This window comes from Lytechinus pictus, chromosome 2 (assembly GCF_037042905.1).
Source record: "Lytechinus pictus isolate F3 Inbred chromosome 2, Lp3.0, whole genome shotgun sequence".
Classification (NCBI taxonomy): domain Eukaryota; kingdom Metazoa; phylum Echinodermata; class Echinoidea; order Temnopleuroida; family Toxopneustidae; genus Lytechinus; species Lytechinus pictus.
Genome location: NC_087246.1, coordinates 48644822 through 48762630, shown reverse-complemented (window position 1 = coordinate 48762630; position 117809 = coordinate 48644822). Strand labels below are relative to the sequence as shown.

At 36.3% G+C, this 117809-nt stretch overlaps 3 protein-coding genes across 3 annotated transcripts; 2 read left to right on the top strand and 1 right to left on the bottom strand.

Annotated features, from left to right (window-relative positions):
- The first annotated feature begins 5993 nt into the window (after nucleotides 1–5993).
- On the top strand, nucleotides 5994–15021 carry LOC129254110 (E3 ubiquitin-protein ligase MYLIP-A-like). The gene is made up of 4 exons (XM_054892562.2): nucleotides 5994–6735; nucleotides 9156–9352; nucleotides 9768–10154; nucleotides 10422–15021. Exons 1-4 carry the CDS (start codon nucleotides 6649–6651, stop codon nucleotides 11044–11046), a joined length of 1296 nt encoding a protein of 431 aa, XP_054748537.1. The 5' UTR covers nucleotides 5994–6648; the 3' UTR covers nucleotides 11047–15021.
- Nucleotides 15022–30659: 15638 nt separating this feature from the next.
- Nucleotides 30660–84140, top strand: LOC129254111 (rotatin-like). The gene is made up of 45 exons (XM_064095005.1): nucleotides 30660–30826; nucleotides 32050–32237; nucleotides 33845–34043; nucleotides 34623–34781; nucleotides 35703–35793; nucleotides 36325–36439; nucleotides 37706–37859; nucleotides 40923–41085; nucleotides 43010–43280; nucleotides 43807–43992; nucleotides 45712–45924; nucleotides 46287–46390; nucleotides 47032–47164; nucleotides 49354–49479; nucleotides 50108–50224; nucleotides 50624–50775; nucleotides 51523–51688; nucleotides 52438–52537; nucleotides 53373–53585; nucleotides 54119–54266; nucleotides 54567–54764; nucleotides 55123–55374; nucleotides 55931–56242; nucleotides 56844–56981; nucleotides 57662–57737; nucleotides 58734–58862; nucleotides 59435–59527; nucleotides 60433–60591; nucleotides 61845–61940; nucleotides 62401–62584; nucleotides 63137–63195; nucleotides 66302–66344; nucleotides 66736–66925; nucleotides 67517–67800; nucleotides 68662–68790; nucleotides 69948–70166; nucleotides 71168–71332; nucleotides 72191–72288; nucleotides 72560–72637; nucleotides 73082–73208; nucleotides 74057–74244; nucleotides 76204–76363; nucleotides 81466–81588; nucleotides 82663–82766; nucleotides 83007–84140. The coding sequence occupies exons 1-45, from the start codon at nucleotides 30772–30774 to the stop codon at nucleotides 83184–83186; spliced, it is 6837 nt and encodes a 2278-aa protein (XP_063951075.1). The 5' UTR covers nucleotides 30660–30771; the 3' UTR covers nucleotides 83187–84140.
- Nucleotides 84141–87300: 3160 nt separating this feature from the next.
- Nucleotides 87301–105015, bottom strand: LOC129271164 (scavenger receptor class F member 1-like). Its single transcript, XM_054908538.2, has 6 exons — nucleotides 104916–105015; nucleotides 100385–100474; nucleotides 96786–96896; nucleotides 94639–94668; nucleotides 90901–90996; nucleotides 87301–90365 (listed from the first exon to the last, which is right to left on the bottom strand). Exons 1-6 carry the CDS (start codon nucleotides 105013–105015, stop codon nucleotides 90238–90240), a joined length of 555 nt encoding a protein of 184 aa, XP_054764513.2. The 3' UTR covers nucleotides 87301–90237.
- Between the last annotated feature and the right edge of the window lie 12794 nt (nucleotides 105016–117809).

Sequence of the window (117809 nt, the reverse complement as noted above, 5' to 3'; positions counted from 1 at the left end):
AACAAAAAACCAAAAGAAATAGTGAGTGAGGGACATCATCGACTCTCTCATTTGCATATATAACTGAGTTGTGCATTAAACTGTTTGTGAAAAATAAGCGAAACTTTGAAATACTGTATCATAACTTTTTTATTTTAGATCCGATTTCGTTGAAATTTTTAGTGTTATGCTTGTTTGATTTTTATCTTTTTATCTAAATCAACATTTTTTTTCTGGGGTGGACTTGACCTTAATAATAAAATTAATCAGCACGTTCAGTGGTGTAACAAATTGTTTATCACGAAAAAGTCCAATTCGTTTTTACAAGAAATTTGGTTTTAAGTTATATTTTCATAATTCATAAAGTTCTTTTCCACTATCTGAAGCAGGAAACAAGACGAAGTTACATGATCAAAAAGGAAAGAGAGAAATTATTAGAAACGTTAATAAAGATTATGGTCACAGGAAAGTGAGAAAAAGAATTCAGGGAAATGATAGTGATATTGAAAATTGATACAGGAGAATTGGGCGTCCATTGTAACTGTCGTTTATTATAATTCCATAACGAATCCCACAGATCGTGCAAACATATAATGTATTTCATATTAATGGCCAATCACAATGGTCGACGTTTCCCTCTCGAAAAACAAAAGGGGAAAAAATAGTTCGTCGATCATGGGTGTCGATCGGTGTTCTTGTTTTATTTTGAAACTTGCAACTATTAGTAAATATTTTTGATAACAGATATGACGTAACAAAGTTATCAGATAACCAGAAAATGTCGATATTTGCTTTCTCAGTATTCATCGATAACACAGAAAATATAAAGATTTATTTCATGGGACTTAGGTTATTAATCAAACCCATGAATGACGAATAAAAAAAAAAGATAGCTCACCAAAAGTGCATCCATATACCAGTTTCAAACTGTATTATGTTAAAAACAATTAATCAGCACGTTCAGTGGTGTAACAAAAAATTGTTTTTCACAGAAAACCCTATTCGTTTTTACAAGAAATTTTACTTTAAGTTATATTTTCATAATTCATATGCTCTTTTCCACTATCTGAAGCAGGAAACAATAATCAAGTTACAAGATGTAAGAATGAATTAAAGAGAGAGCTTATTATAAAAGGTAATAAAGACCATGGTCACAGGAAAGTGAGAGAAAAAAACTCGGGGAAATTATAGTGATATTGAAAATAAACACATGAAAATTAGGCGTATATTACCATTGCCTCTTATAAATTCAAAACGAATCCCACAGATCGCGCATATACATATGCATTTCATGTTCTTCTTTAAAGGGGTACTCCAGGCTGAAACTAATATGATTTGAACAGATTAAGAAAATCAGACAAACAAAACACTGAAAATTTGATCTAAATCGGACAACGCCAATAACAAAGTTATGGCAATTTAAAGATTTGCATTATTCCGGTGAAATTCTAGGCATGTCTTCATGAATATTCAATGAGCAAACTGAGGATGTCATATCCCCCACTTGTTCTTTTGTATTTTATTATATGAAATGAGGTTTACTCAATTTTTTTCCTTCAAGAACCAAAAATATTGGAATAACAACTGATTAAATGCTTTAGATATTCAATGCAGCAACTTATTTCATTACAAGCATGACAAGGGAAACATATCATTCATACTTGTATGAAAAATGAAACAATTAGGATTCATGTGATAACATAAGAAAAAGGATAGTGGGGATGTGACATCATCAGTCAGCATCTATTGAATATTCATGATGATGTGCATAATCGTTTTCACAATATTGCTCAACTTTAAAATTCAATATCTTCGCTATTATTTATCAGATTTTGATGAAATTTTCAGCATTGTGCTCTGTGAATTTTCCTCTATTTATTTAGATATGAATATTTTCAGCCCGGTGCATCACTTTCATTTAACGGCTAATCAAATGCGGACACATTCCACCTTAAAAAAAAAGAAGAAAAAATGGTCGACGTTTTCCCTTTCGGATCATGGGTGTCGATCGGTGTTCGTGTTTTGTTTTGACACTTACAAAAACAAGTAAGATATTTTTCTTATGACAGATGTGACGTAAAAAAGTTATCAGACAACCAGGACCTTGTCGATTTATTGTTTTCAAGTCTTCATTGATACCAAAGAAAATGTAAAGATTTATTTCATGCTTGGGACGAAGGTTTTCAACCAAACGGATGATACATATCTAAAAAAGAAGAGTTCACCAAGAGTGCATCAATGTACCAGCTTCACAGATTATAATAGTAATGTTAAAACAATTAATCAGCACGTTCAGTGGTGTACGTAACAAATGGTTTTTCACAAAAAAAGCCCTATTCATTTTTACAAGATATTTTGTTTTAAGTTATATTTTCATAATTCATGTGCCCTTTTTCCACTATCTGAAGCAGGAAAAAAAGATGAAGTTACAGGACGTAAAGAAAGAAATTATTAGAAACGGTAACATAGATGATGGTCACAGGAAAGTGAGAACGAAAGAGAAAAACTCGGGGAAATGAGATAATGAAACTGAATATGTATATGTACAATATGAGAAAAGTCAGGTGTCGATTACCACCAAAGGTCGCGGAACGGTTTTGAAGGGGTGGGGGGTGGCCATGCAAAAAAAAATCACAATTATGCAGATGGTCAATTTTACGTTTTTGGATATTAATAGCATGGCCTCAAGTTAAATCTGACCCACAATCACAAATATTTCACAAATTATATGATAATTGATAATTAGAACGACATATCAGTACTTGATGATCATTGCTATGTTATGAAAAATTTATGCCCTGTAATTATTGACAGATAGTCGAGAGTCAAACAGTGTCTGACAGCATACTCGAATAGCATTTTTGTTTTGTTATTTTTTTTCATTTTGTTTAATTTGTGACTCTGTTTATTGTTAAAATGTTCATTTATCAATGTAAGATTTTGTTTGATTTTGTAAAAATTGTTAATTTTATTTGATTGTAATTCTTTATGTTTGGATTGGAAATCAATAAAATAAACTTGAAACTTATATGGTTTGGGAAAGAGTGGGGGGCTGAAGCCCACCCATAACCCCCCCCCCCCCGGTCCGCGGCCCCCGACGACTGTCTTTCATAAATCCATAACGAATCTCTTTTTTTTCTGAATTTGTTGTGATGAAAGATTCAACGACATCGCACATGGCAAGTTTAGACGTTTATTTATTTATTTTTTTTTACAAAACATTGTTTAAACATACATTTAGTTTTCATTCTTTCCTGTAAAGAAATAAAAAGGAAGATGGCCCGAAAGGCAGATTCATGTCGTTGGACGTGTGACAGTTCATGCAAGTTGAATGACGTCACGTCCTTGAGAAGTCATTAACACTGTCTCTTGTTTATATTGACAGGATGTAATTGATCAAGGCATTCGTTCATATATTCTTGAAAATTAATTTCAAGCATGTGATAACCTCGTGAAAAGAAACGGCCTTACAGAATCTGCCATGATTGACTCATGAATGCACTTTGTATTTCCTTGAATTTATATAGTGCAAGAATATGTTGCTTATATTACTTCTCATGCTCTATCTGTCTATTGTTTTGGAAAAAAGTTGAATGTTTTACCAATTGATATAGTGCGATCACTTTTATGTGGGTATTTGGAACTATTCAGGCGGACAGGGAACGGGGGGGGGGGGGGCTTGTTGGGGTTTATTCCCCACCTTTTTTCCGAAACCATGCACAGAAACGTAAAAATGACCATCTGATTTTGGGTTTTTTGCAAGGTTATATACCCCCCCCCTCTTCAAAACCGTTCTGCGGAATATCATATTTAACTCTTTTTGCTTTGCCCTTTTTTTGCAATTTTTTCCTTTTTTTGGGGGGGGGGGTTACCCTCATCTATATACGTCAGTATCGGGATGTGAGTGTGTAACCATTTTTTTTATTTTACAAAAAAAATACAAAAGGGAGCGAAGAGAGCAAGAAAATACATTATCTTTCCCGACTTGATTTCATCGTATAATTAATGGCTCTATAATAACAATAATAACGATAAAAATCATGATAATAACTATAATTTAATATCATAAGAAAACTCAAATTAAAAAAAGGAAATTCCACATTCAAGTATGCATAAGGGATGTTTATACAAAGCATCCCTCACCCGGAAATTTGAGAGGACGCATCCCCATCCCCGCCCCTACGCCCTATAAACCTTTATTTTAATTAAAAAAATATATATAGGTCCAGGTTCCCTTTTTAGGGCAAATTACAAGAATAATGTTATGAATAATGTATTACATAATAAACAATATGAAAAGAAATATAACGGTAAAACGATTTCCCCACAATAGGTATAGGAGCGGGTGCGGCGAGACCAAGGGCTGGGCAGGGGAGACATTCTTCTTCTTCATTTCTTCTCTCCCCCCCCCCCTCTCTCTCTCTCTCTCTCTCTCCGTCTCTTTCTTCTATTTCTCTTCTCGGTCCTGTATAGTTCGCCGGAAAAAAGGGGGACGCGGCTGGAATCATCAATGCATATCCACTGTAAAAATTATTGGGTAAAATTTTAACCAGCACGAGGGTAAGTTTATGTGTCCAACCAATTTGGGGCAGTAGCCTATTTTACCCACTACAGGAAGCATATTGTCCAGTAAGGTTAAAAAAACAAGCAGCAATTACTTTAGAATGGGCAAACTGAATTTTCATCACACTGGATAAATAAGAATGGACACATAATTACCCTCATGGAGCACTTTTACCCAATATTTTTTACTGAGAGTGTACGCAGGCCTACTTAAAACTGTTTGGCAAGATACTGTCCACACAATTCTGGGTATATAATTTTAAAAAATAATGGGTGCTTTGGGTGAAAATTACCTAGAGTTTGATAAAATGTTTAACCAATTGTTGTGTGGACAGTATAGGGCCTATGTTGCCCAACATATAGTGTAGAGAATCATACACGCAGCACCCCAAGAAATTTTCCCTGGGCAATGCCCCCCGCCCCCCCCCCCCTCGATCGACACCCATGTCGTCAATTGTTGCGAAGGGTTGGGTATAATTTATTTGTCCTTGTTTATAGCCAGGCTGAAAAAGTCGCCGGGGAAAAAGTACAATCAGTGAAAACTGAAAACTATCAAAATCAAAATTTTAGAAATTTTAGATATCGGTGAATATGAATGATGATGAGCAAGCTGGTGAGTATATCCCCATGCACTTGTTCGTTTGTAGGCTGTATATGAAATTATATTTATTCATTTCTTCCTTCAAGAATGAAAAATGGATTGAATATTGATTTAATGCATATAGGGCCTAAGCATTGCTGTATTATCATGGGTGAAAATATGAAATAGTTATTTCACATTAATAACATAACGAGGGGAAATGGGGATGTGACATATCTATCACCATTCAACATCCCTCATCATGACGGGTTGCACCGGGATGTGCATCTGTTTCCAGATGGCTAAACTTTAAAATTCAATAACTTCGTTATTTGTAAAACAGATAGTAATGAAATTTCCATCTTCTTGCTCGGTAGATTTTACTCGATTAAACAAAAAATTATTTTCAGCCCGACAAAGTGTCGGTGCAGGTCGCATTCTCGTTCGCAATTTTTTCCCGTCGCTTTCGCAATGCCTCATTTTACCTCCATCATTCACCGTGCAAAAAACGCTCACATTTTTGCCCACTCGTATGGAGTAGCCCTTGCCTGGGAAGTCAACAAACTTTCGACGAAAAGCTCGAGATGAGAGCGAGCAAACAGAATCCGTTGAACAATGGTTGAACGAACTTTTCGTAAAAGTGATACACCCACGATACACCCCTCTCTGACTGGTAATTGGAACGACCCAATCCCATATTAGTCACTAACAATTAGCATACAATAAAGAAAGAAAAGCCCCTGCTTGAAAGACACGAGAAGGTCGACTTGTTTACGAATTTTGAACGTTCATTTTCTGGCAGTCACTTCCTTTCACTTATGTGTACATTCCATCAGACTTTCTCATTATATAAATGATAATATAATCGACCGTGTTATATTATGCTATTCGAAATGTTTATGAAAATCTAGCATATTATAGGTGAATAAACTAAAATGAAACGGATGGATTGGGGATGGATTGCATTGCCGCCAGTGAAGATTGCGAAATAGGTAATGAAACGCAGTAACATGCATATTCATCAAGGCCTTCATTGCTATCGCATTATGATTGGCTGTTGAAAAGAGAAAACGGGGCCTTGGTTCCTTTAACCGATGCGATTGGTCTGTGATGATCCCATCGTCAGCTCAACAACAGGATTTCCCTATGAACCTATTCCATTGTTAGGTTATGAGGGACTAGGAAATGCTTTTTAAATCATACTTTCTGATCCCTTCAAACCATGATAAAACCATTCATTATATCTTCTGAATTATTTCATCGATATCAAAATGTTATTCGTATCCTCAATCACTCGATGGTGGGACTTGAAACGGTTTTAGCCATCTTTTCGTCCCTCCATTGAGCTCTTGATTTGTCAGGCAGCAAGTCTGCACGTGACCCGCTTTTGTCTGCTGCGGTTTCGAGCTCTCAGCTGTTTCGCGCAATATACAAGATCACCTTCTCCATTTGCTCACATACAGTTTCTGTGCTGATCTGAGAAGAAAGCATTTTCTCTGGAACATTTGGGCTGAAGGCACTCCAAAATGTTGATTTTCATCAAGAAACCGGATGGCAATGTGCTGGAAATTGAAGTTGGACCTAAAGCTGTCGGTCTGGAATGCTTGGATTTGGTGAGTTTTTGGGTTTTTTCCCAAATTAAAGTTTTTATACGTGGTGAACTCAGATTTTTTTCCAGGTCCGGAGATAGACACTGATATTCTAATTTTGACAAGTTAATACATGTGACTTGACTACGGGCCTACGGACTGTAGTGTAGTGTACGGTAGGACCATAGCCTAGGCATAAAACTTTTGGACGAGGTCCAGTCTGTGTAGTGATGATGCGAAGCCGAAGGCAGCCAAGTCAAGTCAGACTGAAGATAAGGTTTTTCTTACAAAGTTACAGGGCCAGCCAGCGCCAGGCTTATCGCACTTTGAAGATCATGAAGATGAACTGTCATTATGATTATCATTAGTATCATGACTGTGGGGGTATAGACTTCTAGTGTTGGCCGAATTTTTTTATCAATAAAAATTATGTATGATTATGAAGTGAAAATAAAAAAGGTGGGCCCCATGTCTGCGCACCTAATTGCCTAACTATTTAACTTATGATTTAATATAAATTTCTTTTTGTTTCAGTCACTTTCACGAAACTATAGTTGATAATGTTTCTTAGACCTATATTCTTATATGGTAGGGGGTCCTATAGACAGCTGGCAGCCGTCTGTTTCGAGGAGTTTTTTAACTTTTTTTTTTTTTTTTTTTCTCCTCGTACACAGACGGCTCGCTAGCGTGCAGCCACCATTAGGGGACTTGCAATGCAAAATCCCCCCGTCGGGGCTCTTCAATTTTTGTCTTTAATGAATAAAAATTTTGAAAATTAACGCGACCAAAATGCAAATTAATATTCCCTCTTGGCATTAATTGCCAAAAAACGGAGAAAAATCAAGTTAAAAGGAACAAAAACAGTGACTTACCTCAGCTGTCACGCAAGTTCACTTCCCCGTTTTATCCGATCTTAAGTACATAAACATATGGCCATTGAGTCCCCTGTACAGATCGCGCTAGAACTTCGGTCTCTGTATTTGGTGAGTGAAGCCAACGGAGTTCAGCTGAACAACCAACATAACAGAGACCGAAGCTTTTGGTCTAGGGGTCCTAAAGCTACGCACCACTCATCGCGCATGCAGTTTTCAATGGCAAATGCGCACTCTGTATGTGGAACTGTGACTGCAGAGTGACGAACAATTCCTATTCATTTTTTTCAACAGAGTCAGAGGCTGCAATAAATCTCTAAATGCAGAGAAAACCAACAACTGTTTGGAATTTCAGAGTTATATTCACTTTAATTTCATATATCCTATAATAATGTGAACATATTTTAGAAGTTGAGGCACAGGAAATACTATTTTTTTCAAATATTGAAATTGGCATAGTTTTTATTGTTTGAAAACAAAGTGCGTAGCTTTAGGTCCCCCCATCATATAGTAAGTGCGCCAAAAATCTCATCAAAATTTGAAAGAAATATAGGCCCCTATGAATATGATTTTCTTATCTTACTCTTGGAAAAAACCCTGGCCAGTCATTCTCAAATTGAAAAAAAAAAAATGATGCCCCATTTCTGCGCACTTCACTTTACACACAATTCAGGATTTTGATTAGAGGCCGCATGAATTTGAGGCCGTCACATGAAATGCTTAAAATTCATAATTTTTGTACCATTCTGAGTCAGATTTTTTTGTGAATACCTATAAGTATTGCATCTGTAAAATTTGTGGTAATTTTGCCTAGATCTACAGAGCAAAAGATGATGGGCATCGTGAAATTGGAACCACCGTTGTCTTCGTACAGCAACGCTTAGTTCAGTCACATGCATGTAGAAACAGACAGTGGTTCCAAAACCAAAATTTGGCCAGATGTTCTTATCTGCTTAAAAAATGTGTGGACATCATATCAGACCATCCTACTAACGTTAGACTTTAATAGTGGAATGTGAGTCAGATCAAGATGATAAAACGGGTCAAACCCTAGGCATGGGGATATAATATAAACCCTACCACATTTGATGAAAAGTGAATAGGGGTCGAGGTTAGACCGAGAAAAGCAATTCAAAATAAATTTTGTAGTCAGATCAATCTCTAACATTGAAGATGTTAGTTTGTCTTTTTTGTGAACTTTACATATTGTGTTGAATACGATTTCCCATGATAATTTAGCGAAGGAGGCAAGCTTTACCTTGTGAGCTAAAATAATGAGGAAAATTATTATTTTTGTACTAAGGGGCAAAGGCATTTTGTGTTCAAAGAATACTGAATCAAGAGTTGCTGAACCTGTCACTTTAAAGGCAAGCATTATTGCCAATATGAATTTCAACATCAACACATTATAAAGACACTTCAAACTTTCAAAACTTTTTGCTCTTTGCAACTGATTTTGATGAAACTTTTCTTCTCGATTCATTATTCTCTTATCTGACATTCTTAGATGTTTCTTCAACCAAAATGAATGTCATGTATTGTTATATATAATTTACATTGTTCATTATGTAGACCTGTCTGAAGCTGAACATGGTTGAAGGGGATTACTTTGGCCTGCAGTTCGCGACAAAGAAAGGGGAGAGACACTGGCTAAACCTTCGAAACACTATTACGTCGCAGCTCCCTATTGGATTCTCCCAGCCTATCCGTTTGGACCTGAGGGTTAAATTCCATGTCGAACCACACATCTTGCAGCAAGATATCACAAGGTGAATAGTAATACTGTGGCCAGAAAGGTTTTTGTTTAATAATAATAATAAGTGAAGAGAATGAAGATCCCCAGCTGGATACATTTAGTAGTGAAAGAAAATGTCCTCTTCATAAAATCTATTATTTTTGGCAATGATGTAAGAAATATTTGCATTCTGAAAATAATTGTCCTTAAACCTATTTGTTACATGAGACACTTAATGTACATGTGGAGCTGTAGATCCTCTGTAAATTGATTATGATTTTAATAGATTGAAGTAGTCTTCAGAAACGCAACTTCTAATTCAAAGAATATGAAGGATTTGGTATGTGATACTGTAATGTTGGCCTACATTTTGTTCACCTAACATTGTTTTTCTTTTCTAAGTGATCATCATTAATTTGCTTTTGTTTTCCTCTTTGTTTCACTTGTAGACATCTCTTCTTTCATGATGCCAAACTCCTTGTGAAAGAAGGGAAGTTTAAGGCAGCCCTCAAAGACGCTGCCCGAATTGCCGCTCTGTTCATCCAGGCTGAGAATGGTGATTTCGGTGCCAGCAGTGACATGGAGCAGCTGTCTGGATACTTCCCCCAGTTTGCAGACTCGGAGGAATTCAAAGTGACGGCCCAAGCAGAATATGCCCGTCTCCGCAGCATGGGGACTGAACATGCGCTCCTGTCTCTGCTCAGAGAAATCTGTGAAATGGATTCTTATGGATTAGATACATTCACTGCCAAGACCTGCTCTGGCCAGTTCTGCGAAGTGGGAGTTGGAGCCCATGGAATTCTGGTGACTAATGTGGAAACACAAGATTGTGTGAAGTAAGTTACATAATTTGGAATGTTGGAGAAATTTTAGTTTGATGTATATGATGAGAATGAAAGAATTAGCACCGTTTTGAATTTTAATTAAGTGATGTGATGATCAGTATTTTTAAATCCTGATTGAATTTTTATGGGTTCAAACTCGAGGGAGTCGCTGAATAAATGAAAAGCTTTATGGTATCATTCATATACATGTACATTTTTCATAAAATGGAACTTTCTACACATTAACCTACAATAACTTTCTTTATTTTTTTTCTGCAGGATCCCCCTTCAATCTGTAAAGAGGTTGTCAGTTGAGAAGAGAGATTGCCAGATGCACTATGAGCTTGACGATGGACATAACTTTACAACAGACAAGATGGAGCTTACTCTCCACACCAAGGAGGTAGCCGAAGGGCTGTATCGCTCTATCACAGAGAAAGTGGAATTCTTCACCAGTGAAACTGTCAGTGAACCAGTCAAAGACCAGTTTGTTCGAGACTTGCGTGGGAGCATTGTCTCTTTCTTCAATGTCAATACGGACTTGGGGAAGAAGTACTCCTTTGATCTGCGCAGAACGCAGCAAGAGGTCCATGACGATGCGAGGAGGAAGCTTTTTAGGATGGGCATCTCAACACAGTCTTGTGAAGATGGCGCCGACTTATCCGCCCAGGCACACAATAGGCAAGAAGGTGCCAACCAGCTTGAACAGGAACTTCAAATGTATCGGGATGCTGTAACATGTAAGGTCTGCATGGCATGTCATATGGACACAGTTCTCTTACCCTGTGGTCACTTTCTCCTGTGTAGCAACTGTGCTGACATGGTCTCCTCTTGCCCCTCGTGTCGCTTAAGCATTGAAGAAAGGAAGAAAGTCTTCTGGGACAGACCTATGAATGTTACCTAGAGCAAGCTAAACAGGTAAAGTTAATTGTGTTCATAATGCTTGTAGAAGGACCCTGAATCAGTATTACAAAGATTGCCATGATGTATGTTCTGTTTTTATTAAGAGATTAGTCATTTTGAATTTCCGTCAGAGATACCTTTAGGAATGAAGATCAGATGATCTGTAGCTATGTTTATGAGATAAGTGTCGTAAAAGAAGGGAAAGGAATAAGTTGATGCCAGAATCAAAGTACATGTAACTTGTAATATGATCTGTGACTGACTTGACATCGTTTCTTTGTACACTGCATACGAAATTAAGTTCCATGTTGTGCATGTCTAGAATTGCATCTAAAAGCTACAGTACACATACCTAGCTAGCTACTTATACATGTTTAGTTATTAAATGTTTGGAAACATTAATGGATCGTCATGTTACATTTTCTTTCCTTCAAATGATAGGACCTTATACTCTGATCAGATGTGGATGTGTAGTTTTGTACATTTTTGAGAAAAATGAAAACTTGTATTTTTGATCTTTAAGGTCAACACATTTTTTAAAAGGAGAATTGCCTTGAATTGTAGAAAAAAAACATATTTTTGTAAAATGTGTGATAGCTAATATAAGAAGTTGATACATATGTTTATGTCAACTGTTAGTGTAGCATTCTCCCATGTTCATGCGTCTACACTTTAAATGCATTTTTTAGACATGTTGAATGCCCTCTCCTCTAGTATAGTTGGTACATTCCTATAATATACATCTGCAGTTGCAAGAATTCCTACATGTAGACTGTATCCTTTTTTTTCCCTTTTCCCTTTTCCCTTTTCCCCCTTTTTGTTGTTGTTGCAAGAAACGTAGTCTTTCTATTTGTAGTATTCAGATTCTGTGTGCATTCCAAAGCCACATCAGGTCAATTTAGTTAATTTAGATTTGTGCAATAATCTGTTTAGAAAAAAAAAATTCTTTTCAATTTTGTTTCTTTCCATAGTGCTGTACAAATATGTAAGAATAGTTTTAGTTCAGACTAAGATCCACACATGATCGTATATTTCCTCCCACATGATGTTGTTCAAGTTAACGTGATGCACAAATCGGTACTGTACATTTGGCATGTACATGAATATGAGATCATACGTGTAATGACTTTTTCAGTCATAAGAAACATTGGATTGCATACTGTACACACTTGCGCTAAATGGTTCCTTTTGAAAACGAGTACATGTTTACAGTGGTACAGTGTCAAGTACATGTCCGAATGTATGTATAATATACTGTATGTGCATGCACAGTTCACACAATAAGGAACATCCATCTAAATTTATCCTTGCCATACATTCTTTTGTTGTGTTTATGAAGTTATTATTTATTTCTTGGTCAAGACTGCAGTATACATGCAAAAGTAAATTGTTTGCTTTGATACCTATATAAGTGCTTACATCTATGTAGCATACTTTTTTCTGTGATGTCATGTTTTCCAAAATCATGTTCTCGCCAGTTCTCGAGATTTTTTAAATTGTGTATGCAAAGTGTGGTGCACATTGTTTTTTAGTCTATAGAAATTAAAAGTTCTATTTTACACTGTTAATATATTGTATCAATGACATGGAGAAATGTGAGTAGATTTCGTTTGTAAGTATGTGTGTGACTCATTCAGTGGCTGTGCCAAATTATTGGTGCTGTACTTAGACATGTACATGTAAATGACTGCAATTTGGTATGCCAATTAGCAAAACTATTTTGAAGTTTGAATGCACACCAACTTTGCTTTTTCATCTTTTCTTTATTTGGTCAGTGAGACCATCTTCCTTCTAACGACAGTCACATTTATTGAATAAAAAAAAGATCTTCATTGCATGACACCTGATATATTTTGAAATTGACAATTTTCATGATTCATTATCATTTATGTGTAATGCATCACTATGTACAACATTGGAAATATTATTTGTACATTATTAAACAGAATGTACCTATCATATGATATATACCGGTACATATACATTGTATTTTGTAATCACATTACATACATGTACATGTAAGTTGAATGTGTTTTCGTTACATTAGATATAATATGTTGTGAGGCTATATAAACTTACGAGGCTTACAGTTTACCGGTATACTAATAGTGCTTTTCTCCTCTATTACTTGTACAGTATGGGTTTGAACCAGTATGCACAAACTACATTGTTCTTTGGACTTCATTGCAGCTGTAGTTTTAATTTGAAGAAGAGTAACAATCTGTTCATTTAGCTGAATAGCATGTTGTTTCTCTGCTTTTGCAGAATAGATTATACATGAATTTTGTTCTGTTGATTTGATGTTTAGGCCTAATTAATGGATCAGTTATTAACAGTGATGCGTATCATGCGTGCAAGTATATTTTGCTTAACATGTATATACATGTAGCTCTTAACATGTACATCTATTTGTTGAATAGGGTAGAAGTATTTCCCTATTTATAAATATCTTTCTCCTCTTATTACTTTTAGACTTGTGCTAATAAATGGGTATAATTATTTAATATCCCTGACCTTATTTATGAAGTTTCTTAAAGCTTAACTCTGAAAGTTGAAGTGCTAAAACAGCATTCATTGTGCACAGATCATGTATAGTGCAGTCACTGCAAGCTTCTCCAATGTGGTGATATAAAACCTACATGTACAGAATGTAAAATGAAGATTAGAGTGGTTCAACCAGGGAGTTAGGAGGTTCAACATACATGTAAGTTACTTGACTTCAGGTTTAATGACCAATGTTCATATTTACTTTAATTTTGCATTGGATCGGGGAAAAAGCTAGTAGTTGAAAAAGAAAGCACTAACTGCAACAATTAGATGTATTGTAAAAAGTTGGAGAAAACAAGTTTTCAGAAGGTGACCTACAAACAATTTTGCTTTACTTTAGTTGTTTATTCAACTGTTAAGGGTTTTTCCATTGTAACACCACTTTGTAGGCCTCTCTCCTTTGTGCATGTTTCAGTGCAAGCAGTGAAGCTACACATCAAGCAGGTGCATTGATCTTTGCTGTGAGAAACTGGTACATGTACATGTTGGCACATGTCAGGCCCTACATGTGTAGTAGGAGGGGTTTTTTTTTCGGGGGGGGGGGGGTTGAGAAAAATATATCTTTCTAATCTCATCAACTATTCAAAATATATTTTTTTTAATTAATGTCTATACTTTCCCAAATGCACACAAATATGATGTATAAATATCAGTTGATTTTATTTACATTTTTCAGCTTCCCTTAATGAAAATGATAAGTGCCAAATTTCTAATAACTTAAGTTCAAAGATAAAATTCCCATTTAAATTAGTCATTCTTATGTAGGCATCTATTGAAGAATGCATACACATCAGGGTCCCGTAACACAAAGGTCAGCGATCAATCGTACTCTTAATTTTCATGATTAATTGTACATTGCAGTCAATGCAATTAATCAAATTGTTAAAATGTTCTAGGTGATTTCTAATCTTTGTGGTAATAAAGGCCCGTGATCCAAATGTTAACAACTCAATGCATATTTATGGATGGTAAATTGTTCATTATTCCTCATCAATGGCAAAAGGTATTTGAATTTCAACCTCTGAAATTTTTTTATGTATTTATCATATATATACTTGCCAAAGTACAAAACTTATTAGGGGTGTGGGACACTCCGGCGATGTGTAAATTACACATTCCTCTAACTTTATGACAGATAATAATTTTGTATTTGATTACTTTGAGATTATGTTCTAAATGAAGAGGAATTTTGGGTTATAATTCTTGAATTCAATCCTTTCCATCAATTCTTTTTGTATATGTAATTTTGTTCACAACATTCAACATTGTCTTATATAAGAAGGGGAATTTTATTTCTTTAATTGTGTAAAAATAAGTGATGTTTTCCCAAAGTAATGTTTTGACCAAGCAGTCTTGTCAACATAATTTGTTTATTTAAACCTGTGTGAAATAAATTATCAAGCATTTAATTAAGTTTAAACAAATGAAATGACGTCGAGCTCGTTATTTTGTTAAACGTGCGTTGTATTGTCTTATGCTTAGTGAAATGTTCATACTCCATATTGTAGGATTTGAACCATCCAATACAAGTTCATTTCAATACACCGAGATTTACTTGTACACCTACTGTCCAAATGTAGGTCTACAAGTCATGTTTGATCGTGTGTCTGACACGGACAACTGCAAAATTTAATTCACCTTTTGCTCCTCGAGTCGAGATCGTATCATCCGTATCAGATATATATATTTTTTCCAAGTGAGATCTGAAAATGAGGCAGTGTGTGGTGATTGCGATGTGAAAGAACTAGGCCACTGCTGAAGCACCTCTGCAATAGTTTGTGTGGGTGGAAATGGAATATGTAGGACGTTCATATAGAGAACTGGAGAATACAATGCATGAAAAGATTTCAATTGATTTTTTTTTTGTATGAGTGATGCGATTGAATCAATGTCACGAACGCGAAAGCATTGTTAAACAGAAAATGAGTGGGTTGTGAGAACAGTTAGTCAACAACGAATCGAAAGCGAATCATGTGATAATGAGAGAGGGCAACAGTGGATGCTATTTTCGGGTTTTAGGGTATTTTTTCCAGGGTATTATTAGTACTTCTCTATAGAGGGTAATGGGGCCTAAATGTCTCTTGGTCGATCTTTGGATTTGTGGAAGATTTAAACATGACTTATCAAAAGGCAAATAAATAAAAAATGAATATTACCATAGAATTGTTAATACCAACGTCAACACGCAAGATCACAACAATACAATAAAACAACCATTTATCGTTTCAAAGTTCAAAATTTATTGCTCTAACGGTGTGTCTAAAAATGGGCCAAATATTAGTTCTCATATTATTTTAGTCATTGTTATCCCGATAATAATTCAGTGCTGAATTAGCCTGAAGCACCCCCAAGATTTTTCTGGGTTTCTGTATTATGTTGCACCATAGACAGAACCCCATGGAAATCAAGTTGATTTTTTTCAAATGTCAAACTTTGACCAAATCCCCTTCATTTTCGAGAAAAGACTCCTTTTTTCGCTTGTAAACTTCCCAGTGATGCCCCTGCGCGCCTACCCCCCCCCCCCCCCACCCTGACGACCAACAATGTTTCGCATTGATGCAAAAACATCAATAAAATAATTGAATAGACATTGAATTTAAATTACCATGATTAGTTCCGAGCCAAATCAACAAACAGTTCAATCGAATTTGGAAACGTATTGGCAGAGTGGTTGCTGGTACGTGCCTATAAACTTTTATTTATTATATCACTGAGAATACATAACGCAGACATTAAAGATCGTGCATGTGTCACTGATCTATATAAAATTCCCCGGTCTACATTCAATTTGGAAAAAAGTTGCCGAATTGAAGGGATCATCTTATCCTTTCTCACTCTTGAAGGTGAAAATAATCCTAAAATTAGTCGACTATTATGATTAAAAATATATATTGGCAACCATGATTGTTGAAAACTTCTAGTACTGAATTTAAAGTTTTGCATGCTTTGTTATAATTCAATATATTTGAGTATTGACAATACAAAGATTTTCCATTCCTCTATCAATATCAAAACTACCGGGCCTAAATATTATACCTTTCACGAGGATCCAACCATGCATGGTCATATCATGGAGCCAAACAGAGGCGTCGATCCTGGGGGGGGGGGGGGGGGGGCAGGGGGGCGATCACCCCACCAATGAAAATATTTGGGGGCAAACATATCGTTTTGCCCCCCCCCCCCTCCAATAATTCCGCATGTGTAAAAATAAAATAAGATTGTAATGTTACACATAAATCAGCAAGCGAGATTGAGATACCAACTCGTTCTTTATTTAAAATTGTGCTAAAAATATCCGTTTTTCAGATTGGAATATAAAAAATTTCACCTCGCGCTTTGCGCTCGCATCATTTCTGTAGCAAAAACCCATACTTTTCATGATTAAATAGGTGAATAGAATGTCCCGTTTTCAGTTCTAAACCTCAAAAGAACTCCCGCTTCGATTTGAAATAATCTTTTGTTGGATAAATATCTTGTTCTTTATTAAAAACGTCCATTAAACTGACATTTTTTCAGTTCGAAATATAAAAATTTTCAGCTCGCGCTTCGCGCTCGCATCTATTGTTCTTTTAGATACCCATCTTAATCATTGGTATAAACAATGCTTAGAATATCAAGCTTTCAGGTCAGAATATAAAGAAATTTCAGCTCGCTCTCGGCACTCGCGTTATAATTTTGTGTAGTGAGATACATGTATCTATCCTCATGAGTTACTACAAACAGTCCTAAACAGGTACCTTTTTCCTGTTTTCATGTCAGTATACTAAAAAAATTCAGCTCGCGCTTCGTGCTCGCATTAATTTGTTGGTGAGATATGTGTCTCTTTCTCATGATATATATATATATATAGATATATATAATAGATATATATATGTATATATCATGAGAAAGAGATACCCGACACCCGATAAAGAACACCCGACAAAGGAAATTAAAATTGGTATGGTGTCGAGAATCTGTTTATCTGACGGTCAGTCGAATCGGGGTCGCCCTAGCCACTAACCCGTCTCTGTGGTCTAGTGGTTAAGGCATCAACGTTCCAAGCTGGGGGCCCGGGTTCGATTCCTGACAGAGAAATTTTTTCGGCATCACCAATTTTCCAAAAGGGCAGGTAGCTCTGGGGAACCTTGATTTAAGCTACCCTACCATTGTTCTCTTCATTCATTTCTTTCACACAATATATATATATATATATGTGCATACATATAATATAGGCCTATGTGTGTGTGTGTGGGGGGTGAGTTTGTTCGTTTTGTGTGATCGAGCGCCTTTGGAACGTTGATTCATGATTTTGCCCCCCCCCCCCCATCTGACAAATGGATCGTCGCCCCATGCATGGAGCTATTACATAGCTCCATGGTTATACATTTCATTTACGACCTCTGTCGCAATATGCATGTTGCCCTGTCGATGTTGTAACTTCTGTCATGAAAAAAAAATTATGAAAACTTTGAAATGCCGCAATTCCCATCTATCTCCTGATGATTCTTTTGAATGGCTATGAGTACCAAGTCGAAATAATAAGTCAGTCCATCGAATTCAAGATTTTGATGGTACGTGAATAAATATTTATTCATTATTCAGGTTACGCAATATATTGGCTCGTGCACGTATGATCTACTTTCGTCTTTAGAAAAAAAAGTTTAACACCTTCTCCGTGAAGGTCAAACTATTACTTAACAAACAAAATAAGTCTTTAATCTTAATAGACTCATTCCATGATCAAAACATCACGATCTCAATATGATTATTGCCAATTTATGACCTACTTAAATGATGTGTGCAGTATGTCTGTTGTATCGTCGTTTTATAAAGGGGCTTTAAACAACTTTTAAACATTCGCTGCATGCCAAAGTGATTGATCGAATTTGAACAAAAGCAATTCATCGAATTTGAATAGGCCTTAGGCTATAAGTCCAGAAATTGTGCTTTCGTAGAGGAGAGTGTGGGACAACCAGCATATCGATCCACTCTGTATCAAAAGAACAGAGTGAGGTTTAAGACGAATTAAATTAAGCTGGTTATTATCTGACTGCTGATTCCTGTTTTGACAAACTATACAAGGTTACTTTACCACAAGAATGACAGAGGAACGTGACGTCATAATGGTCAGTCATCGCGAAGGATAAATGGGCCTGAAATGGGATCATTAGCCGACTACACGATTTGTTCATGGAGCTATCACATTATTGAATGCTCTATGATTTGTCTATGCCAGTTTATGGTTCAGAATTGTGACCGATATATTCTTACAGTCATGGCCGTGCGCAGCAGGGGGGGGTTAGAGAATTCAAAAGGGGAATTAGGGGCAGTTGCCTCCGAAAGTGTTTTTTTTTTCAATCATCGCAAGTTACAGGCTGAATATTTACATAAACTTAAAGGGATGGTCCAGGCTGGAGATATTCATATCTCAATAAATATAGTAAAATTTACAAAGCAAAATGCTGAAAATTTGATCAAAATCGGATAACAAATATCAAAGTTATTGAATTTTAAAGATTTGCATTATTCGCGGTGAAACAGTCTAGGCATGTCTTTATGAATATTAAGTAGGTGGGCTTATGATGTCATACCCCCACTTGTTCTTTTGTATTTTATTATATGAAATTAGGTTTATTCAAAAAGTTTTGACCAAGAACTAAAACAATTGGATTGACAACTGATTAAGTGTATTTTTATCGCCGCAACTTATTTCATCATTATAATGGAGACACATCATTTACACATATATGAAATAATGAAACATTTATGATTTCATGTAATAACATAAGAAGAAGTAATGGGGGATGTGACATCATCAGCCCACCTAATGAATATTCATGACGATGTGCATATAACTGTTTTCGCAAAATATTGATAAACTTAAAAATTCAATAACTTTGTTATTATTTTGTTATCCGATTTCGATGAAATTTTCAGCATTTTGCTCTGTGAATTTTACTCTGTTTATTTAGATAAAGATATTTTCAACCCGGATCATCCCTTTAAAAGGGTACAAAGATGAGTGAAGAGGATGAAGGGAACCAATGTCTGACATCATGTGTGTATGTGTGAGGGGTGTGTGTGTGTGTGTGCCACCCCAAACCCCTCCCTCCCATCCCCCCGGATGATCCGCACTACTTTTCAGATAGATACAAAGCGATACCTAGTTCACCTATAAATAACGGGAAGTTTACTGTAATATTGGCATAACAAAAATAAAGAAATATATTGGTGAAGGTTTGAGGAAAGATAAATATCCATTAAAGAACATTATTCGATTTTTGTTATTTGTGACGTAATATGCGAGCAGCTCCGTATATAGGCCTATACATAGCGTGGATTAATAAAATGAATGAAATTCCATTTTCTTATAGTACCTTCAATATAGCATGTAAACCATTTCTCGCCCATTCCTGAAATAAATAAAAAGGTTATAGTCATCATGAACATCGGGCAAATTTAAAAAAGCAACATTATGAATGTCATATTACATGAAAGGGGACAGCTGCTCGTATATGACGTCTCAAATAAAAAAAACCTAAAGGAGAATGAAACTCTTGGAGCAAGTTAGCTTTTGTGAAAGCAGAAAAATCAAAGAATAAGATCAACAAAAGTTTGAGTAAAATAGGACTAGCAATAGAAGAGTTATGAGCATTTGAATGTCGAGATCACTAATGCTATGGAGATCCTCCCATTGGCAATGCGACCAAGATCTATGATGTCACAGATAAACAACTCTCCCCTTTTGGACACTGAAAATATAACCCAAAACAGCTCTTTTTGCTCATTCTTATCATATGACAAACGATTCATCAATGATATAATGTTGTGAAACCTCTGTACTTGTCCTCTCATAAAGAGAACACCTCACCTCACAGATCTTGGTCGCATTGCCAATGGGAGGATCTACATGGCATTAGTGATCTCAATATTCAAATGCTCATAACTTTCTTATTATTCATTCAATCTTCCTCAAACTTTCAACAATATGTTTCTTTGATTTTTCTCTTTGATATGGATTCAGCTGGTTTCAAGGGTTTCATTCTCCTTTAATCTGTGATTTTCCGCAAACCTTCATCAAAGTTTTTTTTGTTTGTCCTTCTGGTATATATACGTCGAACAATTCGTCAGGGTGTATATGTTTATAAACGCCTTTTTTAGAAACGGTCAAGTGAGGAATGACATATACATACGAAGGGACAGATGTAGAACGAAACGGCGTCAAAATATGGTGTATGGAGCAAGATTTCTAAAAAGTCGCAAGCGCGCAAACAGTTTGAGCCTCTTAACATGCTTGATATACGGAAAGCTATTTTTGTGATATATATTGTCGATTTATGTAGAAAAAAATATCGTATTTCACCATTTCCCTCTTTTTTCCCTTTTGTTTCATTTTGTTTTCTCTGGATGGAACCTTTTTTTTTGGGGGGGGCGATCCCTCTCTCATCTAAATACGCAAGTGGTATACCAAAATGTGCACCCTTTTGCGTTTTGTCTTCAATTGATTTTTAGTCACCAATGCTTATTATAGTTATGACCTTTAGTTCAATTTTGGTGACAGAGATCACCAAATGGAACTGCCTCTTTCTTATTTCCCTTTCTTCACGAAACACGTATTTTTATCGGGATTTTGAGTGATAATTTATTACAATTTTTTTGTAGTTGTCGTGTCATTCAGACTTTCAAATAAGAAATGCTGATGAAAAAAATATATAGTTACAGGATGAACAGGGGACAAAAGGTGCATGTGTGTGAGAGAGAGAGAAAGAGAGAGGGTGAGGGGGAGATAGGGGAGAGAGGGGGGGGGGGCAACTTTGATATTACATCCGTATTCGGAGGAAGGGTGTTTCGGGCAAATTTCAAAAAGCAACTCCATATGGGAAAACGCCTTTTGTTAAAAGTATAGGCTTATATAATCGGAAATAAAATTAGTCTGGAAAATGTCAGTCTTTTAGTCTATTTTATCGCAGCAATTTAGTATTTTTATAAAATAAAACATCAAAAATATTGTGCCTCAACAGACTAAATGTGTACATTCTCATCGAAACCAAACCCATCCGCTTTCCCCATCTCATGTTCCTCAAAACTATATCCTCCATAATATATGAGGATACATATTGAGAACAGAGGTCACTTCCATCATCAAGTTCATATAGTGCCTTGGGGAAAATAAATAAAGAAATGTTCTCCCTGACATTCCAGTTCATACAGATCGGCAGACCTGGCAGTTTTGACAGTATAGCGTATACTCGGCGCCAAGGCACAGTGGTAACTTGACAATAATAATGTTTTTTTTTGGGGGGGGCGGGGGGTCCATACATGTCACCATTTCAAGGGTATGGAGGGAAATTGACTATAAGCAGATAAAGTGAAAAGTCAGTTAATTAAAACGAAGTGGATAATGGAGGTCAAGAAATATAGGCCAATGACATGCAAGCATGAAATACAAAATGGAAGTTGATGAAATAGTAATGATACAATAACAAAAGTGATGAAAATAACATAGGCAGATCCAGGGGGCCAAAAGGGCCACCCCCCCCCCCCCACTGGCGACGCAAAAAAAAAGAAAAATGGGGAAGAAAAAAAGAAAAGGAAGGGAAAGGAGAGGAGGAAGAAGGAAAAGAGGGAAAAGAGGGAAAATGGAAAAAGAAGAGGAGGAAGACGAGTGAATAATTATGATAAGGTGAGAAGAAGATAAAAAATAACAAAAAATCTTTATGTCACTATATTCAAATTTTCGCTCGCGCTTCGCGCTCGCAATGCCTGTTCGATGAGATATCTTGCTCAATAAGCTGAAATTGAAAATATCCGGTTTTGAAGTCAATAACAACAAAACATATTTCAGCTATCTAAGACATCGAGCTTTCATTATTATGTTTGATTTACAAATTGATATTTAAATTGCTCTGTAAAATGTCGCATTTTATGGTCTGAATATCAAAACTTTTCACCGAGCGCTGGGCGCACCCATTATTTGATTTTTCAAGTACCTATTCTTCTCGTGTATTCCACAAAATTCTCAAAAATATCACCTTTTCAGGTTTGATTGTCAAAACTTATCATTTTGATTCGTGAGATAATATGTATAGGCTATACTTCTATATAAATTCTAACAAACAACTTGATACCATCTTTTCATGAAAGTTTATAGAAAAAAATTTGGGCTCGTGCTTTGCACTCGCCTTTATTGTTATCAATAATTACAAAAGTGCTTGAAATGTCATGTTTTCAGGCCTTAATTTTAATAAATTTCTGCTTGTCCTTCATTTAAAACGTGCTTAAATTTTCCAGTTTAAAATCAGGATAATTATCAGAAAATTTCTGCTCGCGCTCGCATTATTGCATCCTTTTCATGGTTACAAAATAATCATGAATAGAGTGTCCCGTATTTAGGTCTAAATTTCTTTTGGGGTGCTCACGCTTCGCGTCTCGCCTCAATTCTTTAGTTAAACATTTATCCTAATCACTAGCGCTTAGAATGTTTTTTTTTAGGTCGGAATATCAACAATTTTCAACTCGCGTTTCGCACCTGCATTATTTCATGTTGAAATATGTATGATTTTCATGGGGAACTGCAGTACTCCTTAACTTCCCTTACCGATCAGGCCAGTATATTAAACTGGATTCTCTTGGTTGATTCTAGATACTTCCAAACTCATCATTGATTTAATCCTCACAAAAAACACTCTTTCAAAATTGCGTCAAAGTAGAATTATAACTTTTTTAGTTTTAGCATTTTCCCTCATTAATTTGAGGAAACGAAGATACCAGTAAAATATACACTCTTAAAACAAATCAGTCAAATTGACCGTAGACCAGTAATTCAGCTGGGTGCAACTGATATGGCAATCACTGATCTGATAGTCAAAATTTCTGACATATATTCTTGTCAAAAATGACTCTGTTTGAGTACAATTCTACTAGAAAATAATTAAATATGACTAGAATAACAGTTGCACCCAGCTGACCCTATATAGTATTAACTAGTCATTTTTGTTTACTGATTTGTTTTTAGAGTGTATACAGGTATACATAAAACGAATATTGATGTACATAATCAATACATATACCTACACAACCATTTGTGTTTATGGGTGATTTCAATTGATCAAATCTTAATTAACTTTGATGATTTCAAATCATGTAATTTATTATTTAGGCGGCTGCACCCTACAAGCTCCGCTTTCTTACCAGCCTCATGCGGATCCCGGGCCCTCATCAATACGTATATTTCAGTTCAGTGGCCCTCATCCATTCCCCGTCCTGTTTATATTATCAGAGTTATCAATAGACAGAGTGGCGAAACCGGAAGTGTGCTCTGATTGGTCCGATATTTCATGGAGCCCCAATTAGTTCCCTCTGGCATATTTTCTGCGCTTGTGATCTTCTGCTTGGTGCATGCCTCCGAAAATTTCAATAAACTACACGTTTTCTCACATTTAGTGATTAAATACCTCGACACTTTCAACTCATGGATATATTTTCTAGACGCCAATGTGAGTATTTTAACATATAAAGTTACCTTTTTGTAGATACATCTGGTGTTATTTTGCATAAATCGGCTTCCAAAATAATGTCGAAAAAAGTGTTTGGTAAGAGAGAAAAATTGAATTTTTTCAAGTTTTGTGTAATCATGTTTTGCACAAATTACCTCAACGTGTTGAAAATAGTGTATTACAATGACTGTCAAGGTTAAATGCTCTTTTAACAAGTTGTTTCATGTTATTTTGGGGGAAATCCATTTATTTTCTACCAAAAACAGTTCATAAAATTTAGCATATGGGACTACCCTTCATAAGACCCTAGCCAAAGATAAGGAGCTGCGCCGCCGGAGCTTTCGGCGGCGGAAACCTTAGCCCACTGTATAGGCCGTAGGCGGTTAATTGCAGGGATGGCGCCACCAACTCAACGGGTGAAGGCACTTTTCAACTTAGTCTAAGTTATATTAGACAGGAATAACCGTCGTTTCTGGGATTTTATTCAACAATTCCTGACATTTTACTATAATTCCCATTTATGTATTGGTGAGTGAGCCAACACAGTTCAGCGGAACAACCAAAATACAGAGACTGAAGCTTTTGGTCTAAAGTTAGATCTAACTTACTACTAGTCTTAATCTGAATTTTACTAATATATAGATGGAAATATCCCATTAGAGAGGAAAGTATCCCTATATATATTTAGACTATTTTGTTATTAAGGCCAAAGTGTTAAAACTCCTGATTTTAGAAAACCCGTATGCCTAGGTCTAATTTAGACCCTAAGACTAGAGTTAATATTAAGACTGAAGGCAGCACTGCATGCAGTGCAGTTGAGTTGTTACATTAAAATTTGTAATCTAACAAAGGAACTGCAGTAATCGAGTCTATTTACTCTGGACTAGGGTCTAGTGAAGATCTATAGTAGATGTAGACCTAGTCTAGGCCTAGTAGATAAAAAAAATCAAAGTCCAAGACCAGAGCTTACCTATCAAGACATCCAGTGATTCAATTAAGATTACTTTATTAATGCAAACAGAAGAAATGATGATTCAAAGTGCTTTGACCTGTGTCCTCACAAGCAATAATGGATCTACATCTACATGTACAAATATCAGATTTGCTGCATGCATGGACCTAGTAGTACGTCCATGCTGCATGTAACCCACCTGTGCTAGGGGGGGGGGGTGATTGTCATGAGTTCATCTAGCTATTACTATGTTAGTACAAGTTCAGGGCCTATACTGCCAGTACTCACTACCGTACCTTTATTCACTCATAGAGTATGTTAGCTTTGTGTGATTAATTTAATATGTGTTAACGTATGTATATGCTTTGACCTTATAACTGTGACAACAACACTTGCTTGGACTGATGACAAAAATGGCACAGGTCTAATAGTCACATTATGGATTATCTGCTGGTTATTGTACTTGCTCACTAATTTTGTTATCATAATGGCATGTGCTTTCAAAGGTCATGCAATTAAGGTAATGACTTCAGTGACTACAAGTTTTAAGCATCAACTTTGGAAACGACTAGCTGAACAGAGTCCCGGGAACAGAGTTTATTCATTTAAAGGTGGTTTCTGATAAGTCATAGACTGTAATCAGTAATTATCATTGTTTTCTGGGGCTGCCACGCAGTCAAGCTTAGCTTAAAGTGGCAACCCCTGCAACCTTTTAAAAATCATATTTGGTTTATTTGAAGATTCATGTCATTTGTATTTTCTGATGTTATGTTTTATTTATTGTAATTATTGTATTATAATTTTTTTTGGAAAAATGAATAAATAAATAAATGAAATGAAATAAATGAAATGAAAAATATCAATATGTATTAATATAAAATGCAATTTGTTCAATGTTTTGCTTGTCAGTTATCCGTATATTATTATTGTGTTTTCTTTGTTAATGTGTTTATGAAAAAGTGTTGCAGAAACCAATAAATGAAATGAAATGAAATATCTCAGCTGATAATGTTTTAAAACAATTTATCAAGGAATGAATGCAAGATCGAACTTAAGTAAAATATATGTTCATTCCCCTTTGTAATAATTGTGCAATTTTGAAAGAATGAACGACTTTACATTGATATCAATTTTATGTATAATTTGTTTTTTATTTTCAAAAATTTGTCGTTTCCACAAATGCATCATGTCATTGGGACTATTGTATTACATTTTCAATAAAATTTCCTTGTCATCACCTTATGTTGCAGGATGTACATTTTTATTTCCATATACCCATCTTGTTTAGGTTATATCAAAATGCATTTCCATATAGTATCTGTTATTCAAATTTTAAATTCATTAATAAAAAAATCTAGTTTATTTAAAATCGATTCAACAGCCTGAATGTCTAATTCACTGCATGTGATAATGTAAATGGGAAAATTGACAAAATAAATTGTTCACCCTTATTCTTTTCACCAAGATGTGATTTTCCAATTGAAATTTATTTTCATTTTTATTGTCATTCTAAATAGGCTTATATATAGGATGTGCACGCGCAAATCAAAGTTATTTATGATTATAATCAGTTGAGCTTTAGTGGATGTGAAGGAGGGAGTGGCATAACACAATATTACAAACAAAGTATTGTTTGGATCCACCTTCTTGTGCATAGAGAAATGTATTTCTTACATGGAAATCACTTATGATATCTTATTGTTTTCTCTTTGAGATAAATCCTATCAGGTTATATGCAGTCTAGTTATTTTGTCTCTCATTTTCAATATTCGTCCTTGATCCTGTTAAAGCTATAAGCTTTCCATCTTAAATGTGCATTACAAGCGTTTAATTAGTTGAGACTCTGTTTTTCTTTTTTTCATTACACAGTGTTACACCACACAATAGAAAGGAAGAGAGAAATCGGAGAACAGAAGAGAGAGAGAGAGAGGGAGAGAGAGAGAGAGAGAGAGACCCAGAGATGAGAGGGGCAAAGAGAGTGATAGATAAAGGGAGGGGTATATTCACAACTAAAAGATTATTGACAGTTTCCACCATTTGCCAGAATTGTCAGATTAAATCAATCAGAGGAAATGGAAAGAACATTTTTTTTATGTGACAACTATTGCCAATCAGCAAATTCATAATCAAGTGAAATCACGATTACTATAGGAAAAACAAAGTGCCGAAAATACACTGTAAAAAATAATGAGTAAAATTTTACCACCATGATGGTAATTATGTGTCCAACCTATTTTGGAAAGTATTTTACCATGTTTACCCAATGCGGGAAGCATATTGTCCAGTGAGGTTAAAAAATAATCAGCAATTACTTTAGAATGGGCAAAAAAAAAATCATCACACTGGATGAATAAAAATGCCCCAAAGAAATGCCAGATGTTAGATGGACACACAATTACCCTCCCACATGGCTTACTTTTCACCAAATTTTTCTATAGAGTGTTAGAATGTAAGAGTTTATTATATAGATAATAATTTCAGAATGAGCCAAGATGATTTCACTTAGAATAAAAACATGGCAGCCGCTGATGAAAGTTAGGATATGAACAACTATAGATTACATTTCTTCAGATATTTACAAGATATTATGATAATGATGATCGGGCGCCACTGGTTGATCGCCCCTATACTTTTTATTAAAATAGTTCAAACAAAGAAGAGAAATTAAGTAATATACCCCTTATTTTTCGATTGATAAAAAGTTGATATAACGCTTGGGTCCTTTTTCCCCTATTAAAAAGAAGATAGTTTCAAGTTTCAAAATTTATTTGGATCATTCTCAATATTACAAATAATACTTTTGATAGTGATGATTAGGGGGGCAACAACTGCCTCAACTTTGTTTAGTTTAAAAAAGAAGATAGAGAGAAAGAAAGCAGGATATTCTCCGCCCTGATGATGATGGTAATTATAACGATGACAATGATTTTTAGTGGATCCCCCTCATTTCCATTTATGCTCTATATTATACTGTTTTTCTGTTTTTTACGAAGTAAGAATGCCCTTCTGTAAAATTGTACTTGATTTGTATTACTTTATATTACTTTGTATTATGTTTTAATAATGATAATAATAATAATAATAATATTTTACTTATATAGCGCATAATATTCGTGATCTCTATGCGCTTAACAAATCAATTATTTATTACATAAGAAATCAAGGGAATTGTTAATATGGTTTTAATTAAATCAAAATATTATTCTACATTAAACTAAGTATTGTGCTACATTAATTGTAATATACATTAAATTTACATTACACTGCATTATATTCGCTAACACATGATAATATATTACATGACATATCATTACATGGTATTAATTTGGTACTGAACATATTGAGTAAAACTATATTAAACTATATTACGCTACAACAAATTGAATGGAAATGAAATAAAAGAATTGAATTTAATTGAATTGAATTGAATGATCATAACAAAAAAATATTGATTTCAATGATAATAATTAATAGTGACAATATTGATCGTCATATTAATAGTAATAGTAATGAAAACAACAATAAAACAAAAAATAATTTACCAGTAACATTCCCCTTTTCGTTATACAAAACATCAAGATAAATGGTTAATTTTAATATGACATAAAAAAGGGTAAGGTTGGTTAAATTTTTGCATAAAAATATTCGGACTGTTGAAATTATTCGAGATCATGAAATTCGATCTGAGTACAATGTTCCTATTTCCATTATTGATTGACAGTCAGTGCAGTGAAAATAGTGTAAGCTAGGAGTTCCCACCTGGGCCATTCCCCCTAAATCACCACAGATCAATAGCCCATTTTGTCAGGGGACTATATTAAATTATGCTCTAACTTTTAAATAAAACATATCATTTGAAAAGTCAAAATATATGCTTTTCCTTTATATTTTGTGATCACTGTACTTTTTTTTTTGCTCCTTAATTGTTTATTTTCCACGTACGATACCGGTGGTGCGATTACAAAATTTCAATGCAGTGATTCAGAAAAAGAAAACAGGCCGGGTGACCAGACGTCCCGTATTTCCCGGGATGGTCCCATATTTTGCTCCTTTGTCCGACAAACCCCTCCCGGGACGTCTATTTGTCCCGTATTTCAGTATATTGAACAAAATGTATTTAATACATTTAAAAGTGACGAATGTTCATCAAATAACCAACAGATAATCGATTACTAAACTTTTGCAAGTTTTTTTTTTTAGTTTTTAAAATTTTAAAATATATTAAAAACACACCATATATGATTATTATTTTTGTCAGATGGTTGTTTTTGTTTGCTGGAAGTTTGAATTTTTTCCTCTTTCTTTCTTTTATATCCTTCTTTCTTCATTATTCTATCCTTCGCGCTGCGGACACTTTTTTGTTCCATCTATTTTTATTTCTTATCTTTCTTTCATGATCCTTTCTCTCGCTGTGTCATTCATTTTTCTTTCGTTCCTTCTTTCTCTTATTTGCATTCTTTATCAAATTTCCTTTTTATTATTTCCTTCCTTCTTTCTTTCTTTAAACTGTCTTTGCTTCCTTCTCCATTTCTCTCCTTTTTTCTCCTTCCATTATTTTCTCTTTTTTTGTATTCTTTCCTCCTTTCATTCTTTCCTCCCTCTCTTTTCTCCCTAATTCTTTCATTCTTTATTTTTTCCCTTCTAATTCCTTTCCCTTATTCTTTCTTTCCCTTCCATCCTTCTTCCTTCCTTCCTTCCTTCCCTAGCTTCCCGATCCCTTCCTGTTTTTCTTCTTTTATTGTTTCATTCTTTCAAAGAATGAAGGAAACATTTCTCTTTCCTTCATTCTTTCCGCTCCTTTTTCTTACTTTTTTTTTCTTTCTCTCCTTTATTTCGTCTTTCACACATTTGTTCATCTTTTCTTCCTTTCTTTTTCTTTCTTTCTATATTCATTTCAAAGAATGACGGAAACCTTTTTCTCTCTTTTATTCTCTTTTATTCTTTTTTATCCTTCTTTTATTCCAATTTTTTTTTCCTTTTTCCTTCATTTTTTATTTCTTTATTCTCAATATATTTTCCTTCTTTCGTATTTTCTTTCTCTCCTTCATTCTTTCGTTCACCCTTCCTTCCCATTCTTTATATTTTTTCACAAGTCTATAACACTGTGTAGCCTTCTATGTTGATTTTTTTTTGTCGATTGTCCCGTATTTCACTTTGTGAAATCTGGTCACCCTGCTGCCCCCTTCCCTCGAGTTTTCCAATCCATTATGTCTTCAGCATCACCTTGTTAATTTTTCGTGTTTCCATATTCCTTATTTGCCTATTTTCCTCTTTATTTTCATTTTTCATTCATCGAGTAAATCAAGTCTCTATAATTCATCACATTAATTTTCAATAAAAAAGTGGAATTCATCTTGAATAATATTAATGATTATGCCAGACAACCGAAATGGGGGATTATCATGAAGCTCTAAACCAAAGAGAAGAAATTACATTAGATTCATTATCATTTCTTCCGGACCTAGGCTAGTTTGTCGAAAATCAATTATGATAATAGCGATGATTGCCAAATCATTGCATGTGCGCGCAGAGGGAACTAATCAGCCCCCCATGGCTGACCTTTGACCGCGCGTATCCTGTTTTCAGTGCGCGTGTCGCCACTCTGTCTATTGATAACTCTGTATATTATAATTTAGCGCCCTCAGTTGTCAGTTCTTGGATGGCGCTTCGTTCAAAAATATTGTAAATACACGACGAACTCTGGTGATAAATTGTGAATAATGTGTTTCTGTCATATTAATGGATTACAATGGACGGTTCAAGGGATAAAGCAACAAATTTAAATCATATATTTGTGAAGTTAGGTGAGTTAAACTTTCCTTTTAAGACTGTGAGTGTAACTGGAGAAAGGAGTACCCGTACGTACACGAGTTTTCATACGTGGGACTGAAGTGAATAAGTACCGTACTCCGCTCAGCTCAGGCTGCGCTGGCGCTGGCTGGCTCCGAAAGCTGAAGGTGTCGTTGCTCAGCAAGGCGCGGGCACATGAGTTTATAAGGACAAGAATCTCAGGATAACGGCAGCAAAGAAGCCGCTAATGCAGCTTCGCAATTAACCCAGGGAGCTCCAGCCTAGTCTTGAGTTGAGGACTCCTACCTCGGCTCAGGCTCAGGCCACTCCCTCACACAACATGCGAATTGCGAGGTTAGTTGTACTAACCTCGCACAACGCATGTCATTTCATAATTAATTTTGACATTTTCATTCATCACACGAATGTGAGAGAATGACACACGCCAAAATCTTCACAATATACTAAATTTATTCATCTTAATCTTATTATTGAATGCAATTTTAAAAATATGCTAAAAAGTATTTATAAAAAGGGATTTTAAACGCTTACCTCCACCTGTGTGCTGTGTAATGCATTGGCATACTGTACCATAGTCCTACCTGTAGATTCCGCACAGGCAGGATGGTTGCAGTGAACAAGTGCACCTACCCGAACATCAAGGTCCATAACTCGCTCTGATACTCCGAGTGGCAAAGGTGGGAAAAATTGCACATTTATGGTAAAAATCCTACACCGAAACTAGCTTTAAAAGAATATGAAGCTTCACCCCTTATCCATCCTCCAGTTAGCTTCAAAATTGGTGATTTAAAGCCAACATCGAGTTCCTCACATGTATAAATAATTCGCTGCCAATTTCAAAACATAGCATGCGCAAGGGTCCGAGCTCAGACCCTCGTGCATGCGATGTTTTGAAATCGGCAGCAAATCTTACAGTGGTGCGGTGTAGCCCAGTGGAGTAGTCTTCTGACTTTGAAACAGAAGGTCGTGGGTTCAAATCCCAACCATGGCATAATTTCCTTCATCCACATTGTGCTTCACTCACCTGTATGAGGTGAATGGGTAGCTGGCAGGGATTTATTCCTTGAAATGCCTTCAGTGCTGTAAAAGGCTCTGGGCTAAAGCCAGAGTAATAATATCCAAGTCCTTTGGAAGCACAAAGGCAGGTTGCATCATTACGTGATTAATTTCTTGAGAATAACTATTAATTTCTTCACTGTCACACTGTGTCTTACAGGTCATGAAATTGAAGAGATTCGATGTAGAGCTTTAACCAATCTCCTGTGCAAGCTTGAGCATCGGCTCATTGAGGAGGCAGACCTGGTCCAAGAGTGCCATCTGTTGATCCGTTTGTTGGAATGGTTTAATTTCAAGTCATGTCCTCAGAAGAAAGATGTGCTGCTGCTGATTCAGAGACTTGCAAAGGTTGTTTTAAGACTGGGTGATTTCAAGTTTGGTGTTGATCTTTTGGTGGTGGTGTTAGGCCAAGGTTTACTACAACACAGCACCAAACTTTTTTGAAGTTTCGATATGTGTCGAGCTGTCAAAAGTATCAATAATGTGTTTTTGATCATACATATATGTGCCAATTCAGACTAGGTATTGGAGCTGAGGGAGAGAATCCTATCTGCATCAAACACCAACACCAGACTTGAAGTTACATTGTCATTGTAATAATTTATAGATCCATGATTAACAATTGATAGGGAAATATGCACAAAGGCAGAGATGACCTGCCCCATATGAATCAATAGTCATATGTATATACAGTACCAGTCACAATTCTTTGAATCACTGTTACCTTTTTCAACCAGAGAACAATGGATTTGGTACACTGAAACAGGTGTTGGACTGAGTTGTTTTGTATTATTTTAAGCATGATATGGGGATACATGTATAGGGGAAGGCGGGGTAGGTTGTGACACTTTTTGCTTTTTGCACGTTAGAATTGATATGATTAATAATCTTGTAGAAATAAGTACCTTGCTTAAGATTTAATTCTTCTGAAATATCTGTCACCTATGTACAACTTTCTACCCCCACACTGAAAGTCATTGTCACCTTTGAAAAAAGAGATGTCAAATGGCTCAACTTGCCCCATCTGTGGGGTAAGTTGAGCCACCTTCTGTGGTAAGTTGAGCCACAAAAACTATGTACAAAATGTATGGGGGAAGAACCAGCATGTCATTTTTTATTAAAGTCTTTTCACTTGCTAATTCTCTATAAATACTAACATCCTCTAAAAGGAAAAGAATAGTCATGTAAATTTGCTCCTTTCTGCCTGCATATCGATGACTTTTTAAGGTTCTTTACATTACCATAAGAATTACCATGGCTCAACTTGCCCCATGATGGCTGGCTCAACCTACCCCAGTCCGAACTTAATGCGATAATTTCGCATCCACACATTTCTTATGCATCCATCATGTAAAAGAATATGACAAGAATGAAGATCCATACCTGGACTAACAATATTGTTCTCATGTCTTTATTATATTTAAAGACGTCTGTATGTAAAAAGCACATCTATTTCACACCCTTTTTCTACTTTTGTGGCTGAAATTTGTATTTTTCCCTCTAAATAAGTATTTTTTGTTTCAAAGTTGAAAACAATGTGGTGGGGTTAGGGGTTATGCAATGTGTCATCAATACATGACACCACCACAATGTCTGACTCATTCATTATTGGCCTGGGACTGGTGGCTCAACTTGCCCCTATGCTCAACTTACCCCGCCTTCCCCGACATGTGAGTATCTTCCTGCAAAAAAAAAAGTGATGTCAAATAAAGACCATCAGATTGAAAATAATTCAAAGAATTATTTTTCAAGTAAAAGTGAAAAATTTCCTATGATATGTCTACAAGGAGCTTTTTGTGACTGTTGCGATGTTATTAAAAGCAATTTGATAATTTCCATCAAAATAAAGTACAGATACTGCTGATTACTGTTTTTAACATCAAAGTTGCATAGGCATTGCCTTTACCTGTAAATATGTAAACACCTCATAGCAATTTCACATTATTATTTCACAGCACCCATCTGCCTCAGAACACTTGGTGAAGATTGGAGCTGTTCGGTTTCTCTCTCAGTTGAGGCAAGACATTGAGGATGACTTGCAGGAATCCATCGATGACATTCTGGAACTCCTACTCAGTCTGCCTGGGGAAGTCACGTCCTCTGCGTCCTATGAGCATTGCTTCTATGAGGCTCAGACAACAGGTCATAATGGAGGTACATGTTTATGTAGGAATGAGGGATTTAAAAACATATTATTGTGCTGTTGTTTTACCAATATTTTGTTTAAAAAGGACTGCATTGCACTCTGTGATTATGATGATGTTGATGAAGATTATATTGATGATGATTTTAATGGTGGTGTTTGATTTGGTTGTGGTTTGTGGTGGTGGTGATGATGGTAATGACAATGGTAATGATATTAAAATGAACTTATCAAGGCTCAAATTCACTCGTCAGCCAGATTGTGATAGTAGTATGTTAGATGAGGATGATATTGATGGCATGGATGATGATGATGATGACGGTGGTGGTGGTGATGATTATGATGATGATGGTGGTGGTAGTGGTGGTGGTGGTGGTGATGATGATGATGATAGACTTAGATTATAGAGATTAGATGACCAATATCACTTCAGTTCACCTTGAAAATAATGATTAAAAAGTAAGCACTTAGGAAACACTTTGAAAATTATTTTTATCGTCAGTTTTTGTTACAGTGTAGAATTCTTTTTCGACTAGACCCTTGGAAGTAATTTTTGCATTAAATGAAAGAATTGTGAATATTTCTTCCAGATGTTATCCAAGATGCTTCATCCATTCCCAAAGTGTCTCCGAGATCCTTGACACTGACACCAGACATGGCCAATGGCTACTTTCATCTTGGACCGCCGTCTCCAACAGGTGCACTGAAGAATAAATCAAGACGAGCGATCTTGCAAGAACAGTGTCCAGGTAAGAGGGAGCAGGAAGTTCATTTGAATTATCGTGATGAGGAGGAGAAGGGGGAAGAGGAGGAGGATAATTATGATGATGATGATGACGACGACGGTGATGATGACGACGATGATGATGATAATGGTAATGGTGATGCTGATGATGAAGATGATGATGTTGATGATGATGATAATGGTAATGATGATGATGATGATGATGACGATGCTGCTGCTTCTGATGATGATGATGGTAATGATGATGATGATGATGATGATGATGATGATAATAATGGTAATGTTGATGATGATGGTGCTAGTTATATACTCTCATTATGTTTATACCTTGTATTTTCTCATTTTAATTCTTGTATATTGATCAGCTTATGTAATAGTTTGTAATTTTGTAATTTTGTGTTTTTATGATGAGTGTTGAATAAATTTGGATTTCAAAAATTTGAATCTTAATGATGATGATGGTCATGATGTAATTTGGTGGCATTGGTGGTGATGTATATTCATGATTGAATATGATGTTGTGATCATGAAGGGCCAATAACACTAAGTTCAGCAAATGGCAGATCAATTTAAACAATTGGTAACTCATAATTAACAAGGCAATCCGTTCTGAAAATAATGCTGTGGATCAATCCTTAAGCTTTTTGTAAGGGGCTCATGTCATCACAGTGTTCTTCTGTCCACCCTGAAATGGTCTCTTATTGGAGCTTTATTTTATTTCAGTCTTTTTATTCATGCTTTTTGGTTAAACACCACCAGCAACACTTATCGCAAATTTTTTTTTTTTTTTTTTTTATTTGATTAAAAAAAAAATATTTTGTCATTTTGAGTGAAATACGACAGTATGCATTTCTATTTTTATCTGATATACTATGGTATTTGAATATATTTTGACTTTTTCTGTCTAAAATTGTTATAATTTCAGGTAGTAAAGGAATATGTGGAGTGATATTTTCTACATTCCCATGGTTACCCCTGACTGCTACAGATGTCCATGTCCTTTCATCAACAAACAAGTAAGAGATATTGTTTTTGATAAAGCAGTTATACACATAACAGAATCCAATTACTTGCTGTCAAGGTGTACAAATATTATGTATGGCAATGTAAGACCTAGTTCTGTTCAGTACTTGTTCAACAACGTGGTTCATTAAATATGAATATGCATGGAGTTTGGGGATTAATTAACATGGATATCAGCTGGCTAGTTAGCTCCTAGCCAATGATGCTTCATACGTTATTACTAAAGGAAAAGTAGAGTTATGCATGATGATTGCCAGAATAATAAGCAATTTAAATCATGGATAGAATACCAATATTTCTCCAGATTGAACTCTTATTGGGCAAGTTTTATGATGTCATGACTTCTTCTGTGCAACTTGGAAAACGTTCTCTGTATCTGCTATGTACAGTGCACACTGATCAATATCATTCGTGTCATTTGTCATGTCATTTTGTGAGTACTGAAAATGTCCGGACTACTACATGTGTGATGTTTATCGTGCACTGAAATTCTTTATTTTCAAAATAAAATTCACTTTCTCTAGCTCTCTGTGTAGTTCTGATGTCCAAGTAGTAACCACATCCTGTGATTTCATTAATGATGTTGTACTCCATGACTTCCCAGCTGAGATTTTTCTTCAGAGACCAAATATCATCCAGGTAAGGATGAAAATAAATCATTAATTTCATTTTGTATTTTTTATTTATTTTTAAAGGTCCAACCAAAGCTTTAAAGAGAGATGCCGTTCATGGTAACAATCTCAAATAGAACTCAATCAAATGACCACCCAAATGTTTGTATGTATGAATAAAGAAATATTTTCCAAATGGCTCTGGAAGAAAATGTGTATTTGCTGAGAAATGAGGAAAAATAAACACAATATTCCACCAAATGTTTGGTATTTTTCCAAGCAATATTTAATAGTTATTTAACACACTGTCCCACATTATGCTTTTCTATGTTAGTGATCATAAGTGTTGTCATTTTGTCAGCTAAGATTTCATGATTTCTTATTGATAAGTTAAATTATATAAATAAACCAGATCTAGATCTATGATAATATTGTGACAATTAACCTTGATTTTGGGGGCGTCGTGGTCTAGTGGTTACGACTCTCGTCTATATCAGAGGGTTGTGGGTTCAAATCCCAGCCATGGTGTGTTTCCCTTCAGCAAGAAATTTACCCACATTGTGCTGCACTTGGCCCAGGTGAGGTGAATGGGTACCTTGTAGGATTCATTCCCTGAATGCTTTAGCGCCGATACGGCTGCTTAGCTACAGCCGGGGTAATAATAGGATACCAAGTATCAAGCGCAGTAGAGTATGTGCAATTATAGTAGCTGTGCTATACAAATGGAACATATTATTATTATTATAAACACTTTCTCATGAAATAATTGTTTGCTGCAACTACTTTGTTTTACCTTTAAGTGATATTGAATACCCATATTCAGATAAAAAGCTTATAAGCTATGAAGCACAACAATGCCACGCTTTGGTTGGGGTCTTGAAAGTTTATGTTGTTTCATTGTAGCTTTTAAGTAGTTTTTACTGTTTCCTATTTGATAGCAATATTTGACATCTTGTCTTGGGAATCAATGATATCTTGAGATCTATCACAACTGTGTAGTTTAGGAATTAAGAACAATTTAAAGTTGAGATTGATTAAAATAAAAATCAAGTGCAACCAGAACCTCTTTATATTACAAGGCTGTAATAATGTGATCTGGGCTCTGTAACACAAAGATTAGCAATTAATCGCTAATTTAAAAGAACAATTCTGACTGGTTCCTAGTCAGTCTACTGAACAATATGCGCATGCAAGAATGACCTTGATAGGCCATTTTATTTAGCTATTAATCGCTAACCTTTATGTTACAGAGCCCTGGGTATAAAAAAAAGCTGTCTACCTTATTTCATTTCAGAGCCTGCTATCTCTTCTAGCCGATCACCGCCAAGATGACGAAAGCAAGGCTCGTGTTACCCAGCATGCCGTTTATTGTCTGACCAACATCTCTATACTGCTCATGGCTCGTTTCCAGTTCTACCATGATCCTGCCCTCTATTGTCCAAAACAAGGTAGTCTGTTCCCATTTTCAATCATTGAGCATTCTCCAAGTAATTGTGGCTGTAACACATGATTTTCTTTCCCAATATGGCGTGCATTCTTTCATTCAGTAGGCATATGTTTAGTTCTCTGCATATGGACCCTATTCATGAATATGGTGATATGTAGCCACTGGAGGGGGTGTCGCGTTGTACTGTAGAAATGACATAAACTCACGTCTGGTGTACAATGATTTGGTACCGCCACACCTGGAAATTATTTGGGTAAAACTGAGTTCATCTTCGACTATTCATCTAGCGAAGAACATTTATGCTTGTGTTGTCTATGCTCCGCCTCGTTCTCCGTATCGTCAAGAAATAACTGAGCACATTATCCAAATGACTGATTTGATCAACTCTACAGAGGAAGCCTTGATCCTAGTCATGGGAGATTTTAATGATCTCGTCACAGATGTCATTGAACAGAATGCTCTTTTGACACAGGTAGTTACCGAACCAACCAGGGGTGATTCAGTTTTGGATAAAATCCTGACTAACCTCCCTGACTTGTTTGAAGACCCTGTGATACATGCCCCGATTGCTACTTGTGACCACCGAGTTGTTGTTATGCGCCCACATGACTGTATCCAACCTCTCAAGATTTCCAAGTTAAAAATACGACCCTTTCGTGATTCTTCTGTTCGGGTGTTTGGGCAATGGATCACCGACTTTAGCTGGGAAGAGCTTAACGCCACTTGTGATCCTGACGAAATGGTTGATATTCTCCACTGTACGCTCATGACGCAGTACAAACGTTGCTTTCCTGAGAAATCTTTTAAACGGAGAGCAAGAGACAAACCGTGGTTCAATGTAAAAATTCAAAGTCTGATTAACCAGCGTGAACTAGCTTATAGAAGTAGAAAGTTTGATCGATACCATCAACTAAGGAATAAAGTTCAACGTGAAATTAGCAGAGCTAAATCAACCTATTTCCGTAACAAGGTCGAGCATCTGAAACAATCAGAACCAGGAAAGTGGCACAGACAGATACGGTCTCTTACTGGAATGACCAAGAAGCCGTCATTTTCCCTGGGTCCTGAGGATGAATCCCCTCGTCAGATAGCAGAGAATCTTAATGTTCATTTTTCCCAAGTCTGCAACATGTTGCCTCCATTAGACTTGTCAGCCCTCCCAGCGTATCTCCCAGCCCCTTCATCCCCGCCGGTAATCCAGGAACAGGAGGTCTATAAGCGTCTTAAACGTCTCAACTCATCGAAGGCACCTCATCCCAATGATGTTCCTACTCGTCTATTCAAGGAATTCGCATTGGAAATTTCAGGACCGTTGAGCAAGATATTCAATGAATGCCTGAAAGTCGGTTATTTCCCTGCGAAATGGAAGTGTGCATCGGTTTGCGCTGTTCCTAAAACTCAACGAGTCACCTGCCTTGACCAGCTTCGTCCAATCTCGATCACCTCTGTCCTGTCCAGATTATTTGAGAGCTTTCTGGCAGACTGGTTGATGATTGATCTTAGGCCTCACATTGATCCTTCTCAATATGGCAATATGAAAGGAAGCTCAATCAATCATTATCTTGTAGATATGCTGGATCTCATCTACAGGAGTTTGGAACGCAGTGGATGTTACGCCAACATTTGTACAATTGATTTCACAAAGGCCTTTGACCTTGTCAATCACACCAAGGTTATTGAAAAGCTGATCAATCTGGGAGTAGATGCTTCTGTTTTACCTACCGTCTGTAGTTTTTTGTCGGAGCGTTATCAAATGGTTCGACATCAGGGATACTCATCTAGTCATCTGCGTCTCTCTTGCGGAGTGCCCCAGGGTACGAAACTTGGGCCTATCCTCTTCCTTGTACTCGTCAATGATGCTGCTATAAGTACAAGGAATCGATGGAAGTATGTAGACGACTTAAGCGTTGTGGAGGTTTTACCAAAGAACCAGCAAAGCTCCATGCAGGACCATGTTAATTTGCTGAGTCAATGGTGCATCTCAAATGACGTTACGCCTAAACCCGAAAAGTGCAAAGTCATGCAAGTGTCCTTCCTGAAGGTCCCTCCACCCCAGCTAGACATCACAATCAAGGATTGTCACTTGGAACGTGTCAACTCGTTAACCCTTCTTGGTGTGATGATTCGTTCGGATCTCAAGTGGGATGATCAAGTCCAACACATGATTTCACGCTCTTCAAGAAGACTGTATATCCTCTGCATTCTAAAGAAATTTGGTGTTGATAAGCATGATCTCGTAAATATCTACAAAGTGTACATTCGTCCACTGTTGGAGTTTGGTGTTCCGGTTTGGGGATCTGCAATCACTAAAACACAAAGTGACGAAATTGAAAGACTCCAAAAACGAGCTCTTCGTATGATTTTGTATCCGTCATCTCTTTCATACTCTCAACAACTCACTCTTTTTGGCCTCCCTTCATTATGTGAACGCAGAAAGGATCTCATCTTGAGTTTTGGACTTGGTCTTCTCAAATCTCACCGCCATCGAGACATGTTACCCCCCACACGTCAATCTGTTTCGCGACGCAGTTCGGCCCTGCGTAATGCGCATCTTCTGGACTTACCGCGATGCAGAACTCAGAGATATAAGAACTCAACTATCCCTCATGTCACAGCATTATTGAATGCTGCTCTGTGATATGTGCCTCTGTATATGCCATTGAAGTCAATGTCAATTGAATTGAATTGAATTGAAAACTTGGTCTCATACCATGGAGATCATTCATGGTATAGGTTGCATGGGCCTATTAACATTGGGAGGGCAACAGATATTCATTCGAGCCAACCCATTCTCCATTTATTTTTATATATATATATAGCTGATTGACAAAGTGTATGAATATGATTGTCCATCTTAACACTGATTCTATGGATTCTACTGAACTTCCTTTTCTTAAATTGGGGAGAAATATCACCAAATTTGGAATTACATTTGACTGGCAGAAGGATTAAGGCTATGTTACTGTTTCAAGTGATGAATTTGATCCCTCAGGAGATGCCTTCATAAATGAAATGGGCCACTGATGTTCAAATTGTGCAATTATTTTTACCATTCTTTCTGTAGAGTTCTTATCGAGGACCAATTCAACAACATCATCTGTGGGAGGAGAGCAGTCCCATTCCACCATCCAGTCCACCTTGAGTTCTGAGTCTAGGCCCTCTATCATAGGAAGGACCAATAGACGTGTGAGTGGTGATGGCAGAGACTGGGATTCCCACAGCTCTGTGTAAGTAAATGTTTCTTTTCATTTCATTTATTTAATTCAATTCAATTTATTTTATTATCATGTAATTGTTAAAAAAACATAAGAATTGTTGTGTCAGACTCTTGAGACATAACATAGTGAACGGTAAAGTTCATGGGAAAAAGTATCACATTGGGAACATACATCACAAATAAATGAATAATGTACATCAGATACAGAAGTAGTACATCAATGTTCAATTGAACAATACAAAAACATGATGAATACAAATGAGTTGATAAAAAATGATAAAACAGCATTAAAGTAAACGTTCCTTGATAGATTATCTGAGGGGGTAGCATCTCGCCACTGAGGGTACATGCAAGCAGTGCTGTGTATTGGCGTTTGTCATCGATACCTTTGATCTCTACTTGCCTTCGCCCCTTTTCATTCATGGTCCAATTGCCGCACGGAATGACCTCCACCGCCGTTTGGTCCCAGTTGATGACCAGTTCATCCAGGATGTTGAACTTTCTCACCTGTGGTGTGCCACAAGAGTCTACACTGATCCATTTAGAGTGTTCACCCTCTACTACTTCACATTGTTTACGTTGGTTGCAAAACTCTTCAATCCATGATTTAGTCTTGCTTCTTATGCCATAGTGCCAGAGTTTAAGCAGTAAACTCTCTGCGGCACTTTATCAAATGCTTTCTGGAAGTCCATCATTATGACATCCTTTTGGCGCCTTTGGTCTTGCTCACTTGCAATATCCTCTACTGTAGGTATCAGTGGAGTTTCGCAAGTCATGTGTATTACAGTACACTTGCCACATGCATAAATATGTATTTTTTTATAATACACATAATTCAACCTTTATTCATGGAGAGCTTAAGTCAGCACCTGTACCTCTATGCTTTTTAATATGCATGGTAGGGATTAAGACAGGGAAGGGAAGTGGGGCTTAGGGATGTTCGTGAAAGGATGAAGGGTCTGTGTTGACTTCGTTTGAGTGTATGATGTGTTGTTAGAGATCCAAAAGGGTTTGCACTTCAGTATGATGTGAGGATATTGCCTCTTGATCAGTTCTCTGCCTGTGATTTGTACCTTATGCACCGAATGGTTTGGTAAATTGAAGTGTATGGTACATTATGAACTTTCACCTTATCTTGGTATCTAAGAAATCTGATCTTAATCGGTCTTGCTTTATTAACTGAGTTTTTTTCTGTGTATCCTCTGGTGTTCAATGTTACTAGTGACATCGTCTTCTAACTTTAAAGATATTCTTGTTACAGTCGTAGACTACTCTTTCTGTGTCTTGATTTTCCACACCCTCTGGCGTCCATCAAAACACTGTTCTCTCTCAGGACATAGGCGTGTTTGCAGTACATCACAAATGCCCTTTCATGTCTTTCTTTACTTGCGCTGTTCTTCAATCCTTAATTTCATTCCTCGTACACTGTATTAGGAATTACATGTGCTAAGTCCTCAATTTTTAAATACATTATGTTCAGACCCATTCTTTGCTCCAGTTTATCTAATTTAGCCTCCAGCATTTTCTCAAATGCAAGAAATATTGGTATTTGTTCAAGAGAGGTAACATCAGAAGTTGGTTGTTTAATCATTCACTAGCCGGCTCTTTCAACATCATCCTCTCCATCCACATTACCCCCCCCCCCCAAAAAAAAAAATGTCAGTGGAATCATCATTGACTAAAACTCTCAATTGCTTAAAATCTAAGGTAATATTGGCCAATGTTCTAATGATCCCAATTAAAATGCTCAAGTGATGTAACCTCAGAAACTGGTTGTTGAATTGATCACTTAGCATAGCTCAGGCTCTTTCAAGATTTTTCCTCCTCCTCCTGTGCACCAACTCCACCCCCCCCCCCTGTTGTGACCTTTCATTCATGTAAGTGGTGACATCATTATATAGCTGGTGCCATTGTTTTTGTTGATTCCATGTCAGTGGTTCCAGCCCCGTCTTACCTGGTTCCATCAGCCCTCCAGCGGTAGACCCTGAGACAGACACTGATGATACCATCGTGCTTCAGTTCTCCCAGATGACCCTGCCGCAGTTCACCCTCGACGCCATGCTCCAGGCTTTGAACCTTCTCAAGACGAGTTCCCTGGAGCTCACTTCGCTCCTTGTCCATCTACTCCATCGAGCGTTCCGCCTTCTCAGCGTTGCCATGACAGCAGACATCTGGCAGGACAAGAGCGTGTCTGGAAGACTGTTGGTAATATATATCAAAACCTTACTCTTTCTTGTTTGATTTGCATTTTATCACCGACATGTTTTTCACTCGGTGACGGTTACCTTAGCAACAGTGTATTCAACCAATCAAAATCAAAAACGTATCATTGAACTTGTTCATTTATGACAACATATTAGTAATAACAACCTTAATGAAATTGGCCAAGAAGAACCAGAGACAAATTACCATAGTGAATATCCAAAGTTTAGCTGTGCCCTATTTCAGAAACTTGTTGTAGATGACAAGATACAAACCACCGTTGCAAACTACCCAAATCCTTCCATCTGTAGGACTGAAAGTAATTGATCATAATTTGTTTTCTCTAGAATATTGATTATTATGGAACTGGTATTGGAGCTAAAATAGAGCACCATTGTGCATTTTTTTGTGGATTTTTTCTGTTGATTCTGTTTGAAAAGCTCTTTGGAACTTTGAAATTGTATAATCGCTCTTGCTCTTAATAAGCGCAAGACGAAATAATCTTGAGATTCTGTTTGATTACATGTAGACTGACAAGCTGAGTGAATGCCTCGAGTCAATGGGAAGTCTAATCCATCATCACCACCAAATGGCACACTGTGGTCACTTGACCAGTCACATGACCAGTCAACAACGGATGCATAATGTTCAAACCTACCAAGTCCTAGCTACATTCACCCTGGCAGTCATCAATAAGTTTGCTCCTCTCTCAAAGGTAATACTCCTTCCTTCCATCTGTCTTGTTCCTTTTTTCCATCCATACCTCCATTTTGTTCATTTCGTCTCTCACTTTCATCTCAATTATTCTCCTCTTTCTATCTCGTCTATTTTTTTTTGGGGGGGGGGTCAAGTTTTCTCAAATATCATTTCTGATTTGAAAACTTACACAGATGACAGCATCAGATACTAAATTTAAGCATTTCTAAATGAAATCAAACACCATATTTCAACACCATCCTCAAAATGTTGCTGATATAAGAATTGATGTCAGAAAATATGGCACATTTCCGTCACTTCATGTTGGAAGCTGGTGATGGGTGTCATTTGCTCAACTGAGTGTCACAGTTGGTGTTAATGATTTTTGTGTTATTTCCACATTCACCAACACGGGCCTGTACAGATTGGGGAGATTGGGATTTCAGGTTTGATGTTAGTGTTGGTGTTGGTGATCTCAATCTCAGAAACAGAATGAAAAAAAAAGGAGTCTTAAAATTGACTTTACAGTCAAGATGATGCAAATCATCATTCAGGGTTCCCACAGTCATGGAAAGTCAGGGAAAAGTCTGCGAATTTTGAAAATTTGTGAAAAGTCATGGAATTGCATTTACCTCTTGGCTATGGCAGCTTTCCAGTTTGTCGTGTCTCGCAACTCTCATACTCTGTGATCATACTATGCTATTATAATTGGTGTTCATGATATCCATTTTTCCCAGTTTTGTGACATCCCAAATTCTACATAACTCTCGGGACGTCACGGGAAGTCATTGAAAGCAACAATTTAGTCATGGAAAAGTCATGGTATTCTGTTTTCAAATTTCTATGGGAACCCTGATCATTTACATGTATACATTTTAATGAGTGATAATGGTGGCTCTTTTGATTTCTTATTGTGATTTTGTTGTTCATCCTTTACAACAAGATTCCGATATTGTTTTCATAGTTGTGAAATTTAGAGACATTCATTCAGATGTCTGAAGTCATCAGTCATGATTTGTTCTTTCTTTTTCCCCTCTCTAAATGAATGCATAATAGAGAATGATTTCTCCGCTGTCGATAATAGACCTTATGCATTGACCGTCATCACGTCTCCATCTTAGAGGCTGAAGCCATTGCATGTTTTGGTGATCTGCACGTGGCAACTTTGTTCATGCTTATTTCTATATCCTTTGAGAGATCGAGATTATGATTTCATATTCATAAGGTCTATTTTAATGATTGCATATCTTCTTCTAGACCCAGCTCAGCGTTGTTGTCCATAGAATACCAAAGTGATGATGTCACAATTTTTTTTTTTAGCATTTCAGCATTTTTGAAACCATATTTTGGTACAGCATGATGAAAAACCCCCACCATCAAAACTTGGTGGGAATCGGTCCATGGGGGCCTTAGATATGACCTCATGAATAAATAATTAGCCCCATTGAAGTCAGTGTATTATTGGCCTGGTTCTAAATGTTAGGAACCAGGCCAATAATACATTGAATTCAGTGGGGCTAATTATGTATTCATGAGGTCATATCTAAGGCCCACATGGACCAATTCCCACCAAAATATGGTATCAAAAACGCTGATATGCAAAAAGTGAAAATTGATGACGTCACACTTCGGTACTCTATTTGTTCATGCTCTCAACACCATACTTGAAATCCATTATTTTTACTGTAGTTTAAAAAAATAAAATATGTGAAAATTGAACTCTGGACATTCTTAACAGGCCCAGGACCTGATACCTGAGGAGCTTTCCACGGCCCTTGGCATGCTGCTTATTGATGCAGGATTCAACCTTGCCTATCCTGAATGCATCAAGAACCTCCAGTGTTATGTAGCATCGGTTAGTCCAGAGCAGGACTCTGTCTTCACCGATATGGATCAGATCATCTCATCCATGCAGAGTGCTTGTGCTCTCGTGAAAGGAATCAACTCCTTGGTAAGGAATTGAAGGAATTACAATAAAGTTTTATAAATGAACTGTTTCTTTAATTTGCAGATTAAATTGAATATTTTAATTAATTACATTATTTTATTTAATTACATAAATTGATAAATTGACAATTACTGTAGTGCAAAATTCTTCATTGATAGTGTCGATGGTTAATTAGTGACACCCTGGTCCTGAAACTCAAAGCTTTCAGTTTGTCATAGATTTGTGTGATTGCTCTAACAAAAATATCAATGTTCACTCCTGTGATAGATCGCCAAGCTACATGTTACAGGGCCTTGGAAGAGAAAAACCCTAATTGTACAACCTTATTTTGATCGATCTCTCTCTCTCTTGCTCTCACTCTGCAGGAATTGCATGACCAGGTTGAATTGGCTCAGAGTGCATGTCTTGCATGGTCCTACTATGAGATGGTCGGTATCATCCAGACTTTAGTCCAATGCTCCTCTGATATGTAAGTTAATATAATGATGATAATGACGATGATGATGATGACGATGATGATGATGATGATGATGATGATGATGATGATGATGATGATGATGATGATGATGATGATGATGATGATGATGATGATGATGATGATGATGATGATGATGATGATGATGGTGGTGGTGGTGGTGGTGGTGGTGGTGGTGGTGGTGGTGGTGGTGGTGGTGGTGGTGGTGGTGGTGATGATGACCATGTCATATTACCCAGGTAGTCACTTCATTTCTAATAACTGTTCTCCCAGCGGACCCTGCTTAACACGATAATGTTACTTTTACCCTGCCTTTAGCTAGGCTGCCTTGGCGGTCAATAATTTTGTTTGTATGTTCATTCTCTGTGCTCACGTCGATAGTCATGGGGCGGAACTATGAAGTTCTAAATATGAATTATTCTTCAGGCAATTAGCAACCTATGGCTGTATTTTTATTTCAATTCTGGCAAATGTTAATAATCTTTGTGTAAAAACAAATGAGTTCAAGTTGATTGTAAAGTCAATTTATGAATAGTGCTTTTATAAACTCCCCTGGTCCAGAGAGTATTAATGATTTAGTTTTTACGAACTAGATCATAGCTGACATGATGAACCATTGATGAATTTAATTGTAGATGCAGACGTAAAGATGATACAGGTGATGTTGATGATAAGAGAGCTTGTCGTTTAGCATTACTTCACTACCTAGCACATCCAGACGGTAGCTGCAGATTACATACATACAGAACATGTCTTCAGATTATCAAGGTAAACAATAATAAGAAAAAATTGACACCCTGGTCCCATCTTAAAGAGTTGTGATTGATCAGATCAACCTCAACTATATGGAAATCCATCAATGTCATAATTTTCTACATAAAGTTTTCACAATGTTCTTCTGTAAACAAAGAGGAGCAAAGTGAATTTTCAAAAAAATGAATGTATGATTATACATCATATATATTATTATCTTGAACAAAAATGCACTTTATATGTTGACATTGCTGGCTTTCCATAGTTATGGTTGATCAGATCATTTCACAACTCTTTGTAAGACAGGCCCCTGGTCCCCATAACACAGAGCTTTCTGATTTCATACAGGTTACTTGTGAACTTGATTATACATAATGATATCTGTAATTAAGCTGAAAAATCAGCCCTTCATCCAAGCACTGTTATCATTGTGCTACGGTCCTCAGATCTAGCTATCAAATGTTCGTGTGTGTAATTACAGGCTGTACATAATATATCAATCATAAATGACTGTTGCTGTCTAGAGACTTCTCTTTTACGAGGAAGTTCTGTTGGGAAGAAATATGAAAACAATCTTGACATTTCAAGTCCTTTTCATGTCATTTAGCAAGGATATTATAGTAAAATTTGCAATAATAATAATAATAATAATACAGAGTATTTCTAAAGCGCCAAATCCACATTGATTATGTGCTCAAGGCGCTGAAAATATACTTGGTATATTATTACCCCGGCTGTAGCTGAGCGGCCATATAGGCGCTAAAGGATTCAAGGAATAAATCCTACCGGGTACCCATACACCTCACCTGGGTCGAGTGCAGCACAGTGTGGATAAATTTCTTGCCGAAGGAAATTACGCCATGGCTGAGATTCGAACCCACGACCCTCTGTTTCAAAGTCCGAAGACTAATCCACTGGGCCACAACGCTCCACCAATGTAAAGTTTAACTCTGACAAGCAAACTTGAAAAAAAGAACAGCTGAAATGTTCAAGCCAAACATTTGTGTATTGTACTGTGCATGAATTTTTATATGCAATTCCTTTGACATTGCAGCAGAATATATTTGATTTATGATTATTTGGGTGATTCCAAAATTATGTAAATTACATCAATTCTGAGTAACATTCAAGTCAAGTCATTCAAGTTACATTTCCAAATCAATGTAAGGTAGCTCCTTTCACAATTCAATCTCCTGGCTAGAATTTATTTTATCTTTCATGTACCCGGTATTCATTTTTAACAAAGGCACAAATGACAACACCCATTTCATTCAAATCAAAGAACACCCACATTATAAATCAACTTGAATCCATGGAGCTATTATATGGGTAAAGGACACATTTTATTGATTTACACAAAGATGGATGATATCAAGTACAGTGTTGAAATCTGGTGTTGGTGTTGTGACAAATATGACGTATTTCCAGCAGTTCGTGTTGAGCACTGGTGTTAATTGTCATCTGCTGAATCAAGCATCACAGCTGGTGTTGATGATCTACGTGTAATTTCCCCATTCACCAACACCAACCCATAGGGATTGGGAAAATCGTGATTTCAAGTTCAGTGTTGGTGTTGGACTTGTTCCTGATCTGAAGCCCACGAATATGTGGTGAACAGGATGAAACATCCCCGTAAAAATTAGGTTTTACATTTAAGATGAGTGTAACTTATTAGAACTTTAAACATTTTAATGAGCAATGATGTTTACTCTTTCGGATTCTTGATGTTACTTCAGCCTTTGCATTCTGTACGATGAGATTTTACTGCAATTTCTCCCCAATTTCACTCCAATTTCACTTTTGCTGTCGTGATTTCTCGCTCATAGTTCAGATAACTCAGTTCGCAGTTCAGAGGCAAGACATTGTGAGCTATCGATAACGTGATCGTTTTTCGTTTTTCTGAACTCAGCTTGGTGTTGGAGCTCAGTTCGGCAGCCTTTTCATGATCTCAACACCAACACCGTAATTGAAATTACCCAATGACTTGGGGTTTGAGCTATTGTGGTACATGTTTAAAGTTTTCATTGACAGTTATAGATTTTGCAAATGTAGTAAAGTTTTCAAAATCACCAAATGATACCTAATCATAGTCTTTCCCATTTAAGTAATTTGTGACAAGTCTAGATTGCCTCCCACTAAATAAAATTGTAATTCAGATTGAATAACATTTCAACAAAGAATGCAACTCACTTATGTTTATAAAGGACTCACTGAAGGTTGCAGAAGCTGTCCACCCGAGGTCAGAGGTCAGCCAACGTGTGACCTTTCTACTTGACCCCTCCATCCTTCATGAAATAGCATGCTATGGACTGGATGATCCTAATCAAGAGGTATGGCTTCTATAAGACTATGTTAAATTTTGGAATAAAGAGGAAACATGGCATAGCATAATTTAATAACATTCATGAACAAAAAAAAATTAAACAGCTTATCATTGCAATGTGTCAACAAAAAAAGCATTTGAAATTACATGTATATAACTCTGACCCCTTTAGTAACTTTGTAAGTATCTCATTAAGCGTTTTGCAATGAGTTACTGGAATGTCATCGTCTAGCTCCCTTTTTTTACTGATTTCACTTTACTGCTTGAGACAAAATATGCTGTATCTTCAATTTCTTTTTTAATAACAAGAGTTTTAAGATTAAGTTTGGTGTTTTTTGTCTTGCCCATTTGAGATGACTCGGGGATCCACATGACCTCCATCCATCATCCCTCACAAATTTTAAAGTTTACATGCAAAAGTTGTGACTGATTGGTTCACATTAGTTGAGAACAAGGGTATAAGTAAAAAGGCTCTGGATTTAGTGTTATCGCAACGAGGCAAGACAAAATATGTAAATGCCATGTTGTTTTGTGGGGAAGGGTCGTCTCAAAAGTGATAAATATCAAGTCAGTCACCTGTGTGATTAAAATTAAGTGTACCGATAACTTTGACCGTATTATTTCTGTCCATCCAGGTTCAGGAAATGAGCGAAAGTATCCTGCTCACTTTGCTTCAGGGTCGTCTACTCATGAGCCAGGCATTGTGGGATACCCTTTTACAAGCGTTTATTCCCATCATACCCCTGTTGCAGGTCAGTGAAAGTTATTGCTTTACACTATTTAGATTTAAAACAGTCTAATCTTGATACTTGAAAATGGTGTACACCTAGAATTTTGCAGTTTGAAAGTATCAAATTGTAATACAACGATGCAAAGGCTGGGGTGACAGAAAAGTATACCTCTTTTCTGTTGTTTTATTCTTTAGATGGCTGTTGCACTTTCCTTTTTAGATTTTTAAGAATCCAAATTTGTTACTTGAACATGGTGTAAACAGAAATGTTATTATATGCAAAAAAAAATTAATGTCTTTGACTATGATTCACAAATTATAATTATGATAAATTAGTTATAATTATAAAATATAAATGTGATATGAACTCAAGCATCCACAAATTTGAGAGACATGTTAATGGAATTTTGACTTGTAATAGGCCCATGCCAGCAGCCATCCAGCTGTAAGTGAGTGTGCGAATGACCTGATCAACAAGTGTCGAGACCCTGCTGTCTTTGGATCCTATGCTAGACTGCCAGCCCTGGAACAGATCAGAGGTGGACTGAGGATGTTGTTTAGTAAAGATTTCAGGTAATGCATTTTATCAGTCGTTTTGTATTTGAGATAGGTCTGGGGGGTGGTGTAATGGCAGTTTATGATGCGCCACATTAAAACTTTATACAAAAGAAAAATAAATTAACGCAGAATATATCAGATGAACATGTTTGCAATTGATAGAAATGAACTCAATTTTTAGTTCAACATTTGTCGATTTCAAGTCCGGTGTTAGCCTTGGTGTTGGTGTTGAAATTTGGATTGCTTCCCCTAGCTCCAAAACTTATTCAAAGTTTGTAAAACTGATCCAGATCACATTATTGACATCTCAACAACTAGTGAGTGACTTTTCGGGACCATCTTCATTTCAAGTTTGGTGTTATAATCATGTAAAAATTGACCTAACACCAACACCAAATGGTCAACACTGAACTTGAAATCACCCACTGTCTAACTATATGGTTGACCTATGGGTAGCCAAATGTGACACTGATATCATGAATAGATATTTGATTAATCAGAATCTTTATTGATTTGTAACAAACAAAGCCAAAAATATATTTGGTTCAAGTGGAGCTTTGAATGCAATTCTGAGGGTGAGGTTACTAATAATTTTAATAATGATAGGTTAAGCTTGATAAAGCACCTGTAGATTGATATAAATCTATCTCTAGACACTTTCAAAACATATAAAATAGATGTCACAATTTGATTGCAAAATATGAACTTAATATTTTTATGTATTATGTTTTTCATTCTGTTGATACAATTGCCATTGTTCAGGGTACGTGCTGAGGCATCCTCCGCCCTCCTGTGGCACCTACTCAACGAACCAGAGGCTGAGATGAAGCGCCCCATCCTCAGCCCCCCACCGTCAGGGATTGAGGAACTGTTTGTGTTTCATACTAAAGCTAGTCTGGATAATCACAATGGAATGTCAGTGTTTCAGGTGAGCTACAGTTATATACACTCAAACCTGCTTTCATGGCTACCTGTCTACAAAGATATCATTTTCTGTTTCCAGCGAATATACTTTCCAAATGAGACAATTCATAGAGACAGGTCTTAATAGACCAGACCACCAGAATGAGCTACTGAGATTTCTTTCTTCATTCAGTAGCTTGTTCTCAGGCCCTGGCAATTTATTTCGAATCTTAACTCATGTGACACCATGTATGGTGTCTGAATGCTTTCTTATTTCATCCGCAATAGTAGTGGTGTTATGTCAATTCCCCCTTTTACATAGTATTTTATTACATTGACAATGAATATAAGCACTATGCAGATATATTGTTACCTTGACATTGATTTGATTTGATTTGATTTATTTATTTCCGTTTTACAATTGTACATAATATGATAAGCATAACATAACAAGGTCGAAAATACTACAAGACAAAATATAATATATATAACATAATCATAGATTTAAGGAACACAATTCAGTACATAAAGATATCTCAAATGACATTTGTATTTAGGTGACATTGGGTTCTGATAAGCCTGCTTACAGATAATGCAATTTCTTAATTCCTTATATGTGTTACAACAATAGGCCATGGTGCTTACATTGCTAATTAAACCTCTTTTACCTTCACATTCTACCCATACCTGTGTATAACCCGGGTCGAGAGCATAAAATGTAGAATATCTTCTTGCCTTATTGGGATGTATTGTTTATTTGTATTGTTTATTAAGGAGGATGGCCTGTTACAAGTCTTGAACATCTTTACCTCCGAGAACACCGAGAGGGATTTGAAGAAATCAGCTCTTCAACAAATGGCTATCATATTACAAGGTAAGTGAAAATGATTTGAATTATGTTCTTGTTTTACTTTGCCTAACTTCTAATTACTGAGCCTACAACGATTAAGAAACATTGATGTACTGTTTGTTGTGTGTAGATGCACTTTTTGTTAGGGAAAAGTTGAACTTCTGTTCTCAATACATAAAGAAAGATCTGAAGAATTACCTCAAAATTTTTGAGGTGATTTTTTTCTTTATTTGTTGAGAAAAAAAGTTCAAATTTTCCTTATTTTCAACCAACACAGATGAACTTTCCTGATCGCACTTTTGGTGTTGAAGGATTTTCAGGATTTTGTATATCATACCAATTTCTTACACAATCTTAGATAAATGAGTTGTCTCTGTCACGTCCTCCTCATATGTTTGTATAGTTGCAAATCATCCCTTTTTTCCTTCAACTCAATCACACAATAATGATTACGATAACGTACAAGGGATATTCCTATTATTTCAAGGTTTATTCAATGTTCTATTCACCAATCCAGATCTGTAACTCATGCATGGATAACATCATCATCTTTACTGAGATGTTTAATCAAAGCTGCGAAGTAGTATTGATTTTCAGTATTTAGTACTAACACATGAGAAGTTAACCGATGGTTTCATGCAAATACTGATTTCTAAACTGTAAGTTTCATGTGTTGTCCTATGGTAATTCTTTGAAAATGCTAATTTCCTCACCAAAATACTGATTTTCAGCTTTTTTTTTCAAAATTCTTCAAGTTCTTGTTCAGGTTGGAAGCTCTTTTATTAATCATTTGCTTTTGTAATAATTTATTATGTATGCTAATATTAGAGCATATTTTCTTGAACAATCTTGTTCACAGATAGCAGATTGCATCACACCTTTGTATCCCATGGGGGTCTCGAGAAGATGATGGAGACCCTGGCCACCATCATCATTCCTACAGCACAGTCCCTCTTGACATGCGACCTGGTACCCCCTCTCGTCTCCATCTTACGTCATTTAGTACATGCTAACACAGCCAGGAGGAGGAAGATGGCTCACCAGTCTGGATTGTACTTGATGCTACTCAGAGGTCAGTTGCAGTTGAATTATTCTCGTAGGAAGGTACCAAAATAAGACACGTCAATTTATTATATGTTTATCCTGAGATTTACTTTCCTTGCAAACTGATTTTTCTGTTTTCTTAGAAGACTGAATTAATCAGGCCTTGTCTCTTATCTTAATATGTAGTTTGAGAAATCTCTTTAATAGCTTGATCATCTTTCTGTACTTATTCGTATTGCTCTACTTTGTTTGAAATTGGAAAGATAAATAAGTGATCATGATATTGCATTCTGACTACCAGAATAATTAAATACATACAATTTGAAACTACAATTATGAAAATTTTTTACCTTCTTCCTATCAATAATTTGTTGAATAGTCAGCATATTGGTTATCGGTGTTATTTTAATGTATTAGGAGTTCTATGAAAGCCAAATATCATTATTGTTGTTACCTTGTGTTAAGAAAGATGGATAGATTGATTGATATTTTGATTGATTTATTTTATCCATCCACTGTTTGATTTCTTTGTTCATTTATATTGTTTCTTCATTGTTCTAGCCTCGCTGATTTGTAGAGGTTCTGAAGAAGCCAGGCAGGAGATTGCCCATCTCATCACACTCCTCATCTTTGATGAAACGATTACTATGACAACAGATGGCCAGGATAATTCCAGGAAAGCCTGCTTTCCACTAGTCATCACACAACAGTAAGGCTTGATATCTTCTCAAATTGTATTACTGTAAGGAAAAATAAAAACTGATTTGCCTAAACCTCTGTTAGTCTATGGTTGGAACCATGACAACAAACGTAAATCTGGTGATTTTTTCCAAACACCCATTTTGTACTAGGAATCATTCCTAGTGTATGCGCAAAAAGAATTGTACCTATGCCAACAATTTGTATAGTCCATATTCTAAATTTAAGCTGCTTTTTCTGAATTCCACCTGATATGTTTTAATATGGAATGTCTATTTTTTTTCTCATTTTTCTTAATCTTATTTTGCAGTTTTCAGCTTCCATTTCGATGTGGTATAACCTCTTCAGCTCGCCCTCATCGATTGACTCCCAGACCCAGTCCAGACCCCATGAGGCTGTCTGAGAACTGGTCCAGGCTCAAACTGGAATGGATGAAGGCCTGGACTATTGGGCAGGATGGTCTGATACAAGCCCTGCTTCATGATGATAAGAGAATGGTTGAATTCAGGTATATCATTGTTTGATGTTCATTCAAAGATATTCACATCATATCTTGGGAAATCCATTCCCAGTCTCAGCTAATCTGAAATTGTTCTAAGGATGCCTGCAGTTCAGATATTTTTTGTTATTTCCAGCATCTCATAGGAAGAGAGTTGTCAATTGACCAATTTAAGCCTGGGAAGTGTTTCATGATGTGAATTGTCAGTGATTGTGCTAAATGTAGAATATAAATAACAATAAAATATAAAAGCTTTGTAGAACAAAGATGTAAAACTTGCAATAGCAAGTCAGTTTTTTGTTTGAAACTTGAAATTGATTACAAATCTTTGTTTTCATGGCCCAAAGTTCTTTTTTTTTCCGTTCAGCTCCAATCTGTTACTTGAACCAGAGGAGAGAGCTCTGTTAGCTACATCATACCCTCCAACCTGTCTCCGTCAGTCCCTCCAGACAATCCTAGCTGCCACCTCCCATTTTACAGTGAAGCAGGCCATTTGTCAGCTGTCCCTGATGAAGCATTGGGCCAGTCTACAACAAAATAGGGGTGTAAATGAAGGCGGGGAGATGTCAAGTTTAACTAGGGCATTGCTTGGCTTTGATTGGAAGGCTGCATTGAACCGGTGAGTCTTACATGCCAGAATTCATTAAGTTGTTTCTGAATATTAGACTCTTTCTCAATATATGCACAAAAATTAGCACAATTAATTAATGAATGATGATCAGAAACAAGATAATAATCTTCACTGGATAATTCATTTAGCAGGATATTTGGTTTGGCATTTTCAGAGTGAAAGAAACTCTCAAAGTTATCTTAAGAAGCTATTTATAATGCACATTAGAGCTGGTGTTTCTTTGCGTTATTGAAATTACCAACCTTACACAATGCTGCAAGGATTCATATGCATTGCACACAGAAATCATTGTATAGGGAAAAAAAAAAAAAATGGCTTGCCATTTTGAGTTTTTTTAATAAAAAAAACATTGTTGTGTGAATGTGAGGATTTTTATCAATTCATTTTCATAAATCATTTCTAGTGGACCATTCTTCCATAACATTGTCTGTAGGTATCATGTAAATAGGTTAAAAGTTTGCAATGAATTCTGTTATCTTCCCCAAAATGGAATATCTCCAATATTTTTTAACCATCACTGATTGATTTTTGTTTCATCTCACAGATTCCTTGAAGTAGTTCCTGCCAACTCTGAAGACGAGCAGCTCCTGGCTCACCTTCTCTCCTTACTCTCCCAGCTCCTGAGATCACCTGACCTTGTGACCCCTGACCTCATCGAGTGGGTCGGTTCAACCTGCAGTGGGGGCAAGCTCTCACTGGTGGAGCTTCTCGGGAAATACCCCCCTGCCGGTCAGATGGGGGAGGGGCAAACCGATGGTGGGAAGGGGAAGGAAGGGTCACAAGCTCTGGTGAGGAAAGAAATTCTGAGGTTACTGACTGGCTTTGTGCAGAATCTCCCACTGTCACAGGATGCATGGTGAGGGGGTATTCTTTTGATTTATGCCTTCATATTTATTTTTGCATAATTATAATTGTGACTCCTCTCTTAACCAGCCCAACTTATTCATTTTGCTTTTTAATGTGAAAAAAGTGAAAGTTAATTCCATTTTATCTGTTAGATTGAGTTTTTCCGAAATCCCTTTATCTTGAATAGGTTGGTCGTATATTGTAGTTGTATTTGCAACTGTTACTGACGGATTGTTTTACATAGCCAAACTCAACTCTTGTACAGAGTTTCAGCTATCTTTTATCATTGCTTTTAATTATTATTATTATTATTATTTATTTGACCAATATAAAAAGTACATACACGTTACATTAAAATAAAAAAATTACAGTACATGAACATGAACAAAAGCGAAATCCATCACTGTTGCCCGAAAGCATGAGCCCCCACACATGTGATTGGGATGGCATTTGCAAAGCAATCCTTTGGCGGGTACCATTTCTCTGTGATGTTCTTTGTGAATGTCGTGAAAAGAATTCAAAAGATCACAATAAGAAAAATATCTTTTCCACAAGTGGAATACCTTTTTAAATTCTGTGCTCTGATTCCTTTTTTTTCTTAATTCATGCAGGAGACGGCGCGGGATGTTCCTAGGTGGTTCCTTGGTTCATGGTCTTCTAGGAAGCTTAGATCTTGCTGATGCTCTTCACTTCTATGATCTACCATCCCTTGAAAGCACGCTTCATTGTCTTGTACACGTAACTGCCAGGTTGGAAACAAAGTCTTGTATATCTAGTTTGTTTTTTAGTTCACTTCAGTTACCAATTTTGTTTAAATATTTTTTAGCACAAAACGATAAAATATATAGTGAAATGCATACCTGACATGCATTAATTACAATATTGTTAGTTTCATCAGGGACACTTGTCCATTGGATACGACTATTGTTACACTTGTTGCAGCATTATGTAATGTAAATTACAAAGATACTGAAAAAATACAGCTGCTCTCCTTTTGTAGTAGTATTACACATGTGTGTTGTTAGATGGGGGGTTATCCCAAATTTGACTGGGTTATTTAGACCAGGATATATGGGGAGGGGGGTCAATTTATAATTTGTATTGATTAATCATGCAAATAAGCATATGAATTTGCTCTAAGTTTTTTTTTTTGTGCATGTTTTTGCCTTTAGCTCACTTTATATAGCTAGTAGAATGCTAGTTTTTGGTAAAATTAGCAATTTTTACATTTCTAACTAATATCTACAAAAAAATTTTTTTCCAAAAATCCCCCCAAGTCATATAATGGTTAAACTTATTTGGGTTAAACCCCAAATTTTCCAGTTCAACACCAAGAATTCTACAATTCTATTTACAGAGTTGATATCCTTCTTTGATATATATTGCAGATATGTTCAATTGATTCTTTGTCGTATTATCCCATTTATAGACCTGGTTGGAGTTTAGACTGGGCAGATGGTGATAGCCTCACACTGTGTCAGCAAATGCTCAAATCGCTCCAAGAGGTAAATATGGAAAAAGAGATACAATCTTATCATCTAAGTCTGAAGTTTCAATATGCTCCCAGGAAACACATTCAGTCACACATTAAAATGCTAGATAGTATGTAGAAGCAGGTCCCTGGTTCCCCAAGAAAGATATTTTAGCACGAAAGATTATGAATTAATTCATTGGTCCATTTATGGTTCTGCAACAGATCAATCAAGGCAGTCACAGCAATTCATGATACCACAAAATGGCTAACGATGGCCGAAAGGCAACATTTCTCGTAGAGAATTGTCTTGGACATCTCCTTTTAGACAGCAAACATCTAAACCTCTCTTGTGCATGTAATCTTTTCAATTGTCTCTGCATTGTCTCCTTTTTCTAAGAGACATCGTTGGAATGTTGTAGAGAATTTGCAACACAGGCCTGCTAGAGAACAAAAGAAGGTCTTTTCATAATATAAACATTTTGGCCCAAATTCACAAAGATGGTTTTTAAAACCATCGGTTGAACCCATGGTTTATGCAGATTTCCTGTATAAATACTTACCCAATTTATTAAAAAATGTCCAATGCTGATGCACGCTTTTGTCACTGTGCACCAAATTGATGCTTGTTACCGTGGTTATCCACGCTATTTTATTCATGAGTCCACTGTTTTGAATTAGTGAGTCCACTCTTCAAACAGTGGACTCATGAATAAAATAGTGTACTTAACCATGGCAACAAGCATCAATTTGGCGCACTGTGAACAAAGCATGCATCAGCATTGGACATTTAAAAACCATCTTTGTGAATTCAGGCCATTGAGTCTCAAGATGATATTCCAGCAAACTGGTCACAGAATATTCAATATTTTTATTATTTGACCAAAAACATACAAATATACATGATTGCGAAACACAATGTATTTTACATAGTCACTGAGATATCCACTCAGAATTAGAAGTATTGTTATCTTTCAGTGATCGTTTAGAGAGTTATGTCTTGCTATGTTATTAAATTTGTATGTTACAGGTTGTATCAGCATTTCATGTTGGCAGAGGTGGTACAGCAATGTCTTACATGGGCAAGGGAGTGACCAAGAGTGCTACATTATGTCTCCTACACCTAACCAGAGAGATGGCAGCAAGGGCAGTAGACAAGGTATGGTCCCCCCCCCCCTCTTTCTTTCTCTCTCTCTTCTCACCCAGTAAACCTGACTGGAATTTATGCATTGTAGAGATGTGCACCTATATTTCTTTCTGGGCCTTCAGAATTTCTGCTCCTACCATAATGGCATTGTCGTGATTGTGTGCATTTCCTCGGTGCGGTTTGGTGAGGTTAATAAAAGTCTTCCTTAATCATTTCTTAACACCATGGTCTTATCAGACACCTATCCAAATGATCAATATATTTTTTAGCATCTCTTTTGACAAGTTGAGTCTTCAAACAGTGGACTCATGAATGAAATAGCGTATCTAACCATGGTATGAGGCGTCAGTTTGGCGCACTGTGACAAAAGCGCGCATCAGCATTGGACATTTTTTATACACGGGCCCAATACGCGCTAAATTGAGCGTAATTTATACAGGAAATCTGCATAAACCATGGATTCAGCCCTGGGTTTTCAAAACCACTTTTGTGAATTTGGGCCATATTGTTGGTCTTCTGACTTTTTGATGAGTATATATTTTAATAAAACCGAATTGAATTTGAATTCTGCCTGTATTTTACAGAATTGGCCTATGGATTGGCTGTACACCAGCAAGGGATCATCAGAACCTGGGTTCTCATGGCTTACACCTCTACTCTCATACAGAGACCCTGAGGTAATATAATTTGATTCGTTCCAAAATATATTCATTCAAATGTTTCATCTCAATATTGAAATTGTAGAGCTGCCAAAACGTTTTTCCAGTAATGTTTTCTTCGACAAAATTGATATAATAGCGTTTCTTCATACATCACGTATTTTGAACATATCCACAGTGTGTATAATGCATGTGTTTCCTATGCCTATATACGAAATGTATTGGGCTTGTGTGTAATGAATTGTCAAATTCATTGTGAAAAGAATTTTAAATCCTATATTATAATCATCTTGGTTTTTTGGTGCATATCTGATCAAGATTAAAATTCAAATGTTTTTAGCAGTTTGGTATTTATGGTATTTACCACAATATTATACCACTAAAAGGTGTTTTTCAGCTGTTTTTGGTGGTATTGACTCAAAATGATTTAATATGTTTCTTATGAATTTTATGAGATGACATTTTAAAATGAAATATACATAATAACAAGTTGCAGGATTTTATAATGAAACACGTGCATGATAGATGTGTCGGATTATCATGGTTTTATTCCCAGTGAAAATTAGAACCTTCCTTTACACAAAAAATTCCATATCATGCAATCACAATTTAAGGAGGCGCCATAGCTCAGTCGGTAGAGCGTGGGTTTCGGATTATGGTGACCTGGGTTCGATTCCCACTTGGTGCACTAGTGCCCTTTGGTAAGGCATTAATCCTCATTACCAGGTCCCTCGGAGAGGACCTTAAGCCATTGGCCCTCTGGTAGCTTGCTTGCTAGCATTCATGCTTTCTTAGCAATCAGGAAAAAAAATCACCAACAAAATTCAGTAGGAAATGCATTTTTTAAAGTATGAAATTCTACTGATGTCAACACAGCAAGTTTCAAATTGATCGTTATTTTTTGTTCATATTAACAATCTTAGGTGCGTGCTGCTGGTCTTGGAATTGCTGCATCCTTAGCCTCCAGTGAGCAGGGTTGTGTTGCCATAGCAACCTGTTTCCAGCAGCGAACAGGTGGCGTCTGGGGGCTAGCTCTCTCTGTTCTCCTTGATCATTCGGAATGCAGTGTAGTTAGGCAACAGGTAAGTTTGATTGTAAATTGCCAATTCGTCTATTGCCAACTCATCTGCTCATCACATTGTCTATCTTCATTTAGTTTAAATGTCATTTCTGGCATTTCATCCATCAAAATTTTGTCTAACAACCATTTTGATCCAATAACCATTTGGTCCAATCATCACTTTGTCTAATCACCAGTTCGTCGATGACCATTTTGTCTCATAACCAGTTGGTCTCATGCCCATATTATTTCCATTCATTTCGCCCAATTAACACTTGGTCCAATTAGATCAAATGGTATGTGGACTAAATAGCAATTGGACCACCTTGTTATTAGATGAAATGGTGAGAGGACAAAATGGCAATCAGACCACGTGGATAGCAAACGAACTGATAGTAGACCAAATGATAGTAGACGAGATGTAATTGGACGAATTGGCATTATAAACCATTTTGATGATAGTTTAGTAATTCCTGTCTTCATGTGTGATAGAACCGTGCCATTTTATGAGTCTGATTTGTTCAAATGATTAAGAACCATGGAAAACCATGCCATAATTCATTTTCCTTTTTTTCCACTTCATAAGAAAGAAACACTCGTTTGTTCATTCTTTCTTATGAAAGTCTTAAGGAAAAAAGTTTTCTTATTCAAACAGTGGAAAAATGAGAAATCAATATAAGAAATCTATCTCACTTATTGTATTATTTCAATTTTATTTCATTATTTTTTTCACTGTTTCAAACTTTAGTCTTGTTTTTCAAGGGTCAGATGTACCTTTGCAGTTTCTCATTACATGGTCCTTGTTTACTTTTGTGCTGTTAACATGTGCATCTTTATTCATGTCTTTAATTGAATTTTCTCTAAAAGTTCAATGTCTGCTATATTGTGTTTTGTGAAAATATCAATGTGTTTTTGTCTTGTAATTTTTTTCCAAAGTACTTTAGAATAAGCTTGGATAGTGTAAATTCAATTGATTTGAGGTGAAATTTTCCTTGATTCTAGAACATGTAAGTTGGAGCATAGTATAGTGTTCTTGAGAATTGACATAATCTTGCATCCATCACAGATTGCACCAATTTATTACTTCTAGATCACCAATCATTGAGGTGATTTTCATTAAAAAAAATTTTTTTAATGTTATTAATTGTTATGATGAACCCTAGCCATTCCAGTAATATGTTTGTTAAAGAAGGTAATGCAGACACAAATACACGAAACAGTGTCAATATCCACTGCTTCATTTCTTTCCCATGCTTTGACCTATCTACTGTGCAGGCAGCATCATTTCTAGCTAACCTGCTGCTGCAGCCGTTTAAATCAGATGACCCACCCAAAGGTCAGAAGTCCAGACACTCTGACAATCAACAAAAGGTAAGTTGATAGACCATTCTAGTGCGAGGTATGTGTAATTTTGTCATTATTACAATTACATTGGACACCTCGATTTTGATTGGCTATTGAGCCATGTAACCATGGTAATAACCATAATGGCAAAGTTACATTGGTTACTCCTAATGAAGCAGGCCTCAGATCTTTTTCACATGCAGACGCACCACGTTTGATTATTTAGAATGATGATCAGTGTTGTGGGATGCTTCATGGATGCATTTTGTTTGCCTTATACAAAAAAAATGATTTATACATTTGTATGTGTTAAAAAAATATATTTTCTTTAGCTTTAAATTTACACTTTTGTAGAATATATTCGTTTAATTTCAAAATGTTTAGGAGATACATAAGATTATATAATTATGTATGTTTCTAGACAGATGGCGCAATATAAATGCCTATTATTAGTATTAGTATTATTATTATGTCTGCCCCTGTTTAGATCGGTATCGCTGGACTCTCTGCGGTCAATGCTCTACTCCAGTACCATCGCTTCTTTCCTGAGGTAGCAACCATGTTCACCCACTACTACCCGGATGCTACCATCCAACCCATCAGCATAGTGGAAGATTCCACTCTGCCATCGTCAAGCACACAGAGTGGACCACCTACACTCACCACACCAGGTAAGTGGCTTTCATCAGTGTGGGAGGGGGGAATTGATAGATGCTTGGTGTGCAGTTAATGGAATCAAGATATAGATAAGGGCAAGACTTATTTTACAAATGGATCTTTTGTCTGCATGTCTTATTTATTGTAACCTAATGTCACCTTGACATGTGACTTTGTTTTTCCTTTAGTCTCTTTCATACAATTTCTTTCATTGCATTGCTTTTGTTATCTGGGTTTTGACTCCCTTCTCTTTCTCTCTCTCTCTCTCTCTCATTCTATTTTTCTTTCTCCCTCCATTTCTTTTCACACCCCCACCCTCTTGCTACCAATCTTTCTATCTATGGATCTATCTCTCCTCTCCCTCTCCTCTCTAATGTGTTCTTTCTTCTTTCTGTTTATGTATATATTTTTCTTTCTCTCTCTTTTAGTTTTGTTCCCCCATTATTATCAATTTCTATTCCAGTTGACTAATCTTGTTGCTTACTTTTAGTAATATTGGATATTGAAGCTAAGAAGAATTTATTTTCCATGTTTGTTTTTTCTTCCATTTTTTTTTCTTTCTACAGATTCATCAGAGAATGAGGGCAGTGTAAGACCAAGTCAGTCAAGAGGTCAGAGGTCACAGGTAAAACATACATAGAACATTCATTCATTTTGAGATATTGGGTGATTCCAAGTTCGGTGTTGGTGTTGAAAGTGTGAAAAGGCTGCTGAACCAAGCTCCAACACTGAGCTGGGTTCAAAGGAATACTGATTGCTTAATTGATAACTTATTACGTCATAACTCTGCGCTATGCTGACGATCACCTCAACTGTATGCGAGAAAGTCTCGACGACAAAAGTGACATCGGAGAAAATTGCAGCAAAATCTTGTACAGAATGCAAAGGCTAAAGTCACTGCAAGAATCCAAAAGAAATAATATTACTTTTCATTAACTCATCTTAACTGTAAAAGCTAATTTAACGGTGATGTTTCATCCTGTTCTCCGCCTCTTCATGAGCTGCAGATCATCAACACCAAAGTTGAAATCACGATTTTCCCAATCTCTGGAGGTCGGTGTTGGTGAATGGGGAAATTACACATCAATACCAACTGTAATGCTTGGTTCAACAGACAATGTTCAACAAGAACTGCAGGAAATATGCCATATTTTCCAAGGTCAACCCCAACACTAGCCTTATTTCAAGTACGGTGTTGAAGCTGGTGTTGGTGTTGTGACAATACCAACACCCAATTTCAACACCGTACTTGAAATCACCCATTATGTATCTATTGCCACCTGAAAATATAATACATGTTGTATGAGACTCTGTTAGTCAAGAGGTCAAAGTGCACATATCACATTTGCATTACATTCAATTTCAATTTTCAATTCAATTCATTTATTTTCTCTTTCAATCTTTTTACATTTACAATGATAGTTCAATATACATATTTACAAAATATAACATTTAAATCATTTTTTATAATACGATAATACCATGAGATCGAAAGGGAAGGAGACCAACTAAAAAGCAAAGCTTGTAGGGTGAAGGCCCCCTATTATAAGTACATTTTATGAATAAAAAATAAGATAAAGAAATAAACAATATATATATATATATATATAATGAATAAAAAATGAACAAATAAAAATACAAATAAATAAATGATAATAAAAATAAATGATTCAGTATACACTGTATACAGAAATCATAAAACGATTAAACATATATACAAAGAGAAATTAATAAACACATTTACATATTAAGTTCTGAATTACATTACTCTGGGAAAAAACGATAATCTAATATGAATTCAGAAGATATTTTTAAGTTTTCCTTTAAAATTTTATATTGAATTACATTGTATAATATCCTTTGAAAAAGAATTCCATAATTTTGGACCAGTAAAAACAAATGTCTTCTGTGCAAACGATGTTCTATTCAGAGGTAAATGAAAGGAACTCGCCTGGCGAGTGAAGTGCTTATGAATTGTATCATTTTTTACAAACATATCATTAAAAGGTAACAGTAATTGTTTATTGATAAACTTGTACATTAACTGTCCAAGTTGAAAAGAATATAAATCTTTAACCTTCAAAAATTGCAACACCACCACCAATTTTATCAACACGATTATTTGTAAGTATATCATAACCTGGGAGTGTATTCATATTAATGTATTTATCTGACAGCCATGTCTCAGTTAAACCTATTACTGAATTTGGGAAACACCTGAGTTATCTATAAATAAACGAAATTGTTCAAAATTTTTGTTAAGGCTTCTGACATTTAGATGCAAAATAGACAAGCAGGAAGAAGGTAAACCTTTGAAAATGTTTTTGGCTGAAGCCTGAGTGTAGTAGTTTGAGGATATGACACTCGAAGCCCCATCATTTGGATCTAAATCAATTTTAAGTTCATCATTATTAGCACCAATATCATAAATAACATCATTGGAATCATTGGAAATGTTCGTAATCATATCAAAGTCAATCATTATTTACATAAAACATCAGTAATATATACATATGAGTGAGAGAGTTTTACTTAATTTTGTTCAGATCCTCTTCTCGATGAATAGCAACCGATGGAACATTCGGGCTCTTCCTCACCAGAACGGTGCCATTCATTGTCCATAAGAAATTGTATCCCGCCTTCTTTCTCTCGTCATTCGCCTTCTTCAGGAGAGACTTCTTAGCTGGGGCTAGATTTTCGTTGAGGAACACCTTTCCTTCATCTCTTGAGAATCCCAGGTGACGGGTTGATGTTTCCCTCAGTTTTTTACGGCCTGAGTATAGAGTATCCCTCATCCTTCTGGTCGTGAATCTAACGATGATTGGTCTGGTGGACCACCTTCTCTTCTCTGACCAAGTCGATGTGTCACATCAATGTCGTTGGATACCTCTGGTGAAATTTTCTTCATGACGTGAAGGACAGCCTCCCTCACATCCTCACCTTCCTTTTCAGGGACACCTGCCACTTCTAAGTTGATCCTTCTATGATATTGATCCAAGTCATTCACTTGGGAGTCAAGTGTCGTCATCTTTGCTTTCAGATGCTCATTTTCCTTCTTCATAGAAGCATTCTCACTACTCAACCTTTTCACCTCGCAGGTGAGCTCATCCACTTTATCGCTAAAAAACTCAGCAGATTTCTGAAGCTCATCTTGACCAGATTTAATTTCATTGAGTTGTGATGTTAGTGTTTCGTTTAGTTTTTGAAGTTCAGACTTGATTTCAATGAAATCTTCGAACGTTGTGGATTGATTTTTCTTAGGTCCTGGCATACACTGTTTATCGATGACGTCACTCTGACCTGACCTGATTTGGATGAGATGGATGGAGATGGATGTTGCACTTCAAAGATGCCTTTTAGCGTAAAGTCATATGCGTCTTAGTGATGCGCGTTAGTATCTCGGGCGTGATGTTGATTTTCAAACAATATTGAATGTTAAAATTGAAGAAAATTAATGTTCTTACCGACGATAACGTCGCAGTCTACAAAAGTCAAACAATAAAAATCACATCACTGGCTTTGGTGTCCAATCAGCTTTCACACGATGTAAAATTTAGCAGTCATTTTCAAGTGCTTTTGGCTATTTGTTGACAATATTCAGAGCAAAGCAAAAACACGTCTTCTCCCTCCAAATAAACGCCTCATATTTTATTTCATAATTACGAATACTTATTGTTGCAATGTTGGTCTATTTGTCACTTATCCCATTCTTTGTTTGTATGTTTATTCAGGATGATAGAGGGAGGACACATCTAGAAATGAGATCACCAGAAGGTATGTGATACCTGACAATTAATCTTGATTATATTTACAGGGAAAGAGCTAAGTAAATAAGTAAATGAATCAATAAATTCAAATAAAAACAGAAATGTGTTGAGTTTTATCATTAGAGTCATTTTGAACATCTTGGTAACACTTTTTTTTTCAAAATAGTTGAAGGAAACATATAGCAATCGAGACATTTCACAAATTTTACATTATTCCCTTAAAGAGTGTTATGGACTTTTATTTATGTGCAATTACCCATCATATCTATTACCATTTTCTCTGTTATCTATATACTGCATTTTAATCAATTGTGAGCTTGCATGTTGAAATTGAAAAAATAGAACTTATAAGCCATGTGGACATTTAATGAGATAAACCTAATTTTCTTTCTTGGCAGGTCATTCAATATCGTCCCAAGACACCGTCTCCTCTTCCTCCTCTGGGATCACGGTAGGTCGCTTTGAGAGCGTGGTGACCCCCGGTCTAGTGACCTCTACAACATGTCTCCTCGCCAACCTCTTAGCCGTCATACCAAGTGATGCGGTCCATGCGATTACAAAGGAAAACATCCTCCAGACTTTACAAGGGTAAAAGCTTAATATTTCCTTCATTTCTCTGCATCTTTGGCAGGAATGAAGAATTGTTTATTGATAATCCCCTTCATAGGTCCTTTAAAGCATAAATGCACACGTACTCTGCTCCAGTATCCTTTGTAACAAATGCATACTTTTAGCCAATCAAATTTAATTATTTCTGTAGCTTAAAAAATTGTGATTGTAAATTTGTTATTATAACAAGTTTTATGAAATGAGTTTGTGCATTTCCAGTGTGTGCTTAATAGAGCTTGGTTAGCCCTACAGAAAGTGACAGTGACTTGATTAAATCACATTGTTTTACATACAAATTTCAGAAGTTAAATGTCATATGCTTCCGAATCAACAATGTTAAATTAATGATAATAAAAAATTGGATTTATATAGCGTCTTTTCCCCCATTTTAAATAAATGCTCAAGGCACTTAAAAAACAGAAAAAACAAAAAGTAAAGATAAGTACAAGGAAAGGCACATTACAATAGGGGAAATTGTCTGTTTTCAAACCTAGAAATTATTTTAAAAATCTTAAATCTTGATTGCACGCAGAACACATTTCATCCAGATATCATTTTTTATCATTCCAGAGTCATCAATGTCAACCGCATCCAGTCATTCCTCCAAGAAGCCACACCCTCTTCTTCGTCTGCAGACCACACCCCCTTGCCAACGGACCCTCGCCACTCCCCCAAATCCCACTACGCCAGCCAGGTACAACTGTGCAGACAGACCTCTATGTGTGCAGCTGTCCTCAGGCTGTATCTGGCTTGCTTGCAACAGGACACGCCCACCTTGCTCGATGCATTGCATGATGGGAAGCTCATTGCCAAGTGCTGTCGGATTCTTGCTATTCAGCTGCCAGAACAAGGAGGTCAGGATCACCATATGCATTTCAGATATCACTGATAAGTGTAAAACCATAAATATGTGTTATAGGTATTTTGTATCCTACACAGAAGTTCTCCAAGTTGCTCTGGTTAGAGTATTTTGAGTTGTTATAGGCTTCAGGCAATATATATTTCTTTCAGCTCAAAATACTCATAAAAATTCAAGGGAGCGATGGGTTTTAGGAATGTACCTGTAAATCAACTCTTTGTGCATTGACTCATAAACCCTCTGTTTGTTACATAATTTAGCAAAACCCTCATTTGGAGGTTAAAAAGTGATGTAGCACACCTGCTCAGTGTTTGATTGCAGAATATGTTCTTCTGATTGTTCACAAAAAAAATCAATAGTCCCTTTTATTTTGTTTAGTGTATCAGTAAACAAGACTCCTCCCCTTGTCTCACTCTCTCTTTCAGTTGACTTTCTTGATACTGTGATATGCTATCACAGAAGCAGAAGAAGTTGATAATTTTGTTTTTCACTGTAGGATCACTTAATAAGTCTTGAAAAAAAATTGTTTTTTTATGTGACTTTTTCTATGGATGCTAGTAATGTAGGTCAAGAAACTATGATATCATTTACTCGTTGAAAGGTAAAGTGAATGCCTTTTCATACATGTCACATACTTGCAAAACTATATATTATCAAATTGACAATGAATAAACCTTGACTTTCGCCGCATATCTATTGGATATGAGTACAAAATGAGATGAGGGTGCATCAGTGTGAGAATATGCGGTTGTGTAGATGTTGGGCATATTCAAAAGACTGAATTTTAATTACCATGATTGATATGAAAAATACAAATATGCAAGTTCGTTTTTGTCTTTTAACTTTTCTGATACAGATACGAAACTGTTAGGTGAAATCCATGAACTTTGGAGGATATCATTTGAGTTCCTGACAACGCTTGCTCACCTTTCAGGGTTAGAACATCTTAATACTCTCCTTGGAAAGAGCTGGAATTATATCACTGGTAAGGAACTCTACCAAAAAAATGCTGAAGTAGTGGTGGTGGTAGTGGTAGTGGTGGTGATGGTGGTGGTGGTGGTGGTGATGGTGATGGTGATGGTGGTAGTGGTAGTGGTGGTGGTGGTGGTGGTGGTGGTAGTGGTGGTGGTAGTGGTAGTGGTGGTGATGGTGGTGGTAGTGGTAGTGGTGGTGATTGTGGTGGTAGTGGTGGTAGTGGTGGTGGTGGTGATGGTGGTAGTGGTGGTGGTAGTGATGGTGGTGGTGGTGGTGGTAGTGGTGGTGGTGGTGGTAGTGGTGGTGATGGTGGTGGTGGTGGTGATGGTGATGGTACAGTACTGATCATGTTTAAGTTACCTGTATGTAAGAGCGCATACTGATAATTTCTCCTTCCAAGGCCTGGCTCCGTAACTAGTAATTTATCACAACAGAGATTATGGCATCCCAAGCTGGTCCTACTTATATCACATCAATTAATCAAACAGATGCGCTGATGTGAATAACAAGTTAGATCTGCAATTTCTTCTTTTCCTTTTTATCTCCGGTATTTCTGAAAGTAATAATGGGCATTCAAAAATTACTTGCGTTGTATATTTCTACATACATGTAGTGTCTTATTGGTATTAGTGGTAGTGGTGATGATGGTGGTGTTGGTAGCAAGGGTGGATCCAGGATTTTCCAGGGGGGGGGGGCACACATTTTCCCGATGAAAATTTGACAAGCCCTCCCCCCCCAAAAAAAAAATCACAAAAAAAAAAAAATTAATTGTGTCCACTTAAAATTTGACAAGCAAAGAAGTAGGTCCTCACTTTTTATAGACCACATATTCCCATTTAAATTTTTTGTGGTAACTTTCAAGGGGGGGCACACTTATGTAAGAATGGCATATTTACATTACCAAGTGGGGGGGCATCCGGCCCATCCCCCCCCCCCCTTTTGAGAGTCATAATCAAATCTGCCAACCGCCACTGGTTGGTATCAGTAAATGTAATAGAAGTAGAGGTGGTGTTGGTGATGATAGTAACAGTAGTAGTGGTAGTAGCCGTAGTAGAAGTGGCATTGGTATTAACTAGTTGAAGAAGTAGAAAGCATAAGTAGTATTGTAGCTATTAAAGTGCCTAGTATTGCTGATGTTATTGTTATTATTATTATCACTTGTTGTAGATTGCATCATCTCTGTAGTAAGCAAGCCCAGTCCTGCATCGACCCGCATCGCCGCTCTCAACTTCCTCTCCACCATCCTCACCAAGGCGGAGCAGGAGGAGGAGACAAGGAGATCATCTACCAGGAGCCTTGAGGAGGGGTACGAGGAGGCAGCCGCGGAAGGTCAAGATGAGAAATCTCTCCTGGCAGGGCTGCTCGATGAGAGAAAAGATCAGGAAGGTTGGTATAATTTAGATGTTCAAGTAATAATTAATTATTTATTTGTATATTTTATTAAATTATTTACAATGAAATACTAATTCATTTACTTAATTATCCATTCATTTATCAATTTCTCTACTTCTTTCCTCTATATACCCATTTCTCTTACTCTGTTTTCTCTTACTAAATGTACCTGTGTTGTAGCTCAGCGGATAAGTCTCCTGACTCTGAACCACAAGGTCCAGAGTTCAAATCCCCCTGCTGCACCTGCTTCCTTTGGCAAGGCATTTATCTACATTTGCCACTCTCTACCCATGTGTAATTAATAGGTACCCAGTAGGAAAAAAATTCCTTGAATGTTCGGACTTACACTTGATCAGGTTAGCCATGCTAAAGCCACGGAAATGGTTTGCAACGCTAAGAAACATTGAATTTAAATTATATATGCAGCATGTTTGGTTATTATTATTTATGAAGTTTATACCTCTTTACCTCCTTTTTATTTCTTGATGTTTCTTTCTCTCCACCCATCAATCCTGTATACCTTGGGGTGTCGTGGTCTAGTGGTTACAAATCTCGTCTTTCAATCAGAGGGACGTGGGTTTGCATCCCAGCCATGGCGTGTTTTCCTTCAGCAAGAAATTTACCCACATTGTACTGCACTTGACCCAGGTAAAATGAGTAGGTACCTGGTAGGACTTATTCCTTGAACGCTGCAGCACTATTATGGCGGCTCATCTACAGCCGGGGTAATAATATGATGCCAAGTATCAAGCGCAGTAGAGGAGTAGTATTATTATTGTTATTGTTGTGGTTGTTGTTGTTATTAGTAGTGTTAGTATTATTAGTATTAGTATTAAATGGTAAATGGTAGTGATTTTTTTACCTGATTGCCAAGAAAGCATGAATGATTGTAAGCAAGCAACCACAGGACTGACGGCTTAAGGTCCTCTCCAAAGGACCTGGTAAAGGGGATATTATTATTATTATATTGTTTTTATTATTACCATTACCATCAGGTACCTCTACTGGTAATGATTTAGGTGAGACCTTGTTGAAGGCCTACGATGGCTCCCTTCCTAGGTCTACCGGACCCGTTCTAGCCCAGGAAAAACCAGCCGTCTTCTCGGCTCTCAAGGTCCTCCTCTCCATCTCAGATACAGCCAAGAGCCAAGCACTAGCTGGTTAGTGAAAAACCCTCTACTCAATAAAAACAATTGCAGAGCTGCCAACTATTAAAAAAATCATTATTACGATTTTCATGTCAAATTATGCAATTATGCTTTTGACCTTAATTATTACACTTTTGAGGGCAAATAAGTATGTTAACATTTAATACTATGTAGTAATACATTGGGCAGTGGGGAACTCATCTGAAGGCGGCCATTGATGCTCTTCAGATGCATGATCATTTATCTTTGTTAACATCACTCTGAATGTTGTCATCACATGCTTAAATACCGACTCGATCTTGTGGTTTTTCCCTCTTGGATTTATCATGGATTTACGCAAAAGGAAGAGTACTAGAGATGATTCTGAATCTGAGCCTTAAAATTAAGAGGATTCATATCTTTTTAAGGACTCTGTTCTCTATATTTCCTCTTCAAAGAAATTTATAATACCATGTAGTGCATATGAAATTATGATTTTTATGTCAAAATTATGACTTTTGAGCTTCTATTTTTTTACTTTTAAAGGTTGGTAGCTCTGCAAATTGAGCAATTTTATGTAATGGGTATAACACTTGACAATTTAAAACTATCACACTTTAAAATTTACAAATTGCCCCCCCCCATCCAGTTAACTAAGGGTTTAAGTATGGTGACATCATTCAGCCTATTGGCAAGACTGTGTGCTCACTGTCTTAGCATGAACTTATTATTGTATATTAGAGCTGTTACTGAGGTACTTGGTGTTCTTACCTGATTGATTCTGGATTTAAGAACTAATCCATTTTCAATGAGTCTTTTTGGTGCCACTGTCCCTTCATTTTACCTTTATTTGGAAATACAGGCAATTTTTTTATTGCTTTATTCTTTCAGCTGGGCTAGTTGAGACCACTGTTGACACTCTGAAACAGATCCACACCAAACTCACCCTAGAGAGTCTTCACATGGATAAGACTGGTGCTAAGAAGAAGGTATTGATAGTGATGATGATGGTGATGGTGATGATGACGGTGGTGGTGGTGATGATGATGGTAGTGATGATAATGCTGGTGATGATAATGATTGTGATTATGATAGTAGTGATGATGATGGATGATGATGGTGAAGTCAATGATAATTGATTTCTCAAATATTCATCATTAAGTAATAAACATGAAAACTACTTGACAGTTCTTTGAAAATCTATAATAAAGGAACAAAATGAAAAATTTAATATATGTTTTACTTGTATATTGTTTACAGGAGGATCCATTATTCATCGAGCTCCATTCTTCCTTTGATCTTCTGAACAGTATTATGGTGAATAGCCATGATGTCAAGGTAATCATATAGAGATATGACCTCATGAATACATAATTAGCCCCATTGAAGTCAATGTATTATTGGCCTGGTTCTAAATAATACACTTACTTCAGTGGGGCTAATTATGTATTCATAAGGTCATATCTAAGGCCTCCATGGACCAGTTCCCACCAAATTTTGGTAGTGGGGTTTTTTCATCATGCTCTAACAAAATATGGTATCAAAAACGCTGAAATGCTAAAAAAGTTTTTGTGACGTCATCACTTCGGTACTCTATTTCTTATCCTCACAATCTCACATGATTGCACAAAAACCCTCTTCTGAATATTAACAGATAAAGACAGGGTAACAGTCACATGGTGGGGGGGGGGGGGGGGCTTAGAAATTAATACAGGAACAATGTTTTAAGTGCATTTGTCTGACCAACAGAATAACATCAGTAATACCTTTTCTATTTTTCAGATGGCAGCTCACCATGCAGGCTTGGGTGTAACCATTCATAAACTATGGGCTTGGCTTGGTTTGGATGTCAAGCTCATGATGACTACACTCTTACTACTCACCACATACACTGCCCGGTGCCCTGTTGGTATGTTTATGTATTTCAAACAATTATTTTTGCATAAGGGCAATTCCATGTTATTATCAACCTTTTTGTACGTCCGACCCCATTTCTTACTTCACTTTATAAACTGACCAAGCCATGGTCAACTAGAGAACATTACAGACTGTCAAAAGAACGAAAAATCAGAGACAAACAATTTCATGAAGGTCCCACATATAGGGGGTCGGACGTACATATTTTATGGAATTGCCCATAATGTTATGATGTAAATCAGAATTATGTAATTATGTGATATTTACAAGCACAATATTTCTCTTTGTTTCATCAGATTTCCGATTATTTTTTTTTCTCACAAGGTTCTCAAAGTTTTCATGATTATAAATTCTAATAAACAATCATGTTTAACAAAAATAAATATATTGTGGCTGAATTATTTTTGGTTTGATGTGAATGGCGATTTGATCGTATGTTTTATAAAGGGACTCTAATGCGAGCGATTTTGGATGGCGAGTTCATACCATGGTTTTTGTAGCGTTGCATCGCATATATGTGCATGTGAGGACGACAGTGAGGTTGTGAGTGGTGTGGTGGGTTTTGCTTATGATGATGATGATAACACAGATGTTGATGATGATAACGATGATGATGACAATAATGATGGCATTGATAATAATCATGGCCATAATAAGACACTTGCTGAATACGGTATAATGGTGATGATGCCATTTTCTGTGTTCAAATATGTATGTTACAAAATCACTAAAAATGATATATTAAAAAAAAAAACACATATCACACCAATTGAATCGAATAAAGGATAATCATAATGATGATGTATTTGGGAATTTTTTTTTTTTTTTTTTGCATTACAGTATGTGCAGCAATTGCTTCTTGTGGACCTGGGCAGACTGGTAACTCGATCCTTCATTACCTGATAAGACTGGTTGAGAGGGAGAGATTAAAGGTTGAGAAAGGATCAGAATCTGATATGCTAGCTCAGGTCTTCTCTATCCTTGGCAATCTGGTTTGGTATGGGGAATGCAGGAACGTCTTATGGAAGGTAAAAAGATACAATTATGAATAAGAAAGCAAATTACTCCTCTTTTTAGCCCGCCAAGAGCGTATTTTAGCATCCACTTCCCAGACGCTTTCTGCAACATTCAGAATCTGTTGAAAATGCCAGTCAAATCACAATGGACAGGTTAGAGGTCATTGTCGAAAGTTGGTGGACCGAGACAGCACATAGTCATAAGATTTGAACCGGAGAAAAAATTGCAAATATGTCGTTTGTCCAGAGTCCAGGATGACCCTGCTGTTTTGATTCACCGATTTGTGACAAAGGCTGTTTTGTTGTTAAGGGCTTTTGACAAAAGATTTATCTGCACTACAGAAAGCATCTGCTAAGTGATTGCTATTGTATAAATGCCCTATTGTTACAAAGCAATGAAAACTGCTTCTGTACTGTAAGTCTTAGTCTAGTGTTTATCAAGACAGTACATCATTTGTGTTAGGTAATGAGATTCAATGAATAGGCCTTCTGACGTGCCAAAATACAACAGGGGACCATTTCATAAAGCTGTTCGTAAGTTAAGAGCGACTTTAAGAACGACTGGTGAACCTTTCTTACATGCTAAATTATCACCAATGAATATTAATGGTGAATATCATTTATCAGAAGAAAGGATCACCAGTCGTTCTTAAAGGACAAGTCCACCCCACAAAAAGTTGATTTGAATAAAAAGAGAAAAATCCAACAAGCATAACACTGAAAATTTCATAAAAATCGGATGTAAAATAAGAAAGTTATGACATTTAAAGCTTCGCTTAATTTCACAAAACAGTAATATGCACATCCTGGCTGGTATGCAAATGAGGAGACTATGATGTCATCCACTCACTATTTCTTTTTGTATTTTATTATATGAAATATGAAATATTCTAATTTTCTCATTGTCAAGTGATACAACGATTAATTCCTCCCTGAACGTGTGGTATTTGCATTGTTTAATACTCTATGGTCTAGTCAAGTTGGTCCTCATTGTCAAATCTATAAAAAAATGAAATATTGTATAATTTAAACAATAAAAAACAAAAGAAATAGTGAGTGATGGACATCATCGACTGACCCACCTAGTTGTGCATATCACTGTTTTGTGAAAAATAAGCGAAACTTTAAAATTTCATAACTTTCTTATTTTACATCCGATTTTGATGAAATTTTCAGCACTATGCTAGTTTGATTTTTCTCTATTTTTTCAAGTCAGCATTTTCCTGGGGTGGACTTGACTTTTAAAGTCACTCTTAAGTTACAAACAGCTTTATGAAACACCCACCAGATTTCATTCATCTGTTGAGGTTAATTGCAATTCATTAGTTGGAATCTAGATTAATATAATTGTCAAGAGTCTGGATTGAATACATTTTGATACATGCTCAACCTAGTAACTGCCCATGTATGCCATTCAAATTCTTCTCTTTGAAATAACACTTAATCTCAACAGGTGAATATACCTCGTGGGAGCCGTAAATGGGGGCTTCCAACAACATCATTTCAATATGGTGTTGCGTAAGCCAGAGTGTTGATATGCCAGTGTATGAATTATCTTATGTTAGGTATACTTCAAATCCCTAGTTAAAAATTACCATCAAACACATCACCCCAACTGAATTAGTCTACAGCAAAGCTGCCAACTAATATGTTTTAACGATATTTGTATGTTTTTTCATAATCAAAAGTGACAAAATATGATTTTTTATTGCAAAATATGTTTTTTATTAAATTGGATTGGCATGCTTCATATGTGTAATTCATCAATTTTTGTACCAAAATATGTTCTTTCCTTCAAAATATGATTTAATTATGGATCAGTATGTATTTTGGTCAACAGAGGTTGGCAGCTCTGCTACAGTGATATTCTGAAAGTACATATGCAGCACAATCGTAGTAACACTTATTAAGTGCGTTACTCTTGCCATTAACTTGTTCAGTTTGTTACCTCATTTTCATTTTTTTTTTCAGAGTGGATTTCTGGGGTCATTCATCAAGGTCAAACTTCCGAGAAGCTCCAAGCAGACCAAGAATGCTGCCAGCTTGCACACGTTTGCTGCCCTCTGGCTACAGCTCCTGACCAACCTGACTTTTGCAACGGAAGGGCAACAGATGATCATGAGAATTCCTGGTACGAATCAATGATACAGTATATCTAGTAGAAATATAGGAGAGTGTACTTGGGATACTCTCAGGAGGCCGCTGCCATTACGGCATGTGAGATTTATTGTGTTTATGAGTGATACATGAGCTAATCACACACCTTGAAGTAAGTGCAAGTACTAGTGTGGGCAGTTATCCATGGGTTTTCAAAATAGTCTTGCACTCCACCACTGTAGGGGAAATGTGACTGAGGTATGATGATGATGATGATGATGATGATGATGATGATGATGATGATGATGATGACGAAGGTGATGAAGATGATGATGATGATGGTGATGATGATGATGATGATGAAGGTGATGAAGATGATGATAATGATGATGATGATGTTGATGAAGATGATGAAGATGATGAAGATGATGTTGATAATGATGATGATGATTATGAAGATGATGTTGATGATGATGATGATGATGATGATGAAGGTGATGATGATGAAGGTGATGAAGATGATGATTATGATGATTATGATGATGATGATGAAGGTGATGAAGATGATGTTGATGATGATGATGAAGGTGATGAAGGTGATGATGATGATGATGAAGATGATGTTGATGATGATGAAGGTGATGAAGATGATGTTGATGATGACGATGATTTTGATTCATTATTTTTTGTAAAGCTACTGCCAAGATGGAGAGAGAACATAAGGATCCAAATATCACCCACATGTGATTCATCTGTGAAACACTAAAAATTGTTGATAACACTTTTGTCATATTGTAACCATAATTAGAGGGTAGTATTCCTAAAGAGACTTTAATGTCAATTCAAGTCCGTGTTTCCTCTCGAACATGATTGACGAGGTGTATTGACCTCCATTGATATAATAAATCCTTATTGGTCAAATTCCAGGTAAGGGGGATTTTCCCTTGTGGCAATATCCCATTGACCCTTTTGTGACCCTTCAGCTACCTTGCCCATTAATATTAATTGACCGTGATGCTAATAGGAAATTGTAATTACTGTGTTCTTGAGGTTCCAAGCAAAAGGTTATTCTAACTAATGATTGATTATCTTGCTTTTTGGTCGTCTGCCAGGATTATCATTGTTTGTCTCAAGACTCAAAGAATACAAGGTGTCTAAGAAACTGAATACTTTTATATATTTAGAACTGAATCATTATCACAGCGTTTAAAGACTTTGGAGTTTTTTTTCCATTTTGTGGGATTGGACAGTTCATTTCCTTGATGGCTCTTCTCCATACTGTCCTGTAATTTTGGTCAATGTGGTTTATATGTGACAATTTTCTCTTTTTTTATTCATCTAGTCCCCCCCCCCCCCATATCTTGTGAGATCTTCCACTTTCCTCCCAGCAACTGTGAAATTGAATATAAATGTATAAAACTGAATATGCAACTAATATATTTGAATGATGAAATGTTGGATTGTGCATTGATTTTATTGGGTCAGTAAAGGGATAGCAACTTATTGGTAAGCGGCATTTTTTTTTTTTTTTTACTGTTTGGTTGATCATCAAATCTGAATAATGAGAATGCATAATCTGAAACATTTTATGTGGTGGCTCCTTACAGAAAAAAAATGATAAAATTCTGCAAGACAATATGGTGTTAATTATGAAATACAAATTATTGTACTCTGGGGAGAGTAGACACAGGTATCCAAACTAGGTCAGGTAGATTGTGGTGTACCCACGGGTCATCCTATGGTCAACTCCAGCATTCATTCCACATACGTAGTTCCCCCATTTCCTTAGCAATGGGAACCCTCCAAGGAGATGTGAACGGTCTTGAGGCTCATAAAACTACCTGGAGGGAAACCTCACGATTGTTGCGATGTTTGTCATCAAGTAGATGGTTGGGAAAAAAAATAAAGGTGTGAAAATGGAATGAAATGAAACATTGTTTTGTGTGAAATATGTTTGTCATCTAGTAGATGGTTGGGAAAAAAAAAAAAAAACTGCGAAAACGGAATGTAATGAGACATTGTTTTGTGTGAAACATGTTTGTCATCAAGTAGATGGTTGAAAAAAAAAACAAAGGTGCGAAAATGGAATGAAATGAAACATTGTTTTGTGTGGAACGTGTTTGTCATCAAGAAGATGGTTGGAAAAAGGAAAAAAACTGGTGCGAAAATGGAATGAAATGAAACATTGTTTTGTGTGAAACATGTTTGTCATCAAGTAGATGGTTGGGAAAAAAAAACAAAGGTGCAAAAATGGAATGTAATGAGACATTGTTTTGTGTGAAATATGTTTGTCATCAAGTAGATGGTTGGAAAAAAACAAAGGTGCAAAAATGGAATGTAATGAGACATTGTTTTGTGTGAAACATGTTTGTCATGAAGTAAATGGTTGGAAAAAAAACGGTGCAAAAATGGAATGTAATGAAACATTGTTTTGTGTGGAACGTGTTTGTCATCAAGAAGATGGTTGGAAAAAGGAAAAAAACTGGTGCAAAAATGGAATGAAATGAAACATTGTTTTGTGTGAAACATGTTTGTCATCAAGTAGATGGTTGGGAAAAAAAAACAAAGGTGCAAAAATGGAATGAAATGAGACATTGTTTTGTGTGAAATATGTTTGTCATCAAGTAGATGGTTGGGAAAAAAAAACAAAGGTGCGAAAATGGAATGAAATGAAACATTGTTTTGTGTGGAACGTGTTTGTCATCAAGAAGATGGTTGGAAAAAGGAAAAAACTGGTGCGAAAATGGAATGAAATGAAACATTGTTTTGTGTGAAACATGTTTGTCATCAAGTAGATGGTTGGGAAAAAAAAACAAAGGTGCGAAAATGGAATGAAATGAAACATTGTTTTGTGTGGAACGTGTTTGTCATCAAGTAGATGGTTGGAAAAAGGAAAAAAACTGGTGCGAAAATGGAATGAAATGAAACATTGTTTTGTGTGAAACATGTTTGTCATCAAGTAGATGGTTGGGAAAAAAAAACAAAGGTGCAAAAATGGAATGAAATGAAACATTGTTTTGTGTGAAACATGTTTGTCATCAAGTAGATGGTTGGGAAAAAAAAACAAAGGTGCGAAAATGGAATGAAATGAAACATTGTTTTGTGTGAAACATGTTTGTCGTCAAGAAGATGGTTGGAGAAAAAAAACGGCGAAAATGGAATGTAATGAGACATTGTTTTGTGTGAAATATGTTTGTCATCAAGTAGATGGTTGGAAGAAAAAAAACGGTGCAAAAATGGAATGTAAAGAGACATTGTTTTGTGTGAAATATGTTTGTCATCAAGTAGATGGTTAGAGAAAAAAAACGGTGCAAAAATGGAGTGTAAAGAGACATTGTTTTGTGTGAAACATGTTTGTCATCAAGTAGATGGTTGAAAAAAAAAACAAAGGTGCGAAAATGGAATGAAATGAAACATTGTTTTGTGTGGAACGTGTTTGTCATCAAGTAGATGGTTGGAAAAAGGAAAAAAACTGGTGCGAAAATGGAATGAAATGAAACATTGTTTTGTGTGAAACATGTTTGTCATCAAGTAGATGGTTGAAAAAAAAAAACAAAGGTGCGAAAATGGAATGAAATGAAACATTGTTTTGTGTGGAACGTGTTTGTCATCAAGAAGATGGTTGGAAAAAGGAAAAAAACTGGTGCGAAAATGGAATGAAATGAAACATTGTTTTGTGTGAAACATGTTTGTCATCAAGTAGATGGTTGGGAAAAAAAAACAAAGGTGCAAAAATGGAATGAAATGAGACATTGTTTTGTGTGAAACATGTTTGTCATCAAGTAGATGGTTGGGAAAAAAAAACAAAGGTGCGAAAATGGAATGAAATGAAACATTGTTTTGTGTGGAACGTGTTTGTCATCAAGAAGATGGTTGGAAAAAGGAAAAAAACTGGTGCGAAAATGGAATGAAATGAAACATTGTTTTGTGTGAAACATGTTTGTCATCAAGTAGATGGTTGGGAAAAAAAAACAAAGGTGCAAAAATGGAATGAAATGAAACATTGTTTTGTGTGAAACATGTTTGTCATCAAGTAGATGGTTGGGAAAAAAAAACAAAGGTGCGAAAATGGAATGAAATGAAACATTGTTTTGTGTGAAACATGTTTGTCATCAAGAAGATGGTTGGAAGAAAAAAAACGGTGCAAAAATGGAATGTAAAGAGACATTGTTTTGTGTGAAATATGTTTGTCATCAAGTAGATGGTTAGAGAAAAAAACGGTGCAAAAATGGAATGTAAAGAGACATTGTTTTGTGTGAAACATGTTTGTCATCAAGTAGATGGTTGAAAAAAAAAACAAAGGTGCGAAAATGGAATGAAATGAAACATTGTTTTGTGTGGAACGTGTTTGTCATCAAGTAGATGGTTGGAAAAAGGAAAAAAACTGGTGCGAAAATGGAATGAAATGAAACATTGTTTTGTGTGAAACATGTTTGTCATCAAGGAGATGGTTGAAAAAAAAAAACAAAGGTGCGAAAATGGAATGAAATGAAACATTGTTTTGTGTGGAACGTGTTTGTCATCAAGAAGATGGTTGGAAAAAGGAAAAAAACTGGTGCGAAAATGGAATGAAATGAAACATTGTTTTGTGTGAAACATGTTTGTCATCAAGTAGATGGTTGGGAAAAAAATCGGTGCAAAAATGGAATGTAAAGAGACTTTGTTTTGTGTGAAACGTATTTGTCATCAAGTAGATGGTTGGGAAAAAAAAAATTTCTGGTTCGAAAATGGAATGTAACGAGACATTTTGTGTGAAACATGTAATGAGACATATTAAAGAGACAAATGTTTCTTAATCCTAAAAGGACTTGGCTATTTTTATTGAAACAAGAGCTGGATTGTGTATGATAATACCAATGATGTTGTTGTTGTATGTCTTAATCGCTCCCCTTTCCCATTCATGTAATTCAATTAAATTTCTTTCCTCTCGACCTCAAAAAGAATTAAATTTGAAATAAATCAACTTTACACATTTTTTCACTATGTTAAGTTGAATGTGGTTATTTGTTTTAATTCCACACCCCCTTTTTTCTTCTTGCTTTACTAGTACCGGTAATTTGATTGTGGTAAGTTCTTTCCTGAATACTTTTTTTTTTTTAATTTGTGTGAAACTTTTTTTCCCCCTCTCATCTTTAGATGCCCTTGATCTGTTGATTGACTTTGCCCAGTGTCCAGTCTCTGCTCTCCAGGACTCCGCCTTGCTGGTTTTACATAATCTCTGCTACCTGGCTGCTAATAAAACAAGATTGGTGGCTAATAGTAAGTTGATATGGTAAAACGGTAAATCTTATACCTAAAGACCACACAAGGGACGAAAGAAATATAGTCTTTATATGCAGGTGATTTCTGTAGACAGTTCTTTAAGGACCCTTTTCTGAAGGCGGGTTTAACTTAAACTCAGGTTTAGAGTTGTGGTTTAAGTATGGATAGCCAATTGTTACATAAATCACTAATGGCTGAGATATCATATTTCAGCTCATTTGGCTCTCAAATAATTCATAATTGTCTAGGAAGTATAAACAGATGATTGTCTTCACCGTCGATGAATCAGGAGCACAGAGCACAGTAAATATAAGAAACATACAACTTAATAAAAATGTTGACACTTTTGGCTTCCCATGATTTTAGCACAGAGTTAGACCATGGTGTAAGTTAAACCTGAGTTCAGAATACGGGCCTTAGCATATACTCTCCATATTCTTGAGTTAATCAAAGGAAATCCCCAAAAAGTCATATAAAGACCACTCAAGTGTGACAGCAAAAGGGAGTCTTTAAGGACAGGTTCTGAGACTGTTGAACAGCTTTGTGGTAGCAAGTGTTTGATGAAGAATAGTCATATTTAGCAAAGCAAATTACATTCCTATGTAGGAATGGGTGCAGGAAGGTGCAAGAACTGATCAACAAGAGTGTTTATAACTTTTTAAAGAGATATTTGCATGTGAAATATGTATCAACTGTTGTGAAAGGCATAGCCTAGCTAAAAATCTGAGCTGCAAGGTCCCACTTTTCACATGTGTCTGTGATATGTATCAAAATATATTTAGTGCTTTAAAAAAAATGACGGGAAACGCCATCTTAATTTCATCACATACAGAGCATGTGTTCTATGAACGACTCAAAGACACTATGTTATAAATTGTGGTTTGCTTTGTACTTATAGCTTTTCATTCTCAATATAGTGGTTATTTTCAGCATTTTTAAGTTCTACTAAATGTAATCCTACACATGTTTCATCTTGGTTTGCAAACTTTTCAAATTGGCTTTTTGCAAAGCTAGCCAAAGCTTCAAATATATGTGTTGCAGTAATATGATTTGTTGTTTTATTCATTCCAGATAAATTAGTAAAGCTCTTTTTGGCCACTTTGACTGATGGATGTCTCAAAACCCAGTTCACAGTGACCAGTGCTTTATACGCTCTCATCTATGACAGCCAGAAAGTAAGTACATGTATCTCCCTAGTTTTAGCAATGTTATGTCTTTTCTGTACTTTCCCGATGTTTGCACTCATCCTTGCTGTTATCATGGATGACATTCCAGAGTGGAACTCAGAATGATGTCCTTCAGACAAATCCCAAATCGCCCTGTTCTAGATTGTTATTTCTGGTTTGAAATTCTTATCCCTTACACGTGTCTGATGCCTCATATCACATTTTTGTATTCTCTTTCTCAATTTTCAGGCCAAAGCACTTTTGAAGACATCTCGTCTGAGCCTGAGTCTCCAAGAACTTGAAATGGTCTTGCAGAAAGAAATGCAGCGCCCTCAGCCCCCAGCCACACTGATAGAGGCAACCAGAAGAGACATGGCTACCCGCTGCCAGTTTGTAACATCAGCAATCACTGCTCTTCTGCAGGAATGAACCCTTGCTCTTGAAATGGTATTACAGAAAGTAATGCAGTGCCCTCAACCACCAGCCTCACTGATAGCGGCAACCAGAAGAGACATTGCTTTCCGATGCCAGTTTGTAACTTCAGCAATCACTGCTCTTCTGCAGGAATGAACCCTTGCTTTTGAAATGGTCTTACAGAAAAAAAAAATGCAGTGCCCTCAAGTCTGTTGCAAATGTGGAAGAACAAACTACTTCCTCAGCTGTAAACCAATTCTCATGAAATTTAGCACATATGTTGGTCTTGTGCAAGACATTTTTGCATGTGTTTGAATTTGTTGTTGTGGTAACAGCATATTATAGCCAGAAATTAGGTGAAAGTTATGCAGGTCAAACTTCTTCATCCCGTTTTTGACTAGTGCTCATGAAATTTGGCACACACATATTCTTGATATATAGGTATGCAGGACACTCTGTATTGCCATGGTATCAGTATATTATGGCCAAAATCCCAAGAAAACTCATTGTGGATCAAATCACTTCCTCAATTTTTGACCAGTGCTCATGAAATTTGGCAAAAAAACAGTGTCTTGGGTTAAAGACGTGTATTACCCATTTCCAAGTGTTGGAAACTGCATTACCATAGCAATGGCATGGTTTTAACCACCTTTAGTGATTTTTTATGTTAAATATACTTAATCTGAAATGTTTGTGGGTGTAAATTTTATTTTCTCATTGTGTAAGCAAATTCCAGCTAAAAAATGTTGATTGATATTGAAAATGAATTTTCATTGAGAGTATATATACTATTGCTGCACATGTGTATGCTGTAAATATTTTAATGACAGTAGTGAATGTATTCTGATCTATATACGATTTACTGTAAATATGTAAAATTTGTAAGCAAATACATGTATAATAATAAGATATTTTACATTTGTATATATGCAGACTTACATGAAAAAATATTAAATATATTTAATAAACAAAAGATTATTTTGTATATGCATTGATTATTAATATTCTGATAAGTTTTGCTCTTGATTGCTCCCTTATGATCACCTCAACCAGACCCATCATTGTCCCTCCCCCCTCTTTCTATGGATTTATTTCCGATTCGTCTAATGCCAATTTGTCCAATTGCCAACCCGTTAACTATCATTTGGTCTACCATCAGTTCGTCCACTATCCACATGGTATAATTACCAATTCGTCCACTCACCATTTCGTCTAATAACCGGTTGGTCCAATAGCTATTTGGTCTAATTCGGTAAGGGTTAATTGGGCTTTCGCATGAAAAGAAATGGGTATTAGACCAACTGGTTGTAAGACGAAATGGTCATAGACGAACTGTTGATTAGCCGAAGTAATGAATGGACCAACTGGTTATTGGACCAAATAGTTGTTAGACGAAATTTTGATGGACGGAATGACATTAGACTTAATGAAAATAGACCATGTGGTGAGTGGACGAGTTGGCAGTTTACCTTTCTATGTCTTATACCTGGAGCCTGTTTCATAAAACCTGTTATAATACAAATTTACAATAACAGTTATAAGCTACTGAAATCATTCGATCTGATTGGCTGATCGTAAATTTGTTACAGAAATTGTATATTTATTATTATAACAAGGCTTTAGGAAACAGAACCCAGGAGGGTGTTTCATAAAGCTGTTCGTAAGTTAAGAGCGACTTTAAGAACGACTGGTGAACCTTTCTTACGCGCTAAGCTATCACCAATGAACATTGAATGGTGCATATTAACCACAAGAAAGGATCACCAGTCGTTCTTAAAGTCGCTCTTAACTTACGAACAGCTTTATGAAACACCCACCAGGTCTTATTTTCTTTCTCTCTGCCTGTCTCTGAATATCAAACTTTTTTCTCCTGCGGCAAATGTTTCCTCCTTTTGCCTCCAACATCGAAACTCTAACATCTTAATTTCAACATTTGTCCACAATTTCCTCACAAGTATGATTTGCAGTACCTGTACTCCAAAGTTTTTAATAAATAGCTCTCTATCTTCACAAAAAATATAGCCTTATCAACGAGCAATCTACATCTCTTGACTAGCATTTATTGGGGAAGGGGGATATAGTTCGGTCGTTAAATATATCCCAGTGATGGGTTGGAAAGGAAATGAAGAATGATGGTCAGATGTTGGGGAGAGGGATAATTTAAGACATGTTTTGAAATTACATGCACATGGAGATATTAATGATATTGGCATGTAATGGGAGGCGGAAGGAAAGATGCCAGGGGAAGATTGAGTTCAGAGAAGGAGGATGGGCAGATTTTGGGAATCCACTGCACTCCACAGGAATTTGTTCACATTTCTTGCAATTTATTAATTATCTAGACTCGATGGAAAAAAGTTCTATGTCTATTGGACAGTAAGCGACTAAGCCTGCTGTACTGTCATACCAGGAAGATATCAATGGCCGTATGCAGAATTTGTTTTCCCCAAGGGTGCAGCAATGTGTAAAATGTTCGGGATTAGGAATACACAGAATATTTGTGTCACGTCGGCACTGGGTCCCTTTAAAAAACGCCGGTATTAATTCAGTCAACACCAGCCTGGTATCTGTATCGGTTTCGCGTTAGGCTAACACCACTTTGGCATTTAAGCAACACCAATTAGTGTTAACCAATATCGGTTTGATTCTTAATAAACAACACCTCTCTGGTGTGCACCGATATATATATATATTTCAGGCTGGTGTTAAATTAACACCGGCGTTTTTGCATGCATGGACGCCACGTTTGAGTTAATTTTCCAGCGCATGCTGCCTTGGGCTGCCTAAGACGTCGGTGTGGGGGTCAGGGGTAGGGGAGCGTAATTTTCATCAATGTTCACTGGCACCGGACTGGCACTGACTTCGGGCTTGTCAACAACAAAAAATTTCTCTGTGATTTTCTTTTGAGGGGGGGGGGGGGGTTCTTGTCAGATTTTGGGGAAAAGATGCCCCTAAAAAATCTGCCCCATATAGGAGCATTTCCTCATTCCACACCATTCATAATTTGGTTACGTAGATTGCAAAATTGATGGTGCACTTCTGAGTTACTTGGTCATGGGTGGGTAGCACTTTGGTGTACAAAAGTACAAACAGGCTCTACCCCCCCCCCCTCCCCCCCCAAAAAAAAAGGGCCTGGCGTATTGGAAAGGGGTCCTGGGTAAAGCGGGGAAATAAAGCGGAACAAATAATTTCTCAGTTATCTTGGAAAGAAAAGTACAAGTACACCGCCGGTTACAGTGGCGATCGTTACAGTGAGAGATTTTTTTTTATTTTTTTTTTCCTCAGAATGCTTTTTTGTTGTTGTTGACGAAGGTTAATTGGTATCGTTCTTATAAGTAACAAACAATTCACAACTTATCGCAATTTGTTATCAATGGCGCACAAGTAGAGATTTATCGTAAAATTACCACTGGTGACTGATTGCCATATACAGCGCTTTTAGCGATCATGGGTACATACAGATGGGGGACCAGGGGGCCGTTTCATAAAGCTGTTCGTAAGTTAAGAGCGACTTTAAGAACGACTGGTGATCCTTTCTTGTATGCGCTTAACCATCGCCAATGAATATACCATTTACCACAAGAAAGGATCACCAGTCGTTCTTAAAGTCGCTCATATCTTAACTTACGAACCGCTTTATCAAACACCCACCTGGTCAGTGGGTGTTTCATAAAGCTGTTCGTAAGTTAACTGGTGATCCTTTCTTGTGTTAAATGGTGTACACCAAAATATTCATTGGCGATGGTTTAGCGCGTACGAAAGGATCACCAGTCGTTCTTAAAGTCGCTCTTAACTTACGAACAGCTTTATGAAACGGCCCCCAGGGGTCCATGGCCCCCCCCCCCAAAAAAAAAAAAAAAAAAAAAAAAAGTTTTACGACCAAGAAAAAAGGGGAAAAGAGAGCTGCAAAGGAAGGGGAAATAGTGAAATGTTATTTTTTTATGTATTATGTCAAAATCTATACAAAAATAAGACATTTTGTATTACAAAATCAGATCCCCCAATCAAATTTCAAATGAAATAAAATTACTTTCATTTCACTTCATTTATTTATTCAATTACTGCACACCCACTTTATAGGAAACTGTAAATATCTCTGAAGACGAACAATAAGTATCAGTCATAGTCATTTTGATGTTCATAACATTTCACATTTTATTCACTGTACACACATAAAATATCATCGATCGCTATACAGGTAGAATACACACCATGTCCTCTCTTCCTCCTATATGGACAGAGGTGCTATAATATCGCCAACACATTCTATACACACAATAAAATAATTTGTTACAAAAATTTACATGGTACTTGTTTACATTTTTAAATAGCTTCTAACATTCAGGAGAGAATAGACCGAGAAATAGGTTTAGACTTGTACACATTTTCTGTCTCTACTCCATAACATAAGTCTCAAAATTGGAGTATAGGTGTTTTAATCACGTATTTCTAAAGTGTCCCAATAGACACTTTTATATTTTAACAATATAGTTACAAATAATAACATATTTCACAACTTCCACAATTAAATATCAGTGAACAAACGACAGCTGGATCATTTCATTTTTTTGTCATATAGTTCTTGACTTCTCTTTTTTGGTCCTTTTTTTTTCAATATGAAACTTTCAACTTTGTACAAACTTTTTCTGCCTTCTTCTATCGATGATGAACAATGACAAACGACACTCTCCTAATAAATAAAGAAGTACTTAAACATCGAAATATATTACCTTGATTATTCAAATCAAGCCGAGATCTGGATAAATTACAACTACCCTTTAACATACATGTATTTAACAATTCAAGTCCTTCGAACGAAAACTTTTTCATTCCAATGAAATCTTCATGTTATTCCATATGACCTTTCATCGGGGAAATCGACCATACTTTATTTTTCCGGTTCGTGGTTACATCTAATTTGCCTTCGTGGCATTCATCCAATGGGTGGAACAGGTTCGAAATAAATTTCGATTTATTTAAGTTAACGGACTGATTAGTCCAAGGAACGCTGTGTTTTCCAACTCTGATTATATTTAGAACAACGGTCTGCTGCTTTTACAAATTTATATTTTTACTCCATTTAATATGGCTGCTAAAGGAGTATATATTCAGGGCATGTGTGAGACTGCATAACCTCACTTTATTATAAATTTATGAATGTAACAATAAGAGCCCCAACTCCATACTATAAATCCCGTATAGAGTGAAAGTCAATCTAGTATCTAATATATTCTGGTCAGGGACCAATCCAAAATTGGATCAAAAGTTTCAATCGAATAAGATTGAATTCTAAATCTAATTTTGATTGGTCCCTGTTCGCAATCTGTTTCAATCTAATGAATTAAGAGAATGAAGTTTGGAATTATACAGAGAAAATATGTGGAGGTGTAAACTCTTAAAACAAATCAGTCAAATTGACTAGACCAGTAGTCAGCTGGGTGTAACTGGTAGTCTAGTCACATTTCTGACATATTTTCTAGCCAGAAATAACTACAGCTGACCCTATTAACTAGTTATTTTGACTGATTTGTTATTAGAGTGTAGTGGTTAAGTCACATGACTCTTAAACCAAGAATCGAGGGTTCAAATCCCACCCGGCGCTAATGTCCTTTGAAAAGGCACTTATCCACGTTTGTCACTCTCTATATCCAGGTGTAAAATGGGCATTACATAGGATAAGAACGTTTATGTGATTAGATTGGCATGTATGCACTGTTAGAAAATGGTTGCCTGGCCAGGATACTCCCCAGGGAGTTGAGATAGTGCACTTTATGTGCGAAACAGTGATTGATCCAATGACCAAAGTAACAATTACATGTAAAGCGCTGACAAGCGGAAAGTATGAAGCGCAATAGCGCATTATGTACCTATTTTTATTATCGTCAATAAAAATTGTCACATCATATTTTTAAGACCTTAATGAAATGGTGATCAATGAAGTTATTATATTGGTCTACCTATACATTTAACTCGATTTTTTTTTCTGACATAAAAAATAGTTTTCATTACGTTTGTTCCTTGCTCTTGGCATAAATTCTTACTTTGAAAATTACTGTTACTTTTTTTTATTTTATTGTCTGTGGCAAATAGTTAAATTTAGGTTTACTATAGGACGATGAGTAATTTACTATCAGTTCTCTCAACATTTCGTTGTGCAAAACATAAAACACACCAGTCTAAAATACCGTTCTTTTTTGGCCAACTTCTTACTACCACAAGAACGTTAGATTTTCTATAACGAAAATAAAGTACTCTTTATACGAAAATAAGTAACAGAGTTAATATTCTCAAAAGATTTATGAATACAACGTGAGCTAACATAAATATATACCTTTCCGACAAAATAATGCATAGTGAAACCTTGTTGCAATATCTGACTATTTTGTAAAGCTAAAGATGTTTTGTTTTAGTTACATTTAAACAGAAAGATCAATCATAGTGACATACTGTAGTCTAAGCAATCATGGCCAATATGACGCCTCACTGATGATTTGTTACAAATCTACTGATTTGCCCGTCGTTGTTTAAAGTAATATAATAGAATAAATACGTAAATTCGGTCTTTACCATTGATTGTAAAATACTATGGCTTGCTGAATTTTCTGATCACAAATACCCCATAACCATGATAAAACAAAGCTTATTGTAATTGATCATTACAACCGATTGATTGCACATAATGCAATCGTGGAAATCAGCACTACTATTCGTTAAGCCAATAAAAATCATAATTATATGTGTTACCAAATAATGATTCCAAATGCACATGTCTTCCTTTAACTAAAAATATATATTTGATATTTGTTGCATGTTCCTCGCAGATAGTCATTCAACGATTACGAGCAATAACTCGAAATAAATAATTTTGAAGAACGAAACTACAGCGGGAAAAATTACAGAGTCCCTTTAAGATCTACACAAGATTCACCTATACATAATACCGTACACATAGACTCGTTTTAAAGCTCTTTATCAATCAATCTTTCTTCGTAATTCCTCAATTGTTACGGGCAATTTGTTGTTCCATCATCGGATCTTGTCGGGTTCATTTCGGAGGGCTTCGGGATCACTCGGTAATGTCTAGTGGTGGTGAGCACAAATCACACGATACTGGGCAATAGTGTCGAGCGTAATCGCGATTGTCACAAAGTCTGGTGGACCATTGGCAGTGGTGGAACTTGTCCCGGCATTCCACTATTTTTTTTTGGGGGGGGGGGCGAAAAGTAAAAAAATATATAAAATTCATGTTGGATTAAATCACCGCGTTAATCTAATTGAGAATCAACGTATTATTTCATCAAAAGATCTATGTGAATATACATGTATATAGGAGAAATTGGAAGTCGATTTAATATCGTATCTTGACTTCAAGGCAGGCAATGGTATATTTTTGACAAATCAGCAGTATTAAATGTGTTAATGCAGTAAATGATCATCGCATAGGAGTCACACCTCTCCGATATGTTCATCACTAGGGAACATATGCTTATAAGTATAGGCCTACTTTATTAAGGGCGGATCCATGCAGGATTTCCCAAAAAAAGGGGGCATTTTTGTAGAGAAAAAAATTAACAAGCTCCCCCTAAAAAGTTCTTCAATTCGACAAAAATCCACCGCAGTACTATGGTTTAACTAACCTCATTATGAACCTAACTTTTGGCAAAGAAACTTTGTTATATAGTTTTGTTGAACATTATTTTGGTAAAGATTCATGAGAGTTTATACTCACATGAGCAATCGTCTCCAAACCATCCATCCGGACATTCACATTCACAAGCTGATTCCTGAAGACTACCTCCATTCTTACATCTCTTGCGACAGTTACCTGATAAAGATAACAACTTATATAAAGTTTGATTTTTGCTATGGCACCGGGAAAAAGAGGTTAAGTTTTGTTTTAGGTGGATTGTAAATGCTTTTTTGTTCTTTAGAGAAGGGCGATTTCGTTCATATATGTTCCTTTTTGTTTTGATTTGAATGATTTCATTTCTTCTCATTTCGTTCTGTTGTGTTTTGGGGGCGTTGCATTTGTTTTGCTTTTAATTTTGTTAGAGGTTTCTCAGCTGTACGCAGCGGGAGAATGGGGTGGGGCAAAGAAAGCCCCCCCCCCCCACCACATTTTTTTTCAATACGTTTTTTTCCCATAAAATTACACACAAAGTGTACTCCACATTCATTTATTTCAATCTAGAAATACAACAACGTCCTCACTTTTATGTATTTTCGAACATTTTGTAAAATTATAATGTTTACCCCGTGCTCGGTTCTTAGGTTATGTTGTTGTAAATCTTCTATTGTTATAAAGTTAGGCCTCTCACACGATTCAATAGCACTTGGTAGAGGGTATATCTATTTTTTAGTTTATAAAGAATCTACACGGTGAAAGTGTTTTGGACTTACTGATGAAACATTGGAATCATCGGTAATTAACAAAAGACCTCGTGCTAAATGGGGATTAAACTTAATTAAGTATACGACATAGAAGATAACAAATTATCTCAGGACAATGGTGATCCTAGCCCTTCATCATAATAAATGAAGTAATTCAGAGATTGGCAAAACAACGTAACTTCCTTCCTTTATTTTTTCCATCATTTTCCGCCTACACTTTTGCATGAAATTTAAGTATTGAAACTGCTGAAAATATTGCGCCTGGTCTTGATGATATTTCAGTACGTGTATGTCATACCTCGGTTTCGTTTCATTTATATTTCAACTAAATGATTATTGAGGCGAATGAAACGTTGGGGGAAATTAGTTATATTCATTTTAAACCTCCATTGATCACTTATTTTTTTTAACAGTCAGACTAAAGCTACAACCAGGAGGAGATAGGGACACTGTCATATATGGACGCCATGCTCGTTCGTGGGTTGTCAACAAGAACCTTAGGAAAGTAATTTTTTTCAAGAGTACCTTAAACAAATGTTACGCCCTCTCACCCTAAACAATGTCCAAAATAATATTCTATTTTCATGATAGGGTGAAGTATATCAAAATTTGACCTGGCCATCACGGATGGGGGGGGGGTAGTGTGGAGAAATTATCAATGTATGTATGTGCCGAATTCCGGAGGTCATACAATTATCTTGTAAGATTGGATATACAGGGCAGATCCATTTCCTCGTATATATAACTTATCAATTTTAACGAGATTTAGCGCTAGTAAATGGGATGGAACGATCTCGTCCGATATTCAATTAATTGAATTAATCTACTTGTCTTCAATTTTCAGTTGAATGGTGTCTGTTCGTGAGAAATTATTACTTTACGAGTTCCAGTGCCATTTCACTATTTACAGTTGTGCTCAAAAGTAAGTGGACCCCTTCGCAAAATACACTCCTTCATTTTGAATGTTGAATGTACAATCTAAATTCCAAGAACTTTAAATAAATCCAGATCGGCTGTGATATGGTGACCAGCCAAACTTTGGAATTATTTATAATCTTTAGGATTAACTTTTAAATCTCAAATGATTTAAATTCAATTGTTTAGTTTATGTTTAAATCCTAATGGTTTAAATCTTAATCTAATATTCGAATGGTCACTATTCACAGCCGATCTGGAATCCTTGGAAGTTACAGTGTAGACAGCAGCACAATGTTTGGTGAGCCCATATAAATAAATTTCATAATTCTATCGCCTGACTTCACAATTAGATATCTAAAACATGACAGATCTTGAACACTTGAACATTTCTGGTGGGGTGGTTCGATAACTTTTTAACACCACTGTACATTGATTTGAGAAATTGTGTTGTTACCAGGTTTACCAGAATGATCATGGGCGCTGTGAAAGAGCATAATTTGTGCTTTTAGAGTTAACGAAATTATGCACCAGCCACCCCCCCCCCCACTATACGCAATGATAATTATTTTGGGGCACTTTGATTATTTTTGTTTAATATCATGGTCCCTCCACCATTCCCGTAACCATCATGGTAACCATGGTAACGGGGCTCAGAGACAAGATTTCAGTGGATATAATTTTATATATTTTTAATGAAACTGGGTACTGTAACGGCCTGGTGAGGGCTTATGTGTTGCTCTTTATAAAACATCTTATAATTAGCCCCATTCACCAAAATATGGGTGAGGGATGATGTTTTTGAGGTATTTTGCACAAGGGACCTGCAGTCACGTGTTTGACCATGCTGGGGAGGGTGATGTTATGGCAAAAACTGACCCCTAATGACAATTAGGGGCATTTTCTAGGTAAAATTCATTGCTGGCCACGGAGCAAACCGCAAGTATTTCCTGCAAAATTTACTTTGATAAGGATTTTGTATGGAAGTCGATGAACAGATACATTAATAACACAACTTTTTCAAACTGTCATTGACACAATTAATTTCATCAAAATTAATAAACGAAACTCTATCTGTGCAACAATTGAATTCCGAGTTTGCTGATACGATAAATATTCTGGCCATACAATTAAGACTACCTGGGAAAATATGTCATAATAGCTTAATTACTGTCAATGGTGGAAAATTAATGTCCAATATTTATGAAACTAGTGAAACATTTCTGAATTTAATGTGATTAGTAAAACTGCTCATTTTTTCTCAAAAGTCCAGCCAAAATAGTATTTCCACGATTTTTGATTGTCTTGAAACATTTCAGTGATTTAACATCAGAACTAAATGTCCTATAAATTTAAGTTTCGAGAGGAAGCAAGAGGTCAATAACAAAACTATTTTCAAAACAAAAATGATAATATTTCAAGTCTACTTTTATAACCATTTTATCTGACGATTGATTAGTGTTATATCATTCGTTAATTTGTGACTTTGTTTGTTTATATATTTTATTTGATTATCTATTTATTTGTGTATTGCATCTTCTTTAGTTATTTTGTAACATGCAGTGTTATAGGACTACTAAATAATAAATTATAATGTATATATATATATATATATATATATATATATATATATATATATATATATATATATAAACGATTTTCGTATTATCTTAATCTGAACTCTGAACATTGTCTTTACACTCTAAAAAAAATTACCAAATATTGGGTAAAATGGGAACATGCATGTTTGGGGGGGGGGGGGATAAAAAAGATACCAAATATTTTGTAAATTTTACGCAATGTTGCGTAGAAGTTTACTTTTCAACATGCATTTCGCCAATATTGGGGGAAAATTACCCAGCAAACATGCATGTCCTTTCTACCCAATATCGGGTAAATTTTTACTCACTTTTTTTAGAGTGTACCTGCCCCCACCCCCTCCTCTCTCTCTCTCCATATCTCTCTTTCCATCTCGTAAATTTGCCATTCTTTTCATTTGCCCACTTTTATAGATATCGTGGGTATATCAATTCAGGATTTCTTGGATCAATTACAAGTTTCTTTCCAGTTCAAGGAAAATTTCTGTATTAATTATTTATTTTAAGTGAACTTAATCAAGATAAAAGGGCAAAATAACCCAAAATGGACTGAAATGTCTCACCTGGTCTTGTATCACCACCAGTGCTGATTTCTGAAAATAAATAAAAAGATAATTTAACCTAAAAATCAATTAATATCATAAATGATTTTGTACTTGATAATTATGATGTAACTAATTGATAAGCATGATAGACTCGGGAAAACGCTTCCAAAACAATGTTAGCGCCAAACTGATTGATGCTGTTCAGTGCTTTAAAAATGAGACAAATCCCCCAAATGAGATTAATCCCCAAACCTTAAGACATTTTTCCAGCATTAATAGATTAACAGGGAAGGGAATAACTTCATCAGCCACGGAAATCCAAGATTAGGTCGTTTCTCCCCATCTTGACAGTGTATATGGGCTTCCTCTCTTCCCCCGTCCTATCGGGGTAGGAAACAAGAGGAAACAGACACGTTCTCTGGGATGAGCAGACGGGAAATGGCGGCTTACAGGTCGAACTTCTGATTAACAAAAAAAAACAGTCTTGACGGGTCCTGTACATGTTACGTTGGTTACACAACATTTTAAGGAGCCCACCACCAAATTTGTTTACAGGGGAGCTGATTTTTTTTTTCACTGACGAAAATTAAAATTGCTGATTATTGGTGCAATTTTGGTGGAGAGCACCACATACATGTTCTGATAATGGCACCCCCTTAAAATTCACCTTCATGGTCGTGATAATACAGATTTCGCTTTTAAAACCCTTTTATAATGTGATATAGTTTTACTTATCAAAGACCTATAAAGCCGTAATTATCAAGCACAATTGATTTTAGAGAGGAAAAACTCCACAAAATTATTTGATCGATAAGGAGGAAATTTACTGAAATCAATATTTGTCACCATGGTCACATACCAAATGGAAAAAAAATGTTACCCATTGATATATCAAGAAAAACATAAGCAGGGGTATGTTGAGAAAACGTTGTTACAAATGTATAATTCAACAAAAATATATCTTAAAGGAGAATGAAACCCTTGAAACCAGCTGAATCCATATCAAAGAGAAAAATCAAAGAAACATATTGTTGAAAGTTTGAGGAAGATTGAATGAATAATAAGAAAGTTATGAGCATTTGAATGTCGAGATCACTAATGCCATGTAGATCCTCCAATTGGCAATGCGACCAAGATCTGTGATGTCACACACGTACAACTCCCTCATTACTTTAGTACTTATTTCACTTATATTCTCACTGTTATAGAGTCTATCACAAGGTGAGGTGTTCTCTTTATGAGAGGACAAGTACAGTAGTTTCACAACATTATATCATTGCTGAATCGTTTGTCATATGATTAGAATGAGCAAAAAGAGATGTTTTGGGGTATATTTTCAGTGTCCAAAAGGGGAGAGTTGTTCATCTGTGACATCATAGATCTTGGTCGCATTGCCAATAGGAGGATCTCCATAGCATTAGTGATCTCGACATTCAAATGCTCATAACTCTTCTATTGCTAGTCCTATTTTACTCAAACTTTTGTTGATCTTATTCTTTGATTTTTCTGCTTTCACAAAAGCTAACTTGCTCCAAGAGTTTCATTCTCCTTTAATGTCTTCAACTACTTCAACGGCATATTTATACTTTTCTATTTGATTTGATTTAATTTAATTTATTTTTGCATTTATATCATAGATATACAATATATACAGAGGTAATAAATATAAAACAAATTAACAATAATGTGGTCGTTACATAAGTAATGAAAATAAATAACATAACATATTGTTCATTTAACGAAACTATGATTTAAAGGAATGCAGGAGATCGCCATCATGAGCGATTAGGCTTGGTAATGATGGCGGCCTCGTAAAAGGTATGTGTTTCTACATTGATCAAGTTGGTGCAATGTAGGTGCAGGTGCTGTAGGGAGCAGTTGAAGTTTTAATTTGAAGAGTGTGATGCATAAGATGGGAAAATTTATCTTTTAAGACTAGCTTTCAAGGAGTATATTGTTGAGCATGATTTTATCTAATTCCTATTCAGCAGCCACCCAAAGAATGTTTATATTATTTTTCAGGTGATATTTCAATTCAACTTTTTATTTCACTATCATTGAAAGTCAGATAAAGATCGTTATGACCGAATACTATACCCTTAAGATAAATTTTCAATTTTAATTAATTGTGTTAATTTCCGAGTAATACAGGGATTAATACTTACTGCATAGTTCACACATCGCAGGGCAGTTATCTAGTACATACGGGTGCTCATCGTCACACCAATTCGGATACCATCCGTGATAACAAAGCTGATGTTTATTCTCACACGGTTCTGAAAATAAAGATTTAAAAATTGATAAATATTCTAAAATGAACATCATTCTGTCAGTGATTCTTTTATAATAACAATATTGCAATATTGCAATTGGCTCCATAATAAGATATGCAAAATTAAGTTTTCCCTCGTCAAAATACATAAACATTGCACGGTGTTATATATATGCTACAAATCACGATCTCATAGCTTTGACGATTTTACTTATAGCAACTTCTTTTTCATGTGTTTGTATAGTTGTAACACAGGCGTTGACGTTCTGTGGTTTATGTCCCGCGTGGCTCCTAATTAAAAGAAGACTTTCTAAAATCATGCCAGACATATTCATAATGTAAAACGGTTTTCTCAACTCATTAAGGGCTACATCTGTATTAGACCTGACATCGTTAAAATCAGGGACGGATCGAGCAATTTGCCATGGACACGATTTCGGTATCATTCAACATCGGGGGGGGGGGGGGGGGTCTCATAAAAGTAAAATAAAAGTCTTTGCTAATAGCTGGGTGGGACCCGTCACAATTTGGGTTCACAATTAGGGAACAGCGCTGGCGGATCCAGGGGGGGGGGGTACAGCCAGCCCGTGCCCCCCCCCCCCCCTTTGAGAAGCAAAATTAAAACTTGTAATGTAAAAATGCCATTAAAACAGAAGTGTGCCCCCCCCCCCTTTGAAAGTGAAGACCTTTTTTTCTTTTTCTTTTTGCTTGTCAAATGTTTTCGGGGACGAAATATCATTAATTTTTGGGTTAAAACCTTTTTTTATTTGCTTGTCAAATTTTTCCTCGGAAATGAGCCCCAACCCCCCTTTCGAGAAAATGTCTAATTCATCGGCTTTGTTCCTTTGCCATCTGAATTTTCCATCACGCGGCGCTTAAAATGTCTGATGGGCTGTCTAATGATTACATCACCGCAATCTTAATTGATCTTTAATCTTGGAAGCCCCCAACATGGCACGAAAAAATAAACAAGTGTTCATAGTTTACTACGAGCACGTACTTTAATTCGTCCCACCTGTTATTTGACAAATGAATACTTGTCCCAGAATCTTGTATATATTGATTGCTTAATTATATTCTCCTTTTTGTTTCTGTCTAAGAAATGAATTTTAACTAAAGTACTTTAATCATGCTTACCGTAGGAGAGCGTGTGAGGTTTGCGATTTGAGATAATCATAATAATAGGGGTAATGAATGTGTTCCAACTTAAACTACTTACGTCATCTCCCAACAAACATGGGGGTAATTATCAAAACGACATGAGGAACCAAACAACCAATTAAACAATGACAAACCTATAGTTCAAAACCTACGTGAAAGGAAAATGTCTTTTTCATGAAAAGAAATGCGGCTTTTCCGAAGTCTGAAGTCCACATGGTTTCAATGCAGACTTTAATTTCCATTTTTACTGAATAATGTGACATTTCACTTCAACATGAATGACAAATGTGTCTGTCTTCAATTCTGGTATAAGGTTGAAGGTACTGATGAAATCGACATGGAATAATATACTGATGTACTGATGAAATTTGAAACTATGCATGTTCCTGGTTGCAAATAAACTCGCACTTTTCTGAAAATAATTGTGTATAAGGTTATTTTATGAAAAATTTATTCCTGCATTTTTATTCATTTATTTTTTAAAGGTTTATTTTGTTTGCATTTATAAATCATATCCTGTCAATGTCTTTCTGTGAACTACTCCAAAGTAAGACATATTGATAAATTTGAGGGGGAAAATGTTGTTATGATATTGTCATCAGGTGCGTCTGAATTTGATGATTGATAGCTTTTATCTCCTAAAAATTCTTTAACATCCATAGCAACGCTTGGATAAAGCTCACCGGTTGGTTGGCATAACTTTCCACTAAATCATAAAACTGTCTCATCATTTAACGACTAATTGAAGTACATACCACAACTGACACTATCAATCATAATTAAATTATCGTTCTAGTGTTATGATGGACTGGATAGATGGGAGGCGAAAGAATGCAAGAGTTGGTTGAGTGCTGAATAATACTCATTTAAATTGGTCTTAATGTATGGAATGACCCGGCCCTGGTTATAGCGTTTAATGAAAGGACTTGTCTGACGTTTTATTCGACATAGTAACAGTGCTTCTCAGCCAATCAAAATCAAGGAAAGTTGTCAGATCTGAAAACTTGTCGGACATAAATGTTGATGAAGCACCCCCCAAAGAATGTAATTCGTTAATATTAAGACCGAATCATTATTCTTTGGTTTACCAAATACATGCTAATATCGGAACAACTCAAATTCATCTAATTCAAATAAGCAACATCAATAATGGAAGGTATAATTTCCTTAATTAACAGACATATAGATAGGGAACAAGCATCTTGTTAATTTGACTTCAATAAACAAAATATATAATAATAATAATAATAACGCAGTTCTTGTATAGCGCATATCACATTACGTCATAACGTCCCTATGCGCTTCCAAAGGACTTGGATATCATTACCCCGGCTTTAGCCCCGCAGCCTTTTACAGCGCGGTGGCATTTCAAGGAATAAATTCCTGCCAGGGACCCATTCACCTCACCTGGGTTGAGTGCAGCACAATGTGGATGAATTTCTTGCTGAAGGAAATTACGCCATGGCTGGGATTCGAATCCACGACCCTCTGTTTCAAAGTCAGAAGACTAATCCACTGGGCCACAACGCTCCACATACATAGCAACAACAATTGCAGGAAATCTAACATATTCCATGTAGTATGTACAGTTAATCAAAGTCATATTCATGCAAAGAATTTTTATAGCGCATGGCAGCCAATAGTGCATAGTGCATCCTGTTGTTTAAAAAAATGCAACCCTAAACGACACGGATTTGTCATATAAACTCTCAATAATAGCTTTTTGCTATTTATTTCTTTATTTTAGTTTTATTTACACAGGGTAGACCTCCGGGGTAGCCCTTTCAGTTATAAAAACTGATTTGAAAAGAGACCACACTCTACTAGGCTGCTCCTCCAGTAGATTCTGCATAACACAAACATTTTGTTCATAATTTCTTTCCATTTTAATAAGCGTATACATAGCTCGATTTCAAAGTGTGCCCCAGTTTTGAAGTCTTTGATACAACTTTAAAAGTACAGCCAACCGTTGGCAGCTCATGTTTTAGGGGAACCCCATCCAGCTAACATGTCCTTTATTATACTTTTTATTTCACTTAAACCATTTCAAAATGATGTGATACTTTGGATGGGTCACAGCAAAAACTGTGGTGTTAACCAGTGTACATAGAGGACCACACTCACCAGTTATTTTACTCCGGTGTTAAATTGATGGTGTTAGTTTAACACCTATAGGTGTTATTACAACACCTTTGGTTGTTACATTTACACTCTTTGGTGTTATGTTCAATCTCTAGGGTGTAATTTTAACACCTCGGGGTGTGGTCCTCTATTAACACCAACTGGTGTCAGTTTTAACACCACAGTTTTACAGTGGTGTTAGCGTCTTACCTGAACACGTTAGGCCCATCCACCCGTCATCACACGTACATTGACATGTCGCTTCGTCTAAAGTTCCATGGATACACTTAATGTCACATTCTACAAAAGAAAGAAGGAAATCAAAATTTAAAGTTATGGAAACACTGAATAGCGTTATTCATCGAAAAAATACCGCCTTAGGTTCCATGCACGATGTATGCGCTCGGTTAATTAATTTTTAGTATTACTGTTGCAAAATAGAAACTATATGTAACAATTTCATCTGTGATTCCAGTTTTCCTTCATACGTGTTCAAATTGAAATACCTTAGAAATCATTGGATATCACAGAATATCAGTTTTACAATTAGTTAACTGAAAAAAAGGTCTGAAGAAAGACGTGTTTATAATGGTAATCATTTTGTCAATAGGACTGAATGAATGTTATCAATATGTATTTTGAACACATTTCGATTAAATACCGACCTATTATCCAAACCATGAGCATATAGAATCATTTTTTGAATAATGAACTAACAGTGACAGTCCCTCATTTGAATTGTTCGTTCTTCACAAAATAATAAAACCATTAAAATTTAAAGTCCTCATATTGTCAACGGGAAATATTAAAGGAAAACTGACTAAATTTTAAAACAGAATGGGCAATCGGAATTTGCGCCAATATCGAAATTAAAAATAGTCGTTAATAATATTTAGTTATTTAATTGATGGAAATTGGTCAGGGACGGGGTGAAAACATTGCCAGTTATCATCTGCATCTCCCAGTAAACGACATAAAATGATATTCAACTCATGAATTAATTGTCACGAGGTCTAGGAAGACTACCCCTGCTTCCACTGTCTTTTTGCTAATGCCAACTCAGACACACTAACGCGATTGACTTCAGACTGATTCCAGAAATTGAGTTATTTCCAGTAACCGAATATCGATCGATGGACAGTTGATTTTCTTGGTGTGATCTTGATGGGATTAGGTCGACTCGGGATGAGAATGAATGATAAATGAAGACGAGACTTGTAAGGCAACGGGATGCATCGTGATGGAACGTGAGTTATTCGTATTAAAACATCACATCTCGTTACCCTACACCAAGTCGGTATGCCGAGACCGTGCGTAATAATACAAGGGGTGAGGGCATCCTCCGCGATTGAAGGGGAGGGGGGGCATTGGGGGCCAAATCAATCTTGTTAAAAATGCGAGCGATATCATCATTTTAACAACCTTCATAAAAGGAATATAGACCCCATAATATCAATCGCTACAATTGAACATGATCGGTGCCATCCCAACCGGGGGGGGGGTGGGGGCTACGCCACTATCCCCTTCGACCCCCCTGTCACTTTCAAAAGCAAGGTAACCCCAGACGTATTTAACCTACCTCGACGTTGCGCTCTGTTTAATTTGTATCTCAGTTCTATGAATGAGATAGGCCTTATCAATGGGTCTGCCATCCGTCTGACATCCGTGGATTGATTTTAAAGGATGGGTAGCTGGCGATGATTTGATTCTCAACATTAGATTAAAAGCAATCCACAGTAAAATCAACATTTTATTTGTTCATATTTTCAAGGAGCGACCAATACACTTCACACCTTTTCAGGTGGCATGTGTGATGCAAACCGATCGATTACGTAAGAAATAACAGATGTTGGTGGCCAAGACTATGGTAACGATGTTGATGACGGTAATTATAATAATCAATATGATAATTGTGCCGTGCCCAAAGATATTTATACTTATTGGGAGTTTTTTCACTTAAGATATATTCCGTTCAGGGAAAAAATAATACCCATTACATCGTACGGAAAAAAACTTGCTTACAACAAAAAATATATATATTTCATTCATGTCGGTGCGAGTATGAATCCTTTTCATTCTATCACATGCGGTGATGAGTTTGGAAATACAATTTCGTGTCTGAGAGCAGATTCAGTCTATATACGCGTCATTTAATTTGCTATCACCAACTTTCATTCACTTGTAATGTAAGTTTAATTAACTTTTTATCCACACAATCAGTGGTTATTCAAACTCCCCATCTTGTGTAATTACAATATTAAACCATCAACGGTATGTTCTGCTGTTTAAGATGAGGATGCAAATTAATCAATGCACCTCGACATCATTGACGTCCGGGGATTGACGTCATACGAATTTCATTCCCCTATTTCCCTAATGATTTTGTTTTTATTTCATGGGTTGGATAAAAATAACTACAATCAAACCTGCATTGATTACTCAATTAGATTGTGTCGTATTTAAAGCGATAAGGGTTGATTATTTAGACATATTACTTTCACATCTGATCATATGTTAACGGGATTTATCACTATGCACCGAATTATTGAACGACAGGGATCATTATAGTAATAATACACTTTCTAGGGGCCGCAAACCGATGTTGAAAGTGGGGTGCTGAGTAGTATACTACTACTACTACTACTACTACTACTACTACTACTTCTACTACTACTACTACTACTACTACTACTACTACTACTACTGCTACTACTACTATACTACTATTACTACTACTACTACTACTACTCCTACTACTACTACTACTACTACTACTACTACTACTACTACTACTACTACTACTACTACTACTACTACTACTACTACGTCTACTACTACGTCTACTACTACTACTATTGCTACTACTACTATACTACTACTACTTCTACTACTATTACTACTACTACTACTACTACTACTACTTCTACCACTAATACTATGACTACTACTAGTATTACTACATATCGCAAAGGTAGGAATTGTTAGCATGGGGGGGGGACTTGTCAGATTATCCAGGAGGGAAATGATAGACGCAAACTCATTTTTTTCTTACAAAGTAACACCAGTAAAAGTGTGTATGGAGCTATGCTGTCCACCATATTTTAAGTTTGTACGCAACCCTCTGATGACGATACTTGATTTCTCCTTTAAATCACTGGAAGTATAGGCCTATATTTCGCGCCTAAACTGACACGATAAGATGATACGGTCACGGGTCTGTATCCGATTCTCAATCAACATCCCTTCGCGCCAGGACCCTGGGAACGATTTTTTAACAGGAGATGCTGCTTTAAATTTGACAAGAAAAAAAGTTTTTCGGTACAAAATGAAGGTAATTTGGTCACCCCGCTTCCCAGAGCCATGCTTCTTGCTCTTCACTTGGATGCATGCATGTCTATCAATGCTATCCGTGCAAGTGCATAGTAAATGGATTATCATGTCAGACAAGGCAGTTATACCAACATCATCAACCATCATCAACATTATTGTTGGTCACAATTTCACTTGGGGAAAAAAGCCTGGTAGTGGACGTGACATCGTATTCGTTTTAACTTGAAGTTTTAAAGCATCGATTTTGGCAATAAGATATACCTATTATATTACGTATGTGTTGATCAGCATGCATCATATTCACGAACAGTACTTTTGTTTCAAACTCTCAACTATCATATCTTTCATCAGAATTGATCAGGGGCCGCGGAAACAGGGGGGCTGGGTGGGCTTCAGCCCCCCACTCTTTTTTCCAAAACCGTGTACAAAAAACGTAAAATGGACCATCTGATTGTGATTTTTTGCATGGTCATCCCCCCCCCCCCCCCACTTTCAAAACCTTTCCGCGCCCCCTGTTAATCATGTTTAACTTTAAGTTTGTAATATACACTATTAAAATGTTGGGCAACGTATTGTCCACAAATATTGGTTTAAAAATTTATCAAACTCTGGGTAGTTTTCAACCAATACTGTGTACTTTTCACCCAAAGCGAACATTATTGGTTTAAAACTACCCAGAATTGGATAAAGTTTTAACCAATTGTTGTTTTGACAGTATGTTGCCCCACATTTTCAAGAGTGTACAGAACTCTGGTGAGAATTTGTAGAAATCATTTTCGAAAATATTGTTAAATGAGTGTACATCATTATAGCAGTGGGATCTTAAGAGAGTAATGTGGTATAGTGGCTAGAGCAATGGACCCGCGATTATGAAGTTGTGAGTTCGAATCCCCGCTCAGCCATTATTTCCATTTAAAAAAAACGAGAGTAATTTCTGACATCTATTGGTCCATCAGCATGACAGACGCAAAGTTTCAGCTTGGCGTAATTGAGGAGGAAAGCTTTCGATTCCCTATGCCTAATTTACCAAAACTGAAACAGAACTTATTAAGAGATATTAGCACATATTGTTAAACACTGTAAGAAATTGAACTAATGAATAAATGAATGAAACTTCTAAATGAATTTCTGAATAGGAATGAATTAATTCATAAATAATAGACAAATGAATTAGCTTAATGAATGTATAATTAATGAAATCATTCATTGCATAAATGAATAAATAAATGAAAAAAGTGATATAACAAATGAATGAACAGATGAATGAACAAAATAATGCATGAATAAATTAACGAATAATCTACTAAATGAAAGCATGAAAAATACATACACAAATACGAATAATTAATTAAATTAACGAACTAAAAAGAAATCGTGAAATGAATAGGTAAATAAATTGATAAGTTCTTACCTGAACAATCTTCACCACTCCATGGTGTAGGGCAATCGCATTCACACGAGTCACTCTTTCGACCTCCGTTCATACACGGTGGCCCTCCACAATCTATCATAATACCCAAAAAAAAAAGATTTATAGAATTCAACGTGGTCGTCAAGGATGTGTGTGTAATAAGTTTTACAAACGTGTTTTAATCAGATGTGATTTTTTAACGTCAGGAACCGACCTGTAACAGGCAGTTTTTCGCAACTACTTTGCAGACACTTTCTGGAACGGAGAAAATCTTTTGTCAAAAGCCCTTGACAAAGCAGTCTTTGACGATGATCGGTGAATCAAAAGAGCAGTTTCGTCCTGGACTCTGGACAAACGACATACATGTATTTGCAATTTTTCGTCAGCTCCGTATCTTCGGACGGTTGGCTGTCCCGGTTCAATAATTTTCGACAAAGACCTCCCAGGTTTTCATTGATTTGATTTGCATTTGTGCACTAACATCTATATACAGTGGGAACGAACCTCGAATCTCTGCATCAATTCGTAAACTCCCTACAGGCGCACTCCACAACACCCAGTTACGAGGAAGACGAAAATTAATAAAAACATAAATCATTACATAGAGTAATTAACGAGGAGACGAAGGCATAATCGATAAAGATTATCGACGATAGATATCTAACACTGAAACTTTGCTTTACGGGCAGATTTGCTAAAAAAATGAAGAATCAGACAACGCGTGGGAAATGAGCTGAGACAAAACAATGACATTGGACATAAACAAAACATATTAATTAACGACTTAGCAATAATGGAACACATTCTGTATTGTTAGATAACAATGTGACTGTAAAAGCTTCGGAGTAGTCGAATCCTATATAGAAATCATTAAAGTATACACACAAAGAAAATTCACGAAAGTGATGATTATAGACAAATTATATATGAATGGAAAGGTCTTGTCTTTTTATACACAAATATGTCACTAAAAAGTCTTATCGATGTCGTGGAAATGCAAGAAATGAAATTATTAGAGACCATTCTAAGCCCCCCAGCCGCCCCCCAGACCGACAGTTCACGCAGTGAAAACAGTCGAGAATAATGACGTCACACAATAATCGAGCTCATCATCCCTCTGTGCATATATACACTGAATCACCTTACTGACCTCTTCAATATCTTCCGAATTTACCGTTTTCTTCATGTAATGTGACATCCGAATTCTGTTTTCGACAACTTCAGACTATAAGGGAACCAGAACTGTGTTATTTTGCCCGTTTTTTATTGAATTGTGAACTGGAAAGATCGATTTTGTCCACTCGACAGTCTTCGTTGTGTTGCTCTACTAACTATTGTCAGTTGGGGTCGGGTCAACTCGGACCACGGGACATCTCGGACCGCGGGCCGAGTTGTCCCACCCATTACGAGATTTTTTTTTCACAAATCTGCGTCTATTTTTCCGTCATTTCGAAATTTCTTGTAAAGATTTTCTATAGATATGGTCTGATGGTAATGTTCTTCACTTTCTATTACTTTTTTTTCGCTGAAATAAGAAAAAAAGTGTAATTTTAGGCGTTTTTCGACAGCTCGCGATTCCCATAGGCGCGCGTGTATTAACTGTGTCGGTGCTCGGCTCGGCCCCGCTCAACAGCTGACTTGATTTTGTGATCATTTCTCCTCAAGTTACCACTTTTATCGCAGAAGATGGACTTTCTTGTATTCCATTAACTCCATTTTCTCATCACAAGGATAAAATTTGGTGCATTTGCATGTTTTTGTTAAAGTTTTTCACCTTTTCTCTCTGGTCGCAAGAAGCGAACAACCGATGAACGGTCCGCTGCTCTTTATCGCAATTCTACGTAGCTCGGCCGCCTTAACAGGCGGGGTGGGATTCAGCCCGAATCCCCAAATGGAAGTGGGCGTGCACAGTCAAAGAGCTGAGCTTGACTGAGTGAGAGAGTGAACTAGAGCTTGAAGCGTGGCAGTGTCGTATAGGCTCTGCCTTTTTTTTTGTAAATATTTATATATTTTTTTTCTTTATTGATTTTCCCTGGTGTAGAGCTTTAAGATTGCAATAATCAATATGCTTCAATTTCTTTGACTTTGAGTGCGACTGTGGTGTGGATGTTTGAGTCGCTCAAAAAATACTTATACGTGGATGGGGGCTTGGAGCCTCTTCACTCCTGCCCCCGAAATGTGAAAATGTTCTAGGTGTATCTGTGTGGGCATGCCAATTTCATTTTTATTTTTTATATTGAGTTTCCCTGGTGTAGAGAGCCGAGTTTTGGAGATGGTGAGAGGGGCGAGGATGTGAGGGATGGCGATGATGAGAGGGACGAGGAGGTGAGAGATGGTGATGATGAGAGGGATGGTAATTTTTGATGACTCTTAATGAGAGGGGGGAGGGGGTGATGAGAGGGATGAAGGTAATGAAAGAGATGGAGATGATGAAACGGACGAGGATGTGAGGGATGGCGATGATGAGGGATGGGCCTTGATGATGAGAGGGACGAGGAGGTGAGGGATGGCAATGATAAGAGGGATGGGGATGATGACTCTTGATGATAGGGACGAGGATGATGATAGGGATGAGGATGATGGGGAGGGAAGGTGAAAAGCCGGCAGAGATGGATTTAAGAAGAAAATTCCGTCCGACGAATGCAGTCATGAAGATTCCGTCCCACATGATAACCCAAAAATATGGCTTGATTTTTGTTCTAAATCATGTTATGTGATGAAAATCATACTAGGCCCTACAAGTATTTTGGTTATATTGAAAGAAAATAGGGGTAATATTTTTTCCAATTATCAATAAATTAAATTCTTCATTCAATAAAAATGACGAATTTATGATTTTGAATTTCATTTCTTTTATATAGCATGTGGTTTTTCTTTTTTATTAAATTTATTTTACTTTATTTTTCATCACTGTATCATGATTTTTGTCTCACCTGGATAGCAGAGTGAGACTATAGGCGCCGCTTTTCCGACGGCAGCGTCAACATCAAATCTTAACCGAATAAGTTTCTGAAATGACAGCATAACTTAGAAAGTATTTGGACATAGTTCATGAAACTTGGACATAAGATTAATCAAGTATCACTGAACATCCTGCAGCGAGTTTCAGGTCACATGATCAAGGTCAAAGGTCATTCAATGTCAATGAACTTTGGCCATGTGGGGGTATTTGTTGAATAACTAATTTTTAATAACTATTTTATAGTAGTTTTCAAAGTCAGCACTGCTGCTATATTGAATCGTGTAATGCAGGTGTCAGGTGAGACTGCCAGTGACGTTCCACTTGTTGTATCATTACAGGGCTCTCTACTTAACTCATTTTTTTTTTTATTAAAGAGACCACTCTTTCTTGAGAAAACAGAAATAATAAATAAATCATTTAAAGGGATGCTCCGGGATGAAAATATTTATATATAAATAGATATAGTAACATTCACATATCAAAGTGCTTATTTCATAAAAATCTGACATCAAATAGTGGGGTTATTGAATTTAACGTTTAAAAATTAATCAATCTAATTTCATATAATAAAAGTGAGGATGTGACATCATAAGCTTGCTTATTGAATATCCATGAAGACACGCCAGACCTGTTTCATCAGAACAGTGCAAATCATTCTTTAAAATGCAGCGATAATTTTGTTATTCCTTATCCGATTTTGATCAAATTTTTAATGTTTTTTTTTTGTTCAAATCATATAATTTTCAGCCTGGAGTACCCCATTATCACTGATATATAACTTATTAAATAATATTGCCACAATTTGTTCAAGTTGTTCAAATTATCTAGTAAATACAATAATTTTATTGTTAAAGAAGCTTGTCTTAAGAGTCATTGAGAAGGTGATCATAGAGCTAATGCTTGTGTCAACAATTTATCAACTACGTGACCTGCAACTTGCATAATTTATGTAAATATATACCAAAAGTCAAAATTTTTCTAACTGGTACACCTTAAATGATTACATCCATAATCATGATACCAGGAACTAGAAAATGTAGATTGGAAAACAACACTAGGGCAACTTAGTGTTAGATACAAAGTTCAGTTTTCTAGAATGGGTGATATTCTGTTAAAGAAAAACAAAAACAACATCACTCCAAAGGAACTGCATATATTATTTGATAAAAACAAAACCCACTTCATAGTTTCTATTTGCAATATTGTATTGACCACCCTTCTCCTGTTTTTAAAACCCAGACAAGCATGATTTGTTGTTACCCCCGGCCTGGGCCCTCCATGTACCTGTCATTTCTTTGTATTTTCCCTCTTTTTCTTTGTTTTTTCTATATCGATGTATCAGTGTTTAGTATTGTTGGCTTTTTTTTATACCAGTAATAGAATATAAATTTAATTGAAGAGTGATGAACATAATGAGAAAGGGAGACAATGATTAGATAAGAATGGAGATAAAATATGATTTGAAAATATTACAATTTACAGAATATAACATATGCATGTATATTTCTATTTATTCAAAGTTCACAATTCATTATTATTCAGGCTTACATTTTAAATTTAAACAAGTTAATTAAGATTAGTGATGCATTTTGGAACAATACTTTTTACTTTGAATAAACAATAATTGGTAAAAATACAAAACACAAAACTTCTTATTCCATTCTTTCCTCCTGTAAAAAATTACAAACTAAATGAAATGGACATTATTTCCAGTGGCGAATCAGGGGGGGTTGCACATTCGGCCCCTCCCCCTTGAGAGGTACTCAAAAGGCAACTGAGAACCTTTCCTGGGGGAAACAAATTACTATGATTTGGCAGTGAAGACCTTTTGTCAAAAAATTCCTATACAAAATGCCCCCCCCCCCCTGGCCCTGTAGGGAAATTTTGGATCCGCCCCTGATTATATTTCAAATGGGAATAACACTGAGTGGCCCTAAAACTTGATTGAAAAAAATGTTCACAACTGTATAGGGCAAGGCTTCAGTCTCCAAGCTCACGACTGTGCAGGTACGTCCACTTCCATTGGCAATTCCGGCTGAATTCCACCCCGGCAGCCTGACATCCACCCTTAAGACCAAGAAATGAAATTAAAGAAAGTAAATCAGGGAAAAACGAGGAATGGAAAGGGGCACAATAAATTACATCATTTTGTTTTAAATCCTGTAAAAAATAATAATTTAATTTCAAATTAAGCCCCCAAATAAAACATTTTTTATTGATGGCTACCCTCAGCCCGGCATGCCCACACAGCTATACACCCCGAATATTTATTTTTTCACATTTCGGGGGCAGGAGTGAAATCGCCCCGAGCCCCATGCACCCACGTAAAAGTATTTTTTTTGCGACTCAAACATCCACACCACAGTCACACTCAAAGTCAAAGAAATTGAAGCATATTAATTATTGCAACTTAAAACTCTGCTCTCTACACCAGGGAAACTCAATCTAAAAAAAAAAATGTAAAAAAAAAAAGGCCTAAAAATAATCAATTTGAAGTTAAAAATTAAGCCCCCAAATAAAACATTTATTATTGATGGCTACTCTCAGCCCGGCATGCCCACACATCTACATTGCGAATATTTTTTCACATTTCGGGGGCAGGAGTGAATCGCCCCGAGGCCGAGCCCCCACCCACGTAAAAGTATTTTTTGTGCGACTCAAACATCCACACCACAGTCACACTCAGTCAAAGAAATTGAAGTATATTAAATTATTACAATCTTAAAGCTCTACACCAGGGAAAATAAAAATAGAAAAAATAAAAAAATATATATAAATATTTACAAAAAAAAGGCAGAGCCTGTACGACACTGCCAAGCTTCAAGCTCTAGTTCACTCTCTCACTCAGTCAAGCTCAGCTCTTTGACTGTGCACGCCCACTTCCATTGGGGATTCGGGCTGAATCCCACCCCCCCCCCCCCCCCCCCCCAGTTTAGGCGGCCGAGCTACGTAGAATTGCGATGAAGAGCAGCGGACCGTTCATCGGTTGTTCGCTTCTTGCGACCAGAGAGAAAGGGTGAAAAACTTTAACAAAATCGTGCAAATGCACCAAATTTTATCCTTGTGATGAGAAAATGGAGTTAATGGAATACAAGAAAGTCCATCTTCTGCGATAAAAGTGGTAACTTGAGGAGAAATGATCACAAAATCAAGTCAGTTGTTGAGCGGGGCCGAGCCGAGCACCGACACAGTTAATACACGCGCGCCTATGGGAATCGCGAGCTGTCGAAAAACGCCTAAAATTACACTTTTTTTTCATTTCAGCGAAAAAAAAAGCAATAGAAAGTGAAGAACATTACCATCAGACCATATCTCTAGAAAATCTTTACAAGAAATTTCGAAATGACGGAAAAATAGACGCAAATTTGTGGGAAAAAAATCTCGTAATGGGTGGGACAACTCGGCCCGCGGTCCGAGTTGTCCCGTGGTCCGAGTTGTCCCTGTCAAAAGTCAAGGTAAGCATGTTTGGAAACTGTACTTGTTCTGACGATGCATTCAGGTCAGATGACAGATACAGATCTGATATAAGTTTAGAATCATGCATTTTTACGAAGCCCCAAACCGGACATTTTTGACAACCAAAAAAAAAAAATTATCACGTACGTACGTAGTATTATTACGTACGTACGTGATAATTATTACGTACGTACGCAGTATTATTGCGTACGTACGTGATAATTATTACGTACGTACGTGATAATTATTACGTACGTACGTGATAATTATTACGTACGTACGCAGTATTATTACGTACGTACGCAGTATTATTACGTACGTACGTGATAATTATTACGTACGTACGCAGTATTATCACGTACGTACGCAGAATTATTACGTACGTACGTGATAATTATTACGTACGTACGTGATAATTATTACGTACGTACGCAGTATTATTACGTACGTACGCAGTATTATTACGTACGTACGTGATAATTATTACGTACGTACGCAGTATTATCACGTACGTACGCAGAATTATTACGTACGTACGTGATAATTATTACGTACGTACGCAGTATTATTACGTACGTACGCAGTATTATTACGTACGTACGTAGTATTCTAATTTTCATTGGTCTATGGAATCCGATATTCGCCGAATGTGGCCGACATCGGCACCCCGCATTGGCCCAACCAACGTCAGCTTGCTAGCTGGGACCATGGTTGGACCATAGTCATGCTGGTGATGATCATGACTTTTCATCGATTATAGGGCCTATATAACAGGGACCTGCATATGGGAACGATTTTTTCAGTGGGGGTGCTGAAATCTCTCCTCAAAGGTGGGGGGGGACACAATAATTGAATTTTCCATAATTACACACACACACACACCTCTAAGGGCACCACACACACACCAACCAATCCTTCCCCCACACACACATATATATATATATATATATACATATATATGACAGTCACTTCTTAGTTTTCTTCTTATAAAAGAACATAGATATATGAGATAAGTCGAGCGCGATCGAAACGCGAGCTATTTTTTGGGGGGGAAATTCATGTATTTTGTCCTGAAAAATTGAATATTTTGAGCAATGTTTGTGGTCCTGAACAAGATGCGTATGTAACAAATAATAACTGCGAACGTGATCAGTGCGAGCAGATATTTTTTATATACGCTCTGGTCTGATCGAAAGGGAAGTGTTATAAGGAATGTTTGCAGTTACTCATTAAGACGATTCATATATCACCAATCAAATAATGCGAGCGCGAAGCGCGAGCTGAAAAAATTGACATTCCGACCTAAATACTGGACATTCTAAGCACTTTTTGCAATCATGAACAGGATAAGATGCGAGCGCGAAGCGCGAGCGGAAACAAAATTGAGATTTCAGACCAAAAAACGAGACATTCTAAGCACTTTTCTAATCAAGAACAGGATATAGGTATATAAATATACAATTGATGCGAGCGCGAAGCGCGAGCGGAATTAAAAATGAGATTTCAGACCTAAAAACAGGACATCTTAAGCACTTTTCTAATCATGAACAGGATAGGTATATAACTATACAATTGATGCGAGCGCAAAGAGCGAGCGGAAACAAAATTGAGATTTCAGACCTATAATTGGGACATTCTATTCATGTTTTGAAAATCAAGAAAATGATGGGTAATTGGATATATTCTTACATTAATAATGTGAGCGCAAAGCGCGAGCAGAAAATTTTTGATATTCTGATCTGAAACTCCACACTGAATGCAATATATGGTTTGAACAGATAAAGAGAAATCAGGCGAACATAAGAATAAAGATTTGATCAAAATCCGACAAGGAATATCAAAGTTATTGCATTTTAAAGATTAGCATTATTCCGGTGAAACAGTTTTAAGCATGTCTTCATTAATATTCAGTGAGCAAACTGATGATGTCATATCCCCAATTGTTCTTTTGTATTTTATTATATAAAATTAGGTTTATTTGATATTTTCCCTTCAAGAACCAAAAAACAGTTGAATTGACAACTGATTTAGTCTATTAGATATTCTTTGCTGCAACTTATTTCATTATAAGGGAGACATATCATTCACACTGGTATGAAAAAATTAAACAATTTTGATTCCATGTAATAACACAAGAAACAGGATAGTGGGGATGTGATATCTTCAACCCGCAAGGGCGGAAATCCCAGAGGGGACAGGGGGACGTGTCCCCCCTACCAAAAATAGGAGGGGGACACAATATCAAATGCACCCCTACTATTTTTGGTCTTTCATGGAGAAAAATACATCACTTCACAATCGAAATAATAGCTTTTGGACTAAATGACCTTACATTTTGGGTGAAAAACTTTTTTTTCTTTTTTTTTATGCTTGTCAAATTTTCCATGCAGGCCCTGGTCCCTCTACCTGTCTACCTTTGGGAAGAGATTTCCGCACATGTCAACCCACCTATTTAATATTCATGACGACATGCATATCACCATTTTCATAAACTATTGCTAAACTTTAGAATTAAATAACTTAACTATTTGTTATCAGATTTTCATAAAATTGTATTTGATATAAATATTTTCAGCCCGGAGTAGCCCCAAAACAAGCTGCGTATCTGAATAAACATGCGTGCGCGTGTTTAGAGTTAGCCCTTTAGTATCTGGGCGTTGTAAATACTTTGTTTTTATTATAAAAATCAATAATGCGAGCGCGAAGCACGAGCAGAAAATATTTGATATTCCGATTTGAAAAAGGGTGAATTTAAACACTATTTTAAGTACTGTGTCGGAAAATTCTTAAGGGGGTGGGCGGGTCTACAAAACGTCGTTCATTTTCATTACATTTCTGTCATTCATCAACTTACCACTAGATTTCCAGGAGGTGTTGCCTATGGAAAATAATACACGCAGCACCCCCAGGAAAAATTTTGGGGGTGCTTCAGCACCCCCAGCACCCCCGCGAGTTCCCAGGTCCCTGCTATATAACCCACAATATTCATATGATAACCATTTCATTTGTTCTCGTCATCAGGCTGTGTTTTCAATTAAACCATTCCTTTCAGAAACTGCTAGAAACACATTGGGGAAAGGACAATTAAAGGCCTATTATGTTAGTGTTTTGGCGAGACAGTTTTTTTCAAAAATGTACCCACACGCGACACTGGGATGAGCCCCTATTATTTTACCACCCTTTTGAAATTGCTTCGTTCTCTGCTTAAATTTGAATATGATATGGTATTAATTGATGTAAATTAAGTGAAGATGTATAGGTGTTTAAAAAAAGAAAAACTATTTGAAGAGGCTGGTATTTAAAGGGAAATTCTATGCGGGAACAATCAAAGCAGAAGGCCTATTGTATAGGCCCACATAAAAATTTAAAGCCTGCGGGCTTCGCGCTAGCGTGATCAGATTTCAGTAACTACCGGTATTTGAATTCATGTATGACCTTTCGGGAGATAACATTACGTACGTACGTAATAAATACTGCGTACGTACGTGATAATACTGCGTACGTACGTAATAATTATCACGTACGTACGTAATAATACTGCGTACGTACGTGATAATACTGCGTACGTACGTAATAATTATCACGTACGTACGTAATAATACTGCGTACGTACGTAATAATACTGCGTACGTACGTAATAATTATCACGTACGTACGTAATAATTATCACGTACGTACGTAATAATACTGCGTACGTACGTAATAATATTACGTACGTACGTAATAATACTGCGTACGTACGTGATAATTTTTTTTTTTTTGGATGTCAAAAATGTCCGGTTTGGGGCTTCGTACATTTTGGCATAACTACTATTAAAATTAAAAAGTTTTTATTTTAGAAATAATGTTTTTGTACAATTCCACCCAAGGCAAGGGTTCATTACATGCCGCCACGCACAGAAAAATCAAGCCATAGAAGTCGTGTGTTGTGGACCCAAGAAGTGAGATCCCAGACGCCTCCAGGCTAAGCACGCGCGACCCACTAGTTAGAAATCCACTGCCAAACGCGGTTCGTGGTGCGGGGTTAGTATACTTAATACGTGTGAGTGGCACAATTCCAGCAGATTTTTTCTTCAGATTTCTAAAACTGGTCAGGACTCAGGCAGGCAATTAAATTATTTAGGAGCACTGAGTGGTATGGACCATGGCTGAAAATCTGCTGTTTCAGAGGAATGTTTAAGTTTTTATTATACACAGAATTATATCACCATGATGCCGATGTCATGAAGCCAGACAAATTTTCAGCAGTGATTACCCTGATTCCTGGCCAAAATCACTCACACGTATTGCGAGGTTAGTATTAGTATACTACTAGTACGTATTGCGAGGTTAGTATTAGTATACTAACCACGAACCGCGTTTGGCAGTGGATTTCTAACTAGTGGGTCGCGCGTGCTGGGATCTCACTTCTTGGGTCCACGACTTCTATTGCTTGAATTTTCTGTGCGCGGCGGCATGTAATGAACCCTTGGGTGGGCCAAAATTAGAGTCTGGTGTTTCTTTCTGATTAGAGTGTTGCTGCATATATGTATGCGTAATGCCTTCAACAATGAAGATAAATGCAATCTTTGTAATGACACAGAGACTCAGAGAGCACCGTACCTCAAGTGATGTTCGTGTAGTCTCCACTTCACTACTGGAGTACTGCTACAGCCTACACTACGCTACACACTTACCCGGGTAGGTGTGGCGTACATGTACGGTAGTGTAGCGGTAGTGAAGTGGAGTGGGGCCTACACAAACATCACTTGAGGTAGAGCACCAGTGTTCTGAGTGGAACTTTTCAGGTGTCTAAACCTACTATCATTTGTTGTTGACCGGGAATTACATGCCACCGCACGTCATCAATCATCACGATAATTAAATTCATACTTTGATTTGATTATTTAAACTATTTCTTTTTTTCTCTCTTCTACACACAGATCTGCACAATTGCTAACTCTGGTGACTTCTGGTCTCTGCTTGCTACCTCAATCTGGGAGATTCCATCATGTCCTTTTACTATGATTTGGATATAGCCATTTTTTTCTTCACTCTTTCCAGGACCTACGGTTTGCAAGTTGTGGAATGATAATGATACAAAAGAAAAAATTTCTTTATCAATCTTGGAAACAATTTTGAGCACAGTTTTGGAGAGAACTAAGAAATTTTACTCGGACAGGAATACAGCTTGTCAAAAATAATAACACACAATTTAAAACGAAAGAACAATTTTAATGTTACTAGGGCATTTTGCGAGAAATGTTATACTCAATCACACGTCCCAAATCAAGGGAAAGTCCTTTGATTAAACATGTAGTTGAATTGCGATTGCAACTCGACCTTATTACGCTTAAATTTGAATTTAAGACTTACGCTTGATTTGCAATTGAACATAAGTTTCTTGCAGTGCCCCATAATTATGTTTTGTTATCAGATATTTAACGTGCTGATTTTTCTCGAAAGGTATAATATATTTGTCCTTTTAAACGGTATTTGAATATGGGTACGCCTTTTATTTGTTTTCCACAATATTTATTGCATGTATGAACAGAAGTGAAATATTTATTGTGAAGCACTGTGAATGTTGTGTGATGGTTCATCATCAGACTGAAAGCCTGGTGGATGTGAGGAAGTGGCCTGGATGAAAGAAAAGTGAACATGTGTCCAATTACTGATTTGCATATTCTAAGACAATTTTGTTTCTGGATAAATTTTGCTATGCATTCCCTACATTAAGAGTAAAGGAGAAGTCCACGCAATCAAAAATTCATTTGAATTTAAAGAAAAATAACAAGATATTGCAGGAAATTTCATAAAAACTTTGATTCAAATTTATATAATTACTATTTTAACAGTTCCGTAAATATAACCTATTGTGATCAGATGAAGAGTTTCCTATCGTCAAATCTGCAAAGAATAAAAAACAAAATGCCACAAAAAATAGAAACGAATGTGAGTGACAACTCTAATTAGCATATCATTGTTTTGTGTATATGACTGTTTTGAGTAAAAACAACAAGGGAAATCACTCTATTCAAATAATTTTTAGTTGATGTGGACTTGACTTTTAACTCTACCCCTCCCATCCCAAATAAGAGTAGAAATAATCTAATCAAGAACTTGAAAATCAAAAGCAGCAATTAAGAAGCAAGATTTGATAAATACAGGTCTGAATAGAATTTCACAAGAAAATAAAAAGAGAAAAAAAAGATGGGTAGGGACGGGGAAGGAATAATAAAAAAAATACCCAGAAAAAAAAAATCCGAGTTTCGAACCAGGGTCCTCGCACATGACAAAACAATGGCCAACGCATTTGGCCACAGACCATCGCCCTATCAGGAAGGCATTTTTAAGATATATGAAAGAAAGTCCGCTCGCCGCTGTTTCCTAATAATGCTTCGGCAATTCAACTGCAATTTCAGTCATTTCGCGATGGATATTGCCGTGTTTTTTTTTTGTGATTCCTGACTTTGCTACTTAATGAAATTTCACAA

Bases quoted from the DNA above. Each gene is read 5' to 3' on its own strand.
- LOC129254110 (XM_054892562.2), top strand. From the start codon at position 6,649: ATGTTGATTTTCATCAAGAAACCGGATGGCAATGTGCTGGAAATTGAA. The intron at 9,353-9,767 runs GTGAATAGTAAT...TTTCACTTGTAG, and splicing joins TTGCAGCAAGATATCACAAG to ACATCTCTTCTTTCATGATG. The intron at 10,155-10,421 runs GTAAGTTACATA...TTTTTTCTGCAG, and splicing joins GAAACACAAGATTGTGTGAA to GATCCCCCTTCAATCTGTAA.
- LOC129254111 (XM_064095005.1), top strand. From the start codon at position 30,772: ATGGACGGTTCAAGGGATAAAGCAACAAATTTAAATCATATATTTGTG. The intron at 36,440-37,705 runs GTAAGGATGAAA...ATTTCATTTCAG, and splicing joins AGAGACCAAATATCATCCAG to AGCCTGCTATCTCTTCTAGC. The intron at 72,638-73,081 runs GTAATCATATAG...TCTATTTTTCAG, and splicing joins TGAATAGCCATGATGTCAAG to ATGGCAGCTCACCATGCAGG.
- LOC129271164 (XM_054908538.2), bottom strand. From the start codon at position 105,015: ATGATAGATTGTGGAGGGCCACCGTGTATGAACGGAGGTCGAAAGAGT. The intron at 100,475-104,915 runs GTAAGAACTTAT...TTTCTTTTGTAG, and splicing joins GAGTGGTGAAGATTGTTCAG to AATGTGACATTAAGTGTATC. The intron at 90,366-90,900 runs GTGAGTATAAAC...AAAAAAAAATAG, and splicing joins GTTTGGAGACGATTGCTCAT to TGGAATGCCGGGACAAGTTC.